A 139,421-nucleotide genomic window follows, 5' to 3' on the forward strand; every position below is an offset into this window, starting at 1 on the left:
CAAGTGCTTGGGCCCCTGCACCTTCTTGGGAGACCCGGAAGGAGCTCCTGGCTCCTGACTTCGGATTGGCGTAGCTCTGGCCATTGCAAGCCTCTGGGGAGTGAACCAGTGGACAGAACACCTCCCCTCCCCCACTCTGTCTCAACTTTCTCTCTTTATAAGTCTGCCTTTCAAATAAATAAATGCATCTTTAAAAAAAAAAAAACCCAAACATGGCGCTGCGGGGCCGGGGGCTGAGGATCGGACCGGAGCTGGGGCAGGGGGCCGGGGGCCGGGGTGAGGGCGGGAAGCCGCCGGGTGCTCAGCCCACCGTGTAGGTTTCGTTTCCTGGCGACTTGTGGTTTCGTTTTCCTGGGCGGCTCCGGGCCCGCCCCCTTCATGCGGCCTTTCCCACGGCCTCTGCAGGGTCCGGCCTGCCACCACCCTGCAGACCTGAGTAGTTTTTCCTTCATTGTTCTTATTTTGTTTTTGCTTTTTTCTTCTGTTCTGGGGTCCAACCTGGAGCACCACACTGATAGAAAAATAGGCCCCTCCCCACTATCTGGTGAGGGGAAAACTCAACCAATCAGCTTCAGTGAGGAATGCTCATGTTATGTGCTAGAACTTGTCATTAAGGAGCTCTGTGCTGTTGTCTAGGTAATGAGAACTCTACAAATCTTGGGGAGTATTTTTGTGTGTTTGCTGTGGAGTCTTGCTTGGAACTGTCATCCAATTAGCCAACCATAAAAAATTGTTTTAAAGACTAATTTATGTATTTGAAAGGCAGAGTTACAGAGAGGGAGAGGCAGAGAGAGGGAGAGAGAGAGAGAGCGAGCAAGCGAGTAAGCGAGCGAGCCAGAAATTTTCTATCCACTGTTTCACTCCCCAAATGGCCTCAATGGCTAGGAACCCCATCCAGGTCTCCCATGGGGGAGCAGGGGCCCAAGCACTTGGGCCATCCTCTGCTGCTTTCCCAGGTGCATTTGCAGGGAGCTGGATCAGAACACAGCTGCTGAGACCCAAACCAGCACTGATGTGAGATGCTGGCATTGCAAGTGGCCCGTGGGAGACCCAGCTTTGAATTCTGGGTTCCAGGCTATGGTCTGTACCAGTTCCAGCCATTGCGTCTACTGGGTAGTACACCAGAGGTTGGAAGATCTCTCTGTCACCTCCTGGTCAAATAAATGAACACATCTTTAAAAAGGAAGTATTTTCAGCCTGCAGGGTGTGTGTTATCTGTCATAAAGACTCAAATCTGGAGGCAGAAAATGGTCACACACTGTATGTAAATAAGCATGCACAACTGTGTGTCAATAAAACTTTATAAAGACAGGCTGCAGGCTGATTTGACAAATGGACCACAGTTTTGTGAAATGCCAAAATAACTGGGTGTATGGACCATAGGGATGCACAGGGATGGGAGCACAGGACTCGATGTGTGCGTCACCCCAGCTACCTGGCCCTGCATCCCCAGCCCTGCCTTGTCCACCTTCTCAGCTTTCCAAGGATAAAGCTCCAATCACTGCATGGCTACGGCACCACCACGGCCCTAAGACCTCTGAGTCTGCCACTTACGATGTCCCCACAGGTGTCACTTGCCAATGAGGGGTTCACCTGGGTCAGGGAATGACCTGTCTGTGCTTCCTGGGTGCTGAGAAGAGAAACACTGTGAGGTTACAGCTGAGTTTAGTAGGAAAGATGGTGTGATTGATTAGTCATGTCTGCACTGGGCACCAGGATGGAGAGAGCAGCACACGTGGTAAATATTTGCAATCCTGTAACTAGTTGATTTCCAAGGCCCTTATAGCTTTGAAACAGTGTGGTTGAGTGTCTGAAGGATTCCTTGGGAATATTCTAGAGATGCCCAATCAAGTGTAGATTCTCTTATACCTCTGCCTTTATGATAGAGGCAGCAGGAGGCTCCTGATCCTCTCTTCGTGATGGACATACCTGGGAGGCGGCTGGCCCTCAGGAAAAAGAACCCAAAACCATCACTGCCTTCACATCATCCCCATGGTTGAAGCCCAGAATGAAGATTCAAACACATTAATTCAAAGCTTAATGAGCTTTTATTGAATACTCAGTACGTTGATCACAGTCTCATTCCCTGCCCTTTAGATCTGGAGATTACGGATTTTGATCCTGAGTCAGAAGACAGGCATCAAGTAGAAGGAATCACTTTCTGCAGAAAGCAGGGGTGAGGGACAGTAGTGAGAGAGGGAGCGGGGAGAGGACGGCTGGCTTGGTGGAATGTGAACAAGTGTAGGGGAGCTGAGAGATGCATTTAGCTGAGTGTTGATAGGGGGTGGGATTGGAAAGATGTGAGAACTCGGGATAAATGAGCTTGGCTTTGGTCTCTGCATATCAGGGAGCCACTGAGTCTCCATGGGTGTTCCAGGGAGATGGTGGTGGGGAGGATTTATTGGACTGAGACAAGTTGGAAGAGAGGCAAGGGGAGACCTTGGGTGCAGAGGTGCAGATCTGGGAAGATGGAGCCTGGAATCTGAAGGGTTACACTCAAGGGGGAACACAGGTATGGGTGTCACCCTCGGTTGGGCATGGTGACTGGGGTTGCATGAAGGGTGCAGGAAGAGAGAGGAATCAAAGGTACAGCTGAATTCCCATCTTGGAGCCTGAGGTTGAAGATTCCATGGAATATTGGAGGAGGGACTGAGAAGGAAAGAGAAATGGTTGCCATGAGGTTGCTATGGTGCCAGATGTGGCTTCAGCCTTTTGAGCAGGAAAGAGCAGGGCTGGAGATGGTGAGACACAGATCATAGACATGGAAGACAGTGTCTGTGATCCAGCTCCTGGCCTGGTGCTGAAATTTCCCAGAGGTGAGCTTGGCTGGAGTTCTAGTGAGAACATCTACACATCTTCTGGAAAAGACTTCTCTTGGGCAGCTCTTCCAATGAAAGACATTTTCTAATGGACCAAGCAGGCTAGGCTGGAGGTGAGGACTTGGCCCTGCTCTGTCTCACTGTGTGGTTTCTTGAGAAGTGATTGAACCTGTCTGAGCCTCTACTGTGTGTCCTTCGAAGAATGAGTGGATCCCAGGGGACTGGCCATGGTGTCAACATGGTTCCAGGTGGCTGGAAGTTGCAAGTGTGAGAAGAGATTTTTTTTGGATCTCCTTTCTGGGGTAGAATGCAGAGTCCAGGTTTGTGGCTGGGGGAGAGGCATTAGGATGGAAAGAGCCAGAGCAGGAGGAGGCAGGGCAGCTGGGTTATCTAGAGAGGACATGAGGTCATTCCAAGGAGAATGTGTTGGGGCATCCAGCTGTTGGCCAAGGAAGAGAGGTCATGGAGAGACAGAGAGAGGAGGATTCTTGCCTCTTGGAATAGGCAGGATTTGGGAGAAGGGGATGGGTATGTGTTCAGGAAGAGGTGACAGCTCCAGGTGAGATGCAGGAGCCAGCAAGGGTGAGGTGGTTTAGCAGGTGGTGTGCAGTCTTGGCTTTGCTGGGGACACCCTTGAACTTTATGTGGTTTCTTTTGTGCAGGTTATTCCCAGGAGAAAGACAAGGAGAGGAGCAGAAAGTGGGATCTGAGAATGTCCTCTAGGTTGCACTAACCAAGGTAGAGAATCCAGCCTGAGAGAGATGATGTTAATGCTGCGGTCATGTCCCAGGCTTGTATTTGGCTGACTTTCTCTCAGAAGGACAGAGGCTCATCAAAGGGCTAAAAGTGTTGTAGGTTGGAAGATGGACTAGGTACCACAAAGTCTAGGGAGGAGGGGATGCAAGATCTCCGTATCTTCAGTATCTGAAGCTCAGCCTCTCCCTGCCTCTACTGCAAATAGAGCCGTTTTCGGAGGGTGCTTTGGATTTCAGGGTTCACTTTCCTCGCTTTTCCTTCCTGGAACAGCTCTGCTTCTGCCATCCGCCGGGTCACCTGCAGCAATGGGTGTGGTTAGCTCAGGGGTCTGGACCCTTGGGGGGTGGGCTTATGTATAGAAGGCTGGAGAACAGGGGCTGGTGGGTGCCCGTGATCCAGGATGAGAGAGCTTTATGGTCTCATCCTATGTCATAGTTTCTATGCAATCATTGATTGGACATCACACACACACACACACATTCCTCCCCCAGTTCACTGGATAGACACATCAACATTAGAAGAGTAAAGTCTGTCCAACCATTGGTTCCATTCAAGGGTTTTGTCATAGAATGCTCCTCAAAACTCTCTTTGGGTTTCCAGTTGCTGCTAGAAGATGGACATCCTAGTTTCTTGGTGGATCCCAGGTTGGGTTGGGTACATAAGGGAGGGAGAAAGGGAAGGAGCAGGCTCAGCCCACACCACTCACTCTGTGCTTGGCCTTGATTGGTCTCCAGATGCTTTGTCTGGGCTCACCTCAGTCAGAAGCTCCAGAATGGGGCCCGTCCTGTTCATGAACACGTCGGTCAGGGTCTGGATGAAGCAGGAGCCCTCCTGGTCATGTCTGTAGGCTATGTAACCTGAGAGACATCCAGAGGTGGGCTTGGGGGAGCTCCAGGGCATGGGGCTAGGGAAGACATTCAGGAGTCAGGAGCAGTGGGTGAGGGGGAGGAGCCGAGCCAGCTGGGAGCTCCTACCCTCCACTGTGGAGTAGACGTGGAGTGTGTCTGTGTACGTGGGGATGGTCTGGGGGCTGTCTCTGGTGATCATCATCACCTGGTCTTCACCCACTGTCTCACCAAGGTCCCTGTGTTCTGAACACCAAAAGGAGGGAAAGGCAAGTCAGAGAGAAAGACGGGAAAGAGATCAAGGTCTGTGATCGGGTCGGGCTCTGTTCCCACCTCCTCGGCAAGCCTGCACGATGTACACCTTGGGTTTGGCTCTCAGGGCCTTGCAGTTCTTGTTGTTGAGGACCTCAAAGAGGTCCTCCAGCTTGACCATCTCCTCATCTTCTCCCTTGAGGACGCCTTCATCCCCATGAGCCATGAGCACCACGAAGGCACAACTGACCGGGTCTTTCCAGGCATCTATGGTCTGCTGGAACTTCTCCAGCTCCTCCTGGAATTGCTGGAGCAAAAGAGCAAAGAGCTGGCTCAGGGAGAACCCCAGAACCCACCCACCTTGTGGTGCAACCCCTTCCCGGCCAGACTTTGGGCTACGTGGTCACATACCTGGGCAGTGGGGTCTCTCTTCACAGTGCTCTCAAATCCCAGCTGCTGGAACATGCGCTCCAAGGCATCCAAATCTGCCTCGGAACCTTCCCGAGCTTTAGTGACGCACAGCGTCAGAGCCAGACGGGCTCCTGACATGTCATACCTCTCCTGGACCAAGGGTGAAAAAAATCAGCCAGGGAAAGGAGATTAAGGGGAAGCCGGAGACACCCTCCTAGGATGCCTGGGGTCGGGTCTCAGGTGAAATACAGGATGTCCAGTTATACTCAAAATTCCAACAAAAAGTTTTTGGTATAAATATATCCCCGATATTGCGTGGAATATACTTATACGATAAACTCATTTGTAGTTGATGTGAAGTCAGCTTAATTGCAGAGGACAGGGTTCTCTCTTTTCATTTTTCCCAACCTTGCAGTTCAAGTGTGAACTTGGACAAATCCCTGAGGCTCAGTTTCCAAACAGAGAGACAATGAGAGTGTATGAGATTTTGGAGGTCTCTTCCAGGCTCATGTTTGGTGGCTGTGCCTCTCTCTCCATTCTTCCTGAGAGAATTCTGAATATTCCTCCTTGACTTCCTCATTTGCAGAGACCTCAGAGTTTCTGAAGCTAACACTGAGGTGCTATCTACGGCATCTGAGACAGAAGGATACTGGGATCAAAATGTCTTTTTTTTTTTAAGAGGAGGTGGGGCTTCTTTCTCTGTACAATAGTGACAGGAGCTTCAGCTTTGTTAATTTCTCTCCACCTTGGGTTGCCCCTCTGATTTTTTTTTTTTTTTTTGCCATCTGGTTGAACACTAAGTGCCCCGTAGCTCCAAGTACCAATCATAACTGATCCCTCCCACTCTTCATGAAACATTTAGCATCTCTCATCCCTGTTCTCCTCCTCCCCTCCCCCTGCACCCAGCCCACCTCCTGCAATGGCCGAGGGTTGCTCATTTCTCCTTCAATTCCAAGCTGGCTTTCAGCACCCCTTTCGGATCCTGGTGATGAGAAGAAGGCAGGCTGAAGATCTCCAAAGGAAGGCAGAGAGGATCGGAGGACAGAAGGGTTTGTGTGTCTGGGTATTTGAGATTGAATAGCACCCCAGGAATGGGGACATGGTACAGAGTCAAACTTGGGCACAAAATGACAGTAGGTCCATTCTAGAGAGACAGCCTGGTAGAGCCTTCCATTTGGGATGTCCTTAGAACTCCTGCTATTCCCATCCCAAAATGTCATCCCTCTGGAGCTTCCCTGTTCATCCTTTAAAGCACCCACCAGCCTGTGACATAGTGAAGTTTCCCAGGAAGCATTGGATTGAGAAATAGGGTAAGGAGCTACATACTCCTCTTCTTTTCTATCCTTGAGCTGACAGACTGAAGGAGCATCAGTAAAGAGATGTTTGGGGGTTTGTTTAAAACAAGGATGTCATCCAAGTGAGGAGTGCTACTCCAATACTATCCCAGTGGTCTCCAGTCTGAAGAGGTCACTCTTCTTCCTTCCCTCTGCCTTGAGCGTGAACACCCATTCTACTCTCTCAGTTCTCTTCTGCTCTCCAAATGAAAGACTTCCTCTGGACTGACAGCATTTTCCCATCGCCTTGCCTTTTCTTGCATTTCTTCCTCAGCCTAGTGAATATCCTTCCTTGATGACTTGTGTGGCATGATATCTGCTACCCCTTCCCCTTGTCAGCCATTCGTCCCACTCTTCCACTCACTCATCAATTCATTCACCCTTCCTTTCACACACTCATGCATACATCAACTCACTCACCCCTCCATGTTTTTCCACACACCCATTCATTCTTCCATCCAACTGTTGGTCCATCCATCCACCCTCCAATCCATCCATCCATCCATCCATCCATCCATTTACCAATCCATCCATCTATCAACCCATCCATCCATCCATCATTCCACCAACCCACCCACCCACCCATTCATCCATCCATCCATTTACCAATTCATCCATCCATCCATCCATCCATCCATCCATCCACTCACCCAACCACCCATCAATCCATCCATTCACCAATTCATCCCTCTAGCCATTCATACATCCATCAACCTGTCTATAATTCCATTACTCCATATTTCCACTTAACCATCCATCCTTGCATCTCCCTGTCTACCTACTCACCTATCCACTAAACATCTATCTAAACATCTATTCATCTAAACATCTATCTGTCCACTCAACCATCCATTGATCCATGCACTGATTCATCAATCAATCAATCGACTGATCTGTCCATCCACTTATTCACCTAAGCATCCATTCTTCCATCTACTAGGCAAAAATGTTCTGGGTATGTCTATGTGTAATGTACTTGGGGTACACCAGAGAAGACTGGCATTCTTCTTGCACATATGTAGCTGTAATATATGACACATAAACATGAAATCTCCCTGTTTCTCTCTCTCTCTCTCTCTCTCTCTCTCTCTCTCTCTCTCTCTCTCTCCCTCCTTCTCACAGATACACAAATGGAGCAAGTACTGTAAGGAAAGAGGAACCCACTGTTGTGAAGGAGGAAGTGCCCAGTGCACAGTTCTGGAACCAGATCAACCAGAATCAGGTCCTGCTTCCATCCCACTCAGCACTGTGAGCTTCAGCATCTCATTCCCCTCGTTCAGACCCAGTGTTCCCATCTTAAAAGGACCTGGGAAGACACTAGATTCTGAGCAGCGATGGCAAAAGCAAGGTAGGTCTTGTGACCCCCTGTGAGCCTTCTGGAAGTTGCCTGCCCTTTCTGTTTTCCAGCTCCACCGGTTTAGGCTTGCATTACAGCCATGCCTTGGATTCCTATTCTTGTGACTGACCTGGCAGCTAAACTTGTGGGACTGAAAGCCTGACCCCTTTTTCTCTGTCTCCATCAGAGCTGACAGTGTGGGCATACATACAGAGGTGGTGTCTGGGATATAATTTGTTGGAGAAGCAAACAATAAACAAATGAACAAGTAAAGGAAATCTTGGGTGGATGAATGGATGGGAATTTCTTCAGTTCTGCCCAAACTGATGAGAGTATCCATTCATGAGAGTGTGTGTGTGTGAGTGTGTATGTGTGTGTGTATGTGAGTCTGTATGTGTGTGTGTGTGTGTGAGAGGGGGGGGAGGGAGGGAGGGAAGGTAAGAAAGGGAGGGAAGGAAAGAGGGAGAGAGAGATGAAGGGAGAGAGAGGGAGGGAGGGAGAGAGCGAGTGAGCGAGCGAGCAAGCGAGAGTGAGCTAATAGCTATCAAATCACTTACCAGTGGTAAGACAGTTGACCCTTAAGTCCAAGCCCAGGCTTGCCACTCACCTAGCTGCCAGGACAGGGCTGGGCACGTAAGAGGATCAGCCCCACGTGCTGATCTCAAGAAGTGACTGACAGTGTGGGATCTTCTCAGGTGTCTCCTGAGAGGCCTGGCTCTGAATCGGGCAGCTCAATCCTCTGGCCCTTTATTGCCAGCCAGTTTTCTGTCACTCAAGATATCTCATGACAAGAGGGACACACCCTTGGACCAGCCCTGGTGTGGAAATACAACCAAATGTCTGTGGTATAAGTGATGGCTCAATAAGCCCCTGTGGCTAAAGGGGCTGAGATCAGGCTCTGGTCCCAGCCCAACCACAAGGTCCCCTGCTCCCACTCCTGTTCCAGCTCACCTGGTTATCACCACCCATCATTCCCGTCACTAAACCCATTGTATCCATTCCACCACCTTCTATTGTGTACATAACACCAGCCTCACTTTCCTAGTGCCTCATCGAGTCATCAAGAGCCCTACCTGTCTTCCTGGGGGCATCGTCACCTCCATTTTGCAGATGGGGAAACTGAGGCTCATTGGGTTGAAACTACTGCCCAGGTTGATGAGCCGGTCACTGGCACGGTTATTGTTCAAACCCAGGAGGATCTGGTGCAGCTGCTTCCACTGGAATTTCATGTCTGCCTGACCCCTCTCTTCTTGTCCTTGTGGTTTTCCTTCTCTGTTCTTTTCCAGAATTTTATTTTATGATTCTGTTTCATTCTCTGATAGATAATTCATGTACCATCAAGTGCACCAAGGGTTTTTAGCATATTCGGTGTTGCAATCCTACCAATAGTCTTAGAAGATTTATTATGTCAAAAAAAAAAAAAAACCACCCTGTATCCATTACCTGTCACTCCCAATCCCTCCACATGGATCAGCCCTAGGCACTCACTAATCTGCCTTCTCTCTCTCTAGATTCCTCTGCTCTGAACATTTCACAGGAATGGAATCACATTACATGTGATCTTTTGAGCCCGACTTCTGTTTAGTATGATGTCTTCAAGGTTCATCCACGTTGTAGCACGTATCATTCTTCTTCATGGCCAAATAATATTCCAACACATGGATAACCCTCATTATGTTTGCCATTTATCTGTTGATGGACATTTGGATTGTTTCTGCAGCTTGCTAGCTTGAATGCTGCTGTTATTTGTGTGAAAATTTTCATTCCATTCCATTCCTAAGAGACGAATGCTTACACAAACTTCTTCCTTTAACACAACCAAACCATTCCCATTTTTCTCAATATTTACTTTGCAATCCTGGGCACAAGACTGGAAAGTTTGCTTTTAGTTTCTGTCTCAGTCTTGACTCCTTCTTAGCTGCTTGTGGTTACAATTGTTCTTTTTAAAAAAAATTATTTAAGGTAAACCAATTTCATATATTTCACATATGCAGATTTATGAACACACTGATACTTCCTACCCTCCTCTCCCTCCTGCCCACGCTCCTACCCTTCCTCCTCCTTCATTTCTTAATTTTTACAATGATTTTTATACTAACCCTACACAATGTATTTTACATTGATCTTATACTAATCCTACACATGCATTTTACAATGATTTTTATATTAACTGTATACAAGTAAAGAGTTCAACAAATAGTAAGAAAGCAACTGTTTCTCAACAGTAGAGACAAGGGCTGTAAACAATCATTGAATCTCAATCCAATTGTTCTTTAACTTAACTTTGTTCGTTTAACTATATGACTGGGTCATCTTATGTCAGTACATAGGGAACAAAACTATTTATTGTGTTCTTTAAAACAACTTTTAACTAAAGAATAAGCTATATTCAGGGGGCAGGTGCTGTGGCGTAGTAGGCTAAGCCTCTGCCTGTGGTGTTGGCATTCCATTTGGGTGCTAGTTTGTGTCCTGCCTGCTTCTGTTCCCTGCTAATGGCCTGGGAAAGCAGTAGAAGGTGGCCCAAGTGTGTGGGCCCCCTGCACCCATTTGGGAGACCTGGAAGAAGCTCCTGGCTTTGGATTGGCCCAGCTCTGGCTGTTGCAGCCATTTGGGGAGTGATCAGTGGTTGGAAGACCTCTCTCTGTCTCTCTCTCTTTGTCTCTGTCTGTCTGTATGACTCTGCCTCTCAAATAAATAAATAAAATCTTTTTTTAAAAAAAAACAAGCTAAATGCAAAAAAGAGCACACAATGTAAGTGCAACTTCATGGATTTTCACCAACTCAACACACCCATGCCACTGGCACCTGACCAAGCCGAGGAGCATGATCAGTTCCCTGCTCCTGAATTTCCTCTCCTGCTTCCTCCAGCTACTACCATACCCCTCCCTTCCCCAGACAAGATCCTAACACAGGACACTGTAGATTAATTTCTCCTGCTTTTAATATTTCACGTGGAGTCACACCATGGACGTTGTGCATGTGTGTGTGCGTGTGTGTGTGTGTGTGTAGTTGGCTTCATTATCTCAAGCTTATGTTTGTGAGGGCCAATAATTTTTAGTGCATGCATGTAGATCCCGAGTCTTACTGCTTTATGTTCCATTATCCTCACCTCCATGATATTTCATACCACAGATCACAGATATATTTTACATCTATTTATCACCTATCTGTCCTTCTGCCCATCCGTTTTTTGTCTATCTATCTATCATATGTTATCTATGCATCTGTCCACCAATTTCTTTCATCTATCTATCCATCTATTAATTTCTTTCTTGGCCGGCGCCTCAGCTCACTAGGCTAATCCTCCGCCTTGCGGTGCCAGCACACCGGGTTCTAGTCCCGGTCGGGGCGCCGGATTCTGTCCCGGTTGCCCCTCTTCCAGGCCAGCTCTCTGCTGTGGCCAGGGAGTGCAGTGGAGGATGGCCCAAGTGCTTAGGCCCTGCACCCGCATGGGAGACCAGGAGAAGCACCTGGCTCCTGTCTTCGGATCAGTGTGGTGCGCCAGCCGCAGCGCGCCAGCCGCAGCGGACATTGGAGGGTGAACCAACGGCAAAGGAAGACCTTTCTCTCTGTCTCTCTCTCTCTCACTATCCACTCTGCCTGTCAAAAAAATTCTCTTATATCATCTATGTATCCATTTATTATCTCTATTATCTATTCATCTTCCCATCCCTCTTTCTTTTATCCATCAATTTCTCTCTTTCTTATTTCATCTATCTATCTATCTATCTTAGTTTGTCCATCCATTCACCCATCCAGCCACTCATATATCTATGATCTACATGTATGTATGTTTCTATATACAACCATATCTATATTTATTTCTGAATCTATATACTGCATATTATATATATTTATGCATTAGGCATAAAAAGAATGATTGTTGCTACTCTCCCAACCCAGCTTTTGCCCTGTGGAGTTGATACCGCTCTCACTGAGAGTGTCTGTTCACTGTTGTGTCTCACAGGGTGCATCTATCACAACTTATCTGCCCTGGCCGTTATTGGTGGGAATTGGGTGGTTCTCAGTTTTCAGATGGTGAGCTGTGAAACCCTGAACATCCTAGTACATACCCCCTTGGTGAATATGTGTGTGTCTTTCTTTTGTGTATACTAACAAATGGAATCGTCGGCTTAGCGGGAATGTACAAGGGCCCTTCAAAATGTTCATGAAAAATTGAATCAAGTGTGACATTTATTTTGGTGCAAAGACTGAAATCCAGGTGTGTACGAGGAGTCTTTGGAAACTTCATGAAAAAAATGCATATTACAAAACAATGAGGCCAGGAGCCAGGAGCTTCCTCCGGGTCTCCCCGATGGGTGCAGCAATCCAAGCACTTGGGCCATTTTTCTGCTGCTTTTCCAGGCACATTAGGAGGGAGCTGGATTGGAGGAGGAGCAGCTGGGACTCGATCTGGCACCCATAGGGGATGCTGGTGCCATAGACAGAGGCTTAGCCTATTATTCCACAGCACCAACACTGAATGAACATTTCATTTTATAGACAGAGAGGGAGAGGCAGAGAGAGGGAGAGGGAGAGGGAGAGGCAGAGGGAGAGGCAGAGAGAGACAGAGAGAGAGAGAGAGAGAGAGAGAGAGAGAATCCATCCACTAGTTCACTCCCCAAATGACCACAATGGCTGGAGCTGAGCCGATCAAAAGTCAGGAGCCAGGAGCTTCTTCTCGGTCTCCCACACAGGTGCAGGGGCCCAAGGACTTGGGCCATCTTCCACTGCTTTCCCAGGCCAGAGCAGGGATTTGGATGGGAAGTGGAGCAGCCGGGACTCGAACTGGTGCCTATATGGGATGCTGGTGTTGCAAGTGATGGCTTTGCCTGCTGTACCACAGTTCTGGCCCCTGACTTAACTCTCAAGTGGATTGGGGTGAGGTACCCCGGCCCCAGGCTCCCTACCTAGGACTCTTTTGCAAAAGAGTAAAGGGAGAGACTTCTACATGCACCTGCTCCAAGGATTCCATTCTCATTGGGGCTCACAGGCCTGGGGGTTACACATGGCCAGGGAGTAGCCAGGGACCCAGATGGCTCGGGCTCCCTCCCCGAGGACGTCCATGAACCCCAGCTCTGCAGCCACAGAGCATTTTCTCCACCTGCCGCGCCATTGGCTGCTCTCACTCTAGCCCAGTGCTCCGGCCTCAGCCTCAGCCTCAGCCCCTGATCTTGGAGGTGGTGACGAAATCCGGGGTGGTGTCACATGGCTCCCAGACTTCTGGTAACAGCTGCTCATCCTGGCTCCCTTGAGGAGTTCAACCATCCGCACGCGCCCCAACACGAAGCCATGGCATCTGGTCGGACAGGGTTTTGTCAGCGCGATCTGATCACAGGGAAGACGCCCAGGTGCCCCAGGCACTCTGCCTCCCTGAAATGCCTCCGAATTGTGCAATCTGAATTCACAATGCAACAAAGGGTGCCCATCCCAGCCACAATTGTCAGGCATTCATCTATTCGGAGAATTTGATTGCGCTTTTGTGTGTGTGTGTGTGTGTGTGTGTGTTCCTCCTAGTATCAGCTGTCAGGTACTTTCATAATAAAAGATCCAAATCTGTTTAGGACCAGGATGAAGGGACTTCAGTATGTTTGTGGAGAGAATGGAATGAAAAAATGTTTCTTTGGGTGCAAAAAAATATTTGAATTCAATGCATAAAAGAGATCTTCAAGAAGTTCATGGGGCCGGCGCTGGGGCATAGGAGGTTAAGCTTCCTCGTGCAGTGCCGGCATCCCATATGGGCTCCATGAGTCCTAGCTGCTCCCCTTCTGATCCAGCTCCCTACTAATGCACTTGGGAAAGCAGTGCAAGATGGCCCAAGTGCTTGGGCCCCTGCACCGACGTGGGAGACCTGGATGGAGCTCCTGGCTCCTGGCTTCTGCTTGGCCCAGCCCCAGCTGTTGTGGCCATTTAGGGAGTGCACCAGTGAATGGAAACACACACACTCTCTCTCTCCTTCTCTCTCTGTAGTTCTTCTTTTCAAATGAATGAATAAATCTTTAAAAATAAAGAAGTTCATAAAAATGTGCATTATGAGAAAACCATATGTGGATTTCAAAAATGTGTTGCACCTAAATAAACTTTTAAAAATCATTTGAGAAGCAAAGAGACGCCACAGATGCCCATGCACACACACACACACACACAGAGGAGGAATCTTCAGTTCTCTGGTTCTTTCCCCAAATGCCTACAACAGCTAGGGCTGGGTCAGATTGAAGCCAGGTCATTGGAACTGAATCCAAGTTTCCCATGTGGGTGGCAGGGGCCCACCTTATTGAGCCATCACCTGCTGCCTCCCATGGTGCACAGTAGCAGGAAGCTGGAGTTGGGAACAGGGACTCCAAGCCAGGCACTGCAGTGTAGGACACGAGGGTCTTAACAGCTCAGCCAAATACCCACCCTTAAACACTTGTTCTTTTAATTCTATTTTCCATGAAATTTTTAAAGATTTATGTATTTGAAAGGCACAGTTATAGGGCGGGGTGGACAGAGAGAGAGAGAGAGAGAGAGAGATCCTACATCCGCTCGTTCACTCTCCAGATGGCCACAACATTCAGCGTTAGGTCAGGAGCCAGGAGTTTCCTCCAGGTATCCCACACAGGTGCAGGAGCCCAGGCACTTGGGCCCTCTTCCACTGCTTTCCCAGGCCAGAGCAGAGGGCTGGAGCAGGTTACAGTGTAGCTGGGACTTTGATCCCAGGCAGTCTGGTGTGGGCTGTACCACCTGTCCACCCCACCTACCTCTACTTTCAGTCCTACTGGAATTCTGTTACCCAACCTTCTCTCACCCGGGTGCGTGGATTCAGGGATGCCCTCTATTCTGTAAGGTGTTTTAATTACAGGGACTCTAATCCTGACGACTGTGCAGCCTCAGGGACAAGTGGAGGCTTAAGGAGAGTGAAGTTGGGGCTGGCACTGTGGTGTAGTTGGCTAAATCTCTATTCGCAGTGCTGGCATCCCATAAGGTGCTGCTGGTTCCAGTCCAGGCTGCTCCACTTCTGATCCAGCTCCCTGTTAATGCACCCAGGAAAGTAGCAGAAGGTGGCCCAAGTCCTTGGGCCCCTGCACCCACATGGGAGACCCTGAAGAAGTTCCTGGCTTTTGGCTTCAGATCAGCTCAGCTCCAGGCATTGCAGTTCTTTGGGGAGTGAACCAGCAGATGGAAGACCTCTCTCTCTCTCTCTCTCTCTCTCTCTCAAATAAAATATGATCCTATAAAAAAGAAGAGTATAGCTGACTTCCAGGGGTGCAAACGCCTCCTGAAGGCAGCTCCCTTGGACTCCTGAGCTCTTTTATTTCCCATTCTTCCCGGCCCAAGGTTAAACGAAGAAGAAATGAAGCGAGGCTTGGCTGCCCTGCGTGCCCATCTTTCGCTGTCACATGACCTCAGAGGAACGAATGAGCACCACCCAAATGGCTCTGCCGGAACCAGGACCCGTCCCAAACGCTGTCTTTCCTGTGACTGTGAGCTCACCTTGCATGTCCGATTTCTCCACCCTGATCTGTCCCAGGGGCAGTGGTGCGGTGCTCCCGTTCCTGCTTGCAAAATGCATACCAGACAGAAAAACGACACGTGGGTTTTAGAACTGTGTTTGCACCCAAGCAGGCTCATACTTACAAAAAAATCAATTTAAAAATTATTTGAATTTTCTTTTTTTAACGATTTATTTATTTTATTCAAAAGGCAGAGTCAGAGAGGGGGGGTCTTCCATCTGCTGGTTCACTCCTCAAATGGCTGCAATGGCTGGAGCTGGGTCTGTCCGAAGCCAGGAGTGAGGAGCTTCCTCCGGGTCTCCCACATGGGTGCAGGAGCCCAAGGATTTGGGCCATCTTCTACTGCTTTCCCAGGCACATTATCAAGGAGCTGGCTTGTAAATGGAGCAGCCGAGATTTGAACTGGTGCCCCTGTAGGATGCCGGCACTAGATGGAGGCTTAATGTACTATGTCACAGCACCGGCCCCAAAAAATTTTATTTGAAGGGTACACTCAAGCAGAGATGGCGGGGGGGGGGGAGAGGGAGAGAGAGAGAGAGAAAGAGAGAGAGAGAGGGAGGAAGATTATCTATCTATCTATCTATCTATCTATATCTTCCATCCACTGGTTTACTCCCCAAATACCTGTAATAGCCAGGGCTAGGCAAGATCAAAGTCAGGAGTCTGAAATTCTCTCTGGGTCTCCCAATACGGGTGACAAGAACCCCAACTACTTTAGCCAGCCTCCTGCCTCCGAGGGTGCACCTTAGCAGGAAGCTGGAATTGGAAGCCGAGCTGCTGAGACTGGAACCCAGACCCTCTGACACAGGTGTCTTAAGCAGTGTCTTAACGTCCAAGCTCACACTTCCAATTCCATTTTCCCATGATGTTTTTGAAATATTCCTGCCGAAGTGGGGGGAATGGCACTGTAGCAAGCCTCCTGTGTGTGTGTGTGCGTGTGGGAAATTGCAGCAGTGCTACGGTAATGCACGTACGCTCTGGAATTGGAAGCTGTCTCCGTGGGACTTCCTGGCTACAGCAATGCCCACTTGGAGCACTGAGAGGGGCTGATGTACCTAAAACGCTCAGAACATTTCCTGGGGCTGGTGTTCTGGTGCTGCGGGTTAAGCTGCTGCTCAGGATGCCTGCATTCACTCTTGCAGCGCTGGTTCGAGTCCTGGCTGCTTTGTTTCTGGATCCAGCTCCTTGCTAACGCGCCTGGGAAAGCGGTAGTGAGAACCCAAGTGCTTGGGTCCTTGCCACGCATGCTGGAGATCAGGGTGGAGCTGTTGGCTCCTGGTTTCAGCCTGGTCCAACCATGGCTGTTGCGGGCATTGAAATCAGTGGAGCTGGCACCGCGGCTCAACAGGCTAATCCTCCACCTAGCGGTGCCAGCACACCAGGTTCTAGTCCCGGTCGTGGCGCTGGATTCTTTCCCGGTTGCCCCTCTTCCAGCCAGCTCTCTGCTGTGGCCCGGGAAGGCAGTGGAGGATGGCCCAAGTGCTTGGGTCCTGCACCCCATGGGAGACCAGGAGAAGCACCTGGCTCCTGCCATCGGATCAGCACGGTGCGTCGGCTGCAGCGCGCCAGCCGTGGCGGCCATTGGAGGGTGAACCAATGGCAAAAGGAAGACCTTTCTCTCTGTCTCTCTCTCTCACTGTCCACTCTGCGTGTCCAAAAAAAAAAAAAAAAAAAAAAATCAGTGGATGGAGGATCTCTCTCTCTCTCTATTTTACTTCCTAAATATGTCTTGAATTCTTCTGTCCTCAACGTCACTTCCTCTACAACTAGTCCAGATGGGTGACACCTGTGACCTTGTTCAGCAAGTGCTGACCCCCTGTGGAGCCCCCATCAGCTGCGCATGAGTCTCCCCCCTTCTCCCCACCTAAGGCCCATTCCGTGTCCCCCTGCGCTGTTGCTGTTTCACTGCGCACACCAGGGGGCGCCAGCCCTGGCCAGCTCTCTGCTGTTTTGGAAGGCGTGAGGAAGAAGGTTCGGCGGCTAGAAGCTGAGAGCGACCATGCCGCGGAACCACGTCCTCCAGGCGGGGCTGGCCGGCACCTCTGTAGGACGTGACGCCCTCAGAGCACTCAGGGTCGGCTGTAATCGTTGTGCGAGGGCAGGATGGAGATAAGAGGCTGACCTCGATGTGTGCCAGGGCAAGCAGAGATCGTGGCTGGCGGTGATTCTTGCAACAAGAGTCGCAAATATGTTTTTGTATTTGGAAACGGGTGAGGGAAGAGATGGGGGTGAAGAATGGGCGTGGGGGCACCCCCCTCCCTGCGAGGACGTGCAAGGGCCCTGTGGTGAGAGATGACTGATGGAGAAGGGATTTCTGGAGACAGGTGTGTGCACGAAGCCATGCCTCCACCCAGGGGTGCTCTTAGTTCCACAGGAGACCTATTCAAGGTCAAGGGGACTTGTTGATGAGATGCTGAGGCCTCTGAGGACCGGAGAAGCTGGGGGTGGAACACGCCTGTGAGAAATCAGGTCTTGGAAATGCTGTCCTCACGGGGGGTGTCCTGCTTGTGCGTGGGTGAGACCTGGGATTGCTTCCTGGTGTTACACCCACACGAGAGGCTCCTCCCCCATCTTGGGGGAATGTTTTTATTTATTTAGAAATTTTATTTATTTGAGAAACAACGAGGGGGGTGAGAGAGAGAGAGAGGTTCCATCCACTGCTTCACTTCACTCTCCAAATGCCTGCAACAGCCAGAGCTGGGCCAAGCTAAAGCCAGGAGCCTGCAGCTCCATCCAGGTCTCCCACGTAGGTGCAGGGACCCAAGCACTTGGGCCATCTGCTGCTTTCCCAGCCACATTAGCAGGGAACTGGATCGAAAGTGGAGGAGCTGGGACTTCAACCAGTGCCCACAGGGGATGCCGGCTCTTGTAGACAGTGGCTTTACTTGCTACACCATAGCGCTGGCCCCCAAAAATAATTTTTTAAAAAAGTTTCTTCTAGGGAGTAGTAAAATAACACTGCTTAAAAAACATAACTGTAGAATGTGCTGCAAGTGCATTGTCCTGAGCTAGGGGGAAACTGCCCAAGATGACCCAGGCAGGGCTGCTCTCCCTGGGGTCCCTTGGCTGTGGTGCAGGTGGGATGGAGTCGCTGGCTCCTGGCTTTGGTCTGGCTCCAGCCACGGCTGTTGTGTGCATTTGGGGGCAGGCACCAGCAGAAGGCAGATTGATCTGAACTCAGCATCCCAGAGCTCCATCTGGGTCTCCCACGTGGGTGGCAGGGATCCAAGGACTTGGGCCAACACCTGCTGCCTCCCAGTATGCACTAAGAGGGAGCTGGCTGAGAAGCAACATAGCGGAGCCTGGGACCCAAGCAGCAGCTTAATCCTACTGCTCCACCACCACAGCTTTTCAAAGTCCAGGCTTTAGCCCCTTGGTTGCTGGGTGGTACTGACAAGTCTCGCCCTGCGCTGAGCCTGCTTCTTCTTGTCTGACGCGGGGGAGAGTGGTCTCCTCCTTGTGGTGTCATTGGGAGGCTTTGCTGGGTGCCCGGGGCTCACACCGAGGACAGCGGGTATTCCAAGGCAATGGCGGGGATTGTGTGAACCCCGTTGGTCTGGAAACCCTGAGCTGATGGGGTGATGGGCAGGGGCAGCCCCCTGGGGGTGGGGAGGGGCAAGGCATCCTTGCATCTCGGTGTGAGGTTTCTGGGAATCAGAATGTACGGAAGGCACAGACGGAGGAACAAGCGCCCCCCCCCGCACCCCGGAAACACAAGAGGCTCCCATGTTAGCATGGGGATCCAAATAGGGAGCAGAGGCTAGGGAGGGAGAAGCAGCTGGGGTATTTATACCCCAGGTGCACAATACAGCAAGCACTTTACTACTTTCAGTCCCTAACAGCTTCTTTCCTTTAAACTCCCTACGGGAGTGAGCATTTAGCACAGCAGTTAAGATACCACTGGCGGGGGAGGGGGGGTGCAGCGCTGTGGCATAGTAGGCTAAGCCTCCGCCTGCGGTGCCTGCATCCCATTTGGGGGCTGGTTTGAGTCCCGAATGCTCCTCTTCCATTCCAGCTTCCTGCTGATGGCCTGGGAAAGCAGTAGAAGATGGACCAAGTGCTTGGGTCCCTGCAGCCATGTGGGGAGACCTGGAGGGATCTCCCAGCTCCTGGCTTCGGATCAGCACAGCTCAGCTCTGGCTGTTGCAGCCATTTGGGGAGTGAATCAGTAGATAGAAGACCTCTCTCTCTCTCTCTCTCTCTCTCTCTCTCTCTCTCTCTCTCTTCTCTCTCTCCTGCTTTTCAAATAAATAAATAATAATCTTAAGATACCATTTGGGATTCTCACATCCCTTATCCGTGCGCCTGCGTTTGAGTTCCAGCTCCTCCGCTTCCTGTCCAGCTTCCTGCAGATGCAAAGCCTGGAAAAGCAGCAGGTGATGGCCCAAGTGCTTGGGTCCCTGCCACCCACGTGGGGAGACCCTGATGGAGGTCCAAGCTCCTGGCTTAGGTCTGAGCCATCCCAGGCTGTTGTGGGCATTTGGGGAATGAAATCTGCTGATGGAAGACATCTCTCTCACCCCGTCTCTCTTCCTCTCTCTCTGCCTTTCAAATAAAATGCAAATAAGTACATGTGCAATTTAGAAAAACCAGCAGAAAAGCACCAACAAAATGCAAAACACGTGGCACTCAAAGACTGTGACAGACACTTTCTAGTGAGAGAATGGAACTGAGAAGGCAGAATGTCATCTGGTTGGAACCCAGGTTGGGAGTGGGCAGAGGGAGAGAGGGAGAACATGTACCTGCGGCAGCTAAAACTCCTCACTGCTCTCAGTGCATCTGCAAACGGCCACAAAAGAACCACAAAGACTGACACTGGGGCTGCCATGAGATCTCAGTGAATTGGCGAGTTCACAAATACAGAATCTGTGAATGCTGAGAATCCGCTCCCAAACTGAACGTGCTGGCCAGAGTCTGGGCCCTTGTGAGACCCAGTGAGACCCCTGCCAGCTGTAAGGTCCCCCCTTGAGATAAGGCAGTTGGCTGGGATGTGTGCAGGAGCCAGGAACTCCATCTGGGTCTCCCACATGGGTGATAGAGAGACCTAAGCACCTGCTGCTTCCCAGGGTGCACTAGCAGGGAGCTGGATCAGAAGTGGAGCAACCAGGACTTGAACCTGGCACTCTGATATGGGATTAGCCTGCTATGCTATGACAAGATTCTCGTGTCTGTTGAGGGCAACTCTTGGTATATGCTTCGTCAGCTCCATGAGGGCGGAATACACCTGGCTTAGCTCCCATTATATGCCCCCCCTCCCCGGCACTCAAACCCTGCCTCTGGGGTCAGGTGCTCAGGAAATTCAGTCATCTCTTGATGTCCCTAGGGATTGGTTTCAGGACCTCTGTGGGCACCCACATCTGTACATGTTGAACCCCCTCTTTCATAAAGTGATGCATTTGTGGGGCCGCCACCTGCAATACTGGCATCCCATATGGGCGCTGGTTCAAGTCTCAGCTGCTCTGGTCCAGCTCCCTGCTAATGCACCTGGGAAAGCAGCAGGAGAAGGCCCAACTCCTTGGGCCCCTGCACCCACGTGGGAGACCTGGATGAAGCTCCTGGCTCCTGGCTTTGACTTGGCCCAGCCCCAGCATTGCAGCCTTTTGGGGAGTGAATCAGCAGATAGAAGACCTCTCTCTCTCTCTCTCTCTCTCTCTCTCTCTCTCTCTCTCTCTCTCCTTGCCTTTCTCTGTGACTCGGATTTTCAAATAAGTAAAACAAATCTTAGAAAGTGTAGCATGTATGACTTCCTTTAAATTTATGACTTACTTTAAATCATCTCTAGATTATTTGCAGCACCTAACACAGCAGAATTAAAAGATAAGTTTGGGGTCAATGTGGCACAGTAGGTTAAGCTGCTGCCTGCAATGCTGGCATACTATAAGAGCACTGGTTCGAGTCCCAGCTGCTCCACTTCTGATCCAGCTCTCTGCTAATGCACCTGGGATAGCAGCAGAGGATGGCCCAACTGTTTGGGCCCCTGCACCCATGTGGGAGACCTGGATGGAGTTCCTGGCTTCTGGCTTCTGGATGGCCCAGCCCTGGCTGTTGTTGCCACTTGGGGAGTGAACCGGCAGGTGGAAAATCTCTGTCTCTCCCTCTCTCTGTAGCTCTCTGTAGCTCTGCCTTTCAAATCACTAATCTTAAAAACAGGTAAGTTTATTTTGGTGCAAAAAATTTTGAAACCTTTGTGTAGTTTTTTTTTTTTCCACAGTATGCATTTCCTTATGAATGGTAGCTATGGATTGCAAAATTTCTTGCATCAAAATAAATATCTCTTAACTCGTTTTTTCTGTGAACACTTGTTATGTGAATAGTTGTTAAATTGTTTTGTTGAGAGTTTGTGCAGCAGCATCCCTTATGAGCACAAGGTTGAGTCCTGGCTGCTCCACTTCCAATCCAGCTCCCTGCTAATGTGCTTGGGAAGGCAGAAGGTGGTCCAAGTGCTTGGATCCTGGCAACCCATATAGGAGACTAGGATGTAGTTGGCTATTTGGGGAGTGAACCAGAGAAAGGAAGACCCCTCTCTGTCTCTCGCCCCTTCTCTCTGTCACTCTGCCTTCCAAATAAATTTTTTTTAAAGAGATTTTTTCTGTTTATTTGAGAGGCAGAGTTACAGACAGTAAGAAGGAGAGACAGAGAGAAAGGTCTTCCTTCCATTGGTTCACTTCACAAATGGCTGCAATGGCTGGAGCTGCGCTGATCTGAAGCCAGGAGCCTCTCCTATGTAGGTGCGGGGGCCCAAGGACTTGAACCATCTTCTACTGCTTTCCCAGGCCACAGAAGAGTTGGATTAGAAGGGAAGCAGCCAGAACTCAAACCAATGCCCATATGGGATGCCAGCGTCACAGGCAGAGGATAAATAAATCTTTTTTAAAAATTTTTTTTGACAGGCAGAGTGGACAGTGAGAGAGAGAGACAGAGAGAAAGGTCTTCCTTTGCCGTTGGTTCACCCTCCATTGGCCGCCGTGGCAGGCGCACCGTGCTGATCTGATGGCAGGAGCCAGGTGCTTATCCTGGTCTCCCATGGGGTGCAGGGCCCAAGCACTTGGGCCATCCTCCACTGCACTCCCTGGCCACAGCAGAGAGCTGGCTTGGAAGAGGGGCAACCGGGACAGAATCCGGAGCCCCTACCGGGACTAGAACCCGGTGTGCCAGCGCTGCAAGGCGGAGGATTAGCCTAGTGAGCCGCGGCGCCGGCTTCAAATAAATCTTAAAAAACCATTTGGATAGTTTAGGGAGTAAGAGTAACAAAAAACACCTACATATGTTCAGTAAACATACAATTTTTTTGAAAGAAGATTTATTTTTTATCTGAGAGGCAGAGAGTGAGAGGGAGAGATCTTCCATCCGCTGGTTAACCCCCAAATGACCGTAACAGCCAGATCTGGGCCAGGCCAAAGCCAGGAGCCTGAGTGAGATTCCATCCTGGTGCAGGGGCCCAAGCACTTGGGCCATCCTCCGCTGCTTTCCCAGGCGCATTAGCAGGGAGCTGCATCAGAAGTGGAGCAGCCGGGACTCGAGCTGGCGCACCAATTATGAGATGTTGGTGTTACAAGCCACCGCCTTATCGTGTCACCTGTGCCACGATGCTGGCTCCAGGTGCAGTGTTTTGATGTGAGATTGGTGGAATCTGCAGATGTGGCACCACGGACAGCCCAGGCTGCCTGTGGCTGTAGTGGTCACCTCCTCGTCCATGAATGCCTCACCCAGGATGGTGAAGAGTTCCCCGACAGCCTAGAGTCTCAGAGGCATTGGGACCCCTGGGAGAGGGATGGGGCTGTGACTGGATGGGTGGATTCAGTCAGGGCAGGCTTCCTGGAGGAGGCTGCACCCAGAAGGATGACTTTTTTTTGCAGCATTGGATCCATTTGTGAGCTCCCTCAGAGGGCAGAGGCCAGGTCAGCCCCACCCACTGCTGTCCACTTACTGTGTGGCCGTGAGCAAGTGGCTTCACCTCTGTGCCTCAGTTTCCCTATCTGCAACACGGACCTGGTCACAGTAACAGCTTCCGGCTCACATCACGCGACAGACCCATCCTCATCTATCTCAACCACAACCACGTGAAGTGGGCGCAGCTCATCTCACCTGTGGGGCGAGACCGAGACCAGAGAGGGCCAGCGCCTTGCCGGAAGCCACACAGCGAGAAACTGGGGAGCCGCCGCCGGGTGCCCAGATCCAGCCTGCTAAATAATTTGTGGGATGCACTTTCTTCTCCCGTATTGGATGCTAAGTGATTGGTTTACAGTGGGTGCCTACTAAATGATCGTCGGTATTGTTTTTAATTATAAATTCTGCTAGAAGGCTCTGGGAGGGAAGGTGAGGCGAGGGGAGCGGGGGGCCGTGGGCTGGCTGTGAGTTTCCTTTCCTGGGGTCCCGCGCGCGCGTATGTGCGCACGCATGCCAGGCCAGCGGGGCTGCGGCGGGTGGGGGTTGCGGGCACGCTGGTCACTCGGGGTCGGCGCAGGTGTCGTGGCGCGGCGGCGTGCGCGGGTCCCAGTCGTTGACCAAGCGCTGCGCCTGCTCGTAGTGGATGTGTGAGTGTCTCTGGCGCAAGCGCAGGCGCACCACGTTGGCGTCCACGTCCTGCCCGATCTTCTTGGAGTTGAGGCTCTGGGTGAGGTGCCGGTGCGTGGTGAGCAGCTTGTCTAGGTTTTTTTCCACGTGCGCGATGTGGCGCTGCAGCTTGTCCGTGCCCTGGTGGCGGAGATGGGGGAGGGACGGGCGGATAGACACACCTGTGCCAGGTGCGCTTGTGGGAGGAGCGATGTGAGGGGGCTGGGCTGGGGCAAGGGCTCTACCACTCAGGGTGGCCAGGTGAGGCGCGGCTGCCGCTGGAGAGTGAGGGGGCGAGGGGGGACTTGGGAGGGGGGCCAGGTAGGCGCGGGAGGCGGAGTCTCCTCCAGGACAGGTGTCGGGATTCAGAAAAAAGATCCAGAAGACGTATCCGACCCCGACCCAGGCGTAGGAGTTGCAGGGGCCTCATCGCGTGGGCAGGGGTTGAAGGCCAGGCAGATCCTGCGAAGGGGGCTGGGGTGGGGGGTGTGCCTTACCTGGTCCAGGTGTGCTTGAAAGAAGGAGCCTTCCCAGGCCGGGAGGAAGAGACACGGAAGGGACTGTGTGTGTGTGTGTGTGTATGTGTGTGTGAGGGGGCGCGTACCTGGGCAAGGCGCGTGGCCTCAGGCAGCTGGGTGCCCACGTGTCTCTGGTACACGCGGACCAGGGGTCGGTCCAGCTTCTCCCGAGTCTCCAGGTGGGTTTCCGACAGCGGACCCTGGCGGGGTGAGGAGGGCAGGCAATGAGGGCGTGGCCTCCGCGCAACACCTCTTCCGCCCGCCCCCCACCCTGGGCACCCTTGCCCGTTTCCCCCACCCCAGCCGGTACCTTGATGAGTCCACGGGTAATGTGCATCTCTTCGCTGAATTTTGTGCACCGGTGGATCGTCCCCCTCATCAGCCCTAAGGTCATGTTCATCCTTTCCTGGGTTGGGGAGGGGGGTCCGGGAGAGAGAAAGAGAGAGAGAGAGAGAGAGAGCAGGGAGGCCGGGGAAGGGGTAGGGTTGGGGGAAGGGGGCCCAGGGGAAGAGAGCGCAGGGAGGCAGTGTGGGGGAGAGAGGGTCGGGGAGAGAGAGAGGGCAGGGAGGTGGGGGATGGAGAAGAGTGGATGGGGGAGGTCGTGCACGCCCGGTGTCTCCCCCATCGCCCTGGTCCCGCCACCAGCCTCTCCCGCAGCTTCCAAGCCCCACCCCCGCCTCCGGGGGCGTGGTGGGCGGTGGTAAGGGAGGCCCCTTTCACCTTCAGCTCCAAAGTCTCGCGCATCTTCTGCGCCAGCGAGGCGCACACGCGGTCGCTCATCTGGTGCTGGCGCTCGCCGATGTCCGCCTCATTCTTGGCCATTTCCACCAGGGCGTCCTTGGACTCCATCAGCAGCTGCTTGGCTTCATACAGCGCCAGGGCGCACTCTGCGAATGGCACCGGGTGCGCGCGTGGGGTTGGGGGACCCGAGCCCCACTTTCCCAGACCCTGCCTTTTTTTTTTTTTTACTTTTTTTCTTTTCTTTCTTTTCTTTCTTTCTTTTCCTTCCTTCCTTCCTTCCTTCCTTCCTTCCTTCCTTCCTTCCTTCCTTCCTTCCTTCCTTCCTTCCTTTCTTTCTTTCTTTCTTTCTTTCTTTCTTTCTTTCTTTCTTTCTTTCTTTCTTTCTTTTTTGCAGCCCCGTTCTCTGCTCTCAGCAGGTGATGAGTTAGTGAGTGAGTGGGCTCCGGAGGTGGGGGGAGAGGGCGTGACTTGGGGGGTGGGTGTGGCTGGGAGCTCCTAGCAGGGATGATGTAGGTAGCCTCTTGGGTTGGTTTCCTTACACTCAGAACTTGTGCCAGGGCCCTTCCCCAAGACAGGGAGCAGCTAAGCAGCCAAGGAGGGGCCAGGGTAGACTCCAAGGTGCCCTTCCTTCCTGGGAGATCTACTTGGGGTGTAGGTGCCCACAGGGTCCGGAGGTGGTGTTTTCTGGCCTTGAGGGCGGGGGGTTGGGGGCCTGGAGAGGTTCACCCAGGAGTGGCGGCCTGCTTGCTCCAGAACCTTGTCCAGCGGCTGGTTCATGAGGTCCACGGCTTGCAGCCTCTCCTTACAGCAGAAGCCCAGGTTGTCACGGCAGGAGGCCAGAGCCTAGACGCGAGAGGTGACGAAGCGTGAGCAGGGAGGATGATCGAGCAATCGAATGATCCAGCAGTCGGGCCATTGACTGAGCCATCGAGTGACTGAGCCAGGTGGTGATTTGTCTGCAACCAGCCAGGGACAAAGGTTTCTCACTGTAAACAGAACCTCTCCTCCTGCCCCCCCCCCCCCCATGCTGGTTGATTTGTATAGAAGTCAGAGTGAGAAAGGGAGATGGATAGGGACCTTGCATCTGCTGGTTCATTCCCCCCTCTAATGCCTGCAATAGTTGGGGCTGGGCCAGGCTGAAACCAGGAGCCTAGAGCTCTTATCCAGTTCTCCCACGTGGGTGGTAGGGCCCAAGCACTAGAGGCGGGCTTCCAGGGTACGCATTAGCAGGGAGCTGGAATTGGGAGTGGAGCTGGGACTTGAACCCAAGCCCTCCGGAGTGGGCATCCCAAGCAGCGTCTTGAAGCACTGCACCAAACACTTGCTCCGCTTTGCCAGTTCTTGGAAGGAAGGGATTTCTAAGTAGAAGCTCCCACAGCTTCCAATCCCTTGCCCTCTGTTCTGAGGGTTTAATGAGCCCCTTCATTGGGGGTACAAGGGACAGAAGGGGCTGGCAGGAGCTTCTGTGTCCTGGTGTCAGTTGTTTGGGACTCAAAGCAGCACTCGGATCTGCTGGTGCTGGTGTCGCAAGTGGTGACTTAACCCACCGTGCCACCATGCTGGCCCTCGGTGGTGTCTGAAGAGAGAAATGGACAGACAGGTGTGTGTGCCCTGTCTCTCTTGCCCTGAGTTACTCTGCCATCAACAGAGGCTTCAGCCAATGGGGCCGCTCAATCTCAGACTGTGAACCTCCCAAATTGTGAGTCAAAGGAAATGGTCAGGCTGCCTCTTGCATTTTGTTATAGTAACAAAAAGCGGACCAGACACTGGGGACTCCTTGCCCAGTGAATGAGTCAAGGGCACACACAGGGTACCAGATAATCCCATTGCATCCCAAAGACTCCCTGGAATGGGGCTCTCCTCCCACTTCCACTCAGCTGTTTATATGGAAATCCTTGTTCCGACACGGAAGGAAGCAGTGAGAGACTGTTTGGCTGGAGTTGTAGAGATGGAACACACATCAGCATGTAAAAACTCCATCCAGATACCTGAGCTGGAGCAGCAGCTGGAGCAGGTGTTCTGTGTAGCATTGAGTGCCTGTGTTTGAGTCCTGGCTCCATTTTTTTTTTAAAAAAAGATTTATTTGAAAGGCAGAGTAACAGAGAGAGAGAGAGAGAGAGAGAGAGAGAGAGAGAGATCTTCCATCTGCTGGTTCATTCCCCCAAAAGGCTTCAATGGCCAGGGCTGGGTCAGGCTTAAGCCAGGAGCCAGGAGCTTCATCTGGGTCTCGCATGTGGGTATAGGGGCCCAACGACTTGGAGCCATCTTCTGCTGCTTTCCTAGGTACATTAGCAGGGAGTTGGATCAGAAGTGGAGCAGCCGGGACTTGAACCGGCACCCACATGGGATGCCAGTGCTGCAGGCAGAGGCTTAACCTACTATGCCCCAGTGTTGTCCTCTGTTTGCCTTTCAATTGAAAAAGAAGCAAGACACAGGAGCTGAGGTCATGGCCCTAGCACTGGTAGGCTCTGTGCATTGAGTGAGTTCATTTCTCCAAGAGCCCCAATTTCTCAGTCTCTCATTGGGTAGGGGGTGAGGAGGTCACAGTTTCTATCTCCCAGGGGGAGTTTAAGGACTTGATTTAACGACTGCTGAGTTTGTCCCACAGTGGGCAGTCACCGTCATTCTCAAGCCCAGCTCCTGATCAGCTCCTGGGCCAGCCTCTCCCTACCTCTGTTCTGCTGCTTTGCAAAAGTGAAAATGCACTGAGCCCCCCCCCCCCCCCCCCCGTGAGCATGGGCTGAGGGATTTGCCGCTGTCACAGTCCCCAAGGTCACAGCCACTTGCCCAGCCCCAGGTCTCTTTCACCTTGAGCAGGGTCTCTGACTGCTCCATGTCTTTCTCCAGCTTCCGCTTCATACTCTTTAGCTCCTCTTTCTCCCAGGTGAGCACACTGTCAGCTTTGTCGGGGACCTGCGAGGCAAGGACAGACTCTTTCACACCCTTGGGAGCTGGCTGGAAAGCAGATTGCTTCCTGCAGGGCTGCAGAGGGCTTGCCATTAGGGGATAAAGTTGGAGGCATGTTGTGGTGGATTCATTCCTGAGAGGAGGAGCGTGGTGGGGGCAAGAGGCGTGGAGTCACCACACAGACCCCGGAGTCGGGTGCAAGTGGGCCAGAGGCGAGCAGCCCACAGACTCGTTTATTTCAGTTGGTACAGCAGCTTATATAGCCAAGGCAGCCAATCCGGTCAAGGGGTGGTCTATGCCCTAACCAATCACAGCCTGTTGCCAGGCAGGCTCCGTTGCCAGGTGGGTTTCAAAGCCATTCCTGAGTAACTGATGCTCGCTTGCCAGCGGCCATCTTGGCATGGCCTTCTCATTCCACCACATTGGCAGTTGCACCCTTTGGAGATGGGTTGCACACTCTGAGAAGACTTGGTTCTCTCTAGGGCTTCTCTCACTTGGTGGTGATATTGGTGGTGGGGTCTCACCCTCTGGAGATTGGGTCTGGGGGCTTCTCTTTTACAGAGGGCTGGGATGGAGGTGCCTCACTTCGCAGGTGGAATGGAGCTAGGGACCCCTCACCCCCTCTCCCAGGGGCTACAGGTGGAGGAATCTCATTCCGCAGGCATGTGCAGGTTTGTGCTACTGGTTCTGGGAACTAGAAGTAGGTACCTCACAGGGCAGATGAGATCTTGTCTCTCTCCCCAAGGTGGAGCTCTGGGGTTACCTAGAGTGCTGCCTGCCACTGGTTCACTCCCTGCCGAATGCCTGCAACAGCTGGTAGCTGGGCCAGGCATAAGTCAGGAGCCAAGAACTCAATCCGGGTCTCGCATGACAATGTTGGTGGCTGGGACCCAAAGACTTGAGCCATCACCTGCTGCCTCCCAGGGTTGCATTAGTAAGCAGCTGGGGCAGGACTCAAACTCTCCATAGGGGGGTATCTGGTGTGCCTGGGACATAGAGGGTCTCACTCTCTAGGCCCTGGGTGGGAGTGGGAGGCTCATCCTGGGATGGTCTCATCTTTGGGAACGGAAGCCTCAACTTTTGCAACCAGGTGTGTGTGTGTGTAGGGGGAGGTGAGATTCCTACCTTCTCTGACTTGGGCCGGTAGCCTCGCAGCTTGACGCTCTGCTGGTTGACCAGCAGGCCCTTGCGCACCTGGCTGAGCCTGCGGTCGGTGGCCTCGCGTTGGCGCTGCAGCTGGCGCAGCCGCGCGTTCACTTGGTGCTGCGCGCGGCCCAGGCGGGCAGCAGTGAGGCGCGCCCCGCGCGCGTGCGCGTGCACCACCTCTGCCGTCTGCAGGGCGCGCGCGTCGCGGTGCAGGGGCAGCGGCAGGCGCGCGTGCCAGGCGGGCGGCTTCATCTTGCCCTTCCACAGCGTGACGCCGTCGCCAGGGGGCGGCTTCTCCACGGTGCTGCCACCTTTCAGCATCTCCACGCGGAAGCGCCAGGGAAGGATGTAGGCGGCGCGGCACAGGTGGCGCGCCACGTGCGGGTCCCGCACGCTGGCCTTGGGCTGCCACATGGTCACCACCTCCTGCCCGCAGCGATCCGTCACGTGGTGCGCTCGGCGAGTCGTGGCCTGTGCCGCCTCGCGCCATGCCGGGGCCCCCACGCGACTGTCTTGGCTGAGCTCAGCCGGGGGCGCCAACACGGGCATGGTCCCTGCTAGGTGCCCTGGGGTCTGGCCCGGGGATCTCCACGCACAGGAGTAGGGGGCCCTGCTAGCAACACCACTGGGCTTTCCCGGCTGGTGGAGTGAATTGAGAGCGTCTGTCGCCATGGCGACGGAGCAACAACTCGGAACGCTCCAGAGGTGGGGGAGGGGCCGGACGCAGCCTCCAGCAGGTGTCTGCGACTTGTGCGGGGGTGGGGTGGGGGTGGGGTTTTGGTAGAGCTGATCTCTCTCTGCCACTTTTTATAGGGCACCCTAAACTCTTTTCCCGCTTCAAACCGGAGCTGGGTCAGGCGGCTTCCAGGAACCCATAACTTAATTCAAGTCTCCCAAGTGGGTGGCAGGGACCCAAACTTTTGAGCCATCCCCTCCCAGAGAGCCAGAATTGGGAACAGAGCCAGGACTGGAATCCAGGTGCGATGGTGTGGGATGCAGGTGTCCCAAGGGAAATGCCCACCGCCCCCATCTGTTTATTAAAAAAATTTTAAAGTTACATATTTAAAAATTTATAATTTTTATAAAAATGTAACAAATATTGCTCGTGATGTTTTTCTACATGTAATAAAATCTGTCTCCTTGGGGCCGGCGCTGGGGCATAGAGGGTAAAGCTGCAGTCTGCAGTGCTGGCATCCCATATGGGCACCAGTTTGAGTCCTGGCTGCTCCACTTCTGATCCAGTTCTCTGCTGTGGCCTGGGAAAGCAGTGGAAGATGGCCCAAGCCCTTGGGCCCCTGAACTGGCGTGGGAGACCGGGAGGAGGCTCCTGGCTCCTGGCTTCAGACTGGTGCAGCTCCGGCCATTGCAGCCAATTGGGGAGTAAACTGGCAGATGGAAGACTCTCTCTGTCTCTCTCTTTCTGTTTGTCTCTCTCTCTCTGCCTCTTCTTCTCTTTCTGTGTAACTTTGGCTTTCAAGTAAATAAATAAATCTTAAAAGAAAATCTGTCTCCTCACACATTTAGCATTTCTTTGTGGTCTGAAAATCCCAAATCTCACTTTCCAGGATTTTTGTTTGTTTTAAAGATGTATTTATTTGAGAGAGCGAGCGAGCGAGCTTCAATCTGCCGGTTCACTCCCCACATGATTGTAGCAGCCCAAGGTTGGGCCAGGCTGAAGCCAGGAGCCAGGACCTCTATCCTGGTCTCCCACGTGGGTGCAGAGACCCAAATACTTGCTCTATCTTCCACTGCCTCCCAGGCCCATTAGCAGGAAGCTAGATCCAAAGTAGGGACTCGAATTGGCATTCTGATATGGGAAGCAGGTGTCCCAGGCAGCAGCTTAACCCACTGCAGCACAACACCTGCCCCTCTAGCTTTTTTTTTTTTTTTTTTTTACCAGAGCCTTAAATACAGCACCTGAGCCTTATCTGTAGTCACCCATTGTGCAATAGAGCCCATCTTTAATTTGGTACTTGTGGATCAGCTTTTCCCCAGCCTCTGGTCATCATCATTTTGACTTCTTCCAGAATCACCTGTGGGTTTTTTTTATTTTTTGCCTTTTTTTTTTTTTTTTTGACAGGCAGAGTGGACAGTGAGAGAGAGAGAGACAGAGAGAAAGGTCTTCCTTTGCCGTTGGTTCACCCTCCAATGGCCACCACGGCTGGCGCGCTGCGGCCGGCGCACCGCACTGATCCGAAGGCAGGAGCCAGGTGCTTCTCCTGGTCTCCCATGTGGTGCAGGGCCCAAGCACTTGGGCCATCCTCCACTGCCTTCCCGGGCCACAGCAGAGAGCGGGCCTGGAAGAGGGACAACCGAGAAAGAATCCGGCGCCTCGACCGGGACTAGAACCCGGTGTGCCGGCGCTGCTAGGTGGAGGATTAGCCTAGAGAGCTGCGGCGCCGGCCTGTTTGTTTGTTTTAGATCCTGCCAAGTATCACCCACAGTAGAGATCTTCCTTCATCACCCCGTCTGCCCTGTGTTTCCTTCCATCCATCAGGATGTTTCGTGCAGCTACAGAAAACAGAAAAGATGGCTTCAGAGTCACAACCACAGCTCCCAGTTAAGAGGGATGTGGCAGCCATTGTCACAGTCACAGCTGCAGGCACTGCCCCCTAGGGAATGTTGCTGCTACTGCAGCCGTCAGTTGAATTCCTTATCCCTGGCACCTGCTTCAAGCCTCTTCCGTTCCCACGGTCCAGAGTAACTGTGATTATTGGCTGAGCCTGTGTCACATGACCATGTTTCGCTGCAAGGGAAGCTGGGAAAGGGAGTCATGGGTGAATTTCCTGTTGTAGTTGGGAGCAGATCAGAGTCTGGGGCAAACCAAGAGGCATCTCCCTACATTCCCGCCGTAATTCTCTATCATATTACTTTCTTGTCCTTCTAGAAGTAACTTCTTTAAAAAAAATAAACATTTGTTTATTTCAGAGGCAAAGTTAGAGAAAGAGAGAGAGAGAGTGAGAGAGAGTTCTTCTATCTGCTGGCTCACTTCCCAAATGGCTGTTATGGCCAGGGCTATGCCAGACCAAAGCCAGGAGCCTGGAACTTCTGAATCTCCAACATGGATGCAGGGGCCCAAGCACTTGGGCCATCCTCCATTGCTTTCTTAGGTTCATTAGCAGGGAGCTGGATTGGAAATGGAGCAACCAGGATTTGAACTGGCACCCGTATGGGGTGTCACAGGCAGTTGTGGCATAACCTGCTATGCCACAATGCCAGCCCCTAAAACCAAACTTCTTGTTAGTTTCTGTAAATCCTTTTCTTCCTCTTGTGTCCCTTTATTTGGTAGTTGGCTCAGGGCCCACCCACTAGATGGTCACGTTCATACCTTGGGACTGTCCCTGAATTTTGTGTTAACTTCCGCATCTAATTCACTAACAAATCTGGTGATCCCACGCCTAGTTCAACCTGCCCACTCTGCTGTCCCCTTGAAACCACCCTCCTCCTCACTTTCTCTGCCAATGTCCTCGCTCACTTCCTGGTCTGCTTGCCTACCATCCTCCGCTCTGCTTCTGAATCCATTCTCCCCAAGAGCCAGCAAAGATATTTTTAAACTAGAGCATTCAGCTTGCTTTCTAACTTAAAACCCTCAGTGAATCCTGCACTTAGAATCAAACCTAAAATGTCTTCTGTCAGGATTCAGCACCATCTGACTCTTCCCCACTTTCCTAAACTAACTAGATTGCCACCTCCCACTCCCAGCTCCTTGCCCTTGTAATACATTGAATACTTCCTGCCCCAGGGCCTTTGCATAGGCTGCTACTTTTTCTTTTTTTCCCTTCCTTCCTTCCTCCCTCCCTCCATCCTTCCTTCCCTCCCTCCCTCCCTCCCTTCCTTCCTTCCTTTCTTTTTTAACAGGCAGAGTGGACAGTGAGAGAGAGAGAGACAGAGAGAAAGGTCTTCCTTTTTCCGTTGGTTCACCCCCTCAATGGCTGCTGCAGCCGGTGCACTGTGGCCGGCGCACCTCACTGATCCGAAGCCCAGAGCCAGGTGCTTCTCCTGGTCTCCCATGCGGTTGTAGGGCCCAAGCACTTGGGCCATCCTCCACTGCCTTCCCAGGCCACAGCAGAGAGCTGGACTGGAAGAGGAGCAACTGGGACAGAATCCGGCGCCCCGACCGGGACTAGAACCCGGGGAGGCTGTTACTTTTTCAAGTGGACCTCTTCCCTTTAAGAGTTTGACCTGAGGCTGGTGTTGTGGTGTGGTGAGTTAAGCCACAGCGTGTGATGCCAGCATTTCATTGAATGCCAGTTCAAAGTCCCAGCTCCTCTGCTTCTGATCCAGCTCCATAGTGCCTGGTTGGAGTTCTGGCTGCTTGGCTGTGCCAAACACCAAAACTCCCTAACACCAATGTTGACCCAATTTACCACCTTCCAAAACCCAGCTCTAGCTCAGGTCCCGGCTGCTCCACTTCCGATCCAGCTTCCTGCTAATGGGCCTGGGACAGCAGTAGAAGATGGCCTAAGAACCTGGGACCCTGCACCCATGTGTAAGATCCAGAAGAAGCTCCTGGCTCCTGGCTCCTGGCTTCTGATTGGCCAAGCTCTGGCCATTGCAGCCAACTAGGGAGTGAACCAGCGGATGGAAGACCTCTCTCTCTCTCTCTCTCTCTCTCTCTCTCTCTCTCTCTCTTCTCTCTCCCTCCCTCCCTCTAGGTCATTGTAGCACTGATTTTCAAATAAATAAATAAATCTTAAAAAGTGAAAAAAGCCTTCCTAGCTTTCCTTTCTGCTTTTACTCTGGTATGTCACCTGGAGATGCCTTCCCTGAGGTGTGTCACACACACACATTCCCTGATGTGTGTCACACACAGATGCCTTCCCTGTGGTGTGTCTCACACACACCTTCCCTGAGGTGTGTCACAAGGAGACCCTTCCCTGAGGTGTGTCACATACACACACCTTCCCTGAGGTGTGTCACACACACATGCCTTCCCTGAGGTGTGTCACACATGCACACCTTCCCAGAGGTGTGTCACACACACACACACACACACACCTTCCCTGAGGTGTGTCTCACACACACACACACACACCCCTTCCCTGAGGTGTATCACACAGAGACACCTTCCCATAGGTGTGTCACACACACACATACACCTTCCCTGAGGTGTGTCACACAGAGACCCTTTCCCTGAGGTGTGTCACAAGGAAACCCTTCCCTGAGGTGTGGCACATACACACACCTTCCCTGAGGTGTGTCACACACAATGCCTTCCCTGAGGTGTGTCACACAGAGACACCTTCCCTGAGGTGTGTCACACAGAGACCCTTCCCTGAGGTGTGTCACAAGGAGACCCTTCCCTGAGGTGTGTCACATACACACACCTTCCCTGAGGTGTGTCACACACACATGCCTTCCCTGAGGTGTGTCACACATGCACACCTTCCCAGAGGTGTGTCACACACACACACACCTTCCCATAGGTGTGTCTCACACACACACACACCCCTTCCCTGAGGTGTATCACACAGAGACACCTTCCCATAGGTGTGTCACACACACACATACACCTTCCCTGAGGTGTGTTGCACACACACCTTCCCTGAGGTGTGTCACACAGAGACACCTTCCCTGAGGTTTGTCACCAGCTTTGTACTTTCTTGTGTCACACAGAGATGCCTTCCCTGAGGTGTGTCACACAGACACCCTCCCTGAGGTGTGTCACACACAATGCCTTCCCTGAGGTGTGTCACACAGAGACACCTTCCCTGAGGTTTGTCACCAGCTTTGTACTTTCTTGTGTCACACAGAGATGCCTTCCCTGAAGTGTGTCACACAGACACCTTCCCTGAGGTGTGTTGCACAGAGCTGCCTCTTCTGAGGTGTGTCACACAGACGCCTTCCCTGAGGTGTGTCACATGGATACACTCTTCCCTGTGGCATGTCACATGGAGATGCCCTTCCCTCAGGAAATCTTGGCAGGTCATTATCAGAGTCCCCTTTTTAGGGTCCCCAAAGTCTTCCCTTCTGGGGCAGTAGCTGCTACTTTTAGCAGGTGCCCCCTTTCTCTTGGAGATAATCACAGCACTGTTCTCACTCCAGGGGGATGTGACCCAGAATCCGATTTGTCTTTGAGAAATGAGGTCGATTTCCTTGGTGGAGGTGTTGGGGGTGGTGGGATGTCCCAGACTGGGAGAGGAAGTTCCTGCTGGTGACTGTGATGACTATGCTAGCAAGTGAGTGTCCAAGGCTAGACCAGATGGCTGGACCCCCATCCATTCCCTGAAATGGCTCAAGCTCAGGCCCGCATGTCCTCCAGGTGTATTGATGCAAAAAAAATGTTGAAATCCATGCACAGGTTTTTTTTTTAAATATGCATTTTTATGAACTGTTGGAAGATCTCTTGTAGTCCTGGATTCAAAAAATTTTTGCACCCAAATAAATTTAACTTTCTATTCCATGTTGCAAGAACTTTAAAAGAAAAGATTTATTTTATTGATTTGAAAGGCAGAGTGACACAAATGAAAAAGACACACACAGAGACACATACACATAGAAGGAGAAAAAGAGAGAATTTTCCCTGTTCACTTATTCACTCCCGAAGTGCCTGCTACAGCTGGGTCTGGGCCAGGCCAAAGCTGGGAGCCAGGAACTCAATCCAATTGGGTGGCAGGGCCCCGATTACTTCAGCCATCACTGCTGCCTCCCAGGGTCTGCATTAGCAGGAAGCTGGTGTCAAGGGCCAGAGCTGGGGACCAATCTGAGACACTCAGATGGAGGATATGGTCATTTTAACCATTGTCTTAAATGCTAGGCAAAATGTCTGCACTTGTGATCAGGAGATTATAGTTATGAGGTGCAATATGTCACTTAAGAATTATTGATTTGTATTTTGTGTGAAAGGCAGAGATGCAGTTGGCCTGTGGTACAGCAAGTTAAGTCACCACCTGTGATGCTGGCACTCCATATGAGCATTGGTCCAGCTCCTTGCTAATTGTGCCTGAGACAGCAGCAGAAGATGGTCCAAGTACTTGGGTTCCTGCATCCATGTGGGAGACCCAGATGGAGTTCCAGGTTCCTGACTTCAGCCTGGCTCAGAGTTGGCAGTTGCAGCTATTTGGGGAGTGAGCCAGTGGGTGGAAGACCTCCCTCTGTTTCTGTATCTCTAACTCTGCCTTTCAAATCAACCAATCAATAAGTAAATTCTCACAAAAAGAGAGGCAGAGAGGAAAAATAGGATAGATCTAGGCACAGACAAAGCCAAGCTGAGCCAGGATCTTGGAACTCAATTCAAGTCTCCAAAGTGGGTGGCAGGGGCCCGAGTACTTGGGCCATCTTCTTCTGCTTTCCCAGGTGCATGAGCAGGGAGCTGGATCAGAAGTGGAGCAGCTGGGTCTTGGACAAGCACTCCTATGGGGTGCTGGCATTGCAGGCAGGGGCCGAACCCATTGTGTCACAATACTGTCCCCTGTAAACTTTTATTTATTTATTTATTTTTGGCAAACTACCCACTTCCAGGCATTTTGCTATAGCAGTGGAAAAACAGAGTAAGAGCATGAGCTGTCCAGTACCGGCTCCTCAGATCCTGGCCCCTGTGCACCTGCTCTGTCCCATTTCCAGCTTCATGCAGGGACGCACCACACTTGTTGAACCTCAAAGTTTTTGCATCTGCTTTTCTCCTCTAGAATGTGTTCTTCTTTCTCTGGAATGTTCTTTTTAAATTTATTTTTATTTTATTTTTATTTTTTGACAGGCAGAGTGGACAGTGAGAGAGAGAGAGAGAGAGAGAAAGGTCTTCCTTTGCCATTGGTTCACCCTCCAGTGACCACCGTGGCTGGCGCGCTGTGGCCGGCGCACCGCGCTGATCCGATGGCAGGAGCCAGGTGCTTCTCCTGGTCTCCCATGGGGTGCAGGGTCCAAGCACCTGGGCCATCCTCCACTGCACTCCCTGGCCACAGCAGAGAGCTGGCCTGGAAGAGGGGCAACCGGGACAGAATCCAGCGCCCTGACAGGGACTAGAACCCGGAGTGCCGGCGTCGCAAGGCAGAGGATTAGCCTAGTGAGCCGCGGCGCCAGCCTCTTTTTAAATTTTTGAGTCAGCATATTTTCAATTTACACTGCATCCCAAGGTTTAATGCACCACTAAATGAAGAATCCAACAAATAAAAAGTAAGAAGACCACACACAGCTCCACAGGAATATATAGGGAAGGACTGTAAACAATTCTCAAATGAAAACATGTGGTATAGATACACCCAATGTAATATTACACAGCCATAAAAAGAATGATATTGCTATCATTTGCACCAAAATGGTTGCAACTAGAGAACATCTTGTTAAGTGCAAGAAGCTACACTTAGAAAGACAAATATTGCATGTTCTTCCTCCTAGGTGGGAGCTCAAATTAAAAGACAAAAATCAAAGACACAAAAAGAGAGATGCCTATGCATATCAGTTTTGCTGCAAATATAGTGTTTTGTCAAACTTTTTTTTTGACAGGCAGAGTGGACAGTGAGAGAGAGAGACAGAGAGAAAGGTCTTCCTTTGCCGTTGGTTCACCCTCCAATGGCTGCCGCGGCCGGTGTGCTGCGGCCGGTGCACTGCACTGATCCGATGGCAGGAGCCAGGTACTTCTCCTGGTCTCCCATGGGGTGCAGGGCCCAAGTACTTGGGTCATCCTCCACTGCACTCCCTGGCCACAGCAGAGAGCTGGCCTGGAAGAGAGGCAACCGGGACAGAATCCAGAGCCCCGACCGGGACTAGAACCCAGTGTGCAGGCGCCGCTAGGTGGAGGATTAGCCTAGTGAGCTGCGGCACCGGCCAAACTTTGTTTTAAACTGTGGTCAAACAAGTCGTTAAGAATGATACACTATGATAGTTTTTTTTTTTTTTTGACAGGCAGAGTGGACAGTGTGAGAGAGAGACAGAAAGAAAGGTCTTCCTTTGCCGTTGGTTCACCCTCCAATGGCTGCCGCGGCCGGCGTGCTGCAGCCAGTGCACCGCGCTGATCCAAAGGCAGGAGCCAGGTGCTTCTCCTGGTCTCCCACGGGGTGCACGGCCCAAGCACTTGGGCCATCCTCCACTGCACTCCCGGGCCACAGCAGAGGGCTGTCCTGGAAGAGGGGCAACTGGGCCAGAATCCGGCGCCCCGACGGGGACTAGAACCTGGTGTGCAGGCGCCACTAGGCAGAGGATTAGCCTATTGAGCCGTGGCGCCAGCTACACTGTGATAGTTTTAATGAATGGTGACTATTGTAAAATTTACTGTCTATGAGTGAAATAGACATCTCCTTTGGGATGTTCTTATCTTTTTTTAAAAAGATTTATGTATTTATTTGAAAGGCAAGGTTATAGAGAGGTAGGGGCAGAGAGGAGAGAGAGAGAGAGAGAGAGAGAGAGAGAGAGGGACTCCCCAAATGGCTGCAATAGCCATAGCCGGGCTGATCCAAAGCCAGGAATCAGGAGCTTCTTCCAGGTCTCCCACATGTGTGCAAGGGCCCAAGCACTTGGGCCATCTTCCACTGCTTTCCAGGTGCATTAGCAGGGAGCTGGATCAGAAGTAGGGCAGCTGGGTCTCAAATGGGCACTCTGATATGGGATTGTAAGTTGGTGGCTTAACCTGCTGCATCACAACCCCAGCCCAGATATCCTATTTCCCCACCATAACCCATCCCTACCCTCTCACTCCATGCTCCAGCCTCCCATAAGCCAACTTGGGGGGCCCATCAGACAATCTCTTCCCAAACAGATTGATGGCTGGATGATGGCTCAAGTGATTTGACTAGTGCAAGTGGATTTCTGCATCTGTGGATTCCACGTCTCCACAGTTAACCAACCATTGATGGAAAACATTAAGAAAAAACGTTGCATCTGGCCCAAACACCTATAGACTTTTTTTTCCTTTGTCATTATTTCCCAAACAGTGTAGGGTAACAGCTATTCACACAGCAATTACACTGAACTTGGCATTAGAAGGTATCTTTAGATGAAAGTATATGGAAGTGGGTAGGTTCTATGCAAATATAATGTTATTTTGTGTAGAAGGAACTAGGGACTGGTGTTGTGGGTAATTTCTGTGAGCAGTGCCAGAGTCCCAAGTGGGCACTGGTTCAAGTCCCTGGTGCTCCTCTGTTGATCCAGCTCCCTGCTAATGCACCTGGGAAAGCAGTGGAGGATGGCCCAAGTGCCTGGGCCCCTGCACCCACATGGGAGACCCAGATGAAGCTCCTGGCTCCAGGATTTAGCCTGGCCCAGCCCTGACTGTTGTGGCCACTTCGGGAGTGCACCAGGGGATGGAGGATCTTTCTGTCTCCCCCTCTCTCTCCTTCTCTCGGTCACTCTGCCTTTCAAATAAATAAATCTTCTTATTTTTAAAATGTTTTAAAGATTTATTTATTTATTTGAAGTTAGAATTACACAGAGATAAAGAGAGGCAGAGAAGGAGAGAGAGAGAGAGAGAGAGAGAGAGAGAGAGAGAGAGAGAGAGAGGTCTTCCATCCACTGGTTCACTCCTCAGCTGGCCGCAATGGCTGGAGCTGTGCTGATCCTAAGCCAAGAACCAGGAGCTTCTTCCGGATCTCCCGTGCGGGTGCAGAGCCCAAGGTCTTGGCCCATCTTCTACTGCTTTCCCAGGTCATAGCTGGGAGCTGGATGGGAATTGGAGCAACCGGGACTCAAACTGGTGCCCATATGGATGCTGGTGTTGGCTTTACCTGCTGCAGCACAGTGCCAGCCCCATAAATAAATCTTTTTAAAAGGAAGATCTCCATGGCCATTTCTCATGAAGACATAGGTTTTTTTTTTTAAGATTTATTTATTTGAAAGTCAGAGTTACATAGAAATAGAGAGAGAGAGAGGTCTTCCATCATTTGGTTCATTCCCCAATTGGCTGCAACGGCCAGAGCTGCACTGATTGAAAGCCAGGAGCCAAGAGCTTCTTCTAGGTCTCCCATGCAGGTGCAGGGGCCTAAGGACTTGAGCCATCTTCTACTGCTTTCCCAGGCTGTAGCAGAGCTGGATCGGAAGTGGAGCAGTTGGGACTTGAACCGGAGCCTATATGAGATGCTGACACTGCAGGCAGTGGCTCTACTTGCTACGCCATAGCGCTGCCTCAAGGGTTTTAAAAAAATATTTATTGACCAGCACTGCAGCTCACTAGGCTAATCTTCCGCCTGCAGTGCCAGCACCCTGGGTTCTAGTCCTGGTTGGGGTGCAGGATTCTGTCCCAGTTGCTCCTCTTCCAGTCCAGCTCTCTGCTGTGGCCTGGGAGTGCAGTGGAGGATGTCTCAGGTCCTTGGGCCCTGCACCTTCATGGGAGACCAGGGGGAAGCATCTGGCTCCTGGCTTCAGATTGGCACAGCACGCTGGCCGCAACACGCCGGCCGTAGCAGCCACTTCGGGGGTGAACCAATGGAAAAAGGAAGACCTTTCTCTCTCTCTCTCTCTCTCTCTCTCTCTCTCTCTCTCTCTCTCTCACTGTCTAACTCTGCCTGTCAAAAAAAAATTATTTAAAGACAGAATGTATATATAAATATGTGTGTATATATGTGTGTGTGTGTATATATATATATATATATATATAGAGAGAGAGAGAGAGAGAGAGAGAGAGAGATGGAGAGAGGTCTTCCAACTGCTGTTCACTTCGCAGATGGCTGCAAAGGCCGGGACTGGGCCAGGCCAAAGCTGGGATCCAGGAGCTTCATCAAGGTCTCCCACGTGGCTGGCAAGGGCCCAAACACTCAGGCCATCTTCTGTGACTTTTCACAGGCCTTTAGCAGAGATCCAGATCAGAAATTGAGAAACCGGGACTCGAACCAGTGCTGAGATCCTGGCATTGCAGGAGGCAGCTCTACCCACTATGCCATAGCGCCACCCCAAGGCTGAAATTTGAGGTCAAGGCCATGCTTTTCCTCTCAGTCCATGCCCTCCACAAGGTAGATGTTAACAAATGTTGACTAAGTAATCAACAATAAAGACAGATTTTTATTTCAAAATTATTTTTATTTCTTACATTCTTTATTAAGCCTTTGACTATCGTGTAAATTAAAAATATGTTATTTTTTTTTTTTTGGACAGGCAGAGTGGACAGTGAGAGAGAGAGAGACAGAGAGAAAGGTCTTCCTTTTCTGTTGGTTCACCCCCCAAATGGCCGCTACGGCCAGTGTGCTGCAGCCGGTGCGCTGCGCAATCCGAAGCCAGGAGCCAGGTGCTTCTCCTGGTCTCCCATGGGGTGCACGGCCCAAGCACTTGGGCCATCCTCCACTGCACTCCCAGGCCACAGCAGAGAGCTGGACTGGAAGAGGAGCAACCGGGACAGAATCCGGCGCCCTGACTGGGACTAGAACCCGGGGGGGGGGGGGTGCCGGTGACTCAGACGGAGGATTAGCCAAGTGCGCCTCGGCGCCAGCCAAAAATACGTTATCTTAAAAATAATAAATGAATGGGGCTGGCGCTGTGGTGTAGTGGATAAAGCCGCCGCTGCAGTGCCGGCATCCCATATGGGCGCAGGTTCGAGTCCTGGCAGCTCCACTTCCGATCCAGCTCTCTGCTATGAAAGCAGTAGAAGATGGCCCAAGTCCTTGGGCCCCTGCACCCACGTGGGAGACCCGGATGGAGCTCCTGGCTCCTAGATTTGGCCTGGCCCAGCCCTGGCCATTGTGGCCATTTAGGGGAGTGAGCCAGCAGATGGAAGGTGTCTCTGTCACTGTGCCTTTCAAATAAATAGAATAAATCTCGAAAAGATTATTTGATGATTAGAAACACACAGAGACAGGGGACTATCTTCCATCTCCCGGTTCACCCCCCAGATGCCTACAGCAGCCGGGCCAAACCCGAGCCAGGAGCTCCATCCGGGTCTCCCCAGTGGGTGGCAGGTGCCCAAGCGCTAGAGCCCTCCCCTGCTGCTTCCTAGGCACATGAGCAGGGAGCACAAGGAATTTTCGAGTTTGGGGCGGCGGTCCGGAGCTTTCATGTCTAGTTCCCCCTCCTTTTCTCTCCTGAGACTCCGCTTCTGCTCTTGAGCACCCGATTTACACGTCAGGCCCATATTGGTTATGGGGCCGGGAGACCCGACCTCCCCTAAGCCCGCCCCTCAGCTTCCGGCCGCCCCGCCCCCAGTTTCCGGCCCCGCCCCCAACTTCCGTTCCCATCTCTCGCCCCTCAGCTTCCGGCCGCCCCGCCCCCAGTTTCCGGCCCCGCCCCCAACTTCCGTTCCCATCTCTCGCCCCCCAGCTTCCGGCTCCGCCCCTGCTTCTTGGGGCCCCCCCGGGGAACAGTGGGGAAGCTGCCAGACGCTAATGAGAGGCCCCCTCTCTTAATGACTCTGGGGGCTTCGGGGATGCCGCAGGCCAGCGCTGCCCTAATTAATTAATTAATAGCGAGAGCTTCCCACAGAGGAGTTAGCCTGGATTCCTCCTCCTCCTCCTCACCCTCCTCCTCCTCCTCCTCCTCCTCCTCTTCCTTCTCGGGCTGGTGGGGGCTGCAGCCAGGATGGAGGCCCCGCCTTGCAGTGGGGGCCCGGCCAGCCTGGGGTGCTTTGTTGCTGGATTTGGGGTGGTAAGAAGTTGATGTCATGTGGGCAGCATGAGGCATATCAAAGATAAGGGAGGGGACCGGTGCTGTGGTGTAGTGGGTAAAGCCACCTCCTGCAGTGCTGGCATCCCTTATGGGCACTGGTTCGAGCTGGCCTGGGAAAGCAGTGGAAGATGGCCCAAGTGCTTGCGCCCCTGCACCCGTGTGGGAGACTAGGGAGGAGCTCCAGGCTCTTGCTTTGGCCTGGCACAGCCCCCGCTGGTGCAGCCATTTGGGGGAGTGAACCAGCAGACGGAGATGTCTCTCTCTCTCTCTGTAACTAGCTTTCAAAGAAATAAAAGTTAAAAATTTGATTACTTGTTAGAGAGAGAGGGAGAGATACGGAGATCCCAACTTCTACATGCTGTTTCATTCCTTAAATGCCCAGGGCAGCCAGGGTTGGGGCTGCATCCAGGTCTCCCACATGAACCATCATCCTCTGCCTCCCAGGGTGCAGGTTAGCAGGAAGAAGGATTTGGAACCAGAGCTGGGAAGTGGACCCAGGCACATCGATCTGTGGATCTGTGCTGCCCCTGTACATTTTTTTTTTACCCACAGCCATGCCTCACCTGTCTCATCTTCCACAGAGCCCCGGAGAGTCATGGGAAAGAACTGCTACTATCCAGCCCTTCAAGTAACTCTCCGCACTTCCACACAAGGGTAATTCCAGTTATTCCCAGTTGTACAGAGAAGGAAACTGAGGCTTGAGGGAGTTAAATGACCTATCCCCAGCTCACGGAGCTACCAGGTAGGAAGAGTTTAACTCAATCCCAGATAACCCCAGCCCAGAGGCCGGCAGCCTAAAACATGTCTGTGGAGTATGTGGGCAGTGCTGTTATACAGGTGGTGCTCAATATATGCAGGGGTTGGGGCTGAGGGAGAAGGATAAGGAATTCTGTCTCTGCAGGTAGAGTTTCAGTTATGCATACTGAAGTGTTGGTCTCTGTCCCCTACTACCCTGTTTCCTATCCAGCTCCCTACTAAAGCATCCCAGGAGGGAGTACTTGGGGCCCTGATACCTACATAGGAGACCTGGATGGAGTTCTGGGCTCTTAGCTTTAGCCTGGTAGTTGGGAGCTTTGGGGGGGGGGGAGGTGGAGTGAACTATTGGATGGAAGATCTCTCTTTGTGTCTCCTTCTCTGTCACTCTGCTTTTCAAGTAGGTAAAAAAAATAATCATTGACAAAAAGATGCATGAAGCAGTAACAAGGATGCAGTGGGAGAGAGAGAAGAGAGAGAGAGAGAGAATATCTTCCACCCACTGGTTCACTCCTCAAATTCCCAGAAGCCAGAAGCTTATCCTAGTCTCCCAAGTAGGTGACAGGGACCCAGCTCCCTAAGCCCTCCTCTGGTGTCTCCCAGGTGCATCCGCAGGGCGCTGGATTGGAAGTGGAGCAGCCGGGACTGAAGTTGACACTCCAGCCGGCACGGAATGCAGGCATCCAAAGGGCAGCTGAAGCCACTGCTCCACAGTGCTTACCCTGAACATTAGAATTTTTCACCCCTGTGATTCCTGATTATTGCGATTTGGTGATGACATTGCCAAGTGGGATTTTTTCTGGTGTTGCAAAATGAAATGTGTTATATTTGGAAGATCTGTGTAATTCAGTGAGCTGATACTTTTCAGATTACTAACGCAAGATGTTTCAAAATCACGCGTGGGTAAAAGACGCACCCACCGCGTTTTAATGGCAATGGTAGCACAAAAGGTTTAGCCTCTGCACCATAACTGTTGGTTAAGATGCTAAAAATGGGCTTAGTCTTTTGCTTTTAGTGTATATGTATTTATTTTCATTTACTCGAATGGCAGAGAGAGAGAGACAGAGACAGACAGACAGAGAATTCCCATCCATTTGTTTATGCACTGGTTGTGCCAGGCTCAGGTCGGGGGCCAGGAATCCAATCCAGGTTTCCCCTGTGGGCGGCAGGGACTCAACTACTTAAGTCATCCCTGCTGCTCCCAGGTTCTGCCTCAGTGTAGGAAGCTGGGGTCAGGAGCCAGAGGCAGATTCCGTTTAAGAACCACTCGCCTGGAAATGTTGAACAAGAGCAGAGCCAGGTTGATTGGACAAACAGCTGGAGTGGGGAGGAGGAGGGGCAGGGTTTCCGGGCAGTGTGTGACCTTGGGCGAGCTCCCGAGCGCGCTCATCTGCACTACACTGGAAAAGCTTGCCTCATCTCATCCAGGAGGTTGGAGCCGGCCACTGGTCAACAGCCGCGACAGCCAGGCTCGGCCTCAGGACAGGCCCCAAGATGTTGGAAGGAGCCGAGCGAGCGCCATCCGAAACATGTAGGTCGGCATTGCCAGCTGCAGCCTGCAGACGGCCAAGAAGAGGATTAATTACAACAGCGGCAATGATTCGTCTCCCATTTGCTCACGCGCTGTTAATTGTCTCAGCTTTAATTCTCCGCCAGGTCGCCCGAGCCATCTCCCACGCTCGGATGAGCCCAGGCTCTGAGAACGAGAACGGAGCGAGGGGGCCGGCCCAGGGGCCGCAAGGCGCACCCCCGGTGGGGTGGGGGGACGGGGAGCCGGGCCGAGGAGCCCGCGCTGGGCCTGCTGCCACCCAGACACTGGCGCTCGCTTCTTGCCCAGACCTCCGTAGAGGACGTGGGCGCGGCCCCAGCGGTGCCAAGGCCGGGTCCCGCACGCTCCCCACCCTCGACCCCGCCACAACACTCTAGGGAGACTCGGGAGTCTCGGAGGGCTGCGGAGGCGGCGGGGGGCGGGGGCTCGGAGCAGGGGGCGGGGGCTGGAGGCGGTCGCTCCCCCCCAACCCTCTCCCACCTCCCACCTCCTCCTCGCTCTTCCAGCACGCGGTCTCTCCTTTCCCCGGGCGCGGCTGCAGCTCCTGGACTGGGCGCGGGGGAGGCGGGGGGCATCCCGGAGGGGATCCCGCCCCTTCCCCCCGCCTGGCCGCCCGCGCCCCCAAACCCACGTGAGCGCAGGGCCGGCTCCGGATCCCGCCGGCTGCACAGCGCTTCCCCGCTCTCCCGCGCCCGGCTCTGCACCGTCCTCGGCGGGTCTCGCGGTCCCGCGCCGGCCGCTTCGCCGGGTTCCCTCCGGGTCCTGCATCCGCGCGCTGCGCCCTGGGCTCGGGCAGCCGCTGGGCCGCCTCCGCCGCTACCGACGCAGGTGAGTGGGGACCTTGCGGCGCGGCGCGGCTCTGGCCGGGCAGGGACCAGGCTCAGGTTGAGCTCAAACCCGTGCCCGGGCTGGGCTCGCGCTGGGCTCGGGCAGGGTGGGGGTCTCCCCTACGCCCACGTCCCCAGCTGCCGGCTGCTCTTTGTCTCAGCGCCTGCCTGCTCCTTGGGGGTCTCCCTGGCGCGCATCCCCGTGCGTGGGGCTCCGCATGCGTGGCCACGCGTGTTTCCAACCCTGAGCCCCACGCCTCGGCAGCTCCCAGGGCCCTGTTCCCTTACCCAGTTCTGCCCGCCTGGCCAGGGTTTCTGCCACCACCGCGTGGGGGCTCTGGGTATGAGAGGTGCAGCGCACGCAAGTGGGTGGGCGGGTGGCCAAGCTGTGTGTGCGCGTGAGGCTGCGTTTCTGAGTGGGATTGCCTTCTGGAAGGGGGGAGTGTGGCAGAGGGCTGATATGTGGAGGAGAATTTGAATGTCTCAAGTTTTGTGTGCTGGGGTGTGTGGAGGAGGTGCGTGCATGGAGGTGTGTGGTCACGTGTGTGATGGTGTGCGCCCGACGTGTCACCTGTGCCGTGACTGTGTGACTGATGCTGTGTGTGAGGAGATGCAGTTTTGGAGTGTGTGTGTGTGGTTTTGCATCTGATGCTGTGTGTGTGCATGTGTGTAACTGTGTGACTGATGCTGTATGCATGGAGTTGCATTTCTGGTGTGTGTGTGTGTGTGTGTGCACGTATGCATCTGATGCTGTGTTTGTGTGTGTAGAAATTGTGTGACTCATGCCATATGTGTGGAATTGCATTTCTGATGTGTGTGTGGTTGTGATATGATAGTGTGTGTGTGTGGTGCATCTGATGGTGTGTGCGTATGTGACATGTGTGAGTGTTGAAATTGTGATACTGCATGCACTTCTGAAGATGTGTGTGTGGCTGTGCATCTGATGGTGTGTGTGTGTGGTGCATCTGATGGTGTGTATGTGGTTGTGCATCTGATGGTGTGTGTGTGTACAGAATGTGTGTGTGATGTATGCCTGGCGTTGGATTTCTGAAGAGGTGTGTGTGTGTGGCTGTGTGTCTGATGGGGTGTGTGTGTGTATGTGTGTATGGTTGTGCATCTGATGAGGTGTATGTGTGTGGGGGGGCTGTGTGTCTGATGGTGTGTGTGTGTGTCCGATGGTGTGTGTGTGTGTGAGGTGCATCTGATTGTGTGTGTGTCTGATGGGGTGTGTCCAATGGGGTGTGTGTATGTGAGGTGCATCTGATGGTGTGTGTGTGTGTGTGTGTCTGATAGGGTATGTGTATGTGAGGTGCATCTGATGGTGTGTGTGTGTGTGTCCAATGGTCTGTGTGTATGTGAGGTGCATCTGATGGTGTGTGTGTGTGTCTGATGGGGTGTGTCCAATGGGGTGTGTGTATGTGAGGTGCATCTGATGATGTGTGTGTGTGTGTGTGTCTGATGGGGTGTATGTGAGGTGCATCTGATAGTGTGTGTGTGTGTCCAATGGTCTGTGTGTGTGTGAGGTGCATCTGATGTGTGTGTGTGTGTGGCTGATGGTGTGTGTGTGTGTGTGTCCGATGGGGTATGTGTATGTGAGGTAAATCTGATGTGTGTGTGTGTGTGTCCAATGGCCTGTGTGTGTGTGAGGTGCATCTGATGGTGTGTGTGTGTGTGTGTGTGTGTGTGTGGCTGTGTATCTGATGGTGTGTGTGTATAGAATGTGTGTGTGATGTATGGTCAGCATTGAGTTTCTGAAGAGGTGTGTGTGTTGCAGTGTGTCTGATGGGGTGTATACGTATGTTGATTTCACCCCAGAAGCATTTGAGGTTGTATGTTCGAGTGTGAGTGTTGCCCCTGAGGTCTTGTCCTGTCTTTTCCTCCCTTCAGCCCAACTCCTCATGCTAGCATAGCACTGACATGAAATGAAGGTGTTTCAATTGTGCCTATGGTGGCGTTCTTCAGCTCTGGGGATACTGGGGCTTCCCCATCTTTCCCTTTGCCCTGGTTGGGTAGGGGTGGGCGGGCAGCAGGAACAGTCTCATCACATCTCTGAGTCTGAGGTGTGTGAGGGCTGGGGGAAGCAGGTGGGAGACCCATCCTTGAAGCCCTTAGATGATGATGGAAGGGCCGTTTCCCAATCAAGAAGTCTAAGAGACAGGACCAGGAGCAAGCCCTGAAGGGAGGGATGGGGCTCCCCCAGGAACACCACCCAGAGCAGGACAGACCCCAGGAGGTCAAGGAGCCCAAGGAGGTCAAGGTTCTGGGAAAACCATTGGGAGTCAAGTATTTTTACAATGAATATTACTTTTTTTTTTTTTAAAGAAAGATGTATTCATTTATTGGGAAGTCAGAGTTATAGGGGGTGGTGGGAGGAGAGAGATATCTTTCATTATTCCCCAAGTGGCTGCAACAGCTGGAGCTGGGCCAGGCTAAAGGCAGGAGCCAGGAGCTTCTTCCGAATCTCCCACGTGGGTACAGGGGCTCAAGCACTTGTGCCATCTTCATTGCTTTTCCCAGAAGCATTAGCAGGGAGCTGGATCAGAAGTGGAACAGCTGCACCACAACCCCAGCCAATAACGCTTCTGTGCCCGCCGGGTGCTGTCCTAAGTGTCGTGTGTATTGGGCCATCTGAACGATACAGTGGCCCTAAGCTGGCTCTTGCAAGGTGGGGGAGTTTTTTGTATTTTTTATTTGTGTGTGTGTGTGTGTGTGTGTGTGTGTGTGTGTGAGAGAGAGAGAGAGAGAGAGAGAGAGAGAGAGAAACTGCCAGACACCAGTTCACTCCTCAAATACCCACAATGGCCCCCAGGTGGTGCCAAAACAAGGCACCTGGAAGTCCATCCAGGTCTCCCATATGAATGGCAGAGACACAGTTACCTGAGCCATCACCTACCTGCCTCCCAGGGCCCGCAGGGAGCTGGAGCCAGGAGGTCGGAGCTATGGGTATCTTAACTGGTATCTTAACCGTTAGTTCAAATGCTCACCCTTCAACTTACCATTGCATTTGGGTTTCCCAGTGAACTTGACACACCCTGGTCTGAGCAAGGTGATGGGAAACCTACAAGGCTGGGGCAGTCCCCCGGGAACCAGCATCCTCTGGTGGAGTGGTTAGTGTTCCAAGGGCAGGGGAGGGAGCAGGGAGAGCACTGCCTGATCCTGTCCCTGGAGCTGGGGCTTTAGGTAGAGGGACAGAGCCTCCGCCACACAGGGACTTGGCTGAATTCTTCTTCAGACTGGTGGGTGGATCTTGGGAGCTGGTGGGCGGAGCTTGGGAGGGGACTGAAGGATGAACAGAATTCTCAGGTGCACCTGGCCCAGGGACCTCCCAGGTTCTGCTGGGGAGGGGGTGGTCAGTGCAGGGCAAGCTGGCTTCTCCCCTGGTGGGGGGTGGTGGTGGTGGTGGTGGTGGAGTGTACTTCTAGAGAACCTCCCACCCCCTTGTCACATTCTCATTTGTTCAGAATTAATAGACTTTGAGGTCAAAGAGAATGTCCTAAGATTTGGAATGTTAAGGTGCCCATTTGTCACATTGAAAGCTGGGTAACATAAACACCACTTCTCAAAATAGCATCCAGCCCCATTTAGTACTTTCACGATGTTTGCAGCCATCATTTCTTTGTAGCCCTTTTTTTCTTTAATGATTTATTTATTCATAAGTCAGAGTTACAGTGAGAGAAGGAGCGATAGAGAGAGGTCTTCCATCCACTGGTTCACTCCTCAAATGGCTGCAACCACGAGGGATGGGCCAGGTCAAAGCCAGGAGCCAGGAGCTTCTTCCAGGTCTCCCATGTGGGTACAGGGGCCCAAGCACTTGGGCCATCTTCCACTGCTTTCCCAGGCCATAGCAGAGAGCTGGATGGAAGAGGAGTGGCCGGGACATGAACTGGTGCCCATGTGGGAAGCGGGCGCTACATACCCACTACACCGCAGTGCCGATCTCATTTCTTTCTAGTTCTAAAGTCACAGGCAGATGTGCCTATGCCCCTGGTGAGTTGAAAGTATCTTTAGTCCAAAGTGCATGGAGTCCAGCTAACCGATTGCACAGCAGCAGTGTAAGGTGGAGGCTGCGTCCCCTTGTGGCTATGGAGCTGACTGGGAGCTGTGCTCCACATCACTGCCCAGCAATGCAAGAGACTGGAGTAAAAAAAAAAAAAAATCCAGATGCAAAGTTGGCTCCTACTGCATGCACATGGTACTGCAAGTCAGCCCATTATCAGTGGTAGCCAGTCTGTATTGTGCTTTATTCCAGTGCTGTTGCAAAAAAATATAATTTAAATATATCCCTTTTTTTTAAATGCAGGCAGTGGTCCAGGTAGGGAAAAATTCCTCAGATCCATGAAAGTCACCGTTTCCAAATTACCCTGTACCTATGAGATTGGGAAATAAATGGACAGCTTTTCATTTTTATTTGCATTTTTAGTTGATGTTTATGAAAAATGAAACTAACATTTCCCATAGCCTTCTAGTTTCCATTTTAGATTTTAGATGCTTTTTTTTTTAATCAAGTGAAAGGACACAAAGATAGAAGAGCGCTCCTGGCTGCTGGCTCACTCCCCCAGATGTCTGCCAGTGTGGGGCTGGGTCTCCCACGTGGGCAGCAGGGAGCCATCACCTGCAGCCCCCTAGGGTATGCTCTAGCAGGCAGCTGGAGCCCCAGGTAGAACACAGACTCACATCTGGGCACTTTGCATATAGTACGCAGGTGCATCCCGAGTGGCACCTTAACCAAACAGCTATGCCAGACACCTGACACATTTTTTAAAAAGACAAATAAATAAGTGGGCCTGGGAAAATGCCCAGATGCCGAAGAGCAGACACAAAGCCCTGACCTTCGGGAATGCCTGATACCCCAAGGGAGGCTCAGGAACTAGCCCCACTCACCTCCCAAAGGACCGCCTCTCTCTCCTGTAGCTCACTAAGCCACTTCCGCGACCTCCACTGCAGTCCCAGGGCGCCCCCTGCCGTGAGCCAGGCACCTGCTGATTCTCTCAGGCACCCAGGTGTATTACTTTGTGCCCCGAGGTGCCTGGCTAGGGCCCTGCCTTAGATTTGTTCTAAGGCCTTGTTAGAGCCTTGGAATGACAAAAACCCGCCCGTCTTTTGTCTAGTTTTCTGCCCCGCCACTATGCAACCACACCGTTTCCTGTCTGGACTCCTTGAACCCTAGGCTGGGGTGCAGGTGTCCGGGTGGGCGGGGCGTGCGGGCGCAGGTGCATCCCCAGCAGCCTGGCGCGCCCCTGCCCCCCCAGCTTCCTCCAAGCGTCCTCCCCCCCACCTTCGTCCCTCATTATCTCTTCTCTCTCCTCCCAGGCCCGCCTCTGATCGCTAGCTCTGCGGACCCGGCCTCTGTCCCGGACCAAATAGACGATGAGCAGCCACGGCAACAGCCTCTTCCTGCGGGAGAGCGGCGGGCGGCTGGGTGGGGCGGGCTGGCCCGGGCGGCTGCGGGAGCGCCTGCGGCAGAGAGCGCTGCGCACGCGCCTGCAGCTGCAAACCTTGACCCGCGAGCACGTGCTGCGCTTCTTGCGTCGGAACGCGTTTATCCTGCTGACCGTCAGCGCTGTGGTCATTGGTGAGCACCTGTCCCCCCCGGCCCCCCTCTCCCCCATACTGGGAATTGCACCGTGCGCGTCTCTCCTGGCTCCATGCCCGGCCCCCTCGCACCTGCCCGCAGTTGCAGACACAGCTGTGTGCAGGGGCCAGCTCTCGTGGAGGAAGGGGCTTCATAAGGTCCATTAAAAGCTGTGTATTTGGGCCGGCGTCACGGCTCACTAGGCTAATTCTCCGCCTTGCGGCGCCAGCACACCGGGTTCTAGTACCGGTCGGGGCGCCGGATTCTGTCCCGGTTGCCCCTCTTCCAATCCAGCTCTCTGCTGTGGCCCGGGAGTGCAGTGGAGGATGGCCCAAGTGTTTGGGCCCTGCACCCGCATGGGAGACCAGGAGGAAGCACCTGGCTCCTGGCTTCGGATCAGCGCAGTGCGCCAGCCGCAGCACGCCAGCCACGGCAGCCATTGGAGGGTGAACCAACGGCGAAAGGAAGACCTTTCTCTCTGTCTCTCTCTCTCACTGTCCACTCTGCCTGTCAAAAAAAAAAAAAGTTGTGTATTTGGTGCAAAAATATTGAAATTCATGCATTTTAAAAAAGATTTATTTATTTGAAAGGCAGAGTTACACACACACACACACACACACACACATATATATATATAGAGAGAGAGAGAGAGAGAGAGAATCTCCATATCCTAGTTTACTTCCTAAATGGCTGCAAGAGCCAGGAGCTTCTGCAGGGCCATTTTCCGCTGCTTTCCCAGGCACCTTACTTTCCCAGGCATATTAGCAGGGATCTGGATCGGAAGTGGAGCAGCCGGGACTTGAGCTAGTGCTCAGATGGGATGCTGGCACTGTAGGCTATGGCCTAACCTTCTGTGCCATAACACTAGCCCCATTTTCCCCAGCTTTTTGAAGTAACGTGTATATATTCAGTGCACACACACATGTGCACGTATGCGTTAGCATGGCCACATTTTTATGCCTGCACATAACTTACAGGTGCAAACACAGAAAATCATGCATGCACCCTTGAACACATATACATGTATGACATGTTCACGTGGGTAAGCCCATTCTCTCACATGATCCAATACACATGCACCCTCATGTGCAAATACAGTAACACAAGTCACACCCAAGAAAAGACAACATGTGTAACCACATGTGTGGGCTCACACATACATGCTCACCAACGGACACACATGGCCCCAGATGCACACGAACACACACAGACTCCATACATCAACACACATGTAACATGTGCATACATGTGTAACACGTACCACACATACATTGTTTCTCCCCTGTACATGCATCCCAGTGCTGACACAAGTATACTCATGGAATGGTTCTGTCTCTCTTCCACCTACACACCTTTCTTGGGGGTGGACAAGCTCTGCCTGGGGCTGGGTGACTCAGATTCCAGTCCACGGGCCCCTGTCTTTGGCTCTAGGGGTCGGCCTGGCATTTGCCTTGCGTCCATACCAGCTCACGTACCGTCAGATCAAGTACTTCTCCTTCCCCGGAGAGCTTCTCATGAGGATGCTACAGATGCTAGTGCTGCCGCTCATCATCTCCAGCCTGGTCACAGGTGAGAGACCTGGGGCCACCGTTGGCCTCCAAAACCTGTCCAAGGCCCAGGCTTTCCCAAGTATGGGGCCGTCTCCCCAGGATGGCCCCTCAAACAAGGAGCCTGCCCTTAGCCCGGATCCTGTTCAGCCCCAGGTTGACCTCCTGTGACCCACACTTATCTCAGCGGAGTTGCATCTTCAAGGGGCTCAGGACCTCCTGGAGGTGAAGAAGAGGCTGTGGAAGGAGGTGTGGCATCCAGGGAAAGCAGCTGGGATAAGGGGCGAGGTGCAAGCGTGCAAGGTGGACGAGAGGGCAGGGCAGGTTGGTGGGCAGAGCGTGGGATGGGCATGTGGATGGATTATTCAGAGGTCCACAGGCGTTTTCTCAGGAGGGCTTCTCAGCTTCGATGGCCACATTGCAACAACTCGGTTCTGCTGGCATTGGACAAGACACAGTCGTGGACAAACATGGTTGCACTGTAGTCAAACTTTATTTACAAAAACAAAAAAACAAAACAAAACAAAACAAAAAAAAAACAACCAGGCAGTAGATCTACAGCTCGTCTAAATTCCAGTCCATGGAGCCCTCTTGAAGGACATGTGGCTAGCCTGGCATTTGCCTTGTACCCGTACCAGCTCTCGTACCCGCCAAGATCAAGTACTTCTCCTTCCCCAGAGAGCTTCTCACGAGGATGCTCCACTCCGCGGTGTAGTTTGCTAGCTCCCCGGATCTGCCAATTGGGGATGTAGATTCAGGCAGAGAAGAATGGTTTTCTTAGGTCTCCCAGGAGCAGAGCCCAACCTGGGGGGGATATTTGCACAAGGAGGTTTATGGAGGAATAGCTCCAAACAGGGAGAAGTGAGGGATGCAGGGTCGGGGGAGGAAGAAGCTAACCAAAGGTGTGTGATGGGGAGTTATGCCCTCAGCCTGGTACCCTACAGAGGGGAGCTCCAAGGTGTGAATGGCATCGTAGAATTGTCCTTCCAATTCTGCCCCTAATCTGGCCTTGTGCAAGTTGGGCCGTTGACCATAAGCTTCCCCTGGGGCTTGGCTGGGCAAGGCGGCTCCTGTGCTGCTGAGGGCAATCTTTGGCAGCTGAGCTGCCAATAGCAACCAACACCTGCAGAAACAGGTGCACGGATGGGCTTTTAAGGGCATTTGGGGGAAGCACCAATAGTATCTATTGCAGAGGGTGTGTGTTGAGGTGGGTTGGAGGGAGGTGTGGTTTGGGGGGTGGATAGTGGGATGATGAGGGTGAACGAATCAAAGGAAGCTTAGGGTGCAACATAGGGTTCCATGGAAGGTGGGTGAAGATTGGAAAAGTTGGCTTGGGGAAGATGGAAGGTTGTAGGCTTGGTAGGGTTGGTGCTTGGGGTTACGGGTGCAGGGGAGTGCAAAGGACACATGGAAGACAGAATGGGGGTAGAGTGGTGGGCTGGGTGGATTCTGGGGATGAGGCGGTGGGTGGTGGGGTCTGGATCGGATCCATCCGTAGGCAGCTGTGCTAGCGTCCCGCCCTGCAGGGATGGCGTCGCTGGACAACAAGGCGACTGGCAGGATGGGCATGAGAGCGGCCGTGTACTACATGGTGACCACCATCATTGCCGTCTTCATCGGCATCCTCATGGTCACCATCATTCATCCTGGGAAGGGCTCCAAGGAGGGGCTTCACCGCGAGGGCCGCATCGAGACCATCCCCACAGCCGATGCCTTCATGGACCTGGTCAGGTGCTGTGCTCTCTCATTTTGATGACTGGGGACAACCTCTACTCAAGAAGTGACCCCCGGGGGAGGAGTGGGAGGAGGTGGGCGACACCCATTGGCCCTGTTTTGTTTCCTCTGGGGATTCTTGGGCATATCCACCCCTAGGATGTGAGCTCTCCACACCGAAGCTGGGGTGGATGGAACTGCAGCGCCCAGGGGTGCAGTGAGAAGAGCAGGTGTCTACTCAGCTCCATCGGAGGGTGATGGATTCTCTCAGAGCAGCCAGAATCAAGGCTGGCCATAGCTCTTCCCACCTGCTGGTTCAGTGCTCAAAACGCCCGCAATGGCAGGGGGCGGGCCACGCTAAAGCCAGGGACCAGGGACTCATTTCAGGTCTCCCATGTGAGTGGCAGGCATCCAAGCACTAAGCATCACCTGCTGCCTCCCAAGGTACACACATCTGTAGGTTGCTGGAACTGGAAGCAGAGCTGGGACTCAAACCCAGGCCCTCCAATATGGGATGCCTGCCAAGTGGGCACTGAATTCCATGTCCTACTGCAGTGTTTAAACCCACTAATGTAAGTGAGGCGCTTTGCTGAGTGCCTGGCATAACGTATTTGTTCAGGTGTTGCCCCGATTGTGGTTGTTAGTGCTACTGGGGTCACATGAGCTCACCTTTTCCAGGTCTAACCTCTTTCCTTCCTCTGGTGTTTTTCTGCAGAAATATGTTCCCACCCAACCTCGTGGAGGCCTGCTTCAAACAGGTCAGGGGGCGGAGCTTGGAGGCTGGGGCGGGGCTTCCTGTGGGGACGGGCTTGCTGCTGAGTGCACAGGCCCAAGGATCAGGGGTGGGCAAGGAGGGTACTGGGAGAGCTGTGGACAGGGGCTCTTGAAGGAGTCTGGGAGAACCAGTGCATTTCTCATTGGTGTGTGTGGGTATCAAGAGGGGTTAGCGACACGGATAGACGGAAGGCTACCTGGATATGGGTGGGAGAGCCTGGGATTTATGACCACCCTCGGTGGTTGAGGGGAAGGGTCTGCCCCCAGATTCAAGCTGGGCATTGCCTGAGGGGCTTGTGAAAATGCGGAGTCTGTATTCACCCTTCCGTGCGTGGGGGTTTCAGCCCCTCATTCAGGTATGCATGTGTTCATCCATTCCTTTACATTTTTATTAGAATTTGTATTAAAAAATTAATTAATTAATTTAGAGAGAAAGAGACAGAGAAGGAGAGGAAGAGAGAGATAGAGAGAGAGAGAGAGAGCTAGAGCTAGAGACACAGAGACAGAGAGAGAGAGAGAAAGAGGTCTTCCATCTGCTGGTTCACTCCCCAATTGGCCGCAATGGCCAGAAATGGGCCAATCTGAAGCCAGGATCCAGGAGCTTCGTCCGGGTCTCTTATGTGGGTGCAGGGGCCCAAGCACCTGAGCCATCTTCCACTGCTTTCCCAGGCCATAGTAGAGAGCTGGATTGGAAGTGAAGCAGCCAGGACTAGAACTAGTGCCCATATGGGATGCCAGTGCTGCAGGCAGCAGCTTTACCCGCTACTCCACAGCACCGGCCCTGGAGATACTTCTTTGACATATGGATTTGGCTATATACCCAGGGGACACTGGCTTATACCACAGTCCTATTTTTAACTTTTTTGAACAAGATTTATGTATTTATTTGAGAGGCATAGTTAACTAGAGAGAGAGGTTGTTTTTTTTTTTTTTTTTTTTTTAAGATTGATTTATTTGCAAGGCAGAGTTCTAGAGAGAGAAGGGAGAAACACACAGAGTTGGGGAGAGATCTTTCATCCTCTGGTTCACTCCCCAAATGGCTGCAATGGCCAGGCTGAAGCCAGGAGCCAAGAGCTTCTTCTGGGTCTCCCACGAGGGTGCAGCAACCCAAGTACTTGGGCCATCTTCCACTGCTTTCCCAGGCACATTAGCGGGGAGCTGGATCAGAAGTGGAGCAGCCAAGAATTGTGCCCACATGGGAAGCTGCTGGCATGGCAAGTGGCAGCTTTACCCTCCATGCCACAACACCAGCCCCCTATTTTTAATTTTCTGGAGTGCATTCATACCATTGTCCATCATGGATCTAAAAATCCCTTCATTCATTCCTCTGTGCATCAGTCCAATCATTCATTCACCTCTTCAGTTTTGTCGAAAAAATGTCCCAGGTTGTGGGAACCAGGAGTTCGTGTCCTCAAGGCATTTCTGCAGGGGAGTCCTGAGTCCCCTGTCTCCATGTTCCAGTTTAAGACACAGTACAGCACAAGGGTGGTTACCAGGACCGTCGTGAGGACAGAGAATGGATCTGAGCTGGGCGCCTCCATGCCTTCCCCGTCCTCGGTGGAGAATGGAACCAGCTTCCTGGAAAACGTCACCCGAGCCCTGGGCTCCCTCCAGGAGGTGTTGAGCTTCGAGGAGACGGTCCCCGTGCCTGGCTCTGCCAACGGCATCAACGCCCTGGGCCTGGTGGTCTTCTCTGTGGCCTTTGGACTGGTCATCGGCGGCATGAAACACAAGGGCCGGGTCCTCAGGGACTTCTTCGACAGCCTCAATGAGGCTATTATGAGACTCGTGGGCATTATTATTTGGTGAGTGTGGAGCTGAGCCCCTGAGGGGAGGGGGGAGCCAGGGCCGGGAGGTCAGGCTGCAGGGAAGCTGCTGAGTGGTTTGCTGGGGAGGGGGTCTGGGGCCGAGGTCATCCATCTATGTGTTGGTTAATTCGCTAACTCGTTCATTCATTCATTTCCTTCTGCAATGGTCACTTTGCTTGTTTGTTCATTCACTTATTCTTTTTTTTTATTATTTTTTTATTTTTTTATTTTTTATTTTTTTGACAGGCAGAGTGGACAGTGAGAGAGAGAGACAGAGAGAAAGGTCTTCCTTTGCCGTTGGTTCACCCTCCAATGGCCGCCGCGGCCGGCGCGCTGCGGCCGGCGCACCGCGCTGATCCGATGGCAGGAGCCAGGAGCCAGGTGCTTCTCCTGGTCTCCCATGGGGTGCAGGGCCCAAGCACCTGGGCCATCCTCCACTGAACTCCCTGGCCACAGCAGAGAGCTGGCCTGGAAGAGGGGCAACCGGGACAGAATCCGGCGCCCCAACCGGGACTAGAACCCGGTGTGCCGGCGCCGCTAGGCGGAGGATTAGCCTAGTGAGCCGCGGCGCCGGCCCCATTCACTTATTCTTCTGTGCATTCATTCATCCACTATTTTTTAAAGATTTATTTATTTGTTAGAGAGAGAGAGAGAGATCTTCCATCTGCTGGTTTACTCCCCAAATGGCCAAAATGGCCAGAACTGGACTGATTTGAAACCAGAAGTCAGGAGCTTCTTCCAGGTCTCCCACGTGGGTGTAGGGGCCCAAGCACTTGGGCCATCCTCCACTGCTTTCCTAGGCCTTAGACGGGAGCTGGATCAGAAGTGGAACAGCCTGGACTTGAACTGGCACCCACATGGGATGCCGACATTGCAGGTGGCGGCTTTACCCGCTACACCACAGCTCTGGCCTGTGTTGTGTGTCTTTATATTTTATTCATCTACACTCATTCTTGCATGCATTGTTGCATTCTCTCAAACATGTATTCACTTAAAAATCTATTTTAGTTAAAAAACAAAGGGGGCTTTTATAGTATAAAAATATTATAACATAATAAATATTATAATAACAACATGTTAAATACAGCATATAATATGATGTTCAAAATATGTTTATATTGTCAAGTGGCTACACTGGGCTCATTCATGTAGGTGTCACCTTACATACTAATCTTTTGCAGTGAGACCTGCTGTCTTCACGATTTTCAAGTATACTAAACATTGAACTATAGTTATAGTGTTGCATATTTTAAATATTTATTTTCTTTATTATTTGAAAGAAAGAGTTACAGAGAGAGGTTAGAGAAAGAGAGGTCTTATATCTGCTAGTTCACTACCCAAATGGCCATGACAGCCAGAGCTGGACTGATCCAAAGCCAGGAGCCAGGAGCTTCTTCTGGGTCTCTCACATGGGTGGCACTTGGGCCATCTTCTATTGCTTTCCCAGGCCATAGCAGAGATCTGGATCTGAAGTGGAGCAGCCAGGACTTGAACCAGTGCCCATATGGGATGCCGGTGCTGCAGGCCAGGGCATTAACCTGCTGTGCCACAGCGCCGGTCGCCAGTGTTGCATCTTTTGACTCACTTCTGCCTCCAACCTCCCAGCCCCAGTATTCCCATACTCTTTGCTTCTATGAGGCCAACCTTTTGAGAGTCCAACATGGGGAGGGGAGGGCTAGGATGGGGAAGTGGCTTGATGAGGTCGTATGCCAGAGATGTAGGGGTGTTTCTGCCCTTCAGGGGAGCTGGGGTGAGCAGGAGGAGGAAGTAGAATAGGCGTGTGGAGTGCACACCTATTTCTTAGTGAGTGTTTGGGGGGATGTGGGATGGAGTCAGGTACTGCGAGGTGGGCTATGTTTGGTTCCTGGGTGGGCTCTTGACCTGGGAAGGGAGGTCTCCTGAGAACCCTGACAAGGCATGTGGCTCACCCAGGTACGCGCCTGTGGGCATCTTGTTCCTGATTGCTGGGAAGATCCTGGAGATGGAAGACATGGCCGTCCTTGGGGGCCAGCTGGGCATGTACACGCTGACTGTCATCGTGGGCTTGTTCCTCCATGCCGGTGGCGTCTTGCCTCTCATCTACTTCCTCGTCACCCACCGAAACCCTTTCCCCTTCATCGGGGGCATGCTACAAGCCCTCATCACTGCCATGGGCACGTCTTCCAGGTATGGTCTCCTCCCCACACCCCCGCTTTCCTGGGGCCACCTCCAAAGGCTCCAAATGTCTGCAACAGCCAGAATGGGCCAGACTGAAGGGCTGAAGCCAGGAGCCAGGAGGCAGGAACTCCATCAGGATCTCCCAGTGGGTGGCAGAGCCCTGGAACTTGGGCCATCCTCTGCTGCTTCCTCAGGCTCATGAGCAGGGAGCTGGATTGGAAGTGGAGCACCTGGGACCCCAACCAGGGCTCTGACACGGAATGCTGGCGTTGTAACTGGTGGCTTAGCTTGCTGTGCCACACTGTCTGTCCCCTGTGTCATTTCTATGGCCCCTAATGCTGATGGGAGAACTTGCCTTTTGGCTCGTGCCCAAGATTGATGTCCCTACACCCAGGAATTAAACTCATCTCGTCGCCATTGAGTTGGACACTCCAAGGCCGTAAGGGTGAGTCCAGGATTCTCACTGCCCAATGTAAAGCTGGCCAGACAGAGCACGTGTCCTGTGAATGGGCTGACGCCAAATAAGATGTCCACTCTTTTTTTTTTTTTTTAATCCCATTAAAGGAATCAGTGCTGTGGCATAGCAGGTAAGGCCCCCGCGTGCAGTGCCAGCATCCCATATGGGTACCAGTTCAAGTCCTGGCTGCTCCACTTCCGATCCAGCTCTCTGCTATGGCCTGGGAAAGCAGTGGAAGATGACCCAAGTGACTGGGTCCCTGCACCTGTGTGGGAGATCCGGAAGACGCTCCTAGCTCCTAGCTTCGTATTGGCGCAGCTCTGGCCATTGTGGCCATTTGGGGAGTGAACAAGCAGATAAAAGAGCTCTCTCTCAGTCTCTCCCTCTCTCTGTCTGTAACTCTGCCTGTCAAATAAATAGAAAAAAATCTTAAAAATCCCATTAAAATTGTTTGAAGGACACACACACACACACACACACACACAGAGAGAGAGAGAGAGAGAGAGAGAGAGAGAGAGAGAGGATCTTCCATGGGATAGTTTACCCCCCAGATGCCTGCAACAGCTGGAGTTGAGACAGGAATGCAACCCAGGTCTTCTACGCGGGTGGCAGGGACCTGACTCCTTGAGCCATTACCTGCTGCCTCCTGGGGTGCACCTCAGCTGGAAGCTGGAATTGGAAGCAGAGCTGAGACTGCAACCCAGGAACTGCAGTACAGGATCTGAGTGTTCCAAGTGGCAGCCCAACCACTCGGCCAAATGCCTGCCCCTCGATGCCTACTCCTTTGGCTAGACTTGCCAATCAAGTTGGCTTCCCTTCTCTGTGAGGTGGTGGGAAGAGAGACTGATGGGGTTAGGGTAGCAAGGTCTCTCTCTCTCTGGGGAATGGGGGTCCTCAGGAAGACCCCTCTCTTATCCCCCAGGGATAAGAGCTCAGATCTTGTTCTCAAGGGGAGTCCTCCGTTGGCTACTCCCTTCTCAGCCCCCATCTCTCTCTGCCCCCCGCCCCCAACCCCAGCTCTGCGACTCTGCCCATTACCTTCCGCTGCCTGGAAGAGGGCCTGGGGGTGGACCGCCGCATCACCAGGTTTGTGCTGCCTGTGGGAGCCACTGTCAACATGGATGGCACTGCCCTCTACGAGGCCTTGGCCGCCATCTTCATTGCTCAAGTCAACAACTACGAGCTCAACCTGGGCCAGATTACAACGATCAGGTGAGGGGACTTGGGGCTGACCTGCACAACAGGTGACATCGTCAGCTGGCCAGGGCAGGGAGGGAGCCCTACTGCAGGACAGAGGAGACCTCGAAGGTGGGAGGAGCCTGCTGTTGAGTCAGGCTTTGCTACCTGATGCTATGGGAGCCGGTGCTGGTGGGTTTTCCTCACGTGCTATCCTGGGCGATTCCTTTGTCAAGAGCTTTGTTTGTTTGTTTTCTAAATATTTATTTATTTATTTTTTATTTTTTGACAGGCAGAGTGGACAGTGAGAGAGAGAGAGAGACAGAGAAAAAGGTCTTCCTTTGCCGTTGGTTCACCCTCCAATGGCCACCGCGGCCGGCGCGCTGCGGCCAGCGCACCGCGCTGATCCAATGGCAGGAGCCAGGTACTTATCCTGGTCTCCCATGGGGTGCAGGGCCCAAGGACTTGGACGATCCTCCACTGCACTCCCTGGCCACAGCAGAGAGCTGGCCTGGAAGAGGGGCAACCAGGACAGAATCCGGCACCCCAACTGGGACTAGAACCCAGTGTGCCGGCGCCGCAAGGCGGAGGATTAGCCTAGTGAGCCGCGGCGCCGGCCTAAATATTTATTTATTTGAGAGGCAGAGTTACAGACAGAGAAAGGGAGACACAGAGAGAGAGGTCTTTCATCTGCTGGTTCACTCCCCAAATGGCTGTAAAGGCCAGAGCTGAGCTGATCCGAAGCCAGAAGCCAGGAGCCTCTTCCAGGTCTCCTGTGCAGGTGCAGGGGCACAAGCATCCGGGCCATCTTTGACTGCTTTCCCAGATGCATCAGCAGAGAGCTGGATCAGAAGTGGAGCAGCTGGGACTCGAACTAGCATCCATATGGATGCCAGTGCTGCAGGCGGAGTCTTAACCTGCTACACCACAGCGCCGGTGCCCATGGAGAGTTTTTCAAAGTGTGGCTGAGGCATTCTGATCGCCCCAGGCTCCTGCCATAAATGCAGGTTCCTGGGCTCTGTCACCCAGATGTTCCAATGTGGTTCTTACAGGCTAAACCACCCTAATCCCAACAAATCCTGAGAGTCCCTGAATCTGAAACATTTTGAATGTGGACATGTGGGAAATCCCACCCGATGGTTCAGTGGACACATAAGCTTGGTCTTATGCACACAGTCATCAAAAAATAGGTTGAAGGTATATATGAGATATGAATGAATTTCAGTATCATCCCTTAGAGATCTCTGTATGTAAATATTCAAAAATCAGTCCCAAATCTTAAACACTTCCAGTCCCAAGTATTCAGATAAGGCAGAGGTAGGGATGTCATTTGGTGAGGTCCTGACAAGGCAACCATGGCCGGGGGGGACTTGGAATTCAATAAATCTTTAGGGGCCGGCACTGTGGCAAAAGGTAAAGCCACCACCTGCAGTGCTGGCATCCCATATGGATGCCGGTTTGTGTACCAGCTGCTCCACTTCCGATCCAGCTCTCTGCTATGACCTGGGAAAGCAGTAGAAGATGGCCCAAGTGCTTGGGCCCCTGTACCCACGTGGGAGACACAGAAGAAGCTCCTGGCTCCTGGCTTCCAGTTGGCCCAGCTCTGGCCGTTGCAGCCATCTGGAGAGTGAACCAGCGGATGGAAGACTTTTCTCTTTGCCTCTGTCTCTGTCTGTAGCTCTGCTTCTCAGATAAATAAATAAAATCTTTAAAAAATGCATTAGGGACCAGCGCCGTGGCTCACTAGGTTAATCCTTCGCTTGTGGTGCCAGCATCCCATATGGGCACCGGGTTCTAGTCCCGGTTGCTCTTCTTCCAGTCCAGCTCTCTGCTATGGCCTGGGAGGGCAGTGCAGGATGGCTCAAGTGCTTGGGCCGGTGCATCCGCATGGGAGACCAGGAGAAGCACCTGGCTCCTGGCTTCAGATTGGCACAGTGCTGGCTGTAGCGGCCATCTGGGGAGTGAACCAACGGAAGGAAGACCTTTCTCTCTGTCTCTCTCTCACTGCCTATAACTCTACCTGTCAAATAAATAAAAAAAATGCATTAAAAAATTCTGTAGCAGGCTAATTTTTAAGTGGATCTTGTTAGTGTGAGCCATGTTGTTAATGTCCAAAGGGGCCTTGGCATAGAAATGTTCCCACTCCTGAGACAAGGGATCTTCCACCTGTAGGAAAGTTATGGCAAACATTGTCACGTTCAGGTCTTGCCTCCACTGTCACTTTTTCAGGGAAGCTCTGTTTAAAATTGTACGTCTGGACTTTCCAAGGACAAGACATTTCCCCAAATAGCACCATCATCTGTCTTAAGACGTGTTGTACTCCAGCCTGCTGCTTGCTTGCTTCTCCCACTACTGTTCTCACTAAGTTCTATTTGTGTGTCGCTCCCCCACTCACGGAGGAGCGGCACTGGACGCTGTTTTCTTTCCCCGGTCCTTCCCGGATTTGCTGCTGCTCCCTGCCTCCGCGGAGGAGCGGCACCAACGAGCTCTCCGACCAACTCTCTTAGGGGGGCCCTGCATGTTGTCTCTTTCCCCCTTTTATAGTCCTCTCCCACCAATCCGTGCTCTGCTGCCCGTGTGCTGAGCACGCTGCTTTCTTCCAATCAGAGGTTGGATCAGGAATCAGCTAATTGACGAAGCAGCTGTGTAAGATTTGTTTACTCCCTCTCAGCGCCATATGGTGGGAGATCAGACGCATAGAGTTAGTTTCAGTCCACAGTCTCAGTACTTATTTGTCTCCCGGGCACCCCACCATGTTGTGGGAGACGGACCCTGCTCCCCACATTTGTGCAGGGATTTTTTTTCTACTACAGTTGGATTCTAACTTAGGATGGTTCCATGTCGGCTGTTTCTGACTGTACAATGTTGCAAAAGCAATAGGCGTTCCGTGGAAACTACAGGTGTTGAATGTGGACCTTGTCCTGGGCTTGCGGTGGGTGGCATGATTCTGCATCATAATGCTGAACAACTGTGGTAGCGGCAGCTCCAGCCCAGCCTTGCAACCACCAGCGCTCTGTGTGAGTGCTGAGCTGGGATGGATTTGATTCATTTTCGACTTACGATTTATTGAGTTTTTGACTTAGAATGGGCTTATCGAGACAAACTTTGTAGTAAGTGTAGGAGCTTCTGTAGGTATCTAGCATGTATCAGATGTTCAATAAATACATCTTGAATGAACAGATTTATTGGACATTCTGTAGCCAGTCTTGGTAAAATGCACATCCTTTCCTAAGGTAACCAAGGATATGGGAAAGAATGAGATACGAGGGGTCTTCAGAAATTAATGGAAAATATGCATCATGAAAAAAACTATGCATGACTTTCAAAAGTTTTTTTTTTTTCTTTTGCAGCAAAATAAGCCAATCTTTTAAAGAAGTTTATCTATGGGGCCGGTGTTGTGGCCCAGTGGGTTAAGCCACTGTTTGCAATGTTGGCATCCCAGTTCAAGTCCCAGCTGCTCAAAATCTGATCAAGCTCCCTTCTAAAGCACCTGAGAAGCCAGCAAAAGATGGCCCAAGTACTTGGGCCCCTGACACCCACATGGGAGGCCAGGATGGAGTTCCTGGCTCCTGGCTTTGGCTTGGCCCAGACCTATCTGTTGCCAGCATTTCGGGAGTGAATCAGTGAATCAGTGATAGAAGCTGCCCCTCTCCCTCTCTCTCATTCTTTCAAATAACTCAAAAATTTTAAATTAACTTTTATTTATTTTAAAGAGAGAGATTGAGAGTGCTTCCATTCGTGGGTTTACTGTCAAATGCTGACATCCAGGGCTGGGCCAGGCTAAGGCCAGGAGCTGGAACTCCATCCTGGTCTCCCACGTGGGTGGCAGAGGCCCAAGCACTTGAGTCATTATCTGCTGCCTCCCAGCTTGGAGCCAGATTGGAAGTGCGGAGCAGCAGAGACTCCAGTATGGGATGCAGGCGTCGCCAGTGGCAGCTCAACCTGCTATGCCCCAATAAACCTGTCTTTAAATTCCACTCTTCATCAGCTTTTGGAAGCACCCTCCTGAAGATCCTTTCAGAGGAACGCTTTTTGGTCAGAGTCTCAGACGCAGCAAGGATCACCTGTCATGGGGAATTTTGACATCATCGGGAACAGGGGCTTATCACAGAGGCTAATGATGTGGCTGTCCAGTGCAGTGTATTTTAATGAGCCAGGGGCTGAAGCGTCCTTGTCAGCTGCTTCCTGGGAATCTGGGCAGAGAGGCTGGAGCTGGAGGCCAGCCCGACACTCGCCAGGTCACACTTCACCAGTTGCCAGCAGAGAGGGCTTGCTTACCTGCAGTCTCCTGGTTTGAACCAAGCCTAAACTTCACCCAGAGAAGTCCAGATTGCCTTCTTGGGTCTGGGCGGCATGAGCTCATCCTATGCAAGGTTTTCACGTTCCCCGCCTCCCGCGGGCGTGCACAGGTTGCGGTGGACGCCAGGGTCAGTGTGGAGAGGTGGCAGGCTCCCTCCGTGACGGAGGGCAGTGGGAATAGCAGTGTTCCTCAGAAGCTCATGCAGAAATGGAATTCAAACCCGAGACTGTTTCGGTGCAAAGGGTTTTGTAATCTGTATACACAAGGGCTCTTTGCAAAGCTTGTGCAAAATGCATCAGATGAGAAAAAGGATCCATGAATGTCAAGATTGTCTTGCCCCAGAATGAACTCATCTGGAATTTCATCTTGCCATGCTTGCTCTGAAGCATCTCCATGAGACGCTGTCTGTGCAACCCTGTGCTCATTTACTTCTGTCTGTCACCTGCCTATCCATCTATCATCTCTTTATCATCTACTTATGTCTGTCATCTACCTATTTCTATTATCTATCTGTATCCATCTATCAACCATCTGGCTATGTCTATCTTCTATTATCTGTCAATCTATCATCTATCAATCACTTATTATCTAACATCTCTTTATCTATCTATATCATCTATATCTGTCATCTACCTATAGCTATCATCCATGGATTTATTATTTATATCTATCAGTGTCGACTATCTATCAATCTATCTCTATCATTTATCAATCTATTATCTATCTATTTGTCTATGAATATATGTATTAAGAAAACCAAATCCAAATAAGATAAACCAAGAAGAAACCAGGTGACCCTTTTAGGATATGAAATTTTCTCTTTTTGATTTTTAAAGATTTACTTTATTTATCTGAAAGACAGAGTTACAGAGAGAGGCAGACAGAGAGGGGTCCTCCATCCATCAGCTCACTCCCCAGATGGCCGCAATGGCTGGAGCTGTGCTGATCCGAAGCCAGGAGCCAGGAGCCCCCTCCAGGTCTCCCATGTGGGTGCAGGGGCCCAAGGACTTAGGCTGTCCTCCACTGCTTTCCCAGGCCATAGCAGAGAGTTGGATGGGAAGTGGAGCAGCAGGGACCAGAACCAGTGCCCACATGGGATGCCAGCACTTAAGGCCAGGGCCTTAACCCACTGTGCCAAAGCACTGGCCCCATAATTTTATTCCTTGAAACTTCTCTGGACAGCAGTAACTGACATTTCCTTCCTTCCTTCCTTCCTTCCTTCCTTCCTTCCTTCCTTCCTTCCTTCCTTCCTTCCTTCCTTCCTCCTCCTCCTCCTCCTCCTCCTTCTTTTAAAGATTTTATTTATTTATTTAAGAGGTAGAATTACAGACAGAGAGAAGGAGAGACAGAGAGGGAGGTCTTCCATCTGCTGGTTTACTCCGCAGATGGCTGCAATCGGCAGAGCTGGGCCGATCCAAAGTCAGGAACCAGGAGCTTCCTCCAGATCTCCCACATGGGTGCAGGGGCCCAAGGACTTGGGCCATCTTCCACTGTTATCCCAGGCCAAAGCAGGGACTGGATTGGAAGTGGAGCTGCCAGGACACGAACTGGCACCCATATGGGATGCCAATGCTACATGCAGAGGCTTGACTTTCTATGCCACAGCACCGGCCCCAGTATACATTCTTAACTGTTGGTTTGACAGGTATAAAATGACTAACAAAATTGTATTTGTGGCAATACTGATATAGAAATTTCTTTCTTTTGTTTTTAGAATTTTTTTTTTAGTTTTTGAAAAAGATTTTATTTATTTAAGAGATAGAGTTACAGACAGAGAGGGAGGGAGGGAGGGAAGGAGAGAGACAGAGAGAGAGGTCTCCTATCTGGTGGTTCACTCCTCAAATGGCCTCAGTGGCCAGAGCTGGGCCAGGCTGAAGCCAGGAGCCAGGAGCTTCTTCCAGGTCTCCCACATGGGTGCAGGGGCCCAAGCACTTGGGCCATCTTCCACTGCTTTCCCAGGCCATAGCAGAGAGCTGGATCGGAAGTGGAGCAGCTGGGACTCAAACCAGTGCCCATATGGGATGCAAGACAGCCCCTGCTCCACTTCTGATCCAGCTCCCTGTTGATGCTCCTGGGAAAACAGCAGATGGTGACCCCGGTACTTGGGTCCCTGCCACCCATATGGGAGACTTGGATGGAGCTCCTTCCTGGCTCTTGGCTTCAGCTTGGCCCAGCTTCAGCTGTCATGGTTAATTGAGGGGTGTGAACCAGCAGACGGAATATCTCCGTATTTCTCTCTGTCTCCCTCCTTATATCACCCTGCCTCTCAAATAAATAAAAACAAATCCTTAAGATAAAAAAATAACAAGTTAATAGGATATGGAGTGAACAATGACTTTATCTTGGTTCAAAATAATTGGAAATCCATTTGTATGAGAAGTCTTCAAAGAGTTCATGAAAAGTGTGTACCCTGAAAAAAACTATGCATTTCAAAATATTTTTGCACTAAGATAAATTTCTCTTAATTCTATTTTCCATGAACATTTTTAAGTGACCTCATTTTATTTATTTTAAAGGATTTATTTATTTATTTATTTATTTTATAGGGAGTTTGGATAAAAATAGGAGAAGCTGGACATATTCAGTAATATACTAATAAGAAATAATAATAGAGGGAGTAGGGTGAGAGTATGTGGACTCTTTGTATTACTACCTCACACTTTTTGTTTTGTAAATTTAAAACTGTTCTAAAATGAAATGTCTTAAAAGAGGAGAAAAACAGAGAGAGAGGGAGTGAGACCTTCTATACATTGGTTCACTCCTCAAATACCTGCAACAGCTAGGGCTAGTCCAAGCTGAAGCCAGGAGCCTGGAGCTCCATCCAGATCCCCCACATGGGTGGCAGGGGCCCAAGCACTTGGGCCATCCTCCACTGCCTTTCCAGGCACATTAGCAGGGAGCTGGATTGGAAATGATTCAGCCGGGACTCAAAACGGTGTTCCCGTATGGGATGCCGGCATTGCACCAAGCTTAGCTCACTGCACCGCCACACTAGGCCCATGCATGGCCCAGGTGCTTGAGCTGTCTCCTGCTGCTTCCCAGGGTGCACATCAGGGAAGCTGGGATTACAAGTGGAGCTGGGACTCCAGACTGTGCAGTGTCCTGTTAGGTCAGATGCTGGCCAGGACCCTGGGTCAATCTGTCATCCGCTCAGCTCTGCAGACAATCCCTCCTTTTGAGTCTGAACGTGGCCCGGCTTCCCCAAGTCCATTCCCAGCACCTGGGCCTGGCTGTCCAGACCCCCTCCTCCTCCTGGTGTGTGTGTAGGGAGATGGGCAGCTCCCCTGGGTGGTGCGTGGCTGCTGCCTAGTTTGTTGCATCCCTGCTTCTCCAGCCCCTAGATGCAGCTGGTGAGACACCTGCTCTTGTGTCTACATTTTCCCTGGATCCATTGAATTGACTTCCACTCAGAAACCTGGGTTCCAGGAGGGCCCCACCCCCCACAACCGTCTATGACAGCCACTGGGGACCGGCGGCTTAGGATGTGCGTTTAATTCCTGAAACCCTCCTATGTAGTATGTGTTTAAAATTCTTTTTATTGTACAAGCTCAAGGTGTAGCACACGATGTTGTAGTAAACACATGTGCAGGGAAATGACTGCTACAGGTAAGCAACTTCATCTTCCTCTCTCTTGTTTTGCAACTAGAAGCTTAGAAAATTTCTGACATATAATATTACTACTAACCATGGCCCTCCCATTAACCATCCATCTCAGCCTTGGTGGCACTGCTAGATTGCAACTTTGTATCTTTTTTGATTCATGCTACACAAACTGCAACTCTGTATCCTTTGAGCTGCCCCCCACTTCTCTAACCCAGTTCCAGTGTCTGTCTCTAGGTGTTTGAATTTTCTTCGTTTTGATTGCACTGAGAAACAAGCACTGTTCTTTCTGCATCCGACTGGGGGTTTAGGATGCCCTGGGGAAATTGACTATTTCTCTTCTTTGTATTGGCCCCTTTGTCTCTGCCTTGCCTCTCCTTCCTGCCCCCCTCCTCCTGTGGTTTCCATGTTCCCCCCTGCCCCTCTGCGTGCAGCATCACAGCCACGGCGGCCAGTGTTGGGGCTGCTGGCATCCCCCAGGCAGGTCTGGTCACCATGGTCATCGTCCTCACGTCGGTCGGCCTGCCCACGGAGGACATCACACTGATCATCGCTGTGGACTGGTTCCTGTGAGTGTTCTCTTGTGCCCTCCCCAGGGTCCCAACCAACCCCGCGGGCTCTCCTTCTGGCAGAATGAGTTCTAGAATGTTTCACCTCTAGAATTTTATTTTAAAATGCTTTTATTTATTTCATTTTTAAAAAGAAGGTTTTGTTATTATTTAAGAGAGAGAGAGAGAGAGAGAGAGAGAGAGAGAGAGACAGAGAATATCTCCCATATGCTCCTTCACTCCCCAAATGGCTGCAATGGTCAGAGTTGGGCCAGGCTGAAGCCAGGAGCCAAGAGCTTCTTCCAGGTCTCCCATGTGGGTGCAAGGGTCCAAGGACTTGGACCATCTTCTGCTGCTTTCCCAGGCCACAGCAGAGAGCTGGATCAGAAGTGGAGCAGCTGGGACTTGAACCAGCGCCCATATGGGATGCCAGGGCTGCAGGCAGTGGCTTAACCCGTTACACCACAATGCCGGCTCTCAAAGCCTCCCTTCTTACCTGTTTTATGTAGCAGTCACAAAGAGGTGATTCATGGGACAGAGCTGGCTGGCAATTTTTTTTTTTTTTTTTTAGAATTCTCAACTTTTACTAACAGTTTTGTTTTGGTGAAATATTTTAAAGACAGAAGAAGGACTCTCTGGGTGAGAAAGGACCATAGGTTACCCACACAGGCTTAAAAAAAGGGAAAGAATTTACAATTTACAAAATTGATCTCTTAGGATGGACAAAATAACTTTTTGTTGAGCCAAGTTGGTTTTGTTTCGATTAATTACTCCACGTGGGTGGACTGTTCTCAGATTTCTAGTTGAGCTCCAGTGGTGGAATCAACACACAATGTTAGGAGGAGAGAAAAATTAGCTCTGGCACCAGAAAAAAAAGGAAGATGAAAACTCAGATGATAAACCTCAAATCTCATAAAATTGTAAAACATTTGCTCAATGACTTTGCCACTCGGGAGGCATTCTTTAGAGGTCATTATAGGGACAGAAGAGCAAAATGTGCAAAATTATGATAGCCATGTGGAAGATGGCCCGAGTCCTCGGGCCCCTGCACCCACATGGGAGACCCAGAAGAAGCCCCTGGCTCCTGGCTTCGGATCGGCTCAGCTCTGGCCATTGCAGCCATTTGGGGAGTGAACCACCAAATGGAAAACCTTTCTCTCTTTCTCTCTGCCTCTCCTCTCTCTGTAACTCTGCCACTCAAATAAATAAATAAAATCTTTAAAAAATATTGTGATTGCAACAAGACAGTGGAGGAACACCACAGAGAAAGCAGGTTCAGAAATGAGCTATGCGGCATAGGGGTGTCTGCCTTTACTGCTATCAGATAAAGACGACAAAAGCCTGTCTTTACATTATTTTCTGAATAGCCTCTCCACCTTTCCTGGTGGCTGAACAAATGGATTTATGATCTGAAATGTTATATGGCTACTAAGATGTCACTTATGTAGAAAGAAAATAGGAAAAAAAGAGCAGGTTTACACAGAAACAAACCTGGGCTCCCAGCCGTGAGTGGGAACCGCCCGCTACACCTAGTCCTAGTCCTGGTTCTTTCTTAAAAATTTATTTATCTGTTTATCCTCATTGTATTTGAAAGAGGGACAGTGAGAGTCATTCATTGGCTGCTTCACTCCCACCCCTCCCTGCCCCCCAAATGCTCCCCTAACAGCCAGGGCTGAGCCAGCAGCTCCATCTGTGTCTCCCATGTGGGTGGGCAGGAACCCAAGCCCTTAAGCCACCACCTGCTGCCTCCCAGGGTGTGCACATGCGCAGGGAGCTGGATTTGGGGAGCAGCGCTGGGACTGAAGCCCAGGCCCTCCAGACGGGGAGCCCTGAGCCACGGGCCCACTCTCCCCTTCCTTCCCCATGCTTTTTGGGTCACATCCGCAAGAAGAATCGCAGAGGTGACCGAACCCTAACGGGCTCTCTCTCCCTCTCTCCCGCTCTCTCCCCCGCCAGCGACCGCCTTCGAACCATGACCAACGTGCTGGGGGACTCCATCGGAGCGGCCGTCATTGAGCATTTGTCCCAGCGGGAGCTGGAGCTGCAGGAGGCCGAGCTCACCCTCCCCAGCCTGGGGAAGCCCTACAAATCGCTCATGGCTCACGAGAAAGGGGCCTCAAGGGGGCGGGGCGGGAACGAGAGTGCCATGTGAGGGGGGTGGGGGCTTCCAGCTCCGCCACCCAGTGAGGACAGAAGGGGCCTTGGGGAGGGAGGGGGTCCTGATGGTGGTCTGAGTGCGGCGGGCGGGCGCGCGCGTACACACACACACACACACACACACAAGCTCTGCCTGGCAGGGGGCGGCTGGGAGAACCGAGATAAAGGAGATAAAGGAGCGGTGTGGAAGGTGTCCGAAGCCTCTGTTCCCTCTTTGAGCCCCCGCAGGAGGGGTTGGCTGGGGGGAGAGTGGGGAAATCTTCTGGATCTCTGGCAGGTAGAGGGGTCACGCTCACATCCTCAAGGAGGGGCCCAAGCAAAGAGCTCACAGCAAACCGCCTTTGTTTCTCGCAATGAAATCAGGGTCCCCAGCCCTTGTAGGGGTGGGGTGGCAGCCTCCCGAGCAGCTTTGGGGTTCAGGGACCCAGGAACCAGAGGCAGAAGACTCAGAAAACAAACAAGCAAGCAGACTGATTTGTGCTCAGGTTGCTGGTTTATTCCACCGAAAGGTACAGATTCAAGTCAGCAAAAGGCAAAAATAAAAAGTTTCTGATGAGAGGAGGTGCCAGGATCTACCTGAGCCCCTTTCCCCGGCCTGATGTCACCGCTATACACAGTGGGTGGACGTTGGGACACTTAGTGTGATTTTTTTTTCTTGGAGCTGAAATGAACCCAGGCTCTGTGTGTGTGTGTGTGTGTGTGTGTGTGTGCGCGCGTGCGCGCGTGTGTTGGCAGTGTCTTAAATAAAAGAGTGTTCTGTTGCTACAGCAGAGTCCCCGAGACCTTTATTTGGGCTCACGGTTCTGGAAGATGGAAGTCTTAACAATTGGGAGGGGCGCATGGGTGTGAGAAAAGGGGGCGGAACTCCCACAGCCCTAACCCCACCCAGCCAGGCCCCACCTCCCAACACTGCTGCAATGAGTTAAGGTTCTCATATGACTACCAGGGACATCACTCAGATCACACACTGCAGAGAGCTAACATGAGCTTAGCTCTTGGTCCATGCAACTTGACATTAACTTAAAAAACACAATCATTCAGGGCCCGGTGCTGCGGCTTAGTGGATTAAGCTGCAGCCTTCAGCGCCCACATCCCATATGCGTACTGGTTCAAGTCCTGGCTGCTCCACTTCTGATCCAGCTCTCTGCTAATGCACCTGGGAAAGCAGTGGAGGATGGCCCAATGCTTGTGCCCCTGCACCCATGAGGGAGACCTGGAGGAAGCTCCTGGCTCCTGGCTTTGGCTCAGTCCAGCTCTAGCCATTGTGGCCATTTAGGGAGTAAAATGGGGGATGGAAGACCTTTCTCTCTCTCAGTGTCTCTCCCTCTCTCACTGTAACTCTTTCAAAGAAATAAATTTTTTTGTAATTATTCATTAGAGAGGGAACTCCAATCGTCTGGTTCAATCCCCAGATGCCTGCAATAGCCAGGGCTGGGCTGGACACCATGCTAGGGAGTTAGGAACCCCATCCAGGTCTTTGGAAGCAGCGTGGCAAGGACTCAACCACCTGAGCCGTCAACCTTCTGCCTCAGCAGGAAGCTTAGCAGAGTTGGGAGCCAGGGCTGAGAACTGAACCCCGGGCACTTTTTTTCCCCTTGAGGTCTTCCATCTGCTGGTTCACTCCCCAGATGGCTGTAATGGCCGGAGCTGGGCCAATCCCAAGCCAGGAGCCAGGAGGTTCTTCTGGATCTCCCACGAGGATGCAGGGGCCCCAGCACTTGGGCCATCTTCCACTGCTTTCCCAGGCCACAGCAGAGAGCTGGATGGGAAGTGGAGCAGCCGGGACTCAAACTGGTGCCCACATGGCACACTGGCCCTGTAGGCGGCAGCTTCACTGGCTACGCCACAGCACCGCCCCCCACCTCCCAGCACTCTTGATATGGGCTATGTGGGTAGCATATTAACCAGAGCCTTTACTACTAGGGTAAATGCCCACTGGCTTTTTTTTTTTTTTAATTCATTTGGCTCCACTGGAGCTCTTGCCCTGGAGATGGGGTGGGGGTGGGAGTGAAAGGGGAGCCAAGGGAAGGTCCACTTCAGGGCGACCCCTGTACCCCATTCTTTGAGTGGGGCATTAAACAATTAAGAGAATGTTGGGGGAAGGGCTTCAGGTCTGCAGTCTCCTACACTGAGACATTTGTGGCCCAAGATTTTCATGCAAAGATAGGAGGCTGGTGCTGTGGTGTAGTGGGCTGTCTCCGACTGCAGTGCTGGCATCCCATATGGGCACTGGTTCAAATCCTGGCTGTTCCACTTCCCATGCAGCTCTCTGCTGTGGCCTGGGAAAGCAGAAGATGGCCCAAGTGCTTGGGCCCCTGCACCCATGTGGGAGACCTGGAAGAAACTCCTGGCTCTGGAATGGCTCAGCTCCAGCCATTGTGGCCATTTGGGAAGTGAACCAGTGGGCAGTTGTATTTATTTATTGTATTTCAAATTTGCAAAATGGCAAACTGAGGTCTCACTCACAGCGTTCTGGGTGGGCCAGCAATAAAGCTACTACATAAGCTAAGACATACAGCTCTGCCCAGCTGGGAACATGGACCTGAGAGGTGCCAGGAGGTGGAGACGCAGGGTGAGGAGAGAGAGTTGTGTGGGAATGCGAGGAGCCAGTGCACCCCTACCAGTTTGTCTCACCAGCAAGCAAAGGAGTCGGATGCCAACTTTGGTCTTTGGTTAAGTCTTTGGTTAAGGGGACAATTCCTGGGGCATCGTTATTCATGTACAGGAGCAGAGCTGACAGCAACCACCAGAGGGTCAAGAGAGATGTGTAACCAGTGAGTGTGCGCTACCATGATAAGGCCCCCGGTGGGACAGCTTCCGCTTTCCTGAATGCAGCTGCAATGGCAGGAATGGCAGGAGTCACCTTGGTACCACGAGGGTGAAAGCCACAGGCTGGAGTTGGCAGAAGTGTAGAAGGACCAGCCTTGATCTGCTTAGCTCTAGAATTTATATTTTGTGAAGACATCAAAACAAACAAAAAAGTCCTAAAGACTTCTCTGCTTAAATCACTGTAGCTAGATCTCTGCTACATGAACGAATTGCAGTTTCTTTTTTCTTTTTAAAGATTTATTTATTTGAAAGGCAGAGTTACAGAGAGGCAAAAGGAAAGAGAGAGAGAGGTCTTCCATCCTCCGGTTCACTCCCTAGTTGGCTGCAATGGCCAGAGCTGCGCCGATGTGAAGCCAGGAGCCAGGAGCTCCCTCCAGGTCTCGCACATGGGTGCAGGGGCCCAAGCACTTGGGCCATCTTCTACTGCTTTCCCCAGGCCACAGCAGAGAGCTGGTTGGGAAGTGGAGCAGCCAGGACTTGAATCGGTGCCCATATGGGATGGCAGCTCCTGGCTCCTGGCTTCAGCCTGGTCCAGCCCCAGTGTGGTGGCTATTTGGGGAGTGAACCAGTGGGTGGAAGACTTCTCTCCCTCTCCCTCTCCCTCTCCAATGACTTCCTGTCCAGTTGAGTGCACTGGGTAGATAGAAACACGGATCAGGCAAGCAGCACCAGCCCTGCGGCTTTTCCCTGAGGACTGCCCTGGTGACTGGGCAGGGGAAGAACTCCCAGCGGGAGGACTCTCTTAGTCTTGCAGGTCCTGGGAGGGAGGGTGGTGAATGCCCCCCACCCCCCACCCCAACATACACCAAGACATGGCCCACGATGACCCAGGGGTGGATGAGCCCATTGTTCCGACCTGGTCGTGAGCCTGGTTCAGCAGTCACGATGCATCAGAGTGCATGAAGATGGGACTGAGACCTACACTTGTTCATCTTGGTGAAAAAAAAAAGCCAACAGAAAAGTTTTAAAATCCATGCACAGTTTTTTCTGTGAACTTCTTAAAGACCCCTTGTAGGTATCACTACTGTGTGTCAATCAAAAAACAAAATACTGGGGCCAGTGCTCGGGTGCAGTAGGTTAAGCATTTGCCTGCAGTGCCGGCCTCCCATATGGGCACTGGTTTGAGTCCCGGCTGCTCCACTTCTGACCCAGCTCTCTGCTCTGGCCTGGAAAAGCAGTGGAAGATGGCCCAAGTCCTGGGCCCCTGCACCCATGTGGGAGACCCGGAAGAAGCTCCTGGCTCCTGGCTCCAGATTGGCCCAGCTCCGGCCGTGGTGGCCATCTGGGGAGTGAACCAGCAGATGGAAGACTTCTCTCTCTGCCTCTCAAGTAAATAAATCTATAAAAAATTATTTAAAAAATCTGAACTGTTAAAAAAGCCTACTCCGTTAATTTTTTTTCTTTTTTCTTAACTTTTTTTTTTTTTTTTTGGACAGGCAGAGTGGACAGTGAGAGAGAGAGACAGAGAGAAAGGTCTTCCTTTGCCGTTGGTTCACCCTCCAATGGCTGCCGCGGGCAGCGTGCTGCGGCCAGCGCACCACGCTGATCCAAAGGCAGGAGCCAGGTGCTTATCATGGTCTCTCATGGGGTGCAGGGCCCAAGCACTTGGGCCATCCTCCACTGCACTCCTGGGCCACAGCAGAGAGCTGGCCTGGAAGAGGGGCAACCGGGACAGAATCCAGCGCCCCGACTGGGACTAGAACCTGGTGTGCCGGCGCCGCAGGCAGAGGATTAGCCTATTGAGCTGCAGCGCTGGCCTGCTCGGTTAATTTTTAGCATTGGAAGAGCGCAGTGGCATTTGGCAGCTGTTCCTTCACTCATCACCTGTCTACTGATGTGTTCACGCATCCATCTACTCATCTATCAGTTTACTCATCTGTCATCGACACACTGATCTATTCATCTATGGGTTTATTCATCCATTATCTAGATCATCAATCAATCAATCAATCAGCCATCTATATTTCTATCATCTATTTCCATCTCTATTTCTCTGTCTGCCTTTCAAGTAGTATGAAAATGTTGCTAAAAAACCAATACTTTTAAATTAACTTCTCTGCTTACGGAGGCATTTGTCGATGCTTATCCTCAGCGCCCCCAGTGGAAACATCGCACAAACCCCTGGACTGGATCATGCCCCAGCACTAACGTGGACAACCACAAACCCCAGAGCGATTCCACCAGCACAAGACGGCTCCTAGGGCCCTGCTGGTGAGTGCACGGATGGAACACAGTATCCTGGAGCAGGAGTGAAGGAACCCAGCCAAGGCCTGCAGCCGGCAGTGTAAGTGCAAAATACACGACCATGTCATTAAGGAAAGTAGTGGACAGGTGCTGTGGGCCACCTGGTTCAGCTCACAGAAGTGGATTTCCATGTGTGCACAGAAGCACAGCCACAGCACCAGGAGGCTGTGTGACAGGCATGCAGGACACTGATGACCCAGGACACCAGGACCAGCTGCACACAGAGTCGGGGATTCATGATGACCGTGTAGTGCAGGGGGTGACAGATGGCTACGAACCTGTCATAGGCCATCACAGCCAGGATAAAGTTGTCCATCTCTGCAAATAGCATGAAGAAGAACATCTGGGTGATGCAGCCTGCATAGCTGATGGCTTTGCTCTGCGTCTGGATGTTCACCAGCATCTTGGGGACGGTGGTGGAGGTGAAGCAGACGTCCACCAAGGACAGGTTGGAGAGGAAGAAGTACATGGTCGTGTGGAGGTGGGGGTCTGAGAGGATGGCCAGGATGATGAGCAGGTTCCCAGCCACAGTGACCAGGTACATGGAGAGGAAGAGCCCACATATGAGGGGCTGCAGTGCTGTTTCCCCTGAGAATCCAGACAAAGGAATTCTGACAGCTGTGTTCCATTACCCAGTTTCACCTGGAATCACCAGGTTTCACACAAGAACAAGAAGACAGTAGGAAGGAGTGAGCCTGGGTCCCTCTCTCCCAGGAGGTGGGAGAACAAGACGATATAAGAAGTGAGCCTCGGTATCCCTCTCCCAGGAGGTGGCAGAACTGCACTAAGTAGGAAGGAGTGAGCCTGGGTCCCCCTCTCCCAGGAGGTGGAAGAACAAGATTACATAGGAAGGAGTGAGCCTGGGTATTCCCCTCTCAGGAGGTGGCAGAATTGGACGAAGTAGGACGGAGTAAGCCTGGATCCCTCTCTCCCAGGAGCGGGGAGAACTAGATGACATAGAAAGGAGTGAGCCTGGGTCCCCCACTCCCAGGAGCAGGGAGAACTGGATGACAGTAGGAAGGAATGAGCCTGGGTCCCCCCTTCTCCCTGGGCTCAGATCTATTGTGAGTCCAGACGTGGGGGAGGAGCTTAGGGTTACTGGTGCGTCCCGAGAGTGTTCTGGAATTCCTTATGTGGCCGGTTGTAGGTGCTGTTTCTGTGGTGATGTTGCTCCTGGGCGTGTGCCTCCCAACACCAACACTGCCCTTTACGCTGCCGAGGGGACGCACTCAATGCTCCCTGAATGCTTAGAAAATAGTGCAAAATAACAACAAAAAAATACATTGCATGGCTAGATTCACAGTCTGGTTGGCATGCATACCTTCCTGTTGTGCTACGGTGGGCTTAGCTCCCCACCTTCCCGTGGGGTGCCCAGCTGCTGGCCATTGGCTGGTGGGCTCAGCTCCTGGGCACTGGGTAGGAGGTTCAGCTCCCTGCCTTCTAGTGGGTTGTTCAGCTCCTGAGTATTGGGTGGTAGGCTCAGCTCCTGGCCGCTGGCTGGTGGTAGGCTCAGCTCCTGGCCGCTGGCTGGTGGTAGGCAATGCTCCTGGCTGTTGGCTGGTGGTAGGCAATGCTCCTGGCCGTTGGCTGGTGGTAGGCTCAGCTCCTGGCTGTTGGCTAGTGGTAGGCTTAGCTCCTGGCTGTTGGCTAGTGGTAGGCTCAGCTCCTGGCCACTGGCTGGTGGGCTCAGCTCCTGCTCTTCTTTTGGTGGGCACAGCTTTTGTATAAGGGTGAGCTCCATGCCAGCTTTAGGTGTGCCCTGCTGCCAGCCACACCATGCCACGCTTGGCCACTGTGGCCCCTGCTCATTCTCCGATGGGATGTGGCCGATGGAGGACAGCAAGCAGGTGGATTCCAGGGACCATGTGATACGGACAGTGCTCTGTGAGAAGCGTGGCGAGGGGTTTCCTGAGGCCAGCACCTCATGCAGGACCTGGAGGTGCTGGTGGTGGTGGTGATGGTGGTGGTCTTTGGCCTTGAAGGTGCCGCCGTGGCATTCTCATTGTCTGCAAGGGAAGAAGGTTGGCCCTGAGCACCTGTGAGGCCCTGAGCTCAGCTCCACCTGTGCTGAAAGGCTGGGAGCTCTGGGTTGGGGGTTAGACCCTACAGCCTGTTCCTCTGTCCTCTCGGGGAAACTCACCTTCTCCTGGCTGGGTGTAGGGGCCTCCCCTGCAGCGAGGCTACTCCTCCCCGCCCCCAGCCCTAGCCAGCTTAGAGAGGGCTCTGAGTCTGTGAGTAGGGGTCCTCTGACAGTGCTGCCGACTTCTCCCACCCGCCTCTCCCCAAGTTCCTCTTGTCTCTGACCCTCCAAGCTAGGCCCTTAGCCACTGCCTGTCAGCTGCCTCATTGCTCCAAGCCTCAGGCTGGTGCTTCTGTTGGCTCTAAGTTTGCATTCACGGATCTGCTTTTTCAAATGGTGTCCAATCTGTTAGCAGATCTGCCAATCAAACCTTTTTAAATTTCTGTGATCACATCAGAGTACATTTAAACCTTAGCGAGGGTCCGGCGCTGTGGCACAGTGGGTTGAAGCCCTGGCCTGAAGCACTGGCATCCCATATGGGTGCCGATTCGAGTCCCGGCTGTTCCACTTCCGATTCAGCTCTCTGCTATGGCCTGGGAAAGCAGTGGAAGATGGCCCAAGTCCTTGGGACCCTGCACCCACGTGGGAGACCCAGGGGAAGCTCCTGGCTCTGGCTTTGGATCGGCGCAGCTCTGGCCCTAGTGGCCAACTGGGGAGTGAACCATCGGATGGAGAACTCTCTCTCTCTCTCTCTCTCTGCCTCTCCTCTCTATGTAACTCTGACTTTCAAGTAAATAGGTAAGTATATCTTAAAAAAAAAAAAAAAAAAACCTCAGCGAGACTTTTCATTTGGTGCGCGTTCAAACTGATTGGCAGTTAAAAACCCAGTTTCTTGCTCTCTTCATCTGCTTTTCCTTCCTTCCTTCCTTCCTTCCTTCCTTCCTTCCTTCCTTCCTTCCTTCCTTCCTTCCTTCCTTCCTTCCTTCCTTCCTTCCTTCCTTCCTTCCTTCCTTCCTTCCTTCCTTCCTTCCTTCCTTCCTTCCTTCCTTCCTTCCTTCCTTCCTTCCTTCCTTCCTTCCTTCCTTCCTTCCTTCCTTCCTTCCTTCCTTCCTTTCGACAGGCAGAGTGGACAGTGAGAGAGAGAGAGAGAAAGGTCTTCCTTTTGCCGTTGGTTCACCCTCCAATGGCTGCTGTGGCTGGCGTGCTGCGGCCGGCCCACCGCGCTGATCCAAAGGCAGGAGCCAGGTGCTTCTCCTGGTCTCCCATGGGGTGCAGGGCCCAAGGACTTGGGCCATCCTCCACTGCACTCCCGGGCCATAGCAGAGTGCTGGCCTGGAAGAGGTGCAACCGGGACAGAATCCGGCGCCCTGACAGGGACTAGAACCTGTTGTGCCGGCGCCGCTAGGTGGAGGATTAGCCTATTGAGCCACGGCGCCAGCACATCTGCTTTGAACTGGGTTTCCTCTCTCTCTCTCTCTCAACTGGACTGAATACTTGTCACTGTGTTTTTGCTGGGGCATCCACCCTGCCCCCAATCTCCATGAGTATGCTTCCACTGAAGCCTCTCCCTGGTGCACTGTGCCCTCCTACACCCCCACCCCCCCGTACAAAACCCTCCCCCCACCGCCAGGAGCTGCTTGCTTCAGGCAAGGACCCTTGCAGGCCCGCAGTGAGGTCAGTGAGGTCAGTTCCTTGCAGGGAATTCTGCCTGGCACCCTGGGGATGCTCAGTGCAGCATCACTCTGTGGTTACTTTCTGTGGACTGTGGTCACCCACCTAGCACCAAGGCAGCCGGGGAAAGCCTGCTGTCCAGTCCTGATTGCCTTGGGGTGGAGGGAGTGGGTCAACTCAGTTCCCTGCTGCCATCAGGGGCTCCCTGTGGGTACTGACTGGCCTCCTACTCTGCCTCAGCTCTGAGCTCCATCTGCTCTTTGCACTTCCTGTATAGCTGCGAGAGTCAAGTTCACAGGGCTGGCCACATCTTCCTGTGTTTCCCCTGCCTGAGATGCTGGCCTGGGAATTCCTTGTCTTGTCAGTCCACTGATGTCTTAAGAATACTTGCCTCCTAGGTCCAGCGCTGTGGTGCAGGGGATTAAAGCCTTGGCCTGCAGTGCCGGCATCCCATATGGGCACCACTTCAAGTCCTGGCTGCTCCACTTCTGATCCAGCTCTCTGCTATGGCCTGGGAAAGCAGTAGAAAATAGCCCAAGTGCTTAGGTCCCTGCACCCACATGGGAGACCTGGAGGAAGCTCCTAGATCCTGGCTTTGGATTGGCCCAGTTCCAGCCATTGCAGCCATCTGGGGAAGTGAACCAGCAGATGGAAGACCTCTCTCTGTCTCTACCACTCTCTATAACTCTTTCAAATAAGCAGGCATGCATGTGTGTGCACGTACGGAGGCACATGTAATGCCTAGCTGTTCCCCACGTATTGATTGGCCCCGGAAGTTGCCCTGTGACATGATTCTGTTTTATCAACATTCTTTTTTTTCCTTTTGCCTCCCCTTTTTTCATTTATACCACCTGTTTGGGTTTTATGGGTCTTGAAATCCACCTTAAACCTTGAATCGTGGAAGAGACTCAGATGCTGGGGTCCCCCACCTGCTTCAGTTGGGATGGATGAACAGCACAGTCTAGCTCCTGGGCCAGGCTCCCCTGACTGGGTGCAAGACGACAAGCGGCTGGGTGCCCCTGTGTGTGACAGCAGGTCCCTTTGGCCTGCCAGGGCGGGGCCAGTCTCGGATTCTACCTGTGACCAGTGCTTTAGGGCCAAGCCAGTTTCCAGCTGCTCTGTGGGGAACCTTCCCAAGAGCCGGGACAGGTAGGCTAAGGGGGCTCTCCTTTTTTTTTTTCCAAAGCCACTGTAATCCTGAAGGCTTCTATTGTGGGGAGCAACTCGGACTAGACTAAGTTACTGGAATTAAGACTTATTCTATGCATCTGCTCTCCCACAATATGGCGCTGGGAGAGGAGTAAACAACTTCTACACAGCTGCCTCCAGTTCGACCAATAACCTGCAGGAGCTGATCCTGCTCCTGATTGGAGGAGAGCAGCGTACTCGGCGTGTGGGTAGCAGAGTTGGGATTGGTGGAAGAGGACTATAAAGGAGGAGAGAGACAACATGCACCAGGAACATCCGGATAACATCTGAGCAGCCCCCGAGAGAGCTGGCCGGCGGTGTGCTGCTCCCCTGCGGAAGTGGGGAAAGTGGCAGGGGGAACCGCCCCTCCAGGGAGGTGGAAGGATCGGCAGCCAACCCGGGAAGGACCGAGCAGACAAAAGAACAGCGCAGGGTCCTGTGTCGTTCCTCCGCGAATGGGGGAGCGACATTCTATCACTTGTGAAAGTTCTTCCATCAATGTCTGGGGGAAAATTGACTCTCAGCCAAGCCTTTGAGATGTGTATAAACCCAGGCAGTCTGTGGGACCTGAAGTTGTCCACTCCCAAGAGATGGCAGACAGAAACATGCTGCCTGGGGAAGTGGGGTGGACATGGGGAGGTGGGCAGCAGCATTCTGGGGTCCTCATTGGCATTCAGAGACAAGGGCAGGAGCAGCGTTCCAGCCCTGGACTGTCCACTGGTGAGTCGGTTTGTCCAGGTATACCTCCACATTGACTCAAACTGCAGAAGTCTTACCCGAAGCTAGCCCCTCATCTGTATCACCATCCTCTGCACTGGGCTCACTGGATTCTCTGTCCCGGAAACTCAGAGCCTGCAGAGAAAGAGAGAAGCTGTGGAGGATGCAAGGTGCGGCGTCTGTTATCCCCACAGAGGGGCCACGCAGCACTGTGGGTGCACGCTAGCTGGAGACCTGAGCCATTGCTTGTCCTCTCTGCAGCCTGTGCACTAGGCACAACACAAGGAGCCCCCGTCTGCATCCTGGGCACTCATCACCACACGAGCACCCCTTCCTCTATGTCCTGTGCGCCCATCACCACGCAAGGAGCGTGCAAGGCAGCCTTGGCTGACATAAGATGTTTCCTCCTGCCCCAGCCCCTGCACCAGCGTCCAGCCATGCCGTGCTCTGCTGAAGCAGTGAGGTAACGGAACCACAGGAACGACATGTGGGGTCACCCTGGGGGGGCAGCAGATGCTTAGGGATGGGCAGAGAATGGTCAGGCACTTGTACGCTGCAAACACTTCTGGAATGCATTGTCAACGACAGGCTGTGTGCCTACAGACAACAGCCATGGGTGCAGTGATCTTGGTAGGGCCAGGGCAATGCAAGGAAAACAAACAAAAAAATCAATGGAAGGAAGTGGCAGAAGCTAAGATGGATCAAGGCCGTGCTGTGTGTCATGTCACATGTGTGGTCTGTGCTGTGCTGTGTCATGTCACATGCTTAGTTCATGCTGTGCTGTGTATCATGTCACATACACGGTTCGTGCTGTGCTGTCACATCACACGTGTGGTTCATGGTGTGCTGTGTCATGTCACATGAGTGGTTCATGCTGTGGATGTGGGACTGGACAAGGACTGGGCATGAGGGAGCCTGGGTGAGGGGGTGGAGGACGGCTTTCTATAATCGACAGACACGTGCCTCTGGGTATTGACGTCTGAAGGTCTTTCTGCTCCCTTCAGAGAGAACTCAAAGCAGTGCCTCTTTATCCAGGTCATTCGTGGCTGAGTCCATGGACCCTTAGGGCTCAGTATGGTGCCCCATAAGACTCACGCCAGCACTCTTCATTGTACTTTCCAGGAAAGCACCAGTGTGAGCCTCAAGGCAAGACCACCGGAACCACACGCTAGGGGCGACTATGCAGTGCATTTTTCAAGGGCTTTGTGGTGATGTGGTGCGTGGGTGAACCGGGGTTGACAAACGGGGTCTTTCTCAGCAGAGGGCATCGATTCTGTGCCAGATGTTGCTGGCACAGGTGCAGGCTGGAAGCTGTACTGGAGACCAAGCAGAATGAGGGAAGCCCACTCTCCTGGCTCGCTGCACCCCCTCTGGCTGAGGGATGAGGGAGCTTGCAAGGGGGACAGCACCTCTGGGGTGGTGCTTTTCCAAGTAGAGCCTCCCCACTGTGCTCCTTGTGCTCTGCTCTTGCCAACAGATCCTAGAGTTGTGCTACGAGCTCATGTCTGGCCCAGGTTGATCAGGAAGCCACCTGCCTGGGGCGCCAAGCTGAGCATGCTGGGGGTGGTGGGCAGTGCTCGGACCAGGGTGGGGGGTGGGGGGGTACATACTCAGGCAGATGTGACAGAAGATCAGCTGCCCAGCACCAGCACGATGACAAAGCTGAGCAGCAGCACGTCCACTCCAAGGGACACGACCACGGTGAACACGGACAGGAAAAGCAGCCAGGTGTCCTCTCCGACCTCTGCCAGAACAAGGGAGACACAGGCGGCCAGGTGAGGCCAAGGGGAGGAACTTTGCTCCGGGTATGGCAGAGCGAAGCAACCTCCCCCCTCCCAGGCCCGAGGGATGCCCAGGTGTGTGCTCTGCCTTACTGGAGTGCCCTGGGCGCCCCCCAGCCCCCAGCCCCACCTGGCTGGTGTGATAACCCCACGCTGGCTCTGGAAGGTGAGGCCAGGTCCCCAGGTCTCCTCCCTCCTCCCTGCTACTGACACACACACACACACACACACACACACACACACCTGAGCCTTGCCATGCCACACCCAGCCATCCTCCAAACAGAATGGGACGGCTACAGTCCTACCCTGCTTGCTCCTAGGACCCTGTCCTCTGCACCCCCAGAGTCGCCTACACTCAAAGCCACATGGCTTTCCAGAAAGCCCATGTTGAGAACATCACAGGTGGGCTTCTGGGAGGTGGAGCACGGTGGGACTGAGCTCCAAGGGGCGAGGTGCTCGCTTGCTCACTCAGCTGTCCTAAGGGACACCTGGCAGACATGGCCCTGGGTGGTGTGGCCTGCGTGGCACACTGGGCTGGACTGGGAGGCAGCCGAGCCACAAGGGTCCCCTCTAGCAGTGACCTGGTAGCCCTCTGCAGTCTGAGAGACACTTTGGTGGGGAAGCACCCTCCCTGACTCCCAGTGCAATCTTCTGGAACAGCAAAGCCAGGCAATTGCATACATACAGCAGGAGTGGATGCTGCTCTCTGCTCTGCCATGGCCTTGGGGAGAGAGGTCTTACAAGGACCAGGAAGGGAGAGGCTCTGAGGCCTGTATCCTACAGCCACCATGCCAACTGGGCACTATAGGGGAGCCTTAGCACTGTCCATCCCCGTGTCTGCAGCCTGGTGGGAGAGCCGTGCTCCCTCTGGGGCCCCTGGCCCTGGTTCCTTCCTGCCTCTTTTGACTCCTGGGGGTTGTGGGTTCTCCCAGGCTTGTGGCACATTGGCTTCCCCTCTGGGTTGGTGCCTCTCTCTCCCATTTCTCATAGAACAGCTGCCACTGGGCCTGGGCCCACATGACCACCCACCTTCAGTCACATCTGCAGGGACCCTCGGTTGGCATCAGGAGGGTTGCCACAGGCCCTGGGGTTGGGACATGGGCACATCTTTCCCCCTTGCTCGATGCAGACAGTGGTGCTCACGGTTGGGGCTCCTGGATCTGCTCAGCTCAGGTGTACCCAGCCCCCATCTGGCCCCTTTCCTAGATGGCTGACTCCTCCAGGCAGCCCCACTCCCACCCCCACCCTGCCCGTGCCCACCAGGGACCAGCACAACTTGAGTATCCCAGGGCTGACTGTGCAGGGGATTGAGGGGGCAGGGAAGACCCCTCTCCCATACCTGATGCCTGGCACCACAGCCCCCTAGCAGCCCTGGTGGTGCCAGATAGCCAGATAGTTGCTGGCAGCAGTGTGGACACAGGGCAGAGGTGTAGACACAGGGCTGCAGTGTAGACAAGGGGCAGTGGTCCTCACACGAGGTCCAGAGCCTCAGAAACCCTGAAAAGAGCAACAGGGTCCGTTTCTGCTCCAGGCTCTTTTCCTGGGACAAGATGAGGTGACCACATCGCAGCTCAAGAGACTATGGGCTGGGAAACAGCTGACCTAGCACCCTGGACCCCAAGGGAGGCAGTGCTGGGAGCTGCCCCAGTGCCCTGGACCCCAAAGGGAGGCAGTGCCATGAAACAGCTGCTCCAGCACCCTGAACCCCAGAGGGAGGCAGTGCTGGGAGCTGCCCCAGCACCTTTGTAATCGTAGTCAGTAGAGACTCCTGGGGCCTGTGATCTGCTTTACGAAGATATACACCATGATGGATATTACAGAGTCCTTTGTGTGCATCTTTTGGTGGAGCAGAACAGGTAGGTGTCTTCTTCAGTCCTAAGAGGTGGCACTGCATGGGGGAGGGGGGGGATGGTGCTTCATCCTGGCGCCTCCCCCTAAACCCATCATCCTTCCTGTAGCACCTTCCAGGTGCAGGATTCCACTTTCCAGATAGGATGGGTTGGCTCCTGGAAGAAACTTCCCACAGGGCCACAGCGGGGTGGTTTACATTCCTGCGCTGACAGCCAGGTGGTGCTGTGGCCCTCAGCCTTTGGTCCCCAGGGTGTGAATGCCAACTGCTTTGGTCGGGGAAGGGGGTTGCTGGCCCAAGTCAAGACCTCAGGATGTTAGGAGACACGCCCAGAGCTCTCGTATCCTCTCCTGTTCTGGGCCATTTCCTCTGTGCTGCGGGGCTGGGGACAGAGGCTGCCAAGGATATGTGAGGGCATCCAGGGAGCTGTCTGTCCATCCATCCCCACCTCAGCGTGCGCATACACACCACACACCAGACACACCAGACACATACCATACACACCACACACCATACCCACCACACACACACACACACACCATATACATCACACACACTATAGACACCATACACCACACACCATATACCTCACATCCACTATACACACCATACACCACACACACACACATCACACCAGACACCATATACATCACACACACTATAGATATCATACACCACACACCATATATATCACATCCACTATACACACCATACACCACACACAGCATATACACTATACACACCATATATTACACACCATACACACCACACATCATACACACACCATACACACCACACACACACCATACATTACACACCATACATACCACACAGCATACACATACCATACACACTCTACACACCACACACACACATCACACACCATACACACCACACACACCATACACATCACATAAACTACACATACCATACACTATACACACACCACACATCATACATTACACACCATACACACAAAGCATACACACTATACACACCACACACCATACATTACACACACACCATACACACCATATACCATACACACCACACACCATCCATACAACACACACCATACACCTCACACACCACACTACAAATACACCATACATCACACACCATACACCACACACACATCATACAAACCACACAGCATACACAGACACCATACACACTATACACACCACATGCCATACACACCACACACACCAAACACCTCACAAACCATATACACTATACACACCATATACCATATACACACTATACATACTATACACACCATACACACCACATGCCATACACACCACATACACCATACACACTACACACCATATACGACATACACACCATATATCACACACCACACACACCATACACACATCATACACACTACACACCATATACAACATACACAACATATATCACACACCATACACAACAGAGCATACACACGCTACACACCACACCATATACCACACATACAGCATACATCACATACTACACAGCATACACATATAGAACACTATAACCACACACACCATATACACCACACACCATACACACCGTACACACACCATACACCACACGCCGTACACACCACACAGCATACACACACACTATACATACCATACACACCACACACCATATACCACACCATATACATCACATACCACACTACACACAAACCATACTATACATGCCATAAGCCACATGCACACCACACACACCACATACACACATCACACACCATAAACACCACAGAGCATACACACACACCATACACACATCATATACCACACACATATCACATTACACACCATACACACCACACACACCATATACCACACATATACTACACACCATACACCACACACACTACACACATCACAAACCCTACACACTACACACACAATACACCACACACACCATACACATCGTACATCACACATACACCACACACACAATACACATCACACACCACATACCATACACACACCACACATACATACCATACACCATGCACACACCATACACACTACACACACACACCAGATGCCACACACATACACCACACAGCAGACACACCTACACATATCTACATGTGTGTATCCCATACACACACACCATACACACCCCACCCATGTACCAGACACATCTATCACACACACACAATTACCACATATATGTAACACATTCACTACACACAGAGCTACCACATATACCCTAACCTCCATCACACACATACCACTCCCCCATTATACACACACCACACCCCACCCCACATGCACACACATACACATACACATAAACACTACACACCATCATAGTACACGAACACACATGTGTGCACTGCATGATTTTTCGGGCCTCAGAACCCCTCTTGCTGATGTCACACTGCATCCTGGGCTGGGGGCCTCCAGCCCCTCCCCCTGCCTGGCCAGGGGCCACCTCTGGCAGGCTCTCTGGCCACCTGGCCTCTGCCTGGATGCCGCCCTGGCACCCCACGGGCCCCAGTGGGCTCATCCTGTCAAGTGCTTGCCATGAACCTCTTGGAATCCCAGTTCTGGGATTCTAGGGCCGTCTCAGAGACCAGTCGCTATGGGGCTGGGGCCCAGTGTCTCCCGGTCACATCTGTGCCCCATTTTGGACCCTGGTTTTCATCTTCCTGGCTGGGGGGATGGGGGAGGGCTCTGTCCTGTCTCAGTGGGAAGGGCTGGCACCTGGTCAGCTACTCTCACAGGTGTGTTCCCCCTGCTCAAATTTGGGGGGCCCAGCGTGGCCCCACCAGGGTGCATCCTGACCTCTACCCACTCCTGGGAGGGGCCTCAGCCACCTGCTATCCATTCCTACCTGCTGCATTGACAGCCTCCTCCCTCACTGTCCACCACCCTTGTAACCTGGCACCTGGATGGGCACCCTAAGTCATGCTGGTGGCACCTGTCCACCCCTTGGCCGCTCTTGCCACCCCCACCCCTACCGCCTGGGGCAGCCCTGCTGTTCCATCTTGAACCCCCCACCGAGAAACAGCTTTTCAGCTCAGCATCAGCTCCCCGGAGGCTCCCCCCACCCCTGGGTACCAGAATCGCTCACTCACTGCAATTGGAATTCAATCTGGACAGCGAAGTCCAACCAAAGGTTTCTCACTCAGAGAAGGCTGAGTTGAGAAGTGAGGAGGGGACCTGTGGGGTCACGTGGAACTCAAGGCGCCTCACAGAGCACATGACCCAGCAACCATGGCAATGCCCCCACGGTGGTGGGGGAGGGGAATGGCTCTGACCTGGCTGGGTGGGGGTGGGGGAGGGGCTGTGGGATGGATCTCCCAAGTCCCTCATGAAACTGGTTCACAGCTCTGGGTTTTTTTTAAAAGGTTTATTTAGTTATTTGAAAGTCAGAATTACACACACACACACACACACACACAGGTCTTCCATATTCATCCAGCAAATTTATTTGTCAGATACTTTTTTAAAAAAAAGATTTATTTATTTATTTGAAAGTCAGTGTTACACAGAGAGAGGAGAGGCAGATTGAGAGAGGAATGTCATCCATCCGCTGGTTCACTCCCCAATTGGCCGCATGGCCGGACTGCACTGATCTAAAGCCAGGAGCCAGGAGCTTCTTCTGGGTCTCCCACATGGGTGCAGGGACCCAAGGACGTGGACCATCTTCTAGTGTTTTCCCAGGCCACAGCAGAGAGCTGAATTGGAAGTAGAGAGGCCAGGACTTGAACTGGCTCCCATATCGGATGCTGGTACTGCAGGTGGCGGCTTTACCCACTACGCCACATGCCGGCCCCCTTGTAGGTTTGGGCTGGGGGACCTGTGGCTCTGGCCTGATGAACCTCAAACATGTGCTCAGCAGATGTGAGACACAGAAGGGCACCTGTTCCGTGGGCCCACTGGTGCGCAGGGCCCAGGGCAGCACAAGTCCACAGGTAGAGGATGGGGCTGATGAGTGCCAGGAACTCAGAAGGGTTGCAGGGCTGGGGTGGGGGGGATGAATGCCAATGGGCTTGGGGCTTCCTTTTAGAGCAGAATGTTCTGGAACTTGAAAGAGGTGGTGGCTGCACAGCACTGTGAAGGCACCAAATGACAGTGCATGTAAAATAGTGGTCGGGTTGGCGCTGTGGTGTAGCAGGTGGAGCCACCACCTGCTGTGCCAGCATCCGATATGGGTGCTGGTTCGAGTCCCGGCCGCTCCACCTTGGATCCAGCTCTCTGCTATGGCCTGGGAAAGCAGTGGAAGATGCCCAAATATTTGGGCCCCTGTAATCATGTGGGGGACCTGGAAGAAGCTCCTGACTCCTGGCTCCAGATCAGCATAGCTCCAGCCATTGTGGCCATTTGGGGAATGAACCAGTAGACGGAAGACCTCTCTCTCTCTCTCTCTCTCTCTCTCTCTGCCTCGCTGTAACTCTTTCAAATAAATAAATTTTTAAAAAGTCAGTGGTTGATTTTATGCCTTGTGAAACTGTATCAAAATGGATTTTTAAAAATTTACTTGACAGGCAGAGTTATAGACAGTGAAAGAAGGTCTTCCGTTGATTCACCCCCCAAATGGCCGCCATGGCTGGCGCTGCGCTGATCTGAAGCCAAGAGCCAGGTGCTTCTTCCTGGTCTTGCATGCGGGTGCAGGGGCCCAAGCACTTGGGCCATCCTCCACTGTACTCCCGGGGAACAGCAGAGAGCTGGATCAGAAGTGGAGCAGCTGAGACTCGAATGGGCGCCCATATGGGATGCTGGCGCTGCAGGCAGAGGATTAACCAAGTGAGCCAAGGCGCCGGCCCCCCCTCCCTTTTTATTTACTTGACAGAGTAATAGACAGTGAGAGAGAGAGAGATAGAAAGAAAGGTCTTCCTTCTGTTGGTTCACTCCCCAAATGGCCACCATGGCCTTTTTTTTTTTTTTTTTTTTTTTTTTTAAGAAAAGGCATGCACTGCGTCTGATGAATGCTTTGCTTCCATCCTGAACAGCAGGGTGGGCTGGGGGAGATGGGTGCAGTCCTGGCCAGGGCTGTCAAATGCCCCACGTGGCCACTGTACTGCCAGGCCCTGGAGTAGGGTTCACCAAGTCACAGCATCTCCAAGAGAGACCAGGGCCACGGTCGCCACCTTCAGCTATCTGGACCACCCATGACCCATATGACCACACTTGAAGGGGCCCCAAAGTGGAGCCCAGGCGGCCATGAGGATCTGGGCTCATGCCTCGTTCCATCCTGCCAGGCTGTGCACAGGGTACCCGGCGCCCATGTGCTGAGTGCCCAGGACTCACGGCCGTGTCACAGGCAGGCTCTGGGGAGGGCACTTCTGTCCTGCCTTCTGAGTCCCATGGGACTGCAGGCCATGCCCCACTGTCCAGCCTTCCCAGTAGCTGGGCTACTGGCCTGGGGGAAGCCTGGGGACCAGCCATGGGAGCGAGCAGATGGCAGCGTTGGGGGCCATGACTGTGGCTGCAGCTCCCCCCACCCCCTTACCCCCGGGGGTGAGGGCCCCTTCCCCAGCCCCTGTAACAAACTCCTCTTCTGCTCCCCGTTGCCATAGCTGCTCCGTGATCCTTCCTTCACAGGCTGAACAGTTTTGCTGCCCTCTCTACTGGCATCCATTGGGAACCCCTCCGAGGGCCCTTATCCAGTCCAGCACTGCAGCCAGGGTGCTGCCCACTGCCCAGCCCTCCTCCCCACCCCAGGGAGTGGGGTGTCCTCTCACTGGCTCCCTGGCATTTCTGGGGTGCTCTCTCATCTCCAGCCACCCAGAACCTGCCCCCATCATCCATGCCCAGCTTAGTACCGTGTGGTTAAAACAACGTGCTCCCAACGATAATACAATCAAAAGCATGGGGCTTGCGAACTCTGCCTGAAGAATAATCCACACCTATAGCAGGGTGCACAGGTGAGCACATGGAAGAAACAGTGGGCGCGCCTGGTGCCCTGCACTGCGGCTGAGGTTTCCCAGCCAAGCGCCCTCCAGTTCTGGGCCCACCCCTCCCCAGCACACAGCCCTGCCTGACCAGGGCACAAGCGTTTCCCAACAGCACCACCCGGACATCAGGGTTTACAAACGGGACACTGTACCGCCGACAGCGAGGACTGGGAGACCCTGTGCTCAGCCTGAAGGGACCTCTGTTATCAAGGGGTAGCTCCCTCTTCACCCCTTTCCCTGTGGGATATGGAGCTGGTCAGCCCCGGGGCCTCTGGGATCAGGTCGCCATGTGCTCTGTGAGCTGTGCTTGCTGAAAAATATCAGAGCTTGGAGGCCTGGGTGACAGAGTGGGAGTGGACAGGGGGATAAGGGAGGCCTCCAGGGCAGGGGTGGCAAACACCCAGAGTCCTTTGCACAAGCCACACCCCACAGTCAGACCTGACACATTCACAGTATGGTGAGCTTCGGCTGCAAAACAAGGGACCAGACTGGTGTGGACCTCCCCTCATAAGCAACAAGAAAATGCCCAGCACAGGCCGGGGCAGGTTCTGGCTATGGCCAAGGCCACAAAGGGAACCCAGCAGAGAGGCAGAAGAGAAAGCCAGGAACTGCACTCCCTCCCGTGTCTCAGTCAAACCCCTCCAGCCTGTCCCCAGCCTGTGAGAAGGCACAAGCTGGCTATGACAAGCCAGGAGCTCACACTTGGCTCATGACCCACGTCCCATCCCCGAGGGGCATCTGGCCAGGCCCTCAGGCTCTGCCTGCACCCGATAGCAAGGAGGGCTCTGAGTGCAGCCAGACAAAGCCTGGAAGGGTCCCAGGGACTCCAAGTCACCCAGCAGCCCTCAGGAAAGGGGGCTTCGATGACTTGAATGTGCAGGCGCCCAGTCCAGGGCCCGGATGCAGACCCTTGTGAGGTTCCGGCCTGCAGAGAAGCCGGGGGTGGAAACCCAGTGAGGAGGTGAGCGGTGAGCAGACGGCGATGCTCCATGTGTTCCTAAAGGCAAAGGAAACCCAACCGTGGAAAGTGGACAGGGCCACGGCCAACAGAGGAGGGGACTTTGGGAGGCTCAGGGCTCACACGTGTCCTCAGAATCGGAGGCCAGGAAGAGGGTGGTGCTGAGTTCTGAAGACCCCAAAGCCCAGGCTTTCACTATTCAATGAGAGCTTTTATAAAACCCCCTCTGCCTTGGGGCCAGCGCTGTGGTTGGTTAAACCTCTGCCTGCAGTGCCGGCATCCCATATGGGCGCTGGTTCGTCCTTGCTGCTCCACTTCCAATCCAGCTCTCTGCTATGGCCTGGGAAAGCAGTAGAAGATGGCCCAAGTTTGCACCCACGTGGGAGAAATGAATGAAAGGGTAAGAGGAAGCAAATGTTTCCTGGATACAGACACACAGAACTCCAACAATCACTATATAATACATACCTTTAAGAGAGGAACAGGTATCTTGGCTACAGCAGAAGGTTCACCAAGCGTGTTGTGGCTCCGGCCTTGACACACACGTCCACAGCATCCCTGACACTCCCCGTGGCCTTCCCGTGTCTGGGTGGATGGATCAGAGGGGTCCGAAGCCCTCCTGCTCCGCTCCACGCCTTTGAGCCCTGTCTCCCACGGTCCACGATGTCTGTCTACCCACGGCCAGGAGGGGAGAAGGTGTCTGCTCCACAGCTCGCAGGGGAGTGGGCGGGGCAGCCCCCTCAGAAAAGACGGCGCCTCACACGACCCCCAGCGGGGGCTCCTTGGAGACAGCCATGGGTACATCTGGAGTCGCTGGAGGAAATGTTCCAGAAGCTGTCGAGTAGGCGCACTCCCATTGTCAGCTGATAACTGAAGAGGAAAACAAATGAAAGATGAAAATTGAATAGAAAACTGAAAATTGAATAGAAAACTGAAAATTGAATAGAAAAATAAAAATCGATAGAAAGCTCTTGGTCCGTAGTGTTTACCATTTGCTGCTTCACAGCCCTGTGTCAGAACTGGGGACACGAAGCTCCACCAAGACCCAGCCTTGGCTCCCACAAAACTCAGCTGGGTGGGAAGGGGGCACCGACACTGTCGGTCCCACAATGCCTTAAAAAGAAGCACGAGATGGAGCCACCACTTGTCAGTGCATTTCCGGCGCCTACTGTTCTTGTGCCTGACAGGCCCACCCCGTGTGCTGCCTGTGCACTCTGGAGAGAACTCATGCAAATGGGGGAGGGGCGGGCCAGGTCCCCCCTCCAGGCATAAATCCCTGAGAGCCAAACCCAAGGAGAAATATCTGGAGTGCAAATGATCAGCGACTCGGGGTGGTGATGAGGGGTGTGTGTGCTGAGCATTCCAGAACCTTCCTTCAAAGTGCCAGCACAACCCACAGGCCCCTGCTCGTCTAGACACCTGCTTCCAGCACGGGCTCCTGCCTGCTTTGTCCCACAGCCTTCTGCCCAGACTCCTGTTTCCCACTGGATGCTGTGGGTCACTAGGAGGGGACGGCCTTTGCCATTAAGCACACACAGGTGCCTGAGTCACAGCAAATCCTGTGTACGATGACGAACACCAGGTTCTAAAAGGCCAGGGCCTTTGGGTAAGGATTGAACCCAGGTGGGACCCTGCAGATGGCACTCAAGACACAAGCAGCCCCAGACTTCCTTCTTCCCATCTCGGGGTCCCTCTGCAGTGACAGCAGAGCCACCATCTGGGCCTTCAGAGCCCCCTCTTCCCTGACAGGGGCTAGCTGTTACTTTCTTGCTGTGCGTGTCCCCTTATGAGCCTCGCCACTGTCCTGATGCTGCCCTCGTTCAGGTGGCTGGGGTAGATAAAAAAAAAAAAATCCCAGGCTGGACCAGCCACATGTGGATGGCATCTGTGGCATCCACTTTTCGCTGGTCTTCAAAAGCATAGAAATCACTTTTCCTGGGTTAAGACAGAAAAGGAAAACTTTCAATAACCACAAGCAGTCACTGGCCAGGCCCAGCCTGCTCTTGGTCTAGGTCAGCTGAAGGTGGGAAGCTCAGGTCCAGGTTACCCCTGGTGTGGGCCCTGGGAGAGGGCGTGCTAATTCTCCTCCTTCCCCCTAGGAAGTAGGGGGAGCCCGGCCAACCCCCTGCTTCCCAAGGACAGGCTTGGCGCTTGTCAGGGAGCTGGACACCTGGCCAGGATGTGTCCGGCAGGCTCTCCCTGGCCAGTCCGGGGCTGCCTCCACCTCCACTTTTTTCCTGGGAGCAGGGTCATTGGCCTCCCACCCTGGGTTGCACGAAGAGCACCCCCCACCCCCTGCTGGCTTCTGGCACTCTTCCCTGTCACTTCCTCCTTTCTTCACCATCAAGCCGTGAGCTCCAAGTCCCCTCCAGGCCTCTCATCCTCGCTGAGAGCAAGACTGGGCCCCAGGGGTGTCACCTCCCAAGGCCCTCCTCTGGATGCTGCCCTGCCTGCTGCTGACACGGTACAGCTGCTGCAGGACCACGGGGAGGGAGAGAGGCAGAGTCACAAGACATCTCCCGGGGCTGGCGCTGTGGTGCAGCAGGTGCAGTGCTGGGCATCCCATATGGGCACTGGTTCTAGTCCTGGCTGCTCCACTTCCGATCCAGCTCCCTGCTAATGCACCTGGGAAAGCATCAGAAGATGGCCCAAGTGCTTGGGTCCCTGCCACCCACATGGAGACTCGGATGCAGCTCCTGCCCCAGCCCTGGCTGTTGTGGCTATTTTGGGAATGAACCAGCAGATACAACATCTACCTCTGTAACTCTGTCTTTGAAATAAATCAATAAAAAAAAAAAAAAAAAAGAAAAAGAAAAGAACTCCTCCAAGTTCCCAGCAAGGCCAGCACATGTTCCCATTTTTTTCCCCCCAGGACTGGGCCAGGAATTCTCACCCAGAACAAGAACCCCTCCCATGCCCCAGACCCAGGGAACTTCCAGGGACCAAGTGTGTGGTCCCAGGCCCGCCAAGTACTCGGGCCCCGCCCACCTCCCCAGGAGTCCCTGAGGCCCTGAACCCCCCCACCATACCCCTGGGACCCCCTCAGTTCCTGGGCCCCCTCAGCTCTTGAGTCCAGGATTCCACACTGAACGCTGGGACAACCTCTTCTCCAACCCTTCGCCAGGGCCCCGCCCACCATCCTGGACTCTCTAAGTCTCCAAGACTCAGCTTCAGTCCCCGGGACCCCGCCCGTCTCCGCAGAACCCCCTCAGGCCCGTGCTCAGGACCCCCGCCTCAGCCCCCGAGCCCCGCCCACTACCCGGGACCACTCCTCACCCCGCCCCGTGCCGGGACCCGCGCTCCTAACGTCCCCGGGCGCGTTAAAAAGCGCCGCCGCCTCACCCTCGTCCGCGGAGCGCCACCCTGTCTCGCGCTTCTGGCCCAGGGCGGCCCGCTCTGGTGGGGAGGGGGCGCAGCGCCGGGAGCGGTCCCGCCGCCGAGCGCTTCCGGGTCAGAGGGCGCGCGGCGCAACAGGACGTGCTCGGGGCAAATTCGGAGGCGGGGCTGGGCGCGGGGCTCCGGCGGGGTCCCCTCTGCTTGCGGCGGCGCCGTGGAGGAGGCCGTGGGCGACCTGAAGCAGGCGTCGGCCTGCGTGGCTGACCCCACCTGAGGGGCGCGGCCCCCAGCACCGCCAGGGAGGCCGGCAGGCCTGACCCGAGGAGACCCCCCTCCCGCTGCCGCCCCGATCTGGCTTCATCTGAAGGCACCCTCAGGGCACCGTGACCGGAGCTGGAAGTTGGGTGTAGGAAGGTCCAGCATTAGGAAGAGCAGGAAACGCGGTGACGTCACGGCGTTTCTCAGGGCATTTCCCAGTGGATTTCCTGTCTTTCCATCGTCAGCGTGTCTCCCTCCCTGTGACTTGGAGAAGGGTAGGACCTGGCCTCTGGCTGTCTTGGGCGGTGGGCAGCGGGGTCGCGTAGACCTGCTCTGTTGCGTTGGCTGCGTTCACCCCGGTCTCAGGGATGAAGAGGAAGATCCCTCCTCTACCAAACAGCTGTTTTGGGGGCACAGTTCTGGGTGCTGCACGGAGTTGCAGTGGGGTCCAGAAACGCCTACGCGCAAACCGCAGGGGCGTTCAGATCAGAGACCTCTGTGCACAACCGCACCAGCTATGCACTGGGGACAGCACAGGGCAGGCACAGAGGTGTGACGTCAGAAGCAGCTCAGGGGCCGGCGCTGTGACATAGTAGGCTAAGCCTCTGCCTGCGGTGCCGGCATCCCATTTGGGTGCTGGCTCGAGTCCCAGCTGTTCCACTTCCGATCCAGGTCTCCTATGGCCTGGGAAAGCAGTGGATGATGGCCCAAGTGCTTGGGCTACTTCCCATGTGAAAGACCCAGAAGACACTCCTGGCTTCAGATCGGCCCTGCCCTGGCCATTGCAACTCTTTGGAGAGTGAACCAGCAGATGGAAGACCTCTCTCTCTTTCTCTGTATATCTGCTTTTCAAATGAATTAACATTAAGAAAAAAAGCTCCACTCCTCTGTTCATCATTACATATTGATATGTTTCATAATTGAAAGATGAGAGTAAACACATCTACTAAGGAATATGATGGAGTAGATTCCAGAAGGCGCCTGTTGTGCGCTGGTTGAGGGAGACACTTGGATCTGAAACAGAAACAGGACCCTAAAGGAGAGAATCAAAGCCAATGACCAGTTAGAAAACGCATAGATGTATTAAGTTCCACTATTAGGAAGAACCGTTAGTGATACACCAGGAATGATGGAGATAAAGGAGAAAGAGGCAGGTGCTGTGGTGCAGTGGGTTAACGCCCTGGCCTGGGGCGCCAGCATCCCATACAGCTGCTGGTTCTAGTCCCATCTGCTCCTCTTCCGATCCAGCTGTCTGCTGTGGTCTGGGATAGCATCAGAGGATGACCAAGTCCTTGGGCCCCTGCGCCCACGTGGGAGACCTGGAGGAGGCTCCTGGCTTCGGATTGGTGCAGCTCTGGCCATTGCGGCCAATGGGAGAGTGATCCATCAGCTGGAGGACCTCTCTCTCTCTTCTCCTCTCTCTGACTTTCAAATAAATAAATAAATCTTTAAAAGAAAGAAAAAAGACAGTGGCCACAGATTTCCCCAACCTACACTCAGTAAATGACCTGAGTTGCCAGCTGTAGTCTGACTATGGGAGTAGCAAAACACGTAACATGTTTTCCAGTAAAACAAACAAAAATCTACTCAGTATGAACACATCATGTGTGGAGAACTTATTCTTTAGATAGCCTACCATCCCATGAGATGATGGTGAATTCCAACTGCTTCTGTGTTTGTAAAGTCTTTGGGAAAGCAGGAAAGTAAGAAAAGGAAAGATGTTTAGATACTGAAGAGAGCAGAAGGTGTAAAGAGCAAGTTGCTCAAGTTAGACAGGTGGAAATCAGAGTAACACCAACTCCAGGAAGCAAAATGAAGGAGAAAACTCTACTTTCACAATCTGGTCATGAAACCAGGGTTGCTGGTCCAGGCATTTGAGTCCTACGATTATCACTGCTTCCTTAGCTCCAGAGCAATGGACCCTTGTATAGTTTCCAGAGCCTTCTTTATGTCTTTATTCCTCAGACTGTAGATGAAGGGGTTCAGCATGGGGGTGACCACAGTGTACATCACCGAGGCCATGGCAGGTGAGTGTGAGTTGTGGGTAACAGCTAAAGTGAGGTAGACACCTAGACCTGTGCAATAGAATAAGGAGACAATGATAGGTGAGAGGCACAGGTGGAGAATGCTTTATACTTCCCCTGAGCTGAGGAGATTGCTCGGATGGAGGAGATGATCTTAGAGTAGGAGCACAGGATCCCAGCCAGTGAACCAACAGCTAGCAGCACAGGTATGAAGTATATGACCATGTCATTAAGAAAAGTGTCAGAGCAGGCAAGATGGGCCACCTGATTCAGTTCACAGAAACAGTGATGGATTTCCAGGGGTACACAGAAGGACAGCCACAGCACCATTAAGCTTTGTAACAAGGCATGCAGGACACTGATGACCCAGGATACCAGTACCAGCTGCACACAGAGCTGGGGGTTCATGATGACCATGTAGTGCAGGGGGTGACAGATGGCCACGAACCTGTCATAGGCCATCACAGCTAGGAGAAAATTGTCCAGCTGTGCAAAAAGCGGGAAGAAGAACATCTGGGTGATGCAGCCTGCATAGCTGATGGCTTTGCTCTGTGTCTGGATGTTCACCAACATCTTGGGGATGGTGGTGGAGGTGAAGCAGACGTCCACCAAGGACAGGTTGGAGAGGAAGAAGTACATGGGTGTGTGGAGGTGGGGGTCTGAGAGGATGGCCAGGACGATGAGCAGGTTCCCAGCCACAGTGACCAGGTACCTGGAGAGGAAGAGCCCACATATGAGGGGCTGCAGTACTGGGTCCTCTGAGACTCCCAGGAGAGGAAATCTTGAAGTTTGTGAATCATTCTCTGATGCCAGTGGTTGAGACGACTACCAGGAAAGAGATAATTACATGATCACTGAGGAGCCATTGCTCACATTGGGGAAATTCTACCATTTATATGTTGCAGGCAAGCACTGATTTATATACACTGTGCATGGATCTGGTCCCAAGTAGGACTCATTTAGTCCATTTGAAACTTCTTATTAGCATCTCTGAGCAGGGTTTCCTTCCCACTTAGCATTTGCCCTAAAGTGCATGTATGTATTCTACTACTTTAATAAGTAATGATCTCCTACTGTATAAATTGACTTTCAATCATGTTTCAAGTAGTAACCAGTCACAAGTCTAATACCTTGGAAGAACAAAATTGCCTAAACCCAATTAATGGAGATGGAATATAAGAGAATGAATAAATGCGGTAAATAAAATGAAAGCAGCTATAAAGGAGAATGGGTCCAGGGTGTTCTTTTTTTTTACATTTATTTATTTGAAAGAGTTACAAACAGAAAGAAAGGCAGAGAGACAAAATGAGAGAGCGAAGTCTTCCATCCACTAGTTCACTCCCTAATTGGCTGCAACAGCTGGATCTGCACCAGTCTGAAGCCTGGAGCCAGGAGCTTCTGGGTCTCCCACATGGGTGCAGAGGCACAAAGACATGGGTCATCTTCCACTGCTTTCCCAAGCCATAGGAGAGAGCTGGTTTGGAAGTGGAGCAGCCAGGACTCGAACCAGTAACCCAGATGGGATGCCAGCACTGAAGGTGGTGGCTTCACCTGCCATGCCACAGCGCTGCCCCCCCCCCCCAGGGTGTTCTTTTCTAGTTGTCCAAGTAGGACTGGAAATGGAAGGGGTCATTACCCAGAGACCCAGAGCCACGAGGTACTTTGTGGAAGTATGGATCATGTCAAGGGTATGATGAGGGCCAAGACCCCCTCGTGGCTGTTATTACACAACAGGAGCACTCCAAGGGAAGTGAGGATGGCAGTGGTGATGAGCAAGAGGGAGAGTGGGGTGGAGTGGGGACACAGGATCTGAGGTTGAGGTGCATCAACACAGACTCCATCATCCTCACAGGAGCCTCTTGCACCTCATTCCTCTTTTAACTTTATTTACTCTAACATAAAGAGAACAGATTTAACGCAGTTCTTGGATACAATTTTAAGAATAGCATGGTATTTCTCTTCCTCCCTGCTCCTTCTTCCCCTCTCTCTCTCTCTCCTCTCTTTTTCTCTCTCTTCTCTCTCTCCCTCTTTCCCCCCTCCTCCTCCCTCTACCTCCCTCCTCTCCTCCCTCTCCCACTCTTCCTTTCACATTTTTGAGATGACATGTTGTTACTATTCTCTGTGTAATTCTTCAGTTTTCCAAGATTGAGAAACTCCTTTAAATATTAAAAAAATGTAAACAGATGCAAAAATTTTTGAGGTTCCACATGATATGTGAGTACCAGTCTACATTGTGCTATGTCCAATCAGTGTGTGTCTATGAGTACATATATCTATCTACTCAAAATGAAGCATTTCTTTAGGGTCCAAAACATCCAAACTCCTATCTTCTAGTTCTGTTTCAGAGAAATTTGTCATACATTTCCATGATCTTAGTTGCCCTACTGTGCAATAGAACCCAGCAATGTCTTACTTCTCCCTAGCTGTAACCTAGTGAACACGGAACAAGATTTCTCCACCCCTGGCCCATATCTCCCTCTCCATTCTCTAATATCCACCATTAGACTTTATCATTGTGTTTGAAAAGGCAACCACTGATTTGAACGGGATTCCTTCTAAGTACCGTATGTTGATTGAGGTCTTGTTTGAGTAACATTGTTACCTTGGAATAGTGATTCCAGGTAACTCAGCTTGAACACTGTTGTCATCTCACAGCAGGTGCACACAAGCACACAAACACACAGAGACAAACACAGACACAGATACTATAGCCTTCTGGGGCCTTGTTCATACCATGCCCTTTTCATCCCTGGCTACCCCGATAGGGCAACATGTGGACATGACACATGTGGGCCAAATCAAGTTATTTCCTGCAAAAAAGTGCACATTTCACCCAGAAGTTCCAGCTTGAAAACCTCCCGGTTTTAACCTGGCACAACTTAGCCATTGCAGCTGTTTGAAGCGTGAACCAGTGGATGCTAGTTTCTCTCTCTATTTCTCTCTCTTTGTAACTCCACCTCTCTAATAAATAAATAAGTCTTTAAAAAATACGAACAGGAAATGAATCTAATGTTACCACTTCACTTATGTGAAGATCCCAACATGACTCTGAGTGGAAAAGCTGATGCTGAGTGAAGGATAAAGAATTGATACCAATTGATGGTGGAGGCAATGCAACCTTCAGAAATAGATACAACTAGAAAAGCCCAGAGACACTGTAGGAAACAACAGGAAGAGAAGATGGATGTACTTATACACAAGATGATTTTTCAGCTTGAATAAGCTCAGAAACATTCTGCATTGACAAAGCAAAGGCAGGGGTAGGGCAGTAAGACAGCCTTATGGACCTGGTAACACACTTGACTATCCCTCAAACACACACACACGTAAACACATGTGCACACACATGTACACACATGAACATAAATGTGAACACATATACACTCACATAACCACCACACATGCACACTCACACACATGTGCACACCCATGCACACACTCCCACTCCCACACACAAGCACACACAGGCACACACATGAAGTGACAGACAGCAAAGTTTTCAGTTTGAAAGACAATCTCCTGGTCGGAATCTGTCTCATCACCAGAAAATATCAATCTGCACCATTTCAAAAATTAAAAACAGCAGAGGTGGATGTCTGGTGCTGCATTTAAGATGCTGCCTGGGACAATCACATCCCAGATCAGGTAGCCCGGGTGTGAGTTGTGGTTCTGCTCCTGATTCCAGCGTCCTGCTAATGCACCCTCTGGGAGGTTGCAATGACGACTCAGCTGTGTGGGTTTTCTGCCAGTCACACAGGAGACCCACACTGAGTTCTGGGCATGGGACTTCTTTGGCCTGGCCCAGTCTTAGCTGTTGTAGGCATTTTCAGCATGAACCAGGGGAGAGTGACTGTATTGCTTGTATGTCTTTGTCTATTTCTTTTTGTTTCTCCCCCATTCAAGTAAAATAAAGATAAATAAATATTAAAACAGAAATGCCCACAATTGCCTGTCTGTCCCTCCAGAGCTGCCACCCTCTTTTTTTAAGATTTTACGGCCGGCGCCGCGGCTCACTAGGCTAATCCTCCGCCTAGCGGCGCCGACACACCGGGTTCTAGTCCCGGTCGGGGCGCCGGATTCTGTCCCGGCTGCCCCTCTTCCAGGCCAGCTCTCTGCTGTGGCCAGGGAGTGCAGTGGAGGATGGCCCAGGTGCTTGGGCCCTGCACCCCATGGGAGACCAGGAAAAGCACCTGGCTCCTGGCTCCTGCCATCGGATCAGCGCGGTGCGCCGGCCGCAGCGCGCCGGCCGCGGCGGCCATTGGGGGGTGAACCAACGGCAAAGGAAGACCTTTCTCTCTGTCTCTCTCTCTCACTGTCCACTCTGCCTGTCAAAAAAATAAATAAATAAATAAATAAAGATTTTACTTATTTATTTGAGAGGCAGAGTTACAGACACACACACACACACACATACAGAGAGAGAGAGAGAGAGAGAGAGAGAGAGATCTTATATCTGCTAGTTCACTCCCAAAATGGCTGCAACAGCTGGAGCTCTGCCAAGCCAGGAGCTTCTTCTGGGTCTCCCACATAGGTGCAAGGGCCCAAGCACTTGGGTCATCTTCTGAAGCTTTCCCAGGTGCATTATCAGGGAGCTCTATTGGAAGAGGAGCAACTGGGACTAGAACCAGCACCCATTTGGGGTGCCAGTACTGCAGACAGAGACTCAGCCCACTACGCCAGAGTGTCAGCCCCCACTATCTTTTTTTACACCCTTAATTGCCAAGATTCTTGGATCCCTGTTCCATTTTTACCAGAACTGTTTTGTGCTTCTGAATTCCTGCTCCGACAGGCCTTCCACTAGGACCATCTAATTGTCAACAATGAATCCCGTGTTGCTGGTTTCAGTGGACACTCCTGTGTTTTGACACCATGAATAATTACAATACTTAAGCATGACAGCAAATGAACACCCCAATCTCTCTATCTGAAATAGACTGGATTGGCTATCAGGTGACCTTTGGTAAGCGTTCTCAACTTCCACTCTGGGCCTTTCCTGCAGGGCCTGCTGGGCTCTCAGACTCACCTGCATGGGTTCTCTGGGAGGAAGGTCTCTGGGTAGAGGTGTGACTCCTCCAGGGATGGCTGATGATGGACACTGAAGCTCTGTCCCACACAGACAGCAGGAAGGAGTCAAACATCAGTCCCTGAGCCAGATGAAGATTGCAGTGAATTTATAGCTCCCCATCTCTGCACAGTAGGCACATCTTCCTCATGGGGCTCTGACCTATGAGCACCTGATTTCCCCGTCGGGACCTTGGTCTGGGCAGAAACTTTCTGGCCGATCCTCTGTTCCCAAGAGACCAAGTTGAAGTCATGTGTTCTCAGAGTTGATTATTCCTTCTCTGTGGATTCTCCTGCCTCCCAGAGGTCAAAGCTTTCAGCCACCAACCCTATTTGATTCAACACTTTCTCCAGAATGCAAGACAGAACACATCTTCAAGAAGTCCCTAGAGTTCTCCAATCCAATAGTTTGATTTGGGATGCAGCTGCAGGCATGTCAGGGACAATGGCATTTCTCTCTTCAAGAAGGGTAAACTGTTTCTCTATGTTAAACAAGGGCTCCTCACTTGTAATGAGTTTAAATTTTTATAACTTTTTTTATAAATACAACTTTAAGAATATAGTGGTTCTTCCCACCATACCCCTCTCCCCCCATGAATTAGAAGTTATATTGCATTTTGGCAGCTGTCACTTAGTTTTTCATATGTCTGTGAGTTAAAAGAGAGGTATTAGTATTTTTTTATCTGACACATTTTATGGGGGACATTGAACATTGGGTACATGTATACACTGTGTTATGATCAAATCAGGGTAATTAGCATATCAATCACCTCAAACAAGGAGGATTTCTTTAAGATGGGAACATTCAGCATCCTCTCCTGTATCTATTTTGGGATATACTGAGCTTTATTGATAGCTGTAGTTGTCTTACTGTGCAGTAGACACCAGAATTTATTCCTCTTGTCCACCAGAATCTTGTACCAATTGACCAGCCACTCCCCAGTCTCCTCTTCCACCTACACTCACTCACATTTGCTAAACACTCTTTCCTTGTCTATTTCTATGAGACCAACTCTACAAGATTCTACTTACCAGTGAGTCATGTGGTATTTGTCCTTTCGTACCTGGATTTTTGCACTTATCATGATGTCCTTCAAGGACAAGGACATTCATATTGTCTAGAATGAGACAATGTCCTTCTTCCTATAGCTGAATAGTATCCCATTGTGTATTAACACGCAAAATTCAATAGTTTTTGTATACACAGACAATGCCATGGCTGAGAAAGAACTTCTAAGATCAATCCTATTCACAATAGCTACAAAAAATTAAATCCTTTGGATTAAATTTAACCAAGAATGTCAAAGATCTCCATGATCAAAAATAACCTTTAAAGAAAGATAAAGAGAAAGATGGCAGAATAGGAATGGAGTTCACTGATAGTCCGGGAAAAGATAGTTTAATAAAAGTGGAAATACTGTAGTTTCAAGGAAGAGTTAAGGAAAAAACAGCAGAGAAAACTCTTCTGGAACTCGTGGGACATGGTGGACCTATGTGGAGGGCACTGGCGCCCATGGCTTGGAATCCTGGCTGCCGAGCCTATGCACCAGTGCTGGAAAGGGAGGTGAGGCAAAAAAAAAAAAACCTCAGTAGCCCGAGACACTGGTGGGAAAGCAGAAGGAAGAACCTAGAGGGAACAAGGCTTGAAGCCCCATGGGGGAAAGTTCACCAGCCTAACTAGAGGGGAAAAAAATAAAAGGGACCAGTATGAACATGATTCTCTCTCTCCACTCACCTTACAAAGGCAAGCAAGACAAAGAGCAGGTGCCATTTTGAACATACGTAACAGCTCGGCCACCTCAGGGCTGCTCCCGCCCTCAGCCAAACAAAAAAACTTGACTCTGGTGGGGAGAAATAACAGGAGGTTAACACCTAGTGAATGTGTGGAGCTTATGAACTGGGCTGTGAAAAAAAAAAAAAAACTGAGGGTGTGTGGGAGAACTCACGGAGTGCCTGAGACCTGAGTACTCAGTGGGAGATGCCACAAATTCAGTAACCTTGGCTATATGGTGGGAGATTGCAGGGGAATCTGAGCTTACACTGAGGACTGCACAGATCCTTTGTGTGGTCCTAGGGACAGAGCAGATGAATATTATACTCATGGGGATAGAGCTCAGGCACTGATTGCATTCAAGGACAATAGCTCAGCTGTGTGGAATTACTTCACTTCTGAATAAGAGAGAGAGAGATTTACCACACCTAACTTGGGTGTGTCACCTTTGGCACACCTTTAACCCTGAAGAACCGAACAGAGCAGGCGGGCCACACCTATCACAAGCCTCTAAGGGTCCATCAAAAGCAGACAGTCCACTTAATCTAGGGTCATAGTATACAGAGAAAAACCACCACAGCAAGGGGAAAAAATAAAGAAAGAAGAAACCAAAGAATATCTCCACAATGCCAAGCAACAAACGCAGAAACCAAGGAAACAAGAACAAGGAAGACATTATGATATGTCCCCAAATGAACAAGATACCACAATTCAAGATTATGAAGATGATGAGATAGAAGAAATGCAAGATATTGATTTCAAAAAATTTATGATAAGAACATCTAGAAGTTCTCAAAAAACAAATTCTTGAACTACAGAAATCCTTACTGGACAGGGTAGAAAATCTCTCTCATGAAAATAAAATCTTAAGGAGGAATCAAAATGAAATAAAGCAACTAGTAGAACATGAAATTGTGATAGTGAAGAGAAATCAAAATGAAATGAATAACTCAATAGATCAAATGACAAATGCATTAGAGAGCCTTAAAAACAGAATCAGTGAAACAGAAGAGAGAATATCAGACTTAGAAGACAGAGCACAGGAAAGTATACAGTCAAACCAAAGAAAAGAAAAGGAAATTAGAAATCTAAAAAATATTGTTGGGAATCTACAGTATACTATTAAAAAAAACCAACATTCGGGTTCTAGGAGTTCCTGAAGGCATGGAGAGAGAGAAAGGATTAGAAGGCCTTTTTAGTGAGATACTAGCAGAAAACTTCCTGGGTTTGGAGAAGGACAGAGACATCCTAGTACAGGAAGCTCATAGAATCCCTAATAAACATGACCAAAGGAGATCCTCACCATGACACATCGTAATCAAACTCACCACAGTGAAACATAAAGAAAAGATTCTAAAATGTGCAAGAGAGAAATGTCAGATTACTCTCAGAGGATCTCCAATTAGACTCACAGCTGACTTCTCATCAGAAACCCTATAGGCTAGGAGAGGATGGCGAGATGTAGCCCAGGTACTAAGAGAGAAAAACTGCCAGCCCAGAATATGATATCCTGCAAAGCTCTCACTTGTGAATGTAGGTGAAATAAAGACCTTTCATAGCAAACAGAAATTGAAAGAATTTGTCGCCGCTCGTCCAGTCCTGCATATATACAAATTTAGGAGCATAATGAATCTTACCACCCTAGCCTCCCTCCCACCTGCACTCCCACATTTTTTCCTCCAATCTCTTCTATTCAAATTCTTATTTTTTACTTTGATCAATTTTCAATTATTCTTATACATGATATTAACCTTACACTAAGTAAAGAGTTCAACAAATAGTAAAAATAATTTGTTCCCCAACAGTTGAGACAAGGGTTGTTCAAAGTCATTGCATCTCAAAGTGTGAATTTCATTTCTATAGATTACCTTTTAGGTACTCTATGAGTTATCACAGATCAGAGAGAATATATAGTATTTGTCTTTTGGGGACTAGCTTATTTCACTAACTATAATAGTTTCCAATTGCATCCATTATTTTTTTTGCAAATGACAGCATTTCATTTTGTTTATCACTGTGTAGTATTCCATGGTGTACGTGGAATATGATGTGCATGGCCACAACAGCTAGAGCTGATCCAATCCAAAGCCAGGAGCCAGGAGTCTATTCTAGGTCTCTCACATGGATGCAGGGGCCCAAGGACTGAGGCCATCCTCTGCTGCTTTCCCAGGTGCAGGTGTAGGATGTGGAATCAGAAGTGGAGCAGACAGGACTTGAGCAGGCACCTATATGGAATGCCAGCACTGAGGGCCAGGGCTTTGACCTTCTGTGCTACAGCACCAGCCCCAATAAACCATAATTTCTTTATCCAGTCTTCAGTTGAAGGACATCTGGTTAGATTTCATATTTAGCTATCGTGAATTGAGCTGTAATAAACTTGGGGGTACAGATAGCTCTTTCATATGCTGATTTTATTTCTTTTGGGTAAATTCCTGGGAGTGTGATGGCTGGATCATGTGTTAAATCTATCTTCAGATCCCTGAAGAAATTCCATTCTGTCTTCCATAATGGTTGTACTGGTTCACATTCCCACCAACAGTGAATTAGGGTATCCTTCTCCTCATATCCTCTCCAGAATTTATTGTTTTTTGATTTTCAGATGATAGCCATCCTAATGGGGGTGAGGGGAAACCTCCTTGTGGTTTGGAGTTGCATTTCCCTGATGGCTAGTGATCCTGAGCATTTTTTTTTATATGTTGTTGGCTATTTGGATTTCCTCTTTTGAAAAATGTCTGTTTAAGTCCTTTGCCCATATCTTAACTAGATTGTTTAGTTGTTGAGTTTTTTGAGCTCTTTAATTCTGGATATTTATCCTTTATCAGCTGCATAGTTTGCAAATATTTTCTCCCATTCTGTTGGCTGCCTCTTCATTTTCCTGAGTATTTCTTTTGCAGTACAGAAGCTTCTTAGCTTGATGTAATCCCATTTATCAATTTTGGCTTTGATTGCCTGTGCCTCTGGGGTCTTTTCCAAGAAGTCTTTGCCTATGCTAATCTCTTGCAGGGCTTCCCAAATATTCTCTAATAATTTGATGGCATCAGATCATAGATTTAGGTCTTTGATCCATTTTGAGTTCATTTTTGTATAAGGTGGAAGGTAGGGGTCTTGCTTCATCCTTTTGCATGCAGAGATCCAGTTTTCCCTGCAACATTTGTTGAACAGACTATCCTTGTTCTGGGGATTGAATTTGGCTCCTTTGTGAAAGATAAGTTAGTTGTAGACTTGTGGATTGATTTCTGGAGTTTCTATTCTGTTCCATTGATCTACCCATCTGTTTTCGTGCTGGTACCAGGCTGTTTTGAGTGTAACTGTCCCACAGTATGTCTTGAAATCTGATATTGTGATGCCTCTGGCTTTGTATTTGTTGTAGAAGATTGCTTTAACTATTTGAGGTCTTCTGTGTTTCCATACATATTTCAGTATTGTTTTTTCTAGATCTGAGAAGAATGTCATTGGTATCTTGATTGGGGTCGCATTGAATCTGTAAATTGTGTTTGGTAGTTCAGACATTTTGATGCTATTGATTCTTCCAATCCATGAAGGTGAAAGATTTTTCCTTTTTGTGTATCTTCTTCTATTTCTTTCTTTAATGTTTTTTCCAAAGCTTTTAAATAAACTTGATTTTAGCCCTACCGTCTACCTGTGCTCTGCCTGCCTCTCTCAAGCCAAGAGGAGCTTGATGGTCAAGGTCTGGGTACTCATTCCTGGTGTCCCCTCCTCCCCATTCCCAGATGGGCTTTGATGGCATCTTCTTGGGGCGTGTAAATTATCAAGATGAAGAGATGCAGAGGAAGAAGAAGTGGGAGATGGAGATGGTATGGTGGGCCAGTGCCAGCCTGCAGCCCCCAACTGCTGACCTCTTCACTGGTAAGGCTGTGGGGTAAGCTGAGTCATCACCTAGGGCCCCAGACTCACATGGGCCCTGGGCTTCATGAAGTGCTCCGCTGTCAGTGTCTTAAAGAATCTTATTCCATTGTGAACAAGAGCCTAGAGTTTTCCTTTTGCACTGGGCCCTGCACATTCTAACACTTGCCATGGGTCAGGCATGGCCAATTTGACCCTAGGGTGATTCTTGGGCACAGGGTCACCCCCTGAGCCTTGTGTGGCCCACAGGTGTGCTCCTCAATGTTTATCATCCACCAAAGGATCTGTGCTGGGACCTGCTGTGTCACGACAACCGTGTGGTGGATGACCCTGCTGACCCTGGATACAATGACAAGGAATTGGCTCATTACTTCCTGGATGTGGCCACTTACCAGGTAACTCTGTGTCCAAAACCTGTGGACCTGAGGTGTACAATGCCCACAGCTTTCCCCATGGCCAAGACATTGCCCAACACCTGCTCATAGCCCTTGGGGGAAGGTACTGTTCCTGTCACAGTCTGTCCCCATCTGGATTTGCATTCATTCCTCACTGAGCATGCAGGTGACAGCATAGCACTGTGCTTTCACAGCACTGGGTCTCAGTGTTCTCATCTGGGAAGTGGGTGCATGAGAACCACTCATAGCCAGGGTCTCTTTGTGTGGCCATACCCGCTCATGATAACATCCCACACACGAATTCTGGGTCACGTGTCATGAGTCTGAAACCATTCATGGAAATGGGTATTGAAAAAAGAAGCATGAATATTTGAAACTTTTTATACCAAAATGAATCCATCCTTTATGCTTTTTAAAAGATTAATTTCAGGGCCACATTGTGGCACAACAGGTAAAGCCACCACCTGCAATGCCATCATCCCATACAGGTGCCAGTTAGCGTCCCAGTTACTCCACTTCCAATCTAGCTCCCTGCTAATGGCCTGGGGAAAGCAGTGGAAGATGGTCCAAGTGATTGGGCCCCTGCACCCACATGGGAGGCCTGGATAAACCTCCTGCCTTCTGGCTTCAGCCTGGCTCAGACTTGGCTGTTTTAGCAACTTGGGGAGTGAATAGTGAATGGAAGATAACTCTCTCTCTCTCTCTCTGCCTCCTTCTCTCTCTGTAACTCTATTAAATACATAAATATTAAATATATAAATAAATTAAATACATAAATATTAAATACATAAATAAATATATAAATAAATCTTTAAGAAAAAGTATTTGAAAGAGTGGGGGGGGAAAAGGAGAGACAGTGATTATGCTCACTCCACAAATTGCTTAAGAGTGGCCTCTGGAACTTCATCCGGGTCTCACATGGGGGGCCCCTTGAACTTAGGTCGTCTTCATCTGCTTTCCTAGGCATGTAAGCATGGGATATAATACGTGTGCTAAGTCACAAAGCTGGTCCCTAGACTATTTTTTAAAGATTTATTTATTTAAAGGCAGAGTGACAAAGTGAGAATGAGAGAGTGAGAAGGAGAGAGTGTTCATATGTTAGTTTATTTCACAAATGCCTGCCAACAGTCAGGGCTGGGTGAGACTGAAGCTAGGAACCCAGAACTCCACCTGGATCTCCCGCATAAGGGCAGCAACCCAAGTACTTGAGCCTGATCTGATGCCTCCTGGACTACTCATTAGCAGGAAGCTGGAATTAGGAGTTGAGCTGGAACATGAACAAGGCACTTTGATATGGGATGTGGGCATCCAAGGAGGCATCTTTTAATTTTAAGAAATATTAATTTATTTTAAAGAAAGGAGAGTGAGAGAAAAGTCTTCCATCTGCTGTTTCACAGCCTGGTGGCTGCAGCAGCATCTGGCTGAAGCCAGGAGCCAGGAGCTTCCTCTGGGTCTCCCTTGAGGGTGGCAGGAACCCAATAACTTGAGCCATCTGCTGCTGCCATTCCCAGGCTATTATCACAGAGCTGGACTGGAAGTGGAGAAGGCAGGGCTTGAACCAGCGACCATGTGGGATGACAGCATTGCACACAATGACTTTACCCACTACTCCACAACACAGAACCTCCCAGGAAACATCTTCACCACCAAACACTTGCCCTGCAATGATATTCTTTTTTATATGTTATTTATTTCTTTGTTTCCTGCACTGATATCTTTTTCTATTAGATATTGTTGTCTTAATAAGATCATCATTTTTAAGAAAGTGTTTATTTAATGAATACAAATATCTTAGGTACAACTTTAGGAATATAGCAGTTCTTCCCCCCATACCCACCTTCTCACTCCCACTCCCATCCCACCTCCTACTTCCATCCCATTCTTCATTAAGATTCAATTTTAATTAACTTTATATACAGAAGACCAACTCTATACTAAGTAAGATTTCCACAGTTTGCACCCACACAGACACACAAAGTAGAAAGTACTTTACAGTTAATTCTCATAGTACAACTCATTAAGGACAGAGGTCCTACATGGGGACTAAGTGCATAGTGGTTCAATTGACACTCTTATTTATGATGTCAGTGATCACTCGAGACTCTTGTCATGAGCTGCCAAGGCTGTGGAAGCCTTTTGAGTCCACAAATTATGTCAGTATTTAGACAGGGCCATAAACAAGGTGGAAGTTCTCCTCCCTTCAGAGAAAGGTACATCCTTCTTTGATGGCCCCATCTTTCCCCTGGGATCTCACTCACAAAGATCCTTCATGTGGATCATTTTTTTCCACAGTCTCTTGGCTTTGCATGCATGAAAGGCTCTCATGGGCTTTTCAGACAGATCCGAATGCCTTAAGGGCTTATTCTGAGGTTAGAGTGCTGGTTAGGGCATTCGTCATTCTATGAGTCTGCTGTGTGGACTGCTTCCTTGTTGGAACATTCTCTCCTTTTAGTTCTATTGTTATTACTAGACATTGGTCTTATTTATGTGATCCCTTTGACACTTAATCCTATCTATATGATGAATTACATACTTAATATGATCACTTTAACACATAAGATGACATTATTACCACTCAGCTTAATGGGATTTGGAGTCCCATGGCAAGTTTTTAAATTTACCTTTAGGGGTAACACCATGGGAATGTGTGCAGAACTGTACATCTCTCTCTTCTATTACTCCCACTCTTAAGATTTACTGGGGTCTATTTTCAATTGGATTTAAACACCTATGAATAATTCTGTGTTAAATAAAGAGTTCAAATAATGGTATTAAGTAGAAAAAGAAAGTAGTAAAAAAATAAAATAAGATAATAAGCTGATCCTCAACAGTCAAGACAAGGACTGTTCAAGTCATTGCTTCTCAAGTGTCAATTTCCCTTCTGCAGGTTTCCTTTTAGGTGCTCTTTTAGTTATCACAGGTCAGGGAGAACATATGATATTTGTCTCTTTGGGACTGGCTTATTTCACTCAGCATGATGTTTTCCAGATTCCTCCATTTTGTTGCAAATGACAGGAATTTTTTACTGCTGTGTAGTATTCCATAGAGTACATATCCCATAATTTCTTTATTCAGTCTTCTGTTGATGGGCATTTAGGTTGATTCCGTGTGTTAGCTATTGTGAACTGAGCTGCAATGAACATGAGGGTGCGGATAATTCTTTTATTTGCTGATTTCATTTCTTTGAGTAAATTCCTAGGAGTGGGATGGCTGGGTTGTATGGTAGGACTATATTCAGGTTTCTGAGGTATCTCCAAACTGTCTTCCATAGTGGTTTTACCAGTTTTCATTCCCATTAACAGTGGGTTAGTGTCCCTTTTTCCCCACATCCTCGCCAGCATCTGTTGTTGGTAGCTTAATGTATGGAAGTCAATCTAACTGGGGTGAGGTGAAACCTCATTGTGGTTTTGATTTGCATTTCCCTGATGGCTAATGATCCTGAATATTTTTTCATGTGCCTCTTGGCCATATGGATTTCCTCTTTTGAAAAATATCTATTGGCCGGCGCCATGGCTCAATAGGCTAATCCTCCTCCTGCGGCGCCGGCACACCAGATTCTAGTCCCGGCCAGGTCACTGGATTCTTTCCCGGTTGTCCCTCTTCCAGGCCAGCTCTCTGCTGTGGCCCGGGAGTGCAGTGGAGGATGGCCCAAGTGCTTGGGCCCTGCACCCCATGGGAGACCAGGAGAAGCACCTGGCTCCTGCCTTTGGATCAGCCTGATGCGCGGCCATTGGAGGGTGAACCAATGGCAAAGGAAGACCTTTCTCTCTGTCTCTCTCTCTCACTGTCCACTCTGTCAAAAAAAAAATATCTATTGAGGTCTTTGGCCAATCTCTTAAGTGGGTTGTTTGTGTTGTTGTTGTGGAGTTTCTTGATCTCTTTGTAGATTCTGGTTATTTACCCTTTACCAGTTACATGGTTTGCAAATAAATTCTCCTGTTTTGTTGGTTGCCTCTTCACTTTCCTGACTTTGTTTTGCAGTACAGAAACTTCTCCATTTGAAGTAATCCCATGTGTTAATTTTGGCTTTCACTGTCTGCACCTCTGGAGTCTTTTTCAAGAACTCTTTGCATGTATCAGTGTCTTACAGAGTTTCTCCAATGTTCTCTAATAATTTGATGGTGTCAGGCCATAGATTTAGATCTTTAATCCATGTTGAGTACATTTTTGTGTAAGGTGGAAGGTATGAGTCTTGCTTCATACATCTGCATGTGGAAATCCAGTTTTCCCAGGACCATTTGTTGAAGAGACTGTCCTTACTCCAGGGATTGGTTTTAGCTCCTTGATCAAATATAAGTTGTTTATAGATATTTGGATTGATTTCTGGTATTTCTGTTATGTTCCATTGGTCTATCCATCTGTTTTTGTGCTGGTACCAGACTGTTTTTATTCTAATTGCCTTCTAGTATGTCTTAAAATCTGGTATTGTGATACCTCTAGCTTTGTTTTTGTTGTATAATATTGCTTTAGCTATTCTTGGTCTCCTTTGCTTCCATATGAATTTCCACATCATTTTTTCTAGATCTGAGAAGAATGTCTTTGGTATTTTGATTGGTATCTCATTGAATCTGTAAATTGCTTTTGGAAGAATGGAAATTTTGATGATATTGATTTTTCCAATCCATGAAGATGGAAGATTTAGCCATTTTTTGATATCTTCTTTTATTTCTTTCTTTAATGTTTTATAATTCTCATCATAGAGATCCTTGGCATCCTTGGTTAAGTTTATTCCAAGGTATTTGTTTTTTTGTAGCTATTGTGAATTGGATTGATCTTAGAAGTTCTTTCTCAGCCATGGCATTGTCTGTATATGCAAAGGCTATTGAATTTTGTGCATTGATTTTATATCCTGCTACTTTACCAAACTCTTCTATGAGTTCCTATAGTCTCTTAGTGGAACTTTTTGGATCCTCTATATATAGAATCATGTCATCTGCAAATAGGAGTAGTTTGACTTCCTCCTTCCCAATTTGCATCCCTTTGAATTATTTTTCTTGCCTAATGGCTCTGGCTAAAACTTCCAGGACTATACTGGATAGGACTGATTAGAGTGGCATCCCTTTCTGGTACCAGATCTCAATGGGAATTCTAACTATTCCTCATTCATGCTGGCTGTGAGTTTGTCATAAATTGCCTTGATTGTTTTTGAGGAAGATTTCTTCTATACCCAATTTGCTTAGAGTTTTCATCATGAAAGGGTGTTATATTTTATCAAATGCTTTTTCTGCAGCTATTGAGATAATCATATGGTTTTCGTTCAGCAGTTTGTTAATGTGATGCATCACATTGTTTGATTTATGGATGCTGAACCATCCCTGCATACCAGAGATAAATCCCACTTGATCTAGGTGGATGATATTTGTGTGTTGTTGGATATTTCTGTGTTGTTGGATTCATTTGCCTAGAATTCGTGGAGGATTTTTTCTTCTATGTTTATCAGGGAAAATGTCCTCTAATTCTCTTTCTCTGTTGCATCTTTTTCAGGTTTAGGAATTAAAGTGATGCTGGCACCATAGAAGGAATTTAGGGTGATTCCCTCTCTTTCAATTCTTTTGAATAACTTGAGAAGAATTGGAGTTAGTTCTTCTTTAAGTGAATGGTAGAATTCATTAGCGAAGCCATCTGGTCCTGGGATCTATATTGGGAGGGCCTTTATTTCTGATTCAATTTCCATCTTGCTTATGGGTCTGTTTAGGTTTTCTATGTACTCATGGCTCAATTTACATAGGATGCATGTGTCCATGAATCTATCCATTTCTTCTGGGTTTCACAGTTTGTTGGCATACAGCTCTTTGTAGTAATTCCTGATGATTCTTTTTATTTCTGTGGTGTCTGTTGTTACATTTCCTTTTACATCCCTAATTTTATTGATTGGGGTCTTATATTTTTTTTTGGTTCGCTGTGCCAATGGCATGTCTATTTTATTTATTTTTTCAAAGAACCAACTCTTTGTTTGGCTGATCTTTTGTACCGTATTTTTGGATTAAATTTTGTTGATTTTTTTTCTCTAATTTTAATTATTTCTTTCCTTCTACTGGTTTTGGGTTTGGTTTGCTGTCATTTTTCTAGATCCTTGAGATGCATTGATAGCTCATTTATTTGGTGCTTTTCCATTTTCTTGATGTAGGCACCAATTGCTATAAAATTTCCTCTTAGCATTGCTTTTGCTGTATCCCATAATTTTTGATATGTTGTGTTGTCATCTTCATTTGTTTCCAGAAATTTATTAATTTCTCTTTTGATTTCTTCTATGACCCACTGTTCATTCAGGAGCATGTTATTCAATCTCCATGTATTTGCATATGCTCTAGAGATTCCTAAGTTGCTAATTTCCAGCTTCATTCCATTATAGTTCAAGAAGATGCATGGTATGGTTTCATTTTTTTTTTTTTTTTGATTTTCTGATACTTGCTTTATGGCCTATCGTGATCAATCCTAGAGAAAGTTCCATGTACTGCTGAGAAGAATGTGTATTCTGAAACTGTAGGATGAAAAGTTCTGTAGATATATGTTGTGTTCATTTGGCCTACACTTTCAATTAAATCTGCTGTTTCCTTGTTGATTTTCTGTCTGGATGATCTGTCCATTGCTGTAAGTGGAGTATTGAAGTACCCCAATACTATTCTATTGGATTCTAAGTCTCCCTTTAAATCCCTTAACATTTCTTTTAAATAGCCAGGTTCCCTGTAATTAGGCGCATATACATTTATAATAGTTACATCTACCTGTTGAATTGATCCCTTAAATAATGCCCTTCTTCATCTCTTATAACTGTATTAAAGTCTATTTTGTCTGATATTAGGATGGCTACACCAGCTCTTTTTTGGTTTCTGTTGGCATGGAATACCTTTTTCCATCCTTTCACTTTCAGTCTGTGTGCCTCTTTGTTGGTGAATTTCTCTTCTAGGCAGAAAATAGATGGGTTTTGTTTTGTAATCCATTTGGCCAGTCTGTTTCTTTTAACTGGAGAGGTGAGGGTATTTACATTCAAGGTGATTATTGATAAGTAGTGAATTTGCACTTCAATTTTCACAAAAATATTCCTATTTTTGTCTTTGAATTTCCTTTGAACTTTTATTGAGAGATTTTCTTCCTTTGCCTTCTTTCATACTGATGATCTGTGTTTCTGTGTGCAACACATCCTTAAGCATCTCTTGTAGGGCTGGATGAGTCCTGACGAATTCCTTCAATTTCTGTTCATTGTGCAAGGTCTTTATTTCACCTTAATTCACAGATGAGAGCTTTGCAGGGTATAATATTCTGAGATGACAGTTTTTTTTTCTTTTAAGACTTAGACTATATCTCACCATTCTCTCCTAGCCTGTAGGGTTTCTAATAAGTCCACTGTGAGTCTACTTGGAGATCCTCTGAAAGTAATCTGGCATGTATCTTGTGCACATTTTAGAATCTTCTCTTTATGTTTTACTGTGGTGAGCACGATTACAATGTGTCATGGTGAGGATCTTTTCTGGTCATGTCTATTATGTGCTTCCTATATTTGGGTGTCCCTTTATTTCTCCAAACGAGGGTAGTTTTCTGTTATTATTTCACTAAAAAGGCTTTATAATCCTTTCTCTCTTTCCATGCCCTCAGGAACTCCTAGCACCAGTATATTGGATCTTTTTGCAGTATCCTGTAGATTCCCAACAGTTTTTTGTTTCCTAATTTTCTTTTTTTTTTTTTTTGTTTTGTCTTTGGTTTGACTGTATACTTTCTTGTCCTTTGTGTTCTGATATTCTTTCTTCTGCTTCATCAATTCTGTTGTTAAGGCTCTCCACTGCATTTTTATCTGTTCTAGTGAATTCTTCATTTCATTTTGATTCCTCTTTAAGATCCCAATTTCATGGGAGAAATTTTCTTTCAGGTCATGTATGGATTTCAGTAGTTCGTGCATTTGCTTCTGATTACTTCTATGTAATCTTATGATGAATTTTTTGAATACCATTTCTTGCATTTCTTCCATCATCTTCTCAATCTAGTATTGAAATGTCATGTTCTTTTGGGGGCATCACTTTGTCTTCCTTATTCTTGTTTCTTGAATTGGTGTGTTTATTATTCAGCATATGTGGAGACACTTGTTGGCTTTTATTTTCTGTGAAGGCTTTTATCTTTGTAGTATGTTTCTAAATAAGTGGAAAGTCTCCTTTCAGTGAATATCTAGAGACTTGTAGTGGGTGTGGCCAGAGAGCTCTGTTCAGTTCTCCAGGGTTAAGGGCGTGCCTAAGGTGACACACCCAGTTTGGCGTGGTAAATTCTCTCTCTCTCTCTCTCTCTCTTTATTTAATCATAAGGGAAATTTATTCTGCTCAGCTGAGCTCCTCTGCTCAATGGAGACTAGTGCCTGAGTGCTAGCCCCAGTGCGTATAATATTCGCCTGCTCTGTCTTAAGGACCATACAAAGGATCTGTGTAGTCCTCAGTATAAGTTCAGTTTCCCCAGCAACGTCTCTCGGCAGGTAACCAGGAAACACTGAGTACGTGGACTCTCCCCTGTGACCGCTACACTGATATCCTTGATCACATAGGTGGAGTCTTTGGAAAGGTCATCAAACTGTGTATTACAAAAAATTTTTGCATGGGTTTCAATATTGTTTTGCACCAAAATAAATTTATCTTTTTTAAAAGATTTATTTATTTACTTGAAAGTCAGAGTTACACAGAGAGAGAAGGAGAGGCAGAGAGAGAGAGAGGGGTCTTCCATCCACTGGTTCACTCCCCAGATGGCCGCAACAGCTGGAGCTGCACCGTTCCGAATCCAGGAGCCAGGAGCTTAAGCCTTTGGGTCTTCACACACAGGTGCAGGAACCCAGGGACTATGGGCCATCTTCTACTGTTTTCCCAGGCCTTAGCAGAGAGCTGGATGGGAAGTGGAGTAGCCAGGACTTGAACTGGCATCCATATGTGATGCTGGCACTGTAGGCAGCGGCTTTACCTGCTACACCAGAGCACCAGCCCCTCAATTTATTTTTAATTCAATTTTCCATGAATTTTTCGGGCACACTTGTATAGACCAAAACAATTCTAGACACAGGGGTGACCAGAGACAGCATTGACTGAGAACTGCCTTTGCCCTGCCGCGCCGATCCTACCGCACCAACCATACTGTGATGACCATGGGTGATGACTTCCATTATGAGAACGCCAACATGTGGTTCAGTAACCTTGACAAGCTCATCCAGCTGGTCAATGCAGAGGCAGTGTCCCCACCCTGTGGTGCTCCTGTCCCAGCATGTACTTGTATGCCTGCCACTTGGGTCATGGGCACAGCTACAAGTGCCATCATAGTGTTCTCTTGCTTCTGTGACAAATGACCACAAACTGAGCAGCTCAAAACATCAGAAAGCTGTGATCCCCCAGTTCTGTAGGTCAGCATTTGAGAACACATCACACTGGGCTGGCCAGAGGTGAGGGCAGGGCTGGACACCTTCTGGATTCTTTGGGAGAGAACCTGTGTCTTTGCCTTTTCCAGCTTCCAGATGCTGCCTGCATTCCTTGGCTCCTGGCCACTTCCTGCCTCTTGAATACCAGCCACGTAGTGCCCTTCTGTCACTGCATCTGTAATCACATCTCTTTTGTATTCTTGGCCTTCCTCTTCCAGTTTTAGTTTTAGATTTTAATATATTTATTGTCATTTTATTTGAAAGGCAGCGAGAGAGACAGATAACAGACAGAGATCTTCCAACTGCTGGTTCACTCCCAAAATGGCCACAAGGGCCTGAGCTGATCTGAAGCCAGGAGCCAGGAGCTTTTTCTGGGTCCTCCATGTGGGTGCAGGAGTCCAAGGACTTGGGCCATCTTCTGCTGCTTTCCCAGGCCATAGCAAAGAGCTGGATTGGAAGTGGAGCAGCTGGGACTTGCAGGCAACAATGGCCCCTCATTTAGCTTTTCTAACCCTAAGTCATAGACTTAGGGTACTGAGAGGGGGGAACTTCATTTAGTTATGGTGTTTAGGAAGTGCATCTTGGGGCTGAAGACTGAACTCCTCCACCCCACTTGCACCTCTCTGCTAATGCCCCTGGCAAAGCAGTGGCAAGATGGCCCAAGTGCTCAGCCCCCTGCCGCCTATGGGGGAAACTCAGCTGGAGTTCCAAGCTCTTGGCTTCCACAGTGCCCCATCCTGGTGGTGAGAGGCTCTTTGGAGTTTCAACCGACAAACAATTCTCTCTCTCTCTCTCTCTCTCTCTCTCTGTGTGTATTTTGAAGAATATTTTTAAAAAAACCCACAAACTTTAGGAAAAAAAAAAAAAACCAGGAGTGGGAGACCCTTAGGTCACTGGGGAGTTCTCCTTGCAATGCTGTTCTTATGAGCCTGTTGGTTCTGGAGGTCTGAATGGGGCCCAGCAGCTGTCCCTGTTTCCTGGCTGAATGCGGGCCCCTCTCTTTGCCCATGCCTCATCCATCCTGTCCTCTGGCCTCAGCTTACAGCTTAATTGATGGAACTCATCGTATATGAATGGGGAACATCCCAAGCCATGCACCCAAGCAAGCGTCCTTCTGTCCCGAGTGGCTATGGCGGGTTCAGTTGCTAGTGCCAGGCTGATTCACAGGGAAGGTAAAAGGCGGCACCCTAGGGGGTGCCCCACCCAAACTATTTCTAGGCTGGAAGGGATAGTTCCTTAGATCCGGTCAACCGCTAATCTCTCTCTCTCTTTAAAAAAAGATTTGTCTTTAATTGAGAGGATGAATTACAGAGAGGCAGAGGCAGAAAGAGAGAGAGAGAGACACTTCCACCCACTAAGCAATCTGGGATTTGGTTTTCTTAGTACAAAGATGAGGCTCCGGCTGCCCTGGTGGGAGCTGAGGCTCTGCGAGGGAACTTTGTTTCCCCAGCGGGCGGAACCGCTCCTCATCAAGCCCAGCTCGGTCCCTCCAGGGTCTCCCCTAAATAGGACACCCTGGAATTCCCCCCCCCCCCCCCCCGCGCACCCTCCATCCTCTAGGAAAATCCAGAAGCTGCAGGAAAAGCTGAGGCCCCTACCCTCAGGGGGCAGAGTCATTCCCGTGCCCCACGGAATGGCGAGCGGCTAAGGGCGCCCCTGGGCCGTCCAGCGCCCCGAAGGCAGCACCTGTCCCCTCTTGGCTGGGTTCAGGGACCACGAGGACTCAGCGCCAGCCTCAGTCCTGGGCGGCACCAGAGCGAGTTGGCCCCGCCCCTTTGGCGCCGATTGGCCGGGTCGCGTTCGGGGGGCGGAGACTTCGCCCCGCCGCCGCCTGACCCGGGAACCCTCCTGAGGCAGCGCCGGCGGCTGAGGTGGTGGCGGCGGTGACAGCGGAGCCATGACCGCCCTCGGTCGTGCTTCGGGGGTCCGTGTCGGCGGCTGGGGGGACGCGGGGCGCGCCATGCGGGGACCGCCCCCGCCTCTGCCCGTCCTCTTTGTGGTGTTGGTGGCGGCGCCCGGCACTCGCGCCGCGGGATACGAGGTGAGGGAGCCCGCGGGTGGGAGCAGGAGGCGGCCGGGGGAAGCCCTGGGGAGGGTTCGCGGGTGTGGACGGGTCCGATCCGGGGTACCTCGAGGGGCGGCGTGTCCCACACCGGATCCGAATGCGTGCGGGCTGCCAAGGAGGAGGTCCCCGCGTCTCAGGGTCCCCGGGCCGCCGGCCTGAGTGTGCGAGCCCCGTGAGGGCGCTGTGGGGGCGACGGAGGGGGGGCGCTCAGAGAGAACCGGGGCTGTGGACGCCGCCTCCCTAAGGTCCACCCTGGCTCCACTTCCTGCGGCCCCCTTCCCCAATCACTGCCCTCTGTGTGCCCCAGGACGCCCGCAGGTCAGCTGTGTGCGGGGCTGAACGCACCTCAGCCAGGGCTCTGATGATTTTCCCGGGGGGAGAGGGAGAGCCGCGCTGGGGGGCTGTGCGTGGTGGGAGCTGTGTGTGTGAGCACCACGATGCGTGTGTCCTGCCTGGGAGGGCCTGGCCTCCTCTGCACACAGTCAGGCTCAGGTCAGGGCCCCACCACTGCGCCACAATGTCAATCATGCTCTCCACTGAGTCAGGCCCTCCCCCACTCCACCTCTTTGCCCTGGGGTACTGACACGGGTGTGTGTATGTGGGGGGGGTCCTCGTGCAGACATGCCCCACGGTGCAGCCAGACATGCTGAACGTTCACCTGCTGCCCCACACACATGATGACGTGGGCTGGGTCAAGACAGTGGACCAGTACTACTATGGGGGTAAGCACTTGGTGGGCGTGGTCCCAGACACCCATCATGGGTCTCGAATCCCTTCTGAGCCCTGGACAGCAGGGTGGGGGCAATGCCTGGCCTGGGCTCCTGTGTGAAGGAGGGTCCCCCTGGCTCTCCTGGTCCCTGAATGCCCAACCCCTGTGTCCACAGTTCAGAATGAGCTCCACCACGGGGCCGTGAAGAACATCCTGGACTCGGTCATTTCTGGCCTGCGGGCACAGCCCAGCCGCAGGTTCGTCTACGTGGAGATGGCCTTCTTCTCCCGTTGGTGGCACCAGCAGACGAACGCAACCCAGCAAGCCGTGCGGGAGCTGGTGCACCAGGGTGAGCCTGCCCCAAGGACGGGAAATGGAAGCCCGGCTCAGCTTCCTCCTGTAACCCTGGCTTCTGAGACGGGGAGTGAACGCTTTTCTCCTCTCATCCCAGCACCACTCTCCCTGGCCTGGCTCCCAGCCCTTGACCCCGACCTTGCCCCTTCCCGCACAGGGCGCCTGGAGTTTGCCAACGGTGGCTGGGTGATGAACGACGAGGCGGCCACCCACTATGGCGCCATCGTGGACCAGATGACGCTGGGGCTGCGCTTCCTGCAGGACACGTTCGGCGACGACGGGCGCCCCCGTGTGGCCTGGCACATCGACCCCTTTGGGCACTCTCGGGAACAGGCTTCGCTCTTTGCGCAGGTGCTGTCTGGACCCATCTTGGATCCACTCCTTCACTCGCTCTGACTCCTCCCTCAGGCACTCAAGCCCCCCACCTTTTCCCTACCATCTCCCTCGGACCAAGTCTTGGCTCAGTGACTCCCAACACCTTGGGCTGGCTGTGAGTCCTCTCAGGTACCAACCCACAATGGTCCCCTGTCCTCCCCGCTGTCCTTTTCAGTTCCCCAGTTCTGCCCCACTTGCTAGGATCCTGGCTCCGCCCCAAGTTGAGTGACAGGTGGAGGCCTAGCGTGCTCCATTCCCTGAGTTCTGACCCCTTCCATCCTCAGACTGTGGAAGGCTGTGTTGTTGGGGAGGTAGCAGTGGATTCTGACTTTGGTCCTGCCTCTTCCCTGCTCACATGGTCTTCTGATCCTTCCTCAAGCTTGGAAAGAAACTTAGTTTGAGCTCCACTGTCTAGCTGTGCTCTGCCCACCTCTCCCAAGCCAAGGGGAGCTTGATGGTCATGGACTGGACACTCATTCCCAGTGCTCCCTCCTACCCCACCACCCCTAGATGGGCTTCGATGGCATCTTCTTGGGGCGCATGGATTACCAAGACAGAGAGCTGCGGAAGAAGAAGAGGGAGATGGAGCTGGTGTGGCGGGCCAGTGCTAGCCTGCAGCCCCCGACCGCCGACCTCTTTACTGGTGAGGCTGTGGGGTGACCTGAGCCATCCCCAGCACCCCAGGCTCACATGGGCCTTGGGCTTGATTGAGTGCACTGCTATCAGCGTCTTCAAATTCGTAGTCCACTATAGAACCAGGGCCTAGAATTTTCCTTTGCCCTGAGCCCTGCAAATTCTGTGGCCTGCCCTGGGGGAGGCCTGGCCAGTTTGGACCCTAGGGCAGGTCAGGAGAGTGGGATCCCCTGAGTCTGGTGTGGCCCACAGGTTTGCTCTCCAATGCTTATGACCCACCAAAGCACCTGTGCTGGGACCTGGTGTGTGATCATGACAGCTCCATGGTGGGTGACCCTTTCAGCCCTGAGGACAATGCTGATGTGTTGGTTGATCACTTCCTGGATGTGGCCACCAAGCAGGTAACTGGGTGTCCAGAACCGGTGAGACTCAGGTGTACAGTGCTCGGAGCATTTCCCATGGCCCTGAATTTGCCCAACACCTACTCACAGCCCCTGGGGGAAGATATTGTTCCCGTCACTGTGTCCATGTCCCCGTCCGGCTTTGCAGGTGTTCCTCATGGAAGCATGCAGGAGCCAGCCAAGCACTGAGCCTCGGAGTCCTCAGCTGTGTAGTGGGTAAAGGAGAAATGCTGACCAGCCTGTGGCTACTGTGTGTGCCTTTGCCCTTCGGTGCCACACTGCCGCCATGCATTCTGGATCACATATGAGGGGTTGTTACAAAGCAAAGCTCCTGGAAACACATATTGAAAAACTTGAATAGCTTTCAAAATTTTTTTTGCATCAAAATAACTTATCTTTTATACCTTTTTTTAAAAATTATTTATTTATTTGAAAGGTAGAGTTAGAAAGACAGAGAGAGAAAATCTTCCATCCACTGGTTCACTCCTCAGATGGTTGCAGTGGCCGGAGCTGCACCGATCTGAAGCCAGGAGCCAGGAGCTTCTTCTGGGTCACCCAAGCAGATGCAGGGGCCCAAGGACTTGGGCCATTTTCTACTGCTTTCCCAGGCCACAGCAGAGAGCTGGATCGGAAGTGGAGCAGCCAGGACTCGAATTGGTGCCCACATAGGATGCTGGCACTTCAGGCAGTGCCTTTACCTGCTATGCCACAGTGCCAGCCCTCTTTTATGTCTTTTTTATATATTTATTTATTTGAGAGGCAGAGTTACAGGGAGAAAAGGAGAGAGAGTCAGAGAGATCTTCCATTTGCTGGTTCACTCCCCAAATGTCCGAATGGCTGGAATTGGGCTGATCAGAAGCCAGGAGGCAGGAGCTTCCTCTGGGTCTCCCATGTGGGGTTAGGGTCCCAAGTACTTGGCCCATCTTCCATTGCTTGTCCAGGCCATCAGCAGGGAGCTGGATTGGAAGTGCAGCAGCCGAGACTCAAACCGGTACCCGTACGGGATGCTGGTGCTGCAGGCAGAGGCTACTGTGTGACAGGGCTAGTCCCCTTTTATGTCTTTTTTAAAAGTTAAAAAAAGACCTATTTGGATGACAGTGAGAGGGAGAGACATTGAGAGAGGAAGAGAGACAGTTTTGTTCCGTGTGCTGCTTCACGCACCAAGCACCTGCTATCAGCAGTTGCTGGGCTGGGCTGAAGCTGGGAGCCGGGAACTCCAACCTCATGTCCCACCTGGATGGCAGGCACTCAAGTTCTTGAGCCATCGCCTGTTGCCTTCCAGGGAGCTAACTAGCAGCAAGCTGGAATCAAGAGTGCAGCTGGGAATTGAACCCCGGCACTCCCAGGTGGGATGTGGGCATATGAGGAGGCAGCTTAGCCAATACCCCAAATGCCTGCCCTACCTACGCTGGCATTCTGGACCAGCTGCAAAGCATCATCAGAAACTACACAGGAATGTGGATAATGGAAAAATTATGCATGGATTTCAGTGGCGTCAAACTCAATTTATCTTTAAATTCCATTTTTGGAACAAGCCTGTATGTACCAGACACAGCTAGACACAGGGGTGGCCAGAGAAAGCATGACCTGAGACTTTCTTTTGCCCCACAGTGGCAGTCCTACCGCACCAACCACATCGTGATGACCATGGGCGGTGACTTCCATTATGAGAACGCCCACATGTGGTTCAGTAACCTTGACAAGCTCATCCAGCTGGTCAACGCAGAGGTCAGTGTCCCAGCCCTGTGGTGCTCCTCTCCCAGCATGTGCTTGAATGCAGGGACTTGGGTCCTGGGCACAGCTACAAGTGCCGTCTTAGTGTTCTCTTGCTTCTGCAACAAATAACCATGAACCAGACAGCTCAAAACATCAGAGATCCGTGACCCCAGGTCTGTAGATCAGCAGTTGAGCATGGATCACACTGGTCTGGCGTGGAGCTGTGGGCACCCTCCGGAGGCTTGGGGAGAGAACCTGTGTCTTTGCCTTTTCCAGCTTCTGGACACTGCCTGCAGTCCTTGGCTCATGGCCCCTACCTCTGTCTTCAAAACCAGCCACATAGCGCCTCTTTTTCACTTGATCTGTAGTCCCATCTCTTTTTCATTCTCATCTCTTCTATCTCCCTTTTTAAATGTTTAATGAATTTTTTTGAAAGGCAGAAACAGAAAATCAGGCAGAGACAAAGAGATCTTCCAACTACTGGGTCACAGTCCCCCCACCATCCCCCAAATACCTACAGTGGTCAAGGCTGGCTCACTGACCACTTAATTTCATTTTTATATTGTTATTTATTTACTCTCATTTTTTATCTAAAAGATGGAGAGATAGATTCAGATATATCTGCTGATCCATCCTCCTGTGTGCCTGCAGCATGGAGCTGAGCCAGGCCACAGCCAGGAGCCCAGAGCTCCTTTCAGGTCTCCCCTATAGTTGAGCCTTCCCATGGTCCCTCCTGGGTGTGCATTAGCAGAAAAAAGGATTGGAAGCCGGAAATAGCTGGAAACTACATGAAGCAGTCCAATATGAGATGCAGGTGTTTGAAGGGGTATTTTAAGTGCTGTGTCAAAATGCCAGCTCCTTATTTTAACTTTAAATTCAGTTTTATTTGAAAGGCAGAGGGAGAGACTCCCTAAATGCTTGGGGCATGGCAAGACCAGAGCCAGGAATGGGGTCTCCCACATGGGTGGCAAGGATCCAGTGATGTGAGTGATCATCTGCTGCCCCCTAGGGTGTGCAGAACAGGAAGTCAGATCAGATCTGGGATGCAGAGGAGCTGAGACTTGAACCAGATCCTCTGAGCTAGCACGCAGGTGTCGCAAGCAGCATCTGAACTGCTGCATCCGATGGCTGCTCCCCACTTCCGCTATTCCAGACTCTTGTGATCACACTGGGCCAGTGCCTGATCCAGTAGAGTGTACGTATTTTAATAGCAGCTAATTGGCAAACCTAATCCCATGTGCAACCTTAATTCCCCTTTGCCATGGCATCTACCATAGTCACAAGTTCTGGGGACCAGGACATGGTGATTTGGGGTGCTCATTCTCCTGGCCACAGATGTGTTGTGCATTTGTCACTTGCAGTTGTGGCTGGATACACAGTCACTCCTTTCCCTCCACACAGAAATGTGCCTGTCTTCTCCCACCTAAAACTCTGCCACTTAGCTCTGTGACTTAGAGAGGTTCTTAAGCACTCAGTGTCTTAGCTTTCTCATCTATAAAATGGGCACAGGTGTTGAGGTTGATTCATTTCTGAGGAAGAGCATGGTGGGGGCAAGAGGCGTGGAGTCACCACACAGACCCTGGAGTCGGGTGAAAGCAGGCTTGAGGCAAGCAGCTTGCAGACTCATTTATTTCAGTTGCCACAGCTGCTTATATAACCAAGGCAGCCAATCTGGTCAAGGGGTAGTCTATGCCCCACCAATCACAACCTGTTGCCAGGCAGTTTCCAAAGCCATCCAATCACAGCCTGTTGCCAGGCAGGCTCTGTTGCCAGGCAGTTTCTGAAACCATCCAATCACGTCCTGTTGTCAGTCAGGCTCTGTTGCCATGTGGTTTCTGAAGCCATCCAATCATGGCCTGTTGCCAGGCAGTTTCTGTTGTCAGTGGCCATCTTGGCATGACCTCACCTTCTCATTCCACCACATTTCCCCCTTTTCGTTTATTTTTGAGCGACAGGAGGCATGATTGTTGGCCATACCATTGTTGACCTCTTTTCCATGTGGTCTCCGTAAGCAGCTGTGCCTGTCTTAGCTTGTCCCCCAGGGAATCTTACCCAGTGTCGACTAACCAGTGCTCAAAATGGGAGACCACAGGAGTGCTTGCTCAGATGGGGGTAGGAATGAGGAACAGTGGTAATCAGGAATGGCATGACCACACACAGGCTGTGGGCCATTTGAGTGGCTGACCAGAGCTAGTGGGGTTTAAAACAGTAGCGGATGTGGCCATGGGCAGTTTCTCGGGGTAGGATGATAAGGCAGGTGCATCTGCTAACAAGGCAGATTCTCAGTCTTGTTCAGCTGGTTCTGGTTGGCTGTCAGTTGCAGGCTTGATGTTTCAGACTGTTCCGCATTCTCTGGAAAGATACAAGCATACTCTCGACCCTTGGTTAGCAGAGGGTGTGGTCCCTTCCATTCTCCTGTCAAGGGGTCTTTCCACCTAACCATAGGGGCTGGGGTCTGGGATGGAAAGGATCCCCAGTGTTTATAAGCTGGGCTGATCCCTTGGGAATCAAAGCTAAGAAAATTGATAGTGAAAAGGACCTCAGTCAAAGCAAGCTGTGGATCTGGGGGCATATGATTGTTTTTCTGTCTTTGTAAGAGATCTTTAATAGTCCTATGAGTTCTTTCAATGATTGCCTGTCCCTGTGGGTTGTATGGGATACCTGTGGCAGACTGTATGTTCCAGGATTTCAGAAGGAATTAAATTCCTGTGATGTATACGCTGGCCCGTTATCAGTCTTTATGGTCCAGGGGACACCAAGGACCAGCATGGCTGATTTAACTGCCTTTATTGCATTACTAGCCTTTTCTCCAGATTGGGCTGTTGCAAATACAGCTTTTGAATAAGTATCTACCACCATGTGGACAAACTTAAGTTTACCAAAGGAGTTAATGTGGGTGACGTCCACTTGCCAGAGCTTATTAGGAGCAAGGCCTCGCGGGTTCACTCCTGCTTGTTGCAGTGGGCCTAACAGGGCGAGGGGTGCACAATGCTTGCAAGAGTGCACAAGGTGTTTGCACTGGCTCATTGTTAGCTCTGGGAAAAGCAATTTTATGTTGCTTGCTGACATATGAAATTTTTGGTGTAGAATATGGGCTTGTATGGGTGTATCAGCAGAGTTTATCTCCTTTGTAGCTACTATCCATTTAGAAATGTCTTCATTATGGACTGGGGCGATTGCAGCTTTTGCCTCTTTGGTAGCGCCTTCCCAAGCTAATTGTTTGACCAAATTGTCTTGATCGGGCCAGGCGGTAATCTTTTCTCTACTGCCTCCAAGACTCTGGCAAGGAAATCAGGGAACTATTCGCCTGGGCCTTGAACTAGGTTTCTAAAGAGCTGAATATAATTAGGAGGACTTATATTTTTTAAGGCTGAAAGTGCCAAATCTCTGACCTGATCAAAATAGGTAACTATTCCAATGCGGGCCTGTTCATGAGGATATATGTAGGTGCTGTGGCCTGTAAGCATATCAAAGGTCACTGCTATTCCATAGGCAGCATTATTCCTCGCCACAGTTTCAGCCTCATGTGGCTGCTACCATGAGTTGAAGGAGTTCATTTGCATTCATGCAGAGCAGTGCCTGGCATCCATGTGTTAGTGTTGGCTTACGACTAACCTCCTGCTCCTCCTTTAACACCCCAGCTCCCCTGTCTCCCCCCTCCAGGAAGCTCACCCAACCCCCAGGCAGAACCCTGGCTCTCTGCTCTGGGATCACACAATACCTCTGATGCTACAGTCAATTGTAACCATCATTCAATGTCGCTCCTCCCCTGGGCTGTGAATTCACTGCGGGTGGGGCAGACTCTGGATCTAGACGGTGTCTGAAACCCAAGCATGGCTAAGAGCAGGGTGACTGATTGAACACGGGGTGTGCGTTTGTACAGGTCACTACAATGGGCCCTCTACATCCATGGGCTCCACATCTGAGGAGTCAACCAACTGTGCATAGGATTTTTTTTTAACTACATCTGTTCTGAACATATGTAGACATTTTTCTTTTCAAAAATTGTATTATTTGCTGGGGCCAGCATGGGGGCACAGTGGGTTCAGCCTGGGATGGTGGCATCCCATATGGGCACCCATTGGAGCCCTGGCTGCTCCACTTCCAATCAAGCTCCCTACTAATGCACCTGTGAGAGCAGGGGAAGGTGGCCCAAGTACTTGTATCCCTGCCACTCAGTGGGGGAGACCTGGATGGACTTCCAGGGTCCTGGCCATTTGGGGAGTGAAGCAGCAGATAGCAGATTTATCTCTGTGTCTCCTTCTCTATATATAACTCTTTCAAATAAATCACTGAACTTTTAAAAAAGATTATGATTACTTTGGAAATTTTGTTTATTATTTATCTTACTTGTTTGAAATGTAGAGAGCACCTCTGCTCAGTCACTCCCTAATGCAGGCAACCACTGGGGCCAGCACAGGCTGAAGCTAGGAGCGCGGCCCTCAGTAATCCAGGTCTCCCAGGAACCCAAGCCTTTGAGCCCTCACCTACCACCTCCTAGGATGTGCAGCAGCAGAGAGCTGGAACTAAAAACACAGCTGGGATTTGAACCCAGAAACTCTTACGTGCGATGTGTAAATTCCCAGTTATGCCTTAACCATTGCATCAGATGCCTACCTTAGAGCTTCTCTGTGGAATTTGGTTTTTCTGGGGGTCCTGGAACTAATCCCCTGTGGATACTGAGACAGGACTGTATGTGTGTGTGTGTGTGTAGACATATGTAGGCACACAGAGGCATGGCCCTTCATTCATGCAAACATTGGTTGAGCACCTACTGATTACACCAGGAACACAGTACAACAGAACAAACATCTTGTTCCTCCTGTATACCAATTTCCTCTCCCCACCTCTCTCAGTAGATGAGCGTCCATTCGCTACAAACATGGTCTTTTGGCAATAATCTGATAGGGCTGAAAATATGATTGTTCCTGCCTTGTATGTCACACTGTGTTTTCCCATATGAGTTTTTCTTGCTGAAATTGGTATCCTTCAGATGGTTTAGTAAAATTTCAGATGTATTCTTGCAGAGACCATTCCAGGGATGGTAAGGTTTGACCACAGGTGTGCTCTCAGAAGGTAGACTCAGCACAGGAGCCGACAGGATGCGCGCCTGTGGGCACTGGGTGGGAGGCTGAATGTGCACACCTGTGGGTCCCGGGGATGCAGCGCTATCCCCGAGGGCTCACCCACTTCCCTCCCCCCAGCAGCAGGCATCCGGGAGCCCCGTCCACGTGCTCTACTCCACCCCCGCCTGTTACCTCTGGGAGCTGAACAAGGCCAACCTCACCTGGTATTTGGGGGGGCCCTGGGAGGCCGAGGGGTTGGCACGTCCCGCGCCTCGTGACCCCGCCCTCTCCGCCCGCGCAGGTCGCTGAAGGAGGACGACTTCTTCCCGTACGCCGATGGCCCCCACCAGTTCTGGACCGGCTACTTCTCCAGCCGGCCGGCCCTCAAGCGCTATGAGCGCGTCAGCTACAACTTCCTGCAGGTGGGCAGCCCCGGCGGGAGGGGGCAGCCAGGAGGCCCCTTAGACCAGGAGCCTGAACTTGTGCACTGCTCCCCAGGTGTGCAAGCAGCTGGAGGCGCTGGCGGGCCCGGCGGCCAACGTGGGGCCCTATGGGTCGGGAGACAGCGCTCCCCTAGGTAGGGGTCGGCCGGCGTGGGGGTGGGGACGGGAGAGGGGCTGCAGGTGGGATCCAGCCCATGGCGGCCACCAAGACGCTAACCAAGAGGCACCTGCCCTTTCCTGTCCCCGCGGGGTCCGGGCTGAGTTCCACGAGGACCCCTCCCGCACCCCTGTGTGCCCGCAGAGGAGGCCATGGCGGTGCTGCAGCACCACGACGCCATCACGGGCACCTCCCGCCAGCTCGTGGCGGAGGACTACGCGCGCCGGCTGGCTGCCGGATGGGGGCGCTGCAAGGTGCGCGGGGCGGGGCCCGGGCGCTGGTGGATACTGGAGGAGGCGGGGTCAGAGCTAGGAGGAGGTGGTGGCAGAGACTGGAGACCAGGAGGAACAGGGCATGGGAGACCCTGGGCGCAGATGGAAAGGGGCAGAGCTCGAGACTGGGGGCGAGGGTGGATCCGGGTGGGGCGTGGTTGCGACGTGTGGAACCCAAAGAGGCGAGAGAGGAGGAGCTTAGGCTGACAAGCAAAAGAAAAAGGGGCGGTGCTTCAGAGGGGTGGGGTAGAGATGGGGCCAGGGACTGGCACGCCAGGCAGAGACCCAGGTGGGCGTTTAGAGCGAGGCCGCCCCGTGGCGCTGCCCCCCAGGTTCTCCTGAGCAACGCCCTGGCGCGGCTCAGCGGCTCCCAGGAGGCTTTCTCCATCTGCCCGGAGCTCAACATCAGCGTCTGCCCGCTCAGCCAGACGTCGGCGCGCGTGAGCCGGGTGGGGGCGGGGCGGGAGGCAGGTGCCGCGGGCGGGGCCCAGGGGGAGGTGACCCCACAGGTGATGGGGCGCACGGAAGAGGAGCCAGGGCTGCCGCTGATGGGGTGCACGGGGTGGTGGTAATTATTTGGGATGACCTTTGTGGAGCGAGATTTATGGGTCTCAGCCAAGCCAGGGCAGGACAGAGACCAGGACCGCCGCCCCAGTTCCACACGCCCTCCCTGTCCCCCTCCCCCAGTTCCAGGTCGCCATTTACAACCCCCTGGCCCGGAAGGTGGACCGCATGGTGCGGCTGCCAGTCAGTGCGGGCGCTTTCCTCATAAAGGACCCCAGTGGCCACGCGGTGCCCAGCGATGTGAGCCCCTTCAGGGACTGTCACCCGAGGACACCCATGGGCACGCCCCTCCCCCTCGTGGTCCCCTCCTGTCCCTGCAGATCTCTGCCCGCTCTGGCCCTTAGCATCAGCCCCCTCCGAGCATCTCTCCCACCCGAGTGGTCCCCTTTAATCCCCCAGGACATTTCCTCCGTGTTTCTGGAGAGCCCCTGGCTCCCAGACAGCCTCCCCCCTTGAGCCTCCTCCTCCCCTGCAGTCCTCCCTCCCTCCATTGCCTCCCCCGTCTCTCTCCTCCCTCCCAGGGCTCCCTCCCCTCCTTGAGTTTGCTGCCTGCTGTACTGAGTGTGATGCGTTCTGTGCACACCCACAGCCTCTTGGCTCAGCTCCCCCCTCCCTTCCCCGAGGTGCTGCTGCTTCCCCAACCAGAGGGACAGAAGCCCAGCCCAGAGCTGCTGTTTTCCGCCTCGGTGCCTGCCTTGGGCTTCAGCATCTACTCAGTATCCCGAGTCTCTCTCCGGAGATCCAAAACCCACATCCCCCAACCCATTTCTCAGAAGCCTGGGTCAGCTGTCTTAAATATCAAAAATGAGGTGCGGCTCCTTCTGGACCCTTATCCCCGGGTCTGGTGATGAACCCAAGTGTGCTGGTGAGCAGTGTGGGCTCTGGGTTGGCAGTGCCAGGCTTGCCAGTCTACCCTAATCTCACCCTCTGATGGGGAGACCTTGAGTGAGCGACCTTCATGGGAGCCTGCGAGTCCTTTCCCAAGGCTGTTGTGGGGACCCAGTGTGAGCACCAGTGACAGGGGATGGATATTTCCAAGCTAATGGCAGATGAAGAGTTTCAATTTTACTTATTTAGTTTGAAGTTTGTAGTTTGAAGTTTGAAGGTTTATTTATTCATTTTAAATGCAGAAGGAGAGAGAGTGAGAGAGAGAAATATCTTCCTTCTGTTAGTTGACTCCCAAAACAGCCCTATCAGGGAGATTGGCCAGGCATCTGGAACACCACCCTGGTCTCCAGTACCGGTAGCAGGAGCACAAGCACTGAACCACCTGCTGCTGCATCCCAGGCTCGTTAGCAGGATCTGCATTGGAAGCCAAGCAACTGGGGCTCCGATTACAGATGCTGGTATGGGAAGCAGCAGCTTAACGTGCTGCACCACACCGCCAGCCCCTGGGGTCTACTGTTGATTGTGGAAGGACTGAAAGCTTCCCTGTGCACCAGTAGGAGTCATGTGGGTGCTGGCATCCTGGGCCGCATGTCAGGTGCCCACCTTGACTTTGGGCTGAAGCAGCTGAGATCAGCGATTGGAGTCGAGGTGTCCCAGGTGCCCTCCTGGAGGAGGTCCATGGCACCAGTTGTGAAGGGTCACGGGGTGACGAAGGCCAAGCTGTTAGGATTCTCTAGTGGGATCAGGTGTGTGAGGAGTGGGCAAGCGAGAGGAGGAAGTGGGGGCTGCAGGGTGTTGCACTGAGCTCCTGGAAGCATGGAGCTGCCGTTGGCTGAGACCATGGTCATTCACTTCTGTCCACCTTTGGCTGCCCAGCACATCCGGGCTACATTCAACCTCGAGACGGGTTTCTTGATGCAGATTGAGGACCTGGAGCAGAAACTCGTGCTGCCCATGAACCAGTCTTTTTTCTGGTGAGGGGGGTAAGGAGGCGCCAGGGAAGTGGGGTTGCAGAGAGCTGAGGTCCCTTACCTGACTCTCACCTCCCTTGCCTGAAGGTATAAAGCTGGTACGGTTGGCCAGAAAATCAGGCAGTCCTCTGGTGCCTACATCTTTAAACCACAGCAACAAAAACCACTGCCCGTGAGCGACTCAGCTCAGATCCACTTGCTGAAGGTCAGGAAGGAAGAGTGGGCACTGGGGATGGCGGGCAGGAGTGTGTGGAGTTCAGGTGGGTGGTGTGCAGGGGCCAGGGAGACAGGAGGGGAGTCCCATCTCTCCTAGGTTGAGGGCTGAGGCCACATGGGGATACTGGGGGGGGGGCCCAAGGGCAGGTATTCTTTCTGTTCTCTCTCCTGAAGATGCACGCATGATGTTGTTCACACCTGCTGTGGATGTCAGGATAAGTGTTAGAGTGGGAAAGCAGGGCTGGTGTGTTCCCACTGAAGCCTTGGGTGGGAGAGAGCCCAATGTTGGTCCTCGCAGAGGCCTCCGAGGTCTGTGACAAGAGGAGGTGATATTGGGGTGGAGATGTCAGAGGTGACACTTGGGTAGATGCTTGGGTGACACCCATTTAGGGTAGGTGTCTCCCAGGAGTGACCTTTTCCTGGGACTGTCACTGATGTGTCCTCTTAGGGAGGGAAGAAGACAGATGGTGGCAGGACCCATAGTTGTGTGGGCTCGAGAGCCTGAGAGTTGACAGCTGTTCCTCTGGAGGTGACGGCTCCATGCCCAGGTCACTGTAGTAGGATGCAATTTTGCCTGTTGTGATTGGCTGACCCGAAGCCACTGTGCCTGGAATAAGAAAGAATGTTCTTTCTTTCCAACAGAAGATCAGGCTGATGCATCTGGGGGAGGTGGGCTGATGCCACAGTCACCCAGATCCCTTCTGTCTCCTGGCACTGACTGCCTCAACACTCGGCTTCCTCACAGACCACAGTGGCTGTGCAAGCTCCAGCCATTCCACCTGTATTTGAGACAGTGGGCAAGGGAGAAGGAGAAGGAGAGGGAAGGGAACGTTGCTTATACGTCTTGATCAATTTCCATGGGGCAGGCTGTGTTCACACAGCTACTGACAGAGTCAAGGGAGATGGGAGAACGTAGTCTTTTAAAGGGAGCCACATAGGCCGGCGCCGCGGCTCACTAGGCTAATCCTCCGCCTAGCGGCGCCGGCACACCGGGTTCTAGTCCCGGTCGGGGCACCGGATTCTGTCCCGGTTGCCCCTCTTCCAGGCCAGCCCTCTGCTGTGGCCAGGGAGTGCAGTGGAGGATGGCCCAGGTGCTTGGGCCCTGCACCCCATGGGAGACCAGGAAAAGCACCTGGCTCCTGGCTCCTGCCATCGGATCAGCGCGGTGCGCCGGCCGCGGCGGCCATTGGAGGGTGAACCAACGGCAAAGGAAGACCTTTCTCTCTGTCTCTCTCTCTCACTGTCCACTCTGCCTGTCAAAAAAAAAAAATAAATAAAAATAAATAAATAAAGGGAGCCACATGCCCAGCTAGGACTGTGCTTTAAAAAAAGTGAGGTGGGGGCTGGCGCCGTGGCTCTCTGGTGCAAGGTGGAGGATTAGCCCAGTGAGCCTCAGCGCCGGCACACACACACACTATCCAAAAATTTAAATTTTTATTCATTTATTTATTTTTATTCATTTATTTTTACAGGCAGAGTGGACAGTGAGAGAGAGAGACAGAGAGAAAGGTCTTCCTTTTGCCGTTGGTTCACCCTCCAATGGCCGCCACGGCCGGCACATTGTGCTGATCCAAAGCCAGGAGCCAGGTGCTTCTCCTGGTCTTCCATGCGGGTGCAGGGCCCAAGTACTTGGGCCATCCTCCACTGCACTCCCGGGCCATAGCAGAGAGCTGGCCTGGAAGAGGGGCAACCGGGACAGAATCCGGTGCCCCGACCGGGACTAGAACCCGGTGTGCCGGCGCCGCAAGGCGGAGGATTAGTCTATTGAGCCATGGCGCCGGCCTTGTCCAAAAATTTAAAAAAATAAAATAAAATAAAATAAAAGGGAGGTGGGGTAGTGGTGGGCAGCAAGCACACGGGCCCCACTCAAGACCTCTGTGTCCGAGACTGGGGGGGGGGGGAGTGTGGGCATCACATCCGGGCAGGTGCATTGATGTGTGGGATTCCTGTGCAATTTTGGGGTTGACCCTGTTGGAAGCTTCTGGAGGGTTCACAGCAGGGGGCATTTGCACACCTCCCCTCTGCCCAAGGCTAGCCTGAGCCCTGCCCTCTGCCCTGTGTGTCCTCAGACGCCCTTGGTGCAGGAGGTGCACCAGAACTTCTCAGCCTGGTGTGCCCAGGTGGTTCGCCTGTACCGCGGACAGCGCCACCTGGAGCTGGAGTGGACGGTGGGGCCCATCCCTGTGGGGTGAGTGCATGGGCAGGGGCTGGGGCTACAGACAAAGGCAGAATGGAGTTTGTTTGTTTTAGAAGTATGTAAAATAAAACAAGAAGGGGGCTGGCTTTGTGGCACAGTGAGTTGAGCCGTGGTGGGTAATGCCACTAGCATATATCAGTGGCCTGTTCATTCCCTCGCTGCTCCATTTCCAGTCCAGCTCCTTGCTAATGCTTTTGGGAAAGCAGAATATGGTTCAAGTATGTGGGTGCCTGCTACCCACGTGAGAATCCCAGAGTTCCAGATTCCTGGCTTTAGCCTGCCATAGCCCTGGCCACCACATCTGTGTGGAGAGTGAGCCATCTGTTGGAAGATCTCTTACTCTTGGGTCTCTCTCTCTCTGTGTCACTGTTCTTTTTTTTTTCTTGTCACTGTTCTCTTAAACAAAAATAAAATGAATCTTTACAATATTTATCTATTTGGAAAGAGATAAAGCCCAGTGGACGCTGGGAGCCAGGAACTCAATGACAGTGGCAGAGCCTTCACTGCTGTCTCTCGGGGTCTGCATGCGCAGGAAGCAGGAAGCAGGAGCACAGCTGGGACTCAGGCCCAGGCACTGTGATACGGGTGGTGGTGTCCCAACTGGCGTCTTAGCCACTGCCCCCAACACCACTGCCCAGAGTGAGTTTAGATGAGGCTCACAAGCTTGCTGTCCCATTGGGTACAGTGACAAGTGGGGGAAGGAAGTGATCAGTCGCTTCGACACGCCGCTGGACACCAAGGGCTACTTCTACACGGACAGCAATGGCCGGGAGATCCTAAAGAGGAGGTGACGGGGACGCAGGGCACCCACAGGGCAGTGGTGATGGGTGGGGCCCAGGGGTGGGGGCGCTGGCTGATGGTGTGAATGTGGGAGGGAGAGGAAGAAGGGAGAGAGCAGAGTGGGGGAGCCAGTCCTCCAGCCTGACCAGATGACCCCCCGCCCCCAGGAGGAATTACCGACCCACCTGGAACTTGAACCAGACAGAGCCTGTGGCGGGGAACTACTATCCAGTCAACACTCGAATTTACATCACGGTACCCTCCCCCACCCCACACATCCCCGGGTACAGAATGGGGAACGCCTCTCACTGGCGGCATCTCCCAGGTGCCTGGGGCTGGGGCTGGATCCCCACCCCGCCCTCACACTCACCCTTGCCACCAGGACGGGAAGAAGCAGCTGACAGTGCTGACGGATCGCTCACAGGGGGGCAGCAGCCTGCAGGATGGCTCGCTGGAGCTCATGGTGAGTGTATGTGTGGGGAGCCACAGCCACCCAAGGGTCCTTGCACCAGGTCCCACACCAGCCCCTGCAGGACGTAGCACAAGAACACCCACAACCCCCTCACCCCCTCCTGGCTGCTGTCCCCCCAGGTGCACCGCAGGCTGCTGCTGGATGATAACCGTGGAGTGGGGGAGCCTCTGCTGGAGGAGGGCTCAGGGTCGTGGGTGCGAGGGAGCCACCTCGTGCTGCTGGACGCAGTGGGCACAGCAGCTGCGGGCCACCGGCTGCTGGCAGAGAAGGAGGTCCTGGCCCCGCAGGTGGTTCTGGCCCCAAGTGGCAGCGCCCTCTACCACCCCGGGGCCGCCCGGCAATTGCAGGTGAGGGTGGCACAGTAGGCAAAGATGGGATCAGAACGAAGCCTGTGCCGACAGTGGACTCGGTGCTGCTTTTTCTTGGCTATGCTGGGACCCACCTTGCTTTAACTTAATTCACTCAGGGGAGGTCAAAGCAAGGTCAGCCCCTAAGGTAGCCCCTGCCCAGGACCGGCCCAAGAGCCCCTCCACCTTTCCTTGGGGGGCACAGCTTCAGCTCCCGCCCCTTCAGCAAAGGCTGTCTGGCCTGGGCCCCGCCCCTCCTGGGGTACTCCGCCTTCCCGCCCCTCACCTCCTCCCTTCCTCCTGTGTCCTGCCTCTCTGAATCTTCAGCCCTGCCCCCCTCAACTCCATAGGGCCTCTGGTCAGTTCAGTTCTGCTCCTTCTGAACTCAGACCTTCTCCCCCAAGAGGGCCGCCCTGTCCTCCCACAGGCTCAGTTCTGAAGGACCCCGCCCACACCTTTCCCCTGAGCCCCGCCCCTCCTCCCGCAAGCCCCGCCCCTCTCTGACTCAGCCCCGCCTCCATCTCCCCGCAGTTCTCAGGGCTGCGCCTGGAGCTTCCGCCCTCCGTGCACCTGCTCACCCTGGCCCGCTGGGGCCCACAGACACTGCTGCTGCGCTTGGAGCACCAGTTCGCCAGTGGGGAGGACTCGGGCCGCAACTTGAGCTCTCCCGTGACCTTGAATTTACAGGTAAGGAGACAGGTGAGAAAGGAGAGAGAGAGAGACAGAGAGAGAGAGAGAGAGAGAGAAGCCACCTTGGCTCCCACGGATTGGGTCCCATCCATGGTTCCACAGAACCTGTTCTCCACCTTCACCATCACCCGCCTGCAGGAGACCACGCTGGCAGCCAACCAGCCCCGGGCCAGCGCCTCCAGGCTCCAGTGGAACCCAGACACCGGTGGGCACCTAGCGTGGGAGGCGTGGGCTCCTGCCTGGGGCTGGCAGCGGGGGGCGGTATATGAGGCATGGGAATGTGGGCCAGGATCCAGTGTAGAACCTGAGGACCCTGGGCAGATCCAGGCTCGGGGCTTCAGGGTCTAAAGTGGGTTCAGCAAACTGGCAATAGGTCTTGAGGAGCTGAGCATTCCAGTCCCAGGAACAAGATTCGAGAATCCGTGGGTGTCTAGTTCTCTGAGGGTGTCCATCTGCTTTGGGGTTGCTTTGAGGATGTGAGATAAGCACCAGGCATTGAGAGGATCTGAGAGATCCAGGGGTGGGATTTAGGCCCAAGCAGGTGTGTAGATATGGGTAGGTGATTCCTGGGGGAGACTCTTGTGGGTGCACAGTGTGGTCAGCCCTGGGGAGGGAGTGAAGGAGGGGGAGGAAGTCTGCACCCCTCACTCTTGGGCTTCCCCTTCCCCTCTCCAGGAACCACCCCCACTCCCACGGTGCCCCCTCTGGACCCAGCCTCCATCACGCTGCAGCCCATGGAGATCCACACGTTTGTGGCCTCGGTCCAGTGGGAAGAGTTCGCCTGGAGCCATGGGGGTGACCCAGTGCAAGCCTGAGCTCTCTGCTCCAGGGCAATGCAGAGCCTCCCCCGACCCCTCTCTCTGCTTTTGCTGCTACCCCACCTTAAACACCATTAAAGCAGTACCACTGAGCCTCAGGTCACTGGGGGACTGGTTGAGGGATCTTTTGGAGGGAGATAGAATGCATGATGTGCTTGCTTCAGCAACCCGGCCACAACACCGACCCCAGGGTTGTGTCCGTTTCCTCTCTGAAGGGGGATTGGTCCTGGCCAGCCCGGGAGGCTTGGGCTGGGTGACCTGAGTTTTCCCATGGCCCATCGTGGTCCCAGTTATCTAAGCTCTTGCCTGAAAAGGGTCCCAAGTCCCAAACCCAGTCAATGAAAGTGGCCAGCAGAGGGCACATCAGGACCAGCGCCACCCTGCATGGGGCTCTGGTGTGGGATTAATGCCCCAGAACTCTAAGTCCTAGGAGGTCAGATGGGAGGATGGCCGCAGCC

General features: G+C 51.8%; 4 protein-coding genes, 2 long non-coding RNA genes and 1 pseudogene across 15 annotated transcripts; 2 read left to right on the plus strand and 5 right to left on the minus strand.

Annotated features, from left to right (window-relative positions):
• Positions 1-2,029: 2,029 nt before the first annotated feature.
• CASP14 (caspase 14) lies at positions 2,030-8,516 on the minus strand. 3 transcript variants are annotated; one of them, XM_017338752.3, is made up of 7 exons: positions 8,311-8,516; positions 5,995-6,065; positions 5,084-5,233; positions 4,754-4,979; positions 4,550-4,666; positions 4,282-4,432; positions 2,030-3,872 (listed from the first exon to the last, which is right to left on the minus strand). In XM_017338752.3, exons 2-7 carry the CDS (start codon positions 6,019-6,021, stop codon positions 3,869-3,871), a joined length of 675 nt encoding a protein of 224 aa, XP_017194241.1. In that variant the 5' UTR covers positions 6,022-6,065; positions 8,311-8,516; the 3' UTR covers positions 2,030-3,868. The 3 variants fall into 3 exon arrangements, with proteins under 3 accessions (XP_017194241.1, XP_008248915.2, XP_008248914.2); XM_008250693.4 differs by having other exon boundaries at positions 4,329-4,432; positions 8,361-8,515; XM_008250692.4 differs by having other exon boundaries at positions 4,329-4,432; positions 8,311-8,515.
• Positions 8,517-23,506: 14,990 nt separating this feature from the next.
• On the minus strand, positions 23,507-29,781 carry TEKTL1 (tektin like 1). Its single transcript, XM_070058809.1, has 7 exons — positions 29,091-29,781; positions 27,867-27,971; positions 25,703-25,901; positions 25,038-25,204; positions 24,628-24,723; positions 24,404-24,517; positions 23,507-23,940 (listed from the first exon to the last, which is right to left on the minus strand). Exons 1-7 carry the CDS (start codon positions 29,658-29,660, stop codon positions 23,692-23,694), a joined length of 1,500 nt encoding a protein of 499 aa, XP_069914910.1. The 5' UTR covers positions 29,661-29,781; the 3' UTR covers positions 23,507-23,691.
• A 14,610-nt stretch (positions 29,782-44,391) lies between these two features.
• Positions 44,392-46,403, minus strand: LOC138845634 (uncharacterized). Of its 2 annotated transcripts, none has more exons than XR_011382846.1 (2): positions 46,047-46,403; positions 44,392-44,938 (listed from the first exon to the last, which is right to left on the minus strand). It is a non-coding gene; the product is annotated as an uncharacterized lncRNA (long non-coding RNA). The 2 variants fall into 2 exon arrangements; XR_011382845.1 differs by lacking the exon at positions 46,047-46,403 and adding an exon at positions 45,419-45,554.
• Positions 44,775-72,332, plus strand: SLC1A6 (solute carrier family 1 member 6). 3 transcript variants are annotated; one of them, XM_070058810.1, is made up of 11 exons: positions 44,775-44,913; positions 45,438-45,759; positions 51,069-51,330; positions 52,762-52,899; positions 54,404-54,608; positions 55,306-55,348; positions 56,826-57,169; positions 59,105-59,338; positions 60,804-60,998; positions 69,297-69,431; positions 71,367-72,332. In XM_070058810.1, exons 3-11 carry the CDS (start codon positions 51,126-51,128, stop codon positions 71,560-71,562), a joined length of 1,695 nt encoding a protein of 564 aa, XP_069914911.1. In that variant the 5' UTR covers positions 44,775-44,913; positions 45,438-45,759; positions 51,069-51,125; the 3' UTR covers positions 71,563-72,332. The 3 variants fall into 3 exon arrangements, with proteins under 3 accessions (XP_069914911.1, XP_069914912.1, XP_017194243.1); XM_017338754.3 differs by lacking the exon at positions 44,775-44,913 and adding an exon at positions 48,276-48,423 and having other exon boundaries at positions 45,475-45,759; XM_070058811.1 differs by lacking the exons at positions 44,775-44,913; positions 69,297-69,431; positions 71,367-72,332 and adding an exon at positions 68,597-68,881 and having other exon boundaries at positions 45,473-45,759.
• A 5,229-nt stretch (positions 72,333-77,561) lies between these two features.
• LOC103345687 (uncharacterized) lies at positions 77,562-97,794 on the minus strand. Of its 3 annotated transcripts, XR_011382844.1 has the most exons (6): positions 96,084-97,794; positions 93,210-93,611; positions 83,847-83,980; positions 82,296-82,371; positions 80,723-80,842; positions 77,562-78,646 (listed from the first exon to the last, which is right to left on the minus strand). It is a non-coding gene; the product is annotated as an uncharacterized lncRNA (long non-coding RNA). The 3 variants fall into 3 exon arrangements; XR_011382842.1 differs by lacking the exons at positions 93,210-93,611; positions 96,084-97,794 and adding an exon at positions 88,961-89,060 and having other exon boundaries at positions 77,563-78,646; XR_011382843.1 differs by lacking the exons at positions 93,210-93,611; positions 96,084-97,794 and adding an exon at positions 85,357-85,663 and having other exon boundaries at positions 77,563-78,646.
• A 414-nt stretch (positions 97,795-98,208) lies between these two features.
• LOC138845751 (olfactory receptor 7A17-like) lies at positions 98,209-100,040 on the minus strand (annotated as a pseudogene).
• A 20,480-nt stretch (positions 100,041-120,520) lies between these two features.
• On the plus strand, positions 120,521-138,994 carry LOC100346772 (lysosomal alpha-mannosidase). 3 transcript variants are annotated; one of them, XM_051837890.2, is made up of 24 exons: positions 120,521-120,870; positions 121,514-121,616; positions 121,779-121,952; positions 122,115-122,308; positions 122,843-122,975; positions 123,218-123,366; positions 124,978-125,094; positions 130,287-130,372; positions 130,450-130,570; positions 130,647-130,725; positions 130,893-131,002; positions 131,353-131,460; positions 131,708-131,824; positions 132,208-132,393; positions 133,349-133,446; positions 133,531-133,648; positions 135,729-135,847; positions 136,542-136,643; positions 136,804-136,891; positions 137,019-137,099; positions 137,228-137,455; positions 137,987-138,142; positions 138,284-138,350; positions 138,821-138,994. In XM_051837890.2, the coding sequence occupies exons 1-24, from the start codon at positions 120,727-120,729 to the stop codon at positions 138,958-138,960; spliced, it is 3,018 nt and encodes a 1,005-aa protein (XP_051693850.2). In that variant the 5' UTR covers positions 120,521-120,726; the 3' UTR covers positions 138,961-138,994. The 3 variants fall into 3 exon arrangements, with proteins under 3 accessions (XP_051693850.2, XP_051693848.2, XP_002723977.4); XM_051837888.2 differs by having other exon boundaries at positions 120,524-120,870; positions 138,248-138,350; XM_002723931.5 differs by having other exon boundaries at positions 120,527-120,870; positions 130,290-130,372; positions 138,248-138,350.
• Positions 138,995-139,421: the final 427 nt, after the last annotated feature.

Source organism: Oryctolagus cuniculus, chromosome 16 (genome assembly GCF_964237555.1).
Source record: "Oryctolagus cuniculus chromosome 16, mOryCun1.1, whole genome shotgun sequence".
NCBI lineage: Eukaryota > Metazoa > Chordata > Mammalia > Lagomorpha > Leporidae > Oryctolagus > Oryctolagus cuniculus.

Coding starts and splice junctions, on each gene's coding strand:
- CASP14 (XM_008250693.4), bottom strand. CDS start 6,021: ATGAGCAACCCTCGGCCATTGCAGGAG. Junction 4,980..5,083: donor AGAGAGACCCCACTGCCCAG/GTATGTGACCAC, acceptor CTTTTGCTCCAG/CAATTCCAGGAGGAGCTGGA. Junction 3,873..4,328: donor TTCTGGAGCTTCTGACTGAG/GTGAGCCCAGAC, acceptor CCATTGCTGCAG/GTGACCCGGCGGATGGCAGA.
- TEKTL1 (XM_070058809.1), bottom strand. CDS start 29,660: ATGCCCGTGTTGGCGCCCCCGGCTGAGCTCAGCCAAGACAGTCGCGTG. Junction 27,972..29,090: donor ACCGGCCCAAGTCAGAGAAG/GTAGGAATCTCA, acceptor CTTGCCTCGCAG/GTCCCCGACAAAGCTGACAG. Junction 24,724..25,037: donor GCGAGACTTTGGAGCTGAAG/GTGAAAGGGGCC, acceptor TCCCCAACCCAG/GAAAGGATGAACATGACCTT.
- SLC1A6 (XM_070058810.1), top strand. CDS start 51,126: ATGAGCAGCCACGGCAACAGCCTCTTCCTGCGGGAGAGCGGCGGGCGG. Junction 51,331..52,761: donor CGTCAGCGCTGTGGTCATTG/GTGAGCACCTGT, acceptor CTTTGGCTCTAG/GGGTCGGCCTGGCATTTGCC. Junction 54,609..55,305: donor GCCTTCATGGACCTGGTCAG/GTGCTGTGCTCT, acceptor GTTTTTCTGCAG/AAATATGTTCCCACCCAACC.
- LOC100346772 (XM_051837888.2), top strand. CDS start 120,727: ATGACCGCCCTCGGTCGTGCTTCGGGGGTCCGTGTCGGCGGCTGGGGG. Junction 132,394..133,348: donor TCTTAAATATCAAAAATGAG/GTGCGGCTCCTT, acceptor TTGGCTGCCCAG/CACATCCGGGCTACATTCAA. Junction 138,351..138,820: donor CCAGTGGAACCCAGACACCG/GTGGGCACCTAG, acceptor TCCCCTCTCCAG/GAACCACCCCCACTCCCACG.